We start from the raw sequence: 144,179 nt of genomic DNA, 5'->3' as shown, positions 1-144,179 counted from the left end.
AATTCTATTCTGGTCATATTGCTTTTTAAATCTTTTGCCCCTTGCAGATTTTCTCCGTGGTGTCATTTTGATTTTAATTTTGATTAAGTAATGATCTGAGTCTACTTCCAAACCTCTCATCACTTTTACATTGTAGATCTCTTTGTGTGAATTTTTTTCCATACAGACATGGTCGAGTTGAAACTCTCCTAGTTTCCAGTTGGGACTTTTCCAGGTTTTCATTCTTTTGGCTTTTCTGGGTAGTCTGGTGAATTTAGATAAAAGGTCGTGATTTCTACAGTAATCCACCAGTCTTTGGCCATTTGCATTTGTTCTTTTCTGTACAGGCCATTTACCAATGATATCTTGGTATCTTTTTTCCTTTCCCAACTGTGCATTGAAATCCCCTAATAGAATTTTGGTTATGTCTTTTGTTTATTTTGGTAGTTATCTGGTTTAATAGGTTCCAGAAAATAAAAAAAATTTGTAATAATATGTAAAATTAAAAATGTTTTATATTAAATTGAAAAAAAGACTAAAATGGATTGTTAATTAATATTTTTGCACTACTACAAATATTCTGAAATATGAATACAGAAAAACTGCATTTAAAGAACAGATTTTTAAGACATTAAAAGAATGATATTCCATTTTTATAACTTAAGGAATTCTAAAGATAAGGGTTAAAGTCAAACACATATTACTTAGTACAGCTGAACAATAATTGCTTGCTAATTTATTTCTATTAAAAACTATAATGATATCAAAATTTATAGACTAATGTGAGAGTTCATTGTACGTATTTAATTAAGAAAAAAATATGTTCAAAAAGCAATAATAATATACAAGCACACCTGTCAATATAATAAAACAAGCAAATTCTACAGTGAAAGATCAAAACAGATTGGAAAAAATTTGTGAAATACATGTTAACATATTATGCCCCAGCTAGTGTCCTAACAATCTATATTCACCAATGAACAGGATCTGATTATCGTTAATACTCTTTTAACTATTGTAAATATTTTATGGATAGGGGAAACCAACCATTTGCAAAGTAATTTAATTGTTAAAATTACATTATATACTATATATTTCAAAAAGGTATAAACAAATCACATACATACACACTAATATATATATATATATATATATATTTTTTTTTTTTTTTGAAATTTATATATCTGTATTTAAAGTAATACAAATACTTTATTTAAATTTGAAGTAATTAAATAAGAATAATATGATCATGTTATATTCATAACTGACATACAGGTGATTCCAAATTGTATAGCTCTCTTGGGAGATTATTCTACAGTCAAAAATAAGAAAAAAATTCATATAAATCTTAGGTCAGAAAACAGTTTGTTACCAAGTTTCAGCTCGTGAAATATATAGTCCTGCTTTCTGCTCCCTCTGTAAAATTAAACTGTACAAAAATTCTTGGAGTATAAATCAAGGGGTAAATTTGGTGCTTCCTAATGGTTTTTCATCTAAGAAATTGAATAAAAATGGTCCCAAACTTCTACCTCACTCTGGATTTTAGGAAAAACAGGATAACATATGAAAATGTTTTGTCGGAAAACACACTTTTTTAGGTATGAAACAAAATAACTTTGTTAATTAACCAATAAACAAACAAAAATTTCGAGTTAACTTTGTGGATAATTAATTCTGAGAAAATGTATGCTTAAACCACAACAAATCGATGCTGGTCATGAACATTTTGTCAGAAATGCCAATGCTGAAGAGCAATATTGAATGTGGTAACAATTATCTCCCATCTCAAGCACCAAAAGGTTGTCAAATCGCTTTCATGTTTTGCAATCTAGTGTGAGGTGAACGTTACAGGAGGAAATTATACCTACTCCATTCAACATGAGTACAATAGTTATTGCCGCCACCTGACTTTAATAAAAGGATGAAATTCTACTGATAGTTAATTAGAAAATGTGAACATCATCCTGATTTCCTAAGTAATATTTTAATTACTAACAAATTCTGTTTTACAAGAAATGGCACTGTAAATAATCGAAACTCACACTTTGGCAGAGAAGAAAATCCCTGTGAGACAGTCAATTCCAGTGCACTTTTTCATTTAATGTGTGGCGTGGTCATCTTTGTGATATCTCATAGGTCCTTTTTTCTTACTGCCAAGAGTTAATGGACAGTGGTACTTGCATTTTTTGCAAACTAATCTGATGGAACTCTTGGAAGATATCCACTTGCAGATATGGTTTATCAATGATGGCGCACCTGCTCACTATTGTTGTGATGTGAAGCCATTCAAATAACACAATTATTAAGCAATGGAATGCTTGAAATGGACCAGTAAAATAGCTACCTTGATCTTACGCCAGTAGACTTTTTCCTTTGGTATTGGATGAAGTTTTTAGTCTATTCTGCTTGTATTAGTACACAAGAAGAACTGAGGCATTGTATAATAGAAGCTGGAGCTACTATTATGAATGATAATGATGCTATTAGACATTCCTGGTAGCATGAATTCATCAAGCTGAACTATGCATTAAACAGAATTATGGCCACATTGAGCAACTGCTTTGAAGAAATGTTTGCAGCTTTATCAAGTAACCATTTTGATATTTAATAATTTTTAGAAAAAAACCAAAAAGTATGTGATTTTTATTTATTTTATATCTATTTTTTATTCATTTTTTTCTGTTATTGATAATTTTTTTTCCATTTACATTATACTATTCAAACATTGATGAAGATTGTTCTGTTCAAAATTATATCACTTCTCTGATCCAGTTAGTGTGTTTTGTTTCTAATTAAAGTTGAACTTCTCAAATTTGTGTTTAATTTTAATAGATGTTATTTACATAAATTTTCTCAGAATCAAATTCTAAGTTAACTAGAAATTTTTATTAGTAAATTAAAAGTTATTTTATTCCAAACCTAAAAAAGTATATTCTTCAACAAAAACTTTTCATGTTTTATCCCATTTTTCTTGAAACCTAAGTGAGAGAGGTCTGAGACTACTTCTACTCAATTTTTTTTAGATCAAAAGGAAGGGCCATAAGGAAGCACCCAATCTACCACTTGATTTGTACCCCAAAAACGTTGGTACGATTTAATTTCACAGAGTGAGTAGAAAGGAGGACTATATGTTTTGCAAGCCAAAACTCTCTCTATAACATTTTTTCTTATTTTTGGCTATAGAATCATCTCCCGACAGATTGCTGTAGAATTTGGAATCACCTGTATATATATATGTATAATTAATTAATATCAGTGGATATTGTATTAATAATTTTCTGATTTTACTCATGCATTTTTTTTATAAATTAAAAAATGATTTTTTTTTTTTGAAAAAAAAATTTAATTTAATCTCATATTTAATATTAGTTTGTTTATTTTTACAACTTTAATATAGAAATCAAGTGACCTACTTCCCCATTTTATGTTATTCTATAAATTATGATGTTATTAAGTCCCAAACAGAAATAACTTTGTAAACATTTACTGATCAACCATGTTAAATAAATCTTCTGTGTTAAACTATAACTAATTATAAACTCTATTTTTAAAATTTGTTATTTTTAAGTCAAGTTCAAAATCTATTAGCACATATTTTTGTATAGTTTTCAAACATCTAAAAATACAAAAAAAACAAACGTTTATATTAATTAACACATAATTTGTAATGTAAAGAACACAATTACCAAAACTGAAAAAAGATCTATGTTCCTTAGAGCACGAACATGGAATTAATTGTCTGACATTTTATTATTGTACTGAACTATTGTAGATTTAAAAATATAAATTCTTCTTAATAAGAATTTAAACTGATGTCGTTATTGTAAATTAATATAGATATACATATATAATTTTAAAATTAATTCCACATAATTGTATAATAATTTAATTAGTATTCTTACACAAATCAAAAACCTTTTAGTGACCAGTAAAAGCTATACAATCAAAAAATTACATTCTTTGCTTTTCTAAAACTGCTTAATTAAGAAGATCAGAGACTGTTATCCAAGGTTCAATTGTGTGTTTATTTCTTCACACAAGAATGATTTTAAGTATTTGTCAAATAAAAATTATAAGTTTTGTTCTGCAGGTAAATGTTAAAAGAACATATTTTTGCTATAAGTAACAAGTATATTGTTTTTCAGGTACTTTTTTTATACCTTTTGATAGATAAGATGACTAGAGAAAATGTATGTTTTCTGCAATTCTATTAAACTCTTTAACATTAGTTGGACAGGCAACTGCCACCTATCTGCATGGATTTAAAATAAATAAAAGTACAGAAATGAGCATGTTACTTGAATTTACTTTAACTTCTGCTTAAGATATGTGTACAATATTTGAAAATTAAATAGTAAACATTCTAGAATATTGATTAATACATTTTTAGTATGAAAAAGGAGGTACAGAATTAACTTAAAAGGTTTTGTTAGTGTGATAGATCTCAAAACATGGATCTATGCACAAGCTAGCTTCACAGTATACAAGCCAGCAAACTTAAACCCCAAGTTATTACAATAAGTGACTTTAATGCTCCTCCAGAAAATAAATCAGTCATTCAATTAAAAATTTCATCTTGTAGGAAACAACCACAACTGAATCATGATAACCATTATGCATTACACTACCAAATTCATCCTCATCATCAGTCTCATTTAATGTAACAATATCTAAATGATGCTAAGTCATCTAATAACCTTGCTACTTCATTATCAATAAAGTAAGCACTATTTTCTGCCATGTTTGAACTGTTTATTTCTACAAAAAATAACCTAACACAAATTGAATAAGAGTATACAAATTAGAAAAAAAACAAAAAAAAAACATTAAAGTAAGAAAACTCATGTTATAAACACAATGTTTTTATAACTACATTTGGAAAAAGAAAACGTTATATAAACACAACATTACTAAAAAAACAAGATAAATTACATTAATGAAAGAAAACATACTGTAAACACGATGCTTTTATAACAAAAATGTGTGTAAACTGAATAACAACAATGAACAACACGGCAGAAATCAGAATGACGGTAGTATGGTGGGAGGAATAGGCTACAGTAAAGCAACATTCAAAACAGCTGTTTCTCTGGGCAATTGTTACAGAAATTAGGCTTATGAGCAACATTTTATAACCTAATGATACTAATCCCTTATATTACTAAATAATCTGAGCATGTCATTTTACACAGCAGCGGCTGATAACAATACACGAAGCGTACTATTATGGTAAAACACTGTGGAACTGAATTTTCACTGCTGTAATAGTGCAGCAAAACATGTGTAAATGTTAAATCTAGTAAAAAATACATACTTATATCAATTCATTAAATTTTCCTTTAAAAATAATTAACAAAATTTTTTTAATGAGGTGCATACTTTTACCTTTCAAACGTAAAATAAAAGGATTAAAAAAATCCCAAAACTTACATATTTTTGGAATCCTTTTTTTAAGTACTTTTTTCACACTTTCACCTAATGAATTTCAAATAATTTTGGTTCTGACAGAAAATTATGTCTATCTACAATTCTATTTTCTTAAAATTGTCATAACTGTGATTATCATTCAACATCTATTAAATCAAAGTTAGTGTAGACATGTTGAGGTTTCAGGTGCACAAACATTTCAACCAAATATGTAAAATATTCTATTATAGTAAATAATATAAAAAGATAAACTACAGATTCTTCTTAAAATGTATTTCTGAGACATTCTGCTCAGTCAATATATTAATTAAACTATTAAAAAAATACTAAATTTACAATTTTATCAACAATTACTTCAAACATAATTAGATAGCGACCTACTTATTAGAAAAGACTTTTCAGAAATACCATACAAAATTATGATAGCAGCTAATTTGTTCTATTTTAATGAATATATCATAAACATAAAAAAAAACAAACACAGAGTTGCACACATAACAGTGCAATTATCTCAAAAGTTAAGGAAGACAATATCCATAAAAATCAAAATTTTTGAATACACAGAAACATTTCTAATCACCACTATTATAGAATATGTGTCGCACCACTTAGAAGAAAAAGGGCTGGCTCGTAGGTGGCTTTATTTAATTTACCATGAAGATGTATTTTTATAAAATGTATAAATGGAAATCTATTTATTAATAAAAATACGTTTCTACATAGTAAACAACACTTTTAAAAACTTTATAAAAAGGGAATCAAATGATTTACCAAGAGCCAATAAATTGTATCATTAGCCAATGAGAATAAAATTCATATTATCACTACAACAAAACAAATTAATAAATTATAGAGCATTTAATGTTATATAAACCTATTTAATATTTTGTTGTTTATTATGAATGTCAATGAAAAACAAACAAAATGTTAATACTTTACAATAAATCCTCCATTACATATAAACTTTTTTTTTTTTAATAATGGACTGTTTTAGCATAATGATATAAACATTTTCAAGGGTCTATAGTTATCTTTTACCCACAACTTAAATTAATTTAAAAGAACTATTTACAGAATACCAAATTCATTAAGAATCTTGTAATTATAGTCATAAAATTACATAATTACATCTGGCATTTTAAAGTTAAGTTGCATACTTTTTCTAATTTTACTGAAAGTAATACTTACCCGAATATAACAGCATTCCATATCATAATATTATTATCTGTGGGTGCTCCACTAACACCAGTAGGTGGGTCCTCTTGAAGTCTTAAAAAAAAAATTATGATATATTATTACCAAGATGTTAGGTAAATGAATAATTGGAATTATAACCAATATTTGTTAATATACAGAGTGATAATATACAACCTGGACTAATCTTATATCTGGAAGATTTATTACACAAATATCAGTTTAATTTTTTTCTATATGATTACAACTGTATTAGTTTTTATCTTAACATGTATATGAATAATTGTACTAACCCTTGGATTATCTTGTGGGCTCTCATTCAGCAAAATACAATTATGAGTAGGGATGGATAAACCAACACACAATACAATTAACAAACCATCAAACAGGTTATTAAAGCTGAATGCTGGGCAGACAACTGGATATTGTTGGCATTCAGTTTTGTTATAGATGTTGGCACCTATTTACTTAGAATAAACTAAAACATGGGACTAGGTACAAACTTTGAACTATGAGGAAAATCTTATATTTACATTAGAAAAATTAATTATTATACATTTCTTTTTACACAAAAGAACAGTTCACACTTAAGCAGTTACTATTTATAATTATTTGATGAATTCCTCAATATTCTGAGATCTTATAACATTATTGGATTAATTAAACAAAAGAAACTGATTTACCTCTCATTCTCTGTGGTTTCCAATGGGTTAAACATTAGGCTTGTTTTTCTTTTGACATCATGTTGTACACAAATCAATAAATATATAATACTTTTGTTGTTACAGTCAATTCCTGATTATCCACAAGTGGTTTAAGCCGTGAGGCCTCTCGAAAAAAATATTTTTATAACTATTCTTTTAAAAACTTATAGTTTTTAAAAGAATAGTTAAGCTATTCTTTCTCATTATGCTGTGATAGATTACTCCTTCATTAATTTGCTACTTGAATATGTGCTTGTTTTGAATATGATAACGCTGTATTCAATGTAGATATGATAGGATGATAATTCATTGTGTGATATAATTACGCTATGCAAACTATGAAATTCAATTAAAAAAAAGTGTTTTCAGTTACTAAAACAATCAATAGTGTCTTATTTTTTTTTTAAATACCTTAAAAGGGTAAAATCCACAATTTACTAATTTTTTTTTTTTAATGTCTATGTATTTTTTTTACATTAGCTAGCAGTTAACGTGTTTAAATTAGCATTAATGTATTATGTAGTACAAACAAAACTGTATGTACAATCTATTTACATACAGTATTGGCGATAGTGAACAGTTTTTAGGTGTTAATATGTATTTTGAATAAATTTCTGGATATTACTTTTACCAGGTACATAATAGTGCATGTAAATTCTTTACTGCAGTATGGTATTAGATCATTTTAACACATATTACTTTATTAAATTTTATTTTTGTACAAACCAGGATTTCACTATGATTTTGGATTATCCACAATCCTCTTCATTCATTATTGCAGATAATCGGGAATTGGATGTTTATGTATTATTGGCCAATTAAACTCACAAAATTTTAAAATGGTATATACTGGATGCTTATGTTTTATTGGCCAATTAAACTCACAAAATTTTAAAATTATTTATTCTTTCTTTTTTGGCTTTTTACAATCTTCTGGTAAAATGTGAACAGCTTGATGAGCTGTTATTGTTGTACACAAAAGTTCATTACTATATGTAGTCTGTAAAGAACTAAAATTACTGTTTAAGAGATAACTTTTATGCTATTAATTCTGTCAGATAAAAAATTCAAAATTTTCTGAAATATAAGAATACTGTCCATCACTTAGCTAAAAAATATTATCTCTTCAAAGAAAAATACAACTTCTAATAGACAAAAAAGCAACAGAAACAGCAATTATTTGAAGGGGTTAAAGTGCATATTAAGGAAGCTCCATTTATGTTTAATACTTATATAAATTATTATCATTAAAAGTAAGTCACAAATAAAAGTAAGATGACTCACTGTTGCAAAATATTGGATAATATAGTACCATACATATTTGAATATTTGTGTGTTTGCGATTCAAATAAAACAATTTTAATTATAAACTAACCAGAGATCCTCATATACTGATTGTCTGTATAAAGAGAAATTTGTAGATTCTCTCTCAAACCATGACGGCGTTATTTCCTTAGGTTAATATTTTCTAAAGGATTTTTTCTTAAGTTAACAAGGTTATGTTCAAATGAATTTTTACGAAAAATTTTATAAAGTACTTTAAAAAACAAATTTAATAACAAGTATATAATTTACACAAGTAAATTCAGTTGATACTTCATTTAATATTAAAACACATGACAGATAAGACGATTTGAAAGTTAACAAAAACGAAACTACCACTAAAATTACAACAGTACATGAACCAAAAACGGACCTAGCTATAAAACAGTTAAGATATTAATAGTTAGATGAATAACTCCTGTCCATAATAAATGTTATAATCACGTCAAAAAGTCCACCAAGCCTAAAGAAAACAATGGGTTGGCCTTGACAGGAATCGCACTATTTATCAAATTAACAAAATTTCCATTTACACAAGTGATAAAAATCTGATCTCGCATACACTAAAATTACATACAAAAATGTAATTAAGCTTCTTAAACATATTTATTAAATAATAAAAAAAATAATGTGGCTTCAAAACTTATATTACCGCACCTTTTAAAATCTCGCATCAATCGTCTTCTAGCAGGCGTAGACATTTTACAATATCACGAAAGGCAACCTAAAATATAAATTATGTTTGAGCAGTATTTGAAATTGATTATATTTCAATTAAAAAGTTCAGATATACGTAAAAAAATAACAAATTAATATTTCCCTAATTATATGCCCTAACCTCAGAGCACAAACTAGCTTTCAGCATAATACATTTTCTCAACAGATTTCTTCTTCCTTGTTTTTTCTATTACCTTATGGATTATATTTAGCCAACATTGAACGTATATCGTTACACAAAATTGTAATCGTCACGACTATTTTTAAAAAGCTAACTCATTTCTTCTTAATTTAATTTTAATAAAAATTAAGTAATTTGTTGTAAATTAGATTAAATTAAAATGTTGATAGTGAATATTTTTTAATCTTAATTGATTTTTAATACAATTATGGAATAATCAATTCCTTTAAAAACGTTAGCAGGCTATTTTCAGTGATAATACTACCTTCATTTTCGCGATAATACTAAACTCATTTCAATAATAATTAAAAAAAAAATTCCCAATTAACTAACATACGTCAACTAAATACACTATTACTATTTGTTTGAGCCGATCCGAATTATTTATAAGTTAGAAAACTTCAATTTTTTTTATAACGAACTTGAATTATTAAACAGACCGATTACTTCTTTTTTCCTCTTTCATGCGATTAGTGGGTTAATCTTTGAACTTTAAATTATAAACAAAATAAAGTATTTCTGTTTGTATAACTGTTAGTGTTAACAAAAGATTGCAAGGATAATTATTTAAAAATGGAAAGGCTGATATTAATAATTATTATAATTAATAATTTAGGTTAGTGCTTTCATTTGTTATAAACTTCTAAATCAGTTGTACCAACTGATTTTTATGCCCTGTGATCCCAGAAAATAAAAACCAACTTTTACTTTAACTGAATGGCGCCAATTCCTTACGACATAACAAGAAATGTACTACAGCAAACTGTTTAGTCTTCAAATTGTTTGGCTGTATAAAGTTTAAGATAATCAGTATCTTAATCTTACAACTGATTATTGAATGATTAATTTGTTTTAATCCTTAACTTAAATATGGATTGTTCTCAGAATGTATTTCTCATGTAGACGTAATCTATATGCTAATCGCATAAACATTTTCACATTAATTACAATAGTATTTCTGTTGCCCGCAGAATTACATTTTTCGTCGTATTGATAGATAATAGATTTTTGTTGGACAAAAGAATTGATTTCGTCTGCAACAATATCAAGCTGTGTTCTGTTTTATGAACGTCTCAATAAAATTAAACGATTTTCATCGTTAATTTTTTATTATCGCTATATATAATTGATATTTTTTATATCAATTGATATAATTGATGATTTATATATTTTTGAAATAATAAGATATTATATTATAAATATGGATAGGCTGAATGTGGATATAGTAGGAATTAGTGAGGTTCGGTGGGAAGAGGAAGGTGACTTTTGGTCAGGTGATTTTAGAGTAATTAACTCACCGTCAAATAATGGGCAGGCAGGAGTAGGTTTCGTGATGAACAAGAAGATAGGGAGGAGAGTGGAGTATTTCAAGACGCATAGCGATAGAATCATTGTAATAAGGATAAAATCAAAACCTAAACCGACAACGATTGTTAACGTCTATATGCATTCAAGCGCCCATGATGATGATGAGGTAGAGTGTGTATACGAAGAGATTTATGAAGCAATTAAACATGTAAAAGGAGATGAAAATTTAATAATAGTTGGAGATTGGAATGCAAGCATTGGAAAAGGCAAGGAAGGAAATATAGTGGGTGAATACGGGCTGGGCAAAAGGAATGAAAGAGGGACCGACTTATAGAGTTTTGCACGAAGTATAATTTAGTAATTGCCAACACCCAATTTAAAAATCATAATAGAAGAATATACACTTGGAAAAAGCCAGTCGATGCTGCAAGGTATCAGATAGATTATATCATGGTTAAGCAAAGATTTAGACATCAACTCGTTGACCGCAAAACTTACCCTGGAGCAGACATTGATAGCGACCATAATTTGGTGATAATAAAATGTAGACTGGGGTTTAAAAACCTGAAGTAAAGGTGTCAGATGAATCGGTGGAATTTAGAGAAGCTTGAGGAAGAGGAGATAAAGAAGATTTTTGAGGAGGACATCGCAAGAGGTCTGAGTAAAAAAGATAAGGTAGAAAATGTAGAAGAAGAATGGGAGAATGTTAAAAAGGAAATTCTTAAATTAGCAGAAGCAAACTTAGGCGGAATAAAGAGAACTGGTAGAAAACCTTGGGTTTCAGACGATATATTGCAGCTGATGGATGAACGTAGAAAATATAAGAATGCTAGTGATGAAGAAAGTAAAAGGAACTATCGGAAATTAAGAAATGCTATTAGAAATGAATTAGAAAATGGTGTTATAGAGGAAGAAGAGGAATTTGAGGAGGATGTAATGGGAGAAACAATACTGAGATCTGAATTTAAGAGAGCATTAAAAGATTTAAATGGCAGAAAGGCTCCTGGAATAGACGGAATACCTGTAGAATTACTGCGCAGTGCAGGTGAGGAAGCGATTGATAGATTATACAAACTGGTGTGTAATATTTATGAAAAAGGGGAATTTCCGTCAGACTTCAAAAAAAGTGTTATAGTAATGATACCAAAGAAAGCAGGGGCAGATAAATGTGAAGAATACAGAACAATTAGTTTAACTAGTCATGCATCAAAAATCTTAACTAGAATTCTATACAGAAGAATTGAGAGGAGAGTGGAGGAAGTGTTAGGAGAAGACCAATTTGGTTTCAGGAAAAGTATAGGGACAAGGGAAGCAATTTTAGGCCTCAGATTAATAGTAGAAAGAAGATTAAAGAAAAACAAACCAACATACTTGGCGTTTATAGACCTAGAAAAGGCATTCGATAACGTAGACTGGAATAAAATGTTCAGCATTTTAAAAAAATTAGGGTTCAAATACAGAGATAGAAGAACAATTGCTAACATGTACAGGAACCAAACAGCAACAGTAACAATTGAAGAACATAAGAAAGAAGCCGTAATAAGAAAGGGAGTCTGACAAGGATGTTCCCTATCACCGTTACTTTTCAATCTTTACATGGAACTAGCAGTTAATGATGTTAAGGAACAATTTAGATTCGAAGTAACAGTACAAGGTGAAAAGATAAAGATGCTACGATTTGCTGATGATATAGTAATTCTAGCCGAGAGTAAAAAGGATTTAGAAGAAACAATGAACGGCATAGATGAAGTCCTACGCAAGAACTATCGCATGAAAATAAACAAGAACAAAACAAAAGTAATGAAATGTAGTAGAAATAACAAAGATGGACCACTGAATGTGAAAATAGGAGGAGAAAAGATTATGGAGGTAGAAGAATTTTGTTATTTGGGAAGTAGAATTACTAAAGATGGACGAAGCAGGAGCGATATAAAATGCCGAATAGCACAACCGACACGAGCCTTCAGTAAGAAATATAATTTGTTTACATCAAAAATTAATTTAAATGTTAGGAAAAGATTTTTGAAAGTATATGTTTGGAGTGTCGCTTTATATGGAAGTGAAACTTGGACAATCAGAGTATCTGAGAAGAAAAGATTAGAAGCTTTTGAAATGTGGTGCTATAGGAGAATGTTAAAAATTAGATGGGTGGATAAAGTAACAAATGAAGAGGTATTGCGGCAAATAGATGAAGAAAGAAGCATTTGGAAAAATATAGTTAAAAGAAGAGACAGACAGACTTATAGGCCACATACTAAGACATCCTGGAATAGTCGCTTTAATATTGGAAGGACAGGGAGAAGGAAAAAATTGTGTAGGCAGGCCACGTTTGGAATATGTAAAACAAATTGTTAGGGATGTAGGATGTAGAGGGTATACTGAAATGAAACGACTAGCAATAGATAGGGAATCTTGGAGAGCTGCATCAAACCAGTCAAATGACTGAAGACAAAAAAAAAAAAAATATTATAAATTAGACTTCCTTCAAAAAGTTAAAATGTGTTTTCAGGACACAAAATTTGCCAATCATATCACTGATAGTCTTTGAAAAATATATCAATGTTAAAAAAAAAAAAAAAATCCAAGCAATTGTATTTACAAATGTCCTGACTTAAGTAACTTCCAAATAAAAAATAATGCAAATCTCAATCAAGTCACAATTTAGTGAATGAAAATTATCATCATCACTTTTGTTACCATCACAACTTTTAATAAATAACTAAACCAATTATAGATCGCTTTTATTCAAAATTTATTAACCTTTTTTAAAAAAATGAGTATTACTCTGATGAATGTTTAAACTGTACTGATTACAAAAATCCTGAATTTTAGCTTTCTTGCTTCAGGTTTATTTTATACATTTATTATTTTTACAGATTTAATTCATAATATTGACTTTGATCAATCCATCCACACATCTCTCTTTTTATTTATTTATGTTTTTTTTTTGTAATGCTGCTGTGATGAAGTTTTGATCCTTTCTGGTAAATGTTATGAAAGATCTTTTTCCTACCTTTAAAATTCCTCTCATTTCTGATGGTAAACTATATCCATACTTATTTCACATACATATCCACACTTATGTACAAGTGGAATTCATTTACTTATTTCCTTCTGCACTTCCACACATCCCTAACAGGATTAATAAATTTCTGCAATTTTTGGCATTCAGAAAATTTATTTACTCATTGTTGAATTATTTGTTTTTGCCTGATTGAATTGCTGACCTTCCAATAATTGCTGAATGATATCCATTTATTTCTAACAACTTAATAAAGAGTACAGAAAAGTACTGCTCTTCTTTTCTACCTGCATTCTAATTTAAGTATTTCAATTCACATCACAACTTAAATGTTACTGATATTTTATTTTTTCTAAAATTAAGCTTAAAATAATTTTCATTGTCCATGTTGCAGTGATTATAATTTTTTGGTTATGGCCCAAGTAAAATGTGGAATGAATTCTATGAAAACAATCCCTATTGGCTCCTCATAGCCTGCATTTTCCCCTCAACACCCTTATCATATAATCTGACAAACTATCCAGTTGATTTTTCCACTTCAGTATCCTATTCACACATGCATTTATCTCTCATTTAGATCTTTCAACAAGCATATCCATTCCTTGTATCATGTTACCTTGTTTTCAACCATTTTGTTGTTAAAATACATGGTAAATGATATTGTGATAGGTTTAAAATTGTTATAAAATGTAACTTACAAATTTGAAAGTGTAAAAATCCTTTCCTGTCTCTAAAAAATTACATAATTAGGAGCAGTCCATGGAAATGGAAAAATTCCAAAACAAAAATCTTTAAAAATAGTTTAAATCATAAAATATATTTAAATATGTTATACAATACCAGTATCTCACAACTTACTATAGCCCTTGTTAACACATTATACACAACACCCATATAATTTCACTAGTATTTTGTTTTTTATTGCTACTTTATTCCATATATTATGTAAAATAAATTTAGTTGTAGATACTCCTACATGTTTTAAAAAAAAAAAAAATGTAAAAGGTATGAAACATGACTCTCAGACAATTATACTACTCACCACTTTAATATTTTTATTACCTCACAATCATTGATTATGAGTTGCTAATCATTTACATTTCGTAAACTGCATTTTCTTTGACTTACCCGCATTTACATGGGTAATATAAATTACCCATTTTTCGCAATAACATTTAAATTATGAATCTTTCTTGCAAATGCTGTTGATTGTGAGCAAACAGCATCAAGTCATTCACATAGAGTAATTCTCTAACATTTGGTTCTTCATTCACTGAAGCTCTCCTAAACAGAATCTGCCACATTGTAAATAAATGTAGAAAAAAGCAATGACAACAGAAGATATTTTTGTTTTACTTTTAAGGAATTAAAACCCTGTGTTAAACCGTAATCCTTATGGCAGCCCTAGTATCTTTATAATGTGCCTTGATGTATATTGAGAAATTTGAACAACTCTATCTCATATACGTAGTAAAATAGCTCATTTCAGTCAAAAATAACTTTAAAACTATAAATATACACTTTGTCATATATATCTGACAATTTTAGCTTTATTTTACTGGCTAAATTAAATAAATATTGTCAAATAAACCTTGCTGAATTCCACATGATTTTCATAAATTACCTTTTTCTTTACCCATATTCAAACCTTATTACTATCAATATATAATCAAATATTCTTGAGATTGCATTAATAACTGAGATTCCAGTACAATTTTTAACATTTGTAAGATGGTGTTTTTTATGAATTGAAAAAAATAAAATAATTTCCAAGGTTCTAAAGTCAAATGCCTCAATTTTAAAATGTCATTGTAATAACAAAGATGCATTTGTATGTTCTCTTTAGTCACTGGCTTAAAATATTGGTAAAATATTATCTATTTCAAGTAAATTTGTTATTTTTATATTTTCAGAAAAATAATAATATGCACTGGTATTATTTTCCTCTATGGCGAGGTCCAAATAATTGTCTTTATTCAGAATATTGTATGCTGTAGAAACTACTAAAATTCTCTAATGAAAATAATATACTGATAACTATATTCTGTCTTTTGCTCTAATATCTATTTAAGCTTGAAGTGTTCTTTACAAATGTTTATTATACTCTAGAAATTTATAGCCTCTTTCACATTTTGAATTAATCCCCTTGTTTCTCCTACTAAAAAAGTCAGTTTCTTAAAAAAAAACTGAAATACTTTTATTTGATTCAATATACCTCTTTGACTGTTCTATATTAATTATATTACTTCATACTTCTTTCTTTATCACACTCCCAATCAAACCATTTTTATTTCTTGGCTGATGTACTATTACCCTTGTTTAATATCTGTTTTCCATCACTTTATGGATCATATTCAAGATTATTTTCAATCAGTGACAAATATATACTGGTTCATTACAATCTGGCACTTAGGGTACAAAATGTTTTTGTTCTAATTTTCATCTATATTAAACTTACCATATTAACTTTAAAATCTTATTATCCTAGTTACTTAGTTTATTACCTAATATTCTTACACTTATTTTCATAAGAAGCAAACCTGAATATGCTAAAGTTTTTACACAATACTGTCCTTACAATTTTCTCTTAGTATTAAGAAAGGATCTTAAATTTCATTCATTACATTCTGGGAGATTTCTACTATCATTTTTCCCCTAATAATTTTTCTTTACTCTTAAGTAAGGTATATGCATGCTTTTAGAAGTAATAAGTTTTAGTATTTTTTTATTTCCAGCATGAAGACACTTGCTTGTTTACCATTCTTCTATAAAGACAATAATGAGATCCTTAACAATTTTTTTCTTTATGAACAAATAATTTATATTCTTTCATGAGACTCAGTATCCATGTTAAAATATTTTTCTTAAATTTCTTTAACTTTTTATATAACTACATTAACTTATTTTTTTATCTTTGATTCATTTTTCATCTCTTGACTTAAAAAAATAATAAATTTAGCTATTTTTTATAAACACAAAAAAAAGAAAGTAGTTTGGAGCTCATATCTATAGTTTTCATATTGGTTAATCAAAATAAATAATGTACATATGATTTGAAAAATACTGCTGAAAAAACTTTAAATCTGCAATCAGTTTTAGTTAGCTAATAAAAGACAGAGATCAAGCACTGAAGTCCACAAATCTCAGTCAAAGATAATTCTTTATTCCCCACTATTCTACCGCTCATATCAAATCTATCACAAAATTCTAAAATCTTATGACTTCTGCCATTCGTTATAACATTGAATGCTCATAACATTTAACTCCTACTCATTATCAACTATTTATTCACCAACTGTTGTCACTGTCCTATTCACCTATTAAAATCATCCATCAACATACAATCTCTTTTCTGAGTACTACTTTAAATGTAATTCCAGATTTCAGTAAAATCTTCATCTCATGTTTTGCTACTGTTAAAATAAACTGATACCACATACAATACTTGCTACCATCGAATCTAACTATGAAAATACTCTCTTTTTCTTATTTGAATATAATTATTTAACCTCTCTTGTTAAATTAGATTAATACTCCATCGTAATCCCTCCATTTGCTCTTCTACAATTTGTTTCTTTGACTGTCACCTATTTTACACTTAGAAAGATATCCCTAATAAATAAAAAAAGCTTCAGTCAAACAGAAAATAGCATACATTATTTAAAATCGAATAAAATTAGGGAAAAACTCACCATCAAAGCCTGCTACATCATATGAAAATACTTCGCTTTGCACTCCGATTAAGGGGAACGATGTCAAACTATTCCACATATTTCTGCTTAAATAGTTTATTTAGAATGTTCACAAAGCCAAAATTAAGCATACCTTTGAATAACTATATAAATAAATTTCATCTTCTATTCTGTACTGCAACTACACAATCGTTGCCCATGGAAACTGTTTACCTACCACTAGTAATCGACCAACAATAAATAGCATCTTCCTGTCATTATTTCACTTTACAGCAACATAATTAATTTTCTTCTCTTCTTTCTGTATTATAACTTAAATTTAACTATATAATCAGACCCTTTCAGCTTCTTCTAATAGTATATTGTCAGTATTCTTGTTGATTTATTACTTTTTTCATCCAAAAAAATATACCCGGTTTAAAACTATTGATTCATCACATTGCAATGCTTGTGTACAGAAATCCTTCATCACACTACTTGAGTCACTATTGCAATTGTATTTTAACCCTTTGAAAACTGAATTATTTCTTCTCAAACTTTCTTCATGTTATCTAACCATTAATCCTCTAATCATTAAGTCCTATTTCTTCAACCATTTAATTTCATTTTAATACTCGATTTTCGTCCGTTAACTCTTTAATTGCAGCTAATAAACTTCCACGTGTTACTTATTTTGTCTAGGCCTCCAGTTTTTCAAAATATTCTACATGGCATCTTATAAGACCCTCGATCTTCAATTTCGGAATTCTTCTATTTTATTATACTATTTCTCACGAAACGGTGCAGAAGATATAAATATGAATTCAGCATGTGTGAGTAATATCTCAATAGTTTAGGCTGAATCATTCTGTTACTCCCGCATGCAGTTATTGCTTTATGCGTATAATAATGTACTGTAAGCTACCAGTTGTCCGGCATCGTGATATACCGATGATTGGCGATTAAAAAATTTGTAGAGTTTTTGTTTGATGTTTAATAACGATAACATAGTTTGTAATGGTTCACAAAATTTTTCAGTTCAGTGAAAGAAAGTATTCCAATCTATGTTAATCGTGTTACTCTGTACAGTACGATACAGTTTTATACTTCATTTTTATAACAGTTTCACTCATTGTTATTTTAATTCATTTTAATTTACTCTGTGTTTTTATCCCAATCGGGTTTTACCAATGATTTATTCTATCGTGAAACATAAATCTGGTAAACCCTTAAGTAGCTCCGAAAAAAAATCAGCAAAGTATATATAACCTTAACACAAGATAACCGTGAAACTGGAGTTAGACATTTGATAGGAAAGCAAGTAAATGTATCGGCACATGTGTTGGCCTATGTATGTATGTAAGGAATGCATTTTGCATGCATTCCGTGTTCGTTTCACCGAGAAAATATGTAAATCGCCCCAGTACTGTGTGTAATTTGGATTTGTTTGACACAGATGCTTTGAGGTGTTTAATAAATAAATTTTATCTAACTGATAAATGCGTTCCTATTGTAAAGAGAATTATACAAAAAGCCCGCGAAAGTGAAATTAATCTCAAAGGGAATGAAAGATCTTTAAGAAGAATATTACGTAAAATGGGATTTAGATGAAAAAAAACAGAAGACAACTAGAAAATACTGATAGAACGACATGACATTAAAAAAAAAGAATGAAATTTCTACGACAAATTTCCCTGTTTCGGGAAGAAGGAAGACCGATTGTATACAAATATGAAACCTAAATTCACAGTAGTAGTCATGCGATACCAAAATCGTGGGTAGACACCACAAACCTTCATGAGGGATTGAAAATGTCAGTATCCAAGGGCTCACTATTAATAATTGTTCATGCTGGCTGTAATAAAGGATTCTTTAACAATGCTTTACTTGTATATAAGGAAGGAGATTATCACAAATCGATGGATCCCGAAAAGTACACGAAATGATTAAGTGAGAAGTGTATTCCCAACTTGCCAGCTTGGTCCGTCATTGTACTAGATGACGCATCGTATTACAACGTTCTGTTATAAAAGCAGCTAAATTCTAACTGTTTAAAAAGTGATGTGATAAAATGGTTAGCCGAACAACGAATTAACTGTTCTCCTGCTATGACGAAGACTGAATTATATGATATTATAAAACTACACAAAGAAAATCAAAAGAAATTTCTAATAGATGACATTTTCGAAAATTATGATCACACAGTTCTACGGTTGCCACCTTACCACCCTGACTTAAATTCCACTGAAATGATTTGTAGGCAAGTGAAAGGGTAAGTAGCTAAAAGAAATACAACTTTTAACATGTCGAACGTTCTTAAGTTAGCTGAAGAAGAATTTCATGAAGTGTCTGATGAGTGGAGCAATGTCTGCGAGCATGTTGTCAACGTTAGAAAAAGTAAATTGAAGATGAACATTTATTTTGATATGCACATCGACAATTTTGTAATAAATGTGAATTCAGAATCGGACACGACCTCTTTAGAATCTACCGACGACAGCGACTAATGAATTTGCGAGCTACAGCAATAAGCGAGTAGAAAAAATAATTTTTTAAAGTACTTTAAATATTAACTGGGATACTAAACCAGTTTTAATTAAATAGCATCGTATGTATTTTTGGTTGTAAATATAATCTATATTAAACTGACAATGTTTTCAGTCGACCTAGGGCCGTGCCAAATGTTTGCTCAATGCTAGTAGTTTTTTGTGCCAACTTACGTGCCGATAGTTCTAGTACAACAATCGTTAGCCAAAGAACAATTTTTAATATAATAGACACACAAAATTGATGGTAAACAAGTTAGTCCTAAAAAGAATCGAAAGCGTGTGAGACCGATTGAAAGGTTCGAAGATTTTCTAAAACCGCCATCAGAAAAAAGCTCATTTATTTTATTTCATTAACGAACTTCCTTTCTTGAACAAAATATTAAATGCCGTGAATACAGATTCTGAACTGCCGAATTTATCTAGAAGTACATTACATCATGTTTAAAAATCAATGAATTTTCGTTTCATATCCAGAACAAATAATTCTTTAGTGATTGAACACGACATATTATTTTATGGGATAGGGAGTATTTAAGAAAAATTAAGCGATTTCGTGAAGAGGGTGAGACAATTTATTATCTAGATGAAACTTAGGTTAATGCGGGACATGTACAGGAAAAGGGGATAAAGGGAATATATGGAGGTGATAAAGAAATAAAGAGCGCAAAAAACGCTTTTATGAAAGTTTGTCAACTAGGGTGAAAACCCTGACAGAAAAAGGTAAACGATTAATATTAACGCACATAGGAAGTGAAAATAGATGTTTGAACGGATGATTTATGGGTAGTCTAGATCTTCCTAAGACTATCATGATGAAATAAACGGTGTCAGTTTTATGCAGTGGTTTAAAAAAAATGTCGAAATTGTTGCTGAAGGATCCGTCATAGTAATGAATACTGCCCCTATAATGAAATCCCAAATTTAAAAAAATTATGTCATGCTTTGTCTTCCTTCATACCATTACAATTTTAATCCGCCAGAATTGATGTAGGCACAAGTCAAATGATACATTGGGAAAATATAGCAACATTAAATTAAGTTGTGTAAAATAATTTTAATTGAAGGTGTTAATAGAGTATATGCAAATGCTTGGAAAATTGAATTTTACATGTAATTAAAGAAGAAAAAAGCATGGGAAGCGAGCAGACCGTTTTTGAGAAATTATTATTGAAGATATAGTGATAAATTTGGGAAACGATGACAATAGTTCAACAGACAGGATATGAAGAAATATTTTCCTGTTTTACTTGATGAAATTTTAATATACCTAATTAAATTTTTATTTTTAAGGTAAATATATAATTTTATCATCTTTTTATTACATGTTATTTTTACTTCATTTTTATTTTAAAAGTAAAAAGAAGTGATTTTTCTCGGATGGATTGCGCTAAATGAAATTAGAATCGTACTGTTCTGTTTTGGTTTGCGGCACGGTTTCGTGAGAGAAATTATTGGTGAAGACCAGTCACTTTTTTTGTCGTTACGCTACCAGTAAGAGGCGATGCGCACTTTTATCGTTACATTAAATTTGCCCAGCGGAGTAGGAAGGAAAAAAGGTACATTAAATTATAATTTATTTTAGTTAATTACACTATATATTAGTAACTAGTACCAAAATAAAAATTTTAAACAGAAAAATACCTTAAAAGAACGCGTACACACCTACACATGAACAAATTCCATACCGGTGTGCTTAAGATGAATGACGTTAGGTTAGATCTACTAAGTAACTGTAGAGACGATAAGAGAATTAATTATAAAATGTGTGTTTTCCACGAAATTCAATATTAAACTCTCTTAAATTAATGTAATTACTTATTTTGAATAAATAAATTAAAATCTTGGGTCTAATCATTATATATATATATATATAGCAACTTTATTTCTGAACCTGTTTAATATTTCTGTACAATGTTTAAAAATACTTATTCTAGAAAAAAATTGTATAAAAAACTTTTAAGCCTATTTCTCGTTAGAGGATAAGAAAAACTGTAGGAGTAAGCTGGTTTTTTAATTTTTTGAGGAAGTCCACGTAACGTTTTTGAATAAAAATTGCTACCTTAAATTGTCATTTATTAGTACTTGACAAAAATTGATACACAAAAATTGTTTTTAACATATAGTTGGTTGTAAGAAGACATCAACTTAAAACTATTTTTTGTTTAAAGGTTCCTCTGCATTTGAATTCTAGAGAAAATAAGTATCTAGATTTGTTTTTTAGATCCCAATGATTCAAGTATCAGAGAGTTTTGACAGCTCCAATTTCGTAGGAAAATATACTTTAAAAAAAAAAATACAATTATAAACAATGATGTTATAACCGATCACAAGCACATGAATACAAAAAAAATCATTCTAACTTCAGTTGCTGTTTATGTTTCCAACTTTATCAAATTGTGAATGTTTTTATCATTAATTGATCTTGGGTATATTTTTTTTTATATCTGTTTTTTTTTTTTTTTTTGTCTTCAGTCATTTGACTGGTTTGATGCAGCTCTCCAAGATTCCCTATCTAGTGCTAGTCGTTTCATTTCAGTATACCCTCTACATCCTACATCCCCAACAATTTGTTTTACATACTCCAAACGTGGCCTGCCTACACAATTTTTCCCTTCTACCTGTCCTTCCAATATTAAAGCGACTATTCCAGGATGCCTTAGTATGTGGCCTATAAGTCTGTCTCTTCTTTTAACTATATTCTTCCAAATGCTTCTTTCTTCATCTATTTGCCGCAATACCTCTTCATTTGTCACTTTATCCACCCATCTGAATTTTAACATTCTCCTATAGCACCACATTTCAAAAGCTTCTAATCTTTTCTTCTCAGATACTCCGATTGTCCAAGTTTCACTTCCATATAAAGCGACACTCCAAACATACACTTTCAAAAATCTTTTCCTGACATTTAAATTAATTTTTGATGTAAACAAATTATATTTCTTACTGAAGGCTCGTTTAGCTTGTGCTATTCGGCATTTTATATCGCTCCTGCTTCGTCCATCTTTAGTAATTTTACTTCCCAAATAACAAAATTCTTCTACCTCCATAATCTTTTCTCCTCCTATTTTCACATTCAGTGGTCCATCTTTGTTATTTCTACTACATTTCATTACTTTTGTTTTGTTCTTGTTTATTTTCATGCGATAGTTCTTGCGTAGGACTTCATCTATGCCGTTCATTGTTTCTTCTAAATCCTTTTTACTCTCGGCTAGAATTACTGTATCATCAGCAAATCGTAGCATCTTTATCTTTTCACCTTGTACTGTTACTCCGAATCTAAATTGTTCTTTAACATCATTAACTGCTAGTTCCATGTAAAGATTAAAAAGTAACGGAGATAGGGAACATCCTTGTCGGACTCCCTTTCTTATTAGGGCTTCTTTCTTATGTTCTTCAATTGTTATTGTTGCTGTTTGGTTCCTGTACATGTTAGCAATTGTTCTTCTATCTCTGTATTTGAACCCTAATTTTTTTAAAATGCTAAACATTTTATTCCAATCTACGTTATCGAAAGCCTTTTCTAGGTCTATAAACGCCAAGTATGTTGGTTTGTTTTTCTTTAATCTTCCTTCTACTATTAATCTGAGGCCTAAAATTGCTTCCCTTGTCCCTATACTTTTCCTGAAACCAAATTGGTCTTCTCCTAACACTTCTTCCACTCTCCTCTCAATTCTTCTGTATAAAATTCTAGTTAAGATTTTTGATGCATGACTAGTTAAACTAATTGTTCTGTATTCTTCACATTTATCTGCCCCTGCTTTCTTTGGTATCATAACTATAACACTTTTTTTGAAGTCTGACGGAAATTCCCCTTTTTCATAAATATTACACACCAGTTTGTATAATCTATCAATCGCTTCCTCACCTGCACTGCGCAGTAATTCTACAGGTATTCCGTCTATTCCAGGAGCCTTTCTGCCATTTAAATCTTTTAATGCTCTCTTAAATTCAGATCTCAGTATTGTTTCTCCCATTTCATCCTCCTCAACTTCCTCTTCTTCCTCTATAACACCATTTTCTAATTCATTTCCTCCGTATAACTCTTCAATATATTCCACCCATCTATCGACTTTACCTTTCGTATTATATATTGGTGTACCATCTTTGTTTAACACATTATTAGATTTTAACTTATGTACCCCAAAATTTTCCTTAACTTTCCTGTATGCTCCGTCAATTTTACCAATGTTCATTTCTCTTTCCACTTCTGAACACTTTTCTTTAATCCACTCTTCTTTCGCCAGTTTGCATTTCCTATTTATAGCATTTCTTAATTGCCGATAGTTCCTTTTACTTTCTTCATCATTAGCATTCTTATATTTTCTACGTTCATCCATCAGCTGCAATATATCGTCTGAAACCCAAGGTTTTCTACCAGTTCTCTTTATTCCGCCTAAGTTTGCTTCTGCTGATTTAAGAATTTCCTTTTTAACATTCTCCCATTCTTCTTCTACATTTTCTACCATATCTTTTTTACTCAGACCTCTTGCGATGTCCTCCTCAAAAATCTTCTTTACCTCCTCTTCCTCAAGCTTCTCTAAATTCCACCGATTCATCTGACAACTTTTCTTCAGGTTTTTAAACCCCAATCTACATTTCATTATCACCAAATTATGGTCGCTATCAATGTCTGCTCCAGGGTAAGTTTTGCAGTCAACGAGTTGATTTCTAAATCTTTGCTTAACCATGATATAATCTATCTGATACCTTCCAGTATCGCCTGGCTTTTTCCAAGTGTATATTCTTCTATTATGATTTTTAAATTGGGTGTTGGCAATTACTAAATTATACTTCGTGCAAAACTCTATAAGTCGGTCCCCTCTTTCATTCCTTTTGCCCAGCCCGTATTCACCCACTATATTTCCTTCCTTGCCTTTTCCAATGCTTGCATTCCAATCTCCAACTATTATTAAATTTTCATCTCCCTTTACGTGTTTAATTGCTTCATCAATCTCTTCGTATACACACTCTACCTCATCATCATCATGGGCGCTTGTAGGCATATAAACGTTAACAATCGTTGTCGGTTTAGGTTTTGATTTTATCCTTATTACAATGATTCTATCGCTATGCGTTTTGAAATACTCCACTCTCCTCCCTATCTTCTTGTTCATCACGAAACCTACTCCTGCCTGCCCATTATTTGACGCTGAGTTAATTACTCTAAAATCACCTGACCAAAAGTCGCCTTCCTCTTCCCACCGAACCTCACTAATTCCTACTATATCCACATTCACCCTATCCATTTCCCTTTTTAAATTTTCTAGCCTACCAACCTTTTTTAAGCTTCTAACATTCCACGCTCCGACTCGTAGAATGTTATTTTTTAATTTTCTGTTTTATATCTGAATTTATCATAAAAGTTTACATTTGACAGTTATGTTAAATGTAAAATACATTCTTCCTTCTACAAGGTCATTTTGACTTTCTAAAATAATTATTTTCAGGAACTATAAAGTTTAAAAAATTATTACGAACTATTATTTTTAAGGAAAAAACTACATTTTACAATACTGAAACTTCTACTACAAATGTTAAATGTAATATGAAAACGAAAAATAGTTATTTACTTAGTTTTAATTAAGATCTAATAAAACTGAGTAAACTATTAAGGGTACTGGCTGGTTTGTTTTTCCTTCAAAAAAGGCTAACGTAAAGCATGTCTTAAAAATCCAAAATTATACTTTCATTATATTTTAAAGTATCCTGGGCCAAATTTTTATTAAGACACTAAACAACTTTTTGTTAATTTATAGCTGTTAATTTCAAATGCTGATTTTGAGAGCTATAATTTTGACAACTGAATCCAACATCCACTGTCTGAAAGCTTATATATTAGAAATCTTTAGCACTACGTTTAAACAATAATTTTTATAATAAATTTAGGAAAAAAATTATTTTCTGTTGAAAATACACATAATCTTTGTCAATAATTATAGTATTAAAATGTTTGTAAAATATGTGTATTTTATAGAACTGCTTATAATACATGTTCATGGGCTATACATTAATTTGTAGTTTTTATATTTTTTAAATTTGAACTATCCAGTTGATTTTAGTAATAACTTACACAATTTTTAACTGTGGAGTAATGTGTAAAAAAGAAAACTTCAAGATTTTAATTTGAATATGGATTAGTTTAAAAATCACACAAGAGGTGGAACTATTGATTCAGGTAATAAAAAAGGAATAATTATAAAAAAAATCTTTCAGTTTTCATCATACAGTAATAAATTTAAAGATAACCTTACAAATGTTCAAAAATGTACTCTTGAAATCTTTCTACGAAATTGAGATTTTAAAAATATCAGTTCAGTAGATTTTGAATCTTATTTCCTGCTCTAGCTTGAAATAAAGTTAAACATGTTTATATCCAGTGCAAAAAATATAGTAAATTTTCATCCAATCAATACTTTTTTACTAATTGTCATCTACTCTGTCTCTGAACAAAAATTCAAAGATGAATTATTAAACCTTTTCTTTTTCCTGTTTAGCCTCCGGGAATTACTGTTCAGGTATTACTTCAGAGGATGATATGTACGAGTGTAAATGAAGTGTAGTCTTGAATAGTCTCAGTTCCACCATTACTGAGATGTGTGGTTAATTGAAACCTAACCACCAAAGAGCACTACTATCCACAATCTAATATTGAAATCCATATAAAAGTAACTGCTTTTACCTGGACTTGAACGCCGTAACTCTCGACTTCCAAATCAGTTGATTTGGGAAGACGTATTCACCACTAGACCAACCTGGTGGGTTGAATTATTAAAGCTAATTAATGTAAGCTGATTAAATAAAAGAATGTGTTTAGTATAAAACTTAAAACATTCAAAAAATACAGATCAATGAGAAAATAAAGAATATAGATGCTTGAATGAAATATGTATGTCTGCTGAAACATATCTATTGTGATTAATTTTAGATTTTGTTATAATTAAAATATTTTTTTCTTGAAACTGTTAATGTATCTATGGATTTTTAAAAATAATTTCATTATATTTAAAAAATACTCTTATTCTATTAAATAAATATTCTAGTTTGATACATAACTGTAACTAGTGGTTGTAACCCACGCACTGACTTAACAGTATTGAACCAAGCACAAAAACTACAGCCAACGAATTCTATACTTTATGACTTCTTTACTTACACTGGAAGCAATTCCACTCCAAAATGCTTGTGCATTTCTTTTTTGTTTTTGAGTCTCTTAATATATGTCATATTTGATGTGTAATCAGTCCAAGTAACTGGTTTATAAAAGTGTCTATTTAGATCTAAATTTCAAAAGCTTCTAATTAACCTGTGCTGGTCATGATTCTCACAATGTGTTTGATTCTTTGCATCAATATTTTTAAAATATATAAAATGATTATCTAAAACAATTTTACCTTTCTATCTTGAAAGTGCTTGATATACCACATTATTTTTGTCAATCTATAATCAAAGTTATTTGGTGTAACGTATGTTAAAAAATGTATTCAATTTCAACAATTTTTATAAAATTAATACTAATTTAAATGGAAAAATTGGTTTTATTCTGTAATTAATTTCAGTGTCTTTCATCAGTAGTAGAACTACTATTACTACTACTACTACTACACTTTTCCACAATATGTAACAGATGGTCAGTGAAGCCCATGTGAAATTGTATAAAATTCTATCTATATATTCATCCACTCATATCCATCTTGAAATGTGGTCATAATAGAAGTGTTTTCAAATTACAGAACTGATATTTCATTACTTGTTTATAAATAATGAAATATTATATTTTCACTGTTTTAATCTATCTGTTCTGACACAGCTAATATTTTTTTCATAAGTTTTATTTTGTAGAAATTGACCTGGGAGGATGAAATAAGATTGTCATTGTAAGAATGCAATTCCAACTTATAAAGTCATTTTCCTACAGAGTGAGAAGTCATTTTGCTATGGGTATATACATATAAATCTGTGCATACATATATATATATATATATACAGATGCATAATATATTACATTATACAATGAAACAAGAACCACAATTAATATAAACAAGCATGAATGTATAAATTTATTTCAACAGAATAACCTAAAATGTAGTTGTTGACTGATTATATATATTAAAACACTTCAGCTTTTAATTTCAGTACAGTTATAAAGTAAACTGTGTAAGTATACACATGCTAATCGGATCAAAATTTACATCTGGATGTTTCAGATCTTGACGCTTCACGACTCTCTCTAACCAGAAAACATAATTTCAGCATTGAAAAATTCCAGAGGATACATGTATGTAGGCTTGCTTTTTTTCTTAATATTTCTAAACTAGATGGACCAATTTGGCATGATAATTTTTGTATGTTATTCAATTTTTGTTACAATTGATCAAGGAAGCAGAGACAAATGTAGGCCCTATAAGTCAAAATTTTACTCAAAGGGAGGTAAATATTGTCACTTACTTTAATGCCTCTTCATTGGCTAAGATACTTTCTAATTGTTTATATTTAATCCCTCATAAAGGAATGGGGGAAAAAAAATCCTTTTTCTTTTGTTTCTGGATTCAGTCACATTCTTGTACCAATTAAATGGTTTCATTATATTAGTATGTCAATATGGTTAACTATTTGAGCAATTTCAATAAGTACATTTCAGGGGTTGGAGATAAAAGCCTATTTTTTGTCAGTTATTGATTTGCTTGATATCTTCAGACTGGATTAATAGATTTTCATGAAAATTTATACAATGACTATTGAATATAAATCAGTGAATTTTGGTTACAATTGATCATGGATCCATCCTCAATATTTTAATCAGAATAAAATAATTTGTTTGGTACTTATGAATTATAACAGTGCCACTATGAGTGGAAGGTTATATATATTTATTTATTCTATAAATATAATTTAACCAAACTTAACCTATGCTCGCTAACCTTGACTATTTAACACAGTAATGTTTTGAGTATTTAAATAATAAATCCAGTAATTATTGCAATTATTTATTATTTAAATAATCAAAACATTACTGTTAATTAATTGAGGTGAGCAAACAAAGCGAGCTCACTTAACCTCTGGTTAATTTATATCTGTAATTATAAGAAGGTGGGCATATAATGGATTTTGACCAATTATATTTATAAAATAACGTTCTAACTATAGTGGCACTGTTATAATACACAAGTACCATTTTTTTTTTAACGTACATTCTTTACTTGTATTTTTACAATATAAGTTTTAATGTTCAATTTAATTTTTTTTCTAGAGTAGTAGTCTATCAATGTGAAACCCTCTGTAGCTGATTTTGATCTATTATATTCTTGAATGTTTGAATTAATTTCATAAAATAAAACCACCTCTATGGTATTCCTTAATTCTAAATATCAGAGAAAAATAAATTTTATTTTCATGTTTTTTTTGCATATGAATTAAGCAGTTAAATACAACAATGTATATTATTTTATTTTTTTACATAGTAGCAGTAATAACTAGAAAAATGTAGGCTATTAAAAAGTTAAAAGAGTTAAATAAAATAAAAGGATGCTTAAAAATTAAACTAAATTAAAATAAATAGTAATTAAAATTTATTGCAGAATCTGCATTTGTAAAAATTAAAAATAATACATGCCACTTAATAATTATTATATTAAATATATTATGAGCTTTTCAGAAACAAATTTAATCATGGTTTTTTTATAAAATTATTGGATATTTGAATCTGCACAACTTTTGAATAGGTCTTTTCTTTTAGTGTTTATAGCAGAAAATTTACTTCAATATTTAAATTACCTTAATCAAATCATTGTGTAAAAGCATAAATTTCATTTGTCCTGATAATTTGTATAAAGAAATTAAAAAATTAAATACAAAACTTTTTTCCATACTGAAAATTTTTATATTATACTAGCTGTACCCGCCACGCTTCGCTGTGGCACATTGTGGTTGCATGGATGAGAAATGAAACAAAACAAAGCATACGTTTCATAGAAGTTTAATTTTGCAATACTTGTGGATATACAATATTTTTTTGTTTTTCCACTGTCTGCGTAGATATAAAGGCTATCTGGTTTGCCGATTCGGGAACACGTACATACAGTTGTCCATGTGAGAAGCAATCCGCATCTAAATCTAAACCAAACAATTCTAAAGATTGACCTTGAGTTTTATTGATTGTGATTGCAAATGCCAATCGAATTGGGAATTGCAATCTTTTAAATTGAAATGGTGTATCGGTCGGGTTCATGGGTATTCGAGGAATGAGGACATCTTCACCTTTGAAAGGCACCGTTAAAATCGTTGCTTCCACTTATTCATCAATTTCTTAACTGCAAGTCGCGTGCCGTTGCAGAGTTTTGGCTGATTAATATTCCGCAACAGGATAATTGGCACACCTATTTTCAATTTTAATATGTGTGGTGGCATCCCTGGCAGATCAAGTGAGTTTAAAAATTCCGTTGGATAATTAACTACTTCATCTGCTTCCACAACGGTGTCTATCGACTTGTAATTTCCTCACTTTGAATGCTGGATTGAATAACATTATTAAGTTGATAGACATCTTTATTCTTTGCGGCAAGGATAGCTCGTTCACTGAGCCAAACGTGATTTCTATGATTAATTTGAATACTTTTTCGATCAGTTCTTTCGATGTTACTAAATTACAAAAATTATCAGGAAATGATATTCGTCAAGACGTCTCATCGACTGGCAACTGTCCGTTTCCAATTTCCAGTAACTGTCGTTAGAATATCTCAGCTGATGGATCATTCTGCAACTGGACACGCATATTCGTAATCAACTGCAATGTACGTACGTGTCGCCACAGTGTTTTATATATTTCAGGCAAGCATTTATTTCGTCTGCTGGTGTCGATCGAAAAATTACAGGCAATGTTTGCCTAAAATCTCCTGCGAGCAATATCAAAGCAATCCCGAATGGTTGAACGTTTCCATGCAAATCTCGTAACGATCGATCAAGAGCTTTAAGCGATTTTTTATGTGCCATCGTGCATTCATCCCAAACAATGAGTTTACATTTTCGTAATACTTTTTTCATACAGAATGCTTTGGAAATATTGCACGTGGGAGTCTCGATGATTTGCATGTTTAATGGCAACTTCAGAGCTGAATGCGCAGTCCTTCCACCTGGTAACAATGTCGCAGCTATTCCAGACAAAGCAAGAGCTAAGGCTATGTCATTTTTTGATCGAACCGTTGCTAGAATCAATCTAATGAGGAATGTTTTCCCAGGTCCTCATGACGCATCAAATAACAAGATCCCCCTAACTCCGTCATTTATCACTTGCATTATGCGATCATAAATGCCTTTCTGTTCACGTGTTAATTTGGGAATGTTTGATTCGACATATGACTGAAGATCACCAATGTTGTAACTGTTCACGGGGTAAATCCACATCAAATGAAGCAATCACAGCTCGGGTGGGTGCGGCATTCCCAATTGACTAAGAACTTTATTTGCGTTAGCTAAGCACTTGTCTTCAATATTTATCAATGCTTAGTTGTAAATTCAGACAAAAGTGAATATTTAACCTAACAAAGGATTTTTTGGTCATTATGTAGGGATATTATTTTCTGTGTATTTGGTTATTTCGACTTTTTTTGTTTGCATAGTCTTAAGTCTATTTGGGGTATAAGAAAGTTGGGTGTTTTAATTTATTTACTGTAAGTCATCCTTGGTGGCTTTTCTTTTTGTTTTGGTGTTTTTTGTTTTTTTTTAATAAAATACAGATGTTTTGGCTGTTAAATATAATTCAAAGAAATTTGGTCTTTGTGTTTGACAGCGGCCATCTTGCATTGATCTGATTGGTTTTCCTTTGTTTACATTTCCAAATTAAAAATAGATAGATATATTAAAAATAGATGAAGACAATCTTTGATGCGGGTTATATATCGTGCTAAAATTTGAGCTCAATCGGTGCAGAACATTTTGAGTTTTTGAAGCGTACACAAACGAACTTAACATTTTTATATATATAGATAAAAGAGTAATTTTTGCAATGATGCTTAGATTTCATATTTTTGACTGTAATACAGTGCAAATTAAAACATTTAAGAATGGTGAATGTCATTTATTAACAAAATAATTCTATATTACTCAAAAGCTTTTTGGAATATGTATTAATAAAAAAACATATTTTAACAGAAAATGATTAAGTTGAATCATATATAAAATACTCTTTAATTCAGAAAAGTACTATATTAGAATGAAATTGAAAGTGATACTTATACTGACTTAACACGTAAGGCTCATTGTGCTTATCTTAATTACACTTTTTTTATTTTATCTTTAATAATATTATGTATGTTTTATGCAGAAAGTAAAGAAATATTTTTTTTATAATATCTTTATTTATAAGATTACAAAAAACTTTATAAACTTGTGGTCTGGACTAGATTGTGTTTTCTTTGAGAGGAGATAGAATGAATTTTTATTTATTTTTTAAATAAGATTCTGCAAATCAATCTGTCATTTTTAATAAGTAGGCATAACTTGAGTTTTCTAGTTTTGAGCTGCAGGTTATACAAAAATGTTGAATATTTTGAACTGCAGTAAGATTCATTGTGCTTATCTTAATTACACTTTTTTATATTATCTTTAATAATATTATGTATGTTTTGTGCAGAAAGTAAAAAAATACTGTATTTGTAATATATTTTTGATAAGATTACAAAAACAAATTCGATTATGCTATGTTTTAAATTATACATTATCATTAGTGATTAGATGATAATGTATGTATATATTGACCAGCATCTAGCTGAGGATGAGTTGATGTCAGAACACCCATTTAAGTCCAGGCAGTTTTTATTTAAAATGGAAAGGCGCGATGCAGAGCACTGCCACGGGGTGTTTGAGGTGGGTCCATTGTTGGTGATAATCTTCCTTGGTGGAAGGAGGCTGTTCATTGATTTTGCTTCTTACAGAATCAGGGAGTATTTCGATGTTTAGTGGTGTTTTAAGTGTTGTCAGTATGGTCACAAGAAGACTAAGTTCTGTGATCTGCTCGTTATCTGTGCCCACTGCTGTGAGGAGGGACATAAGTGTGAGGACTGTCTCAAAAAGGTTGAGCCTCCATCATGTATAAATTGTTAAAGGTTGAGGAAAGATCATAAGCACTCTGTTGACAGCAAGGTGTGGATCATACTTCAGAGCTGTTGAGATGTATTTTAATTATTGTTCAAACTGAGTTACGTAAAGTGGCCTTAAGTAAGCTGATAAGTAAATTAGTAAGTTTAAGTAAGTAGGCCTCTGTGGCGTGTGGGTAGTGTCTTGGTCTTTCATCCGGAGGTCCCGGGTTTGAATCCCGGTCAGATGGCATTTTCACACACGCTACAAATCATTCAGCTTCATCTCTGAAGAATGTAAAGGTTAAATAAAAAAAAATAAAAAATGTAAGCTAGATGTTTTGTTGCAGCATCCAAATATTACATCTGGTGACCTGCTGGGTTTTGCAGGATGGAAACGATATTATTGTGGCTCTGACAGCATATCTGTTTTGTACAGAAGAGAAATAAGTTGTGTCTTCTTGTGACAGCTCTCTAACAATCATCATGTTGTTGTTAGGGTTGATATTCAGAACTTACATCTATATGTTGTAAATTCTTATTTCCAGTATTGGGACCATGCTGAGCATCATCTTGAGGTCTTGGAGAAAATTCTTCAGTTTTCAGAACATAGTTCTATTGTTATTGGTGCCAATGTTAATGCTAAATCACTTATGTGGCATAGTGATTATATTGATGACAGTGGTGAAGTGGTTGAAGGTTTTATTGTCCAACATATACTGGTATAGTGGATGGTAGGAGGCAATTTGCTTGCACCAATATTGATGTCAAGGTTGGAAGATACATTCCTGCATGTGCCTGTGGTTGGAAGGTTGTTGATGATTGCTCTAGCAACTTATTGTCTTCAAGATCACTGGTGGCCTGAGGGATGGTTATAGGTGTAATTTCCCAGTTCAGCAGAGGTGTTTTCTGCACAGGAAAGTCAATTGGCGGAGGTCTGTTACAATTCTTTTGGCCAGAGGTCTGGTTGGTCTTGATCTTGAGGACCTGGCAGGTCAGTTATCGGCAGGATTTCATTGATGCCACTGAGTGTTTCATTCCCTGCAGTTTGGGTTGGGAGAGGGTGGTCCCTTGTTGGATGCATGAACTTACTGAGCTGAAGTCATCTGTTCTCTGTTTACAGAGGTCCTCTCAAAGTGAGAGTGACCCTGAGTGGCAAGCAGATTTGGCTTCGAGCTTTTAGGGAGCTCAGATGTTGTTATCACAAGGTAAGACAAGCCAAATGTGATTCTTGGCATTCCTTTGTTCAGGAACAAGGTTAACAAAAGACCCGTGGGGTGATGTTTACCAATTTCTAGGGCATAATCGAAAGAAGGACATTCTTCTGTCTGCTCTCTCGACCAGGCAAGGAGTGAGCTTAGATAAAACTGTGATACTATGTACTTTGTTAGATGATCTTTAGCCAGACCATCATTTGGCTGTAGAAACCACTTATCATATTCAAAATGATGTTGCTTCTCATTGCATGGATGTTTTGTTTTCAGAAGTTACTGAGGTGAAGGTGCGCAAGATAATCTGTAGTTTTGGTAAAGGTAAAGCTCCTGGCTTTGATGGAATTACAAGTGGAGTTCCTTGTTTGTTCAGTGAACTTAGTGTGGGAATATTCACTAAAGTATTTAACAAAGTATTATTTGCTGGCTATTTTCCAATTTGTTGGAAATAGGAAACAGTTAAATTGTTGTTTAAGGGTGGCAGCAAGGATCCCACTGTTAGTTCCTCATATTGAACTCTTAGGTTATTGGGAAGGTCTTTGAGAAGATACTATATCTGCTTATTAATGAGAGGTTGACATCGCAGTAGTTATTGATGGAGCGTCAGTATGGCTTTCATTCTGGTAAGGGGACAAAAGGTGCTATTTTATAAGTTTTAAGCATTGTGAAGAATAGTAGTTCTGGGTATGTCTTGGGGATTTTCCTTGACATATCCAGGGCATTTAACAATCTGTGGTGGTCTTATGTTTTATTTCAATTACAGAGACATGGGTGTACCAAAAATGAAATACAGGTAATGCATGGCTACTTTGGGCATCAAGACATTCTGCTTTGTAAAGGTGGCCACAAAGTGGAGAAGATACTGTTTAAGGGTTGTCCTGGACAACCCTTAAACTTGACATGTGCTGGACCCCTTATTATGGGTTGCGGAGTTTGATTCTTTGATGCGGATGAGGTGAGGTTGCCCAATGGCTGTTGCGTTGTCACTTATGCCAATGACGAGCTGCTGCTGGTCGAAGGATGTTTCTGGAATAAGGTTGAACTCTGTGCCTCTTGAGCATACAGGATACTTGAGCTGTAGGGCCATCAAGATGGCATTCAGCTCGGATAAAACCAACAAGATGTAGCTGAAGGGCTATTTGGGTATGACACAGTGAGTCCGTGTTTCAGTGTCAGGCCATCAAATTCGATATGTTGAGGTTCAGAAGTACCTCGGGGGTGCTTCTTGACAAAAACTTTTAAGGAGCATTTACAGTATGTTGCAAAGAAGGTCAGTAGTGCCTTCGACATGTGGTTAATCCAAATTGGGATCTGAATTTTAAGAGTATGAATATCCTCTATAAGAGTGGTGTAAGGCAATTATATTGTAAGGTGCACCTATTTGGGTGGATAGGGTAAAATTTAAAACTTATAGGGACATTTTGTTGAGGGCCCAGCACCTTTTGTTGTTACGGTGACAGGTGGTTACCGTACAATTTCTTGTGAGGCTGTCATGGTGATTGCTGGAATAAAGCCTATTGATGTTCTTGCACTTGAGCATCAACAAAGCTATTTCACAAGGAAGTTGGATCAACTAACTTCTGCTAGAATTAGAGCGATTGAGAAAGGTGGATTTTAATTGTGGCAGACAAGGTGGGATGAGACGGCTGATAGGTGTTACTCTCATGGTCTTTACCCTGATGTGAGGAGTCTATGGGGTGCCTCTTAGGTGTCCTCTAACAAGAATATAGATCAGTTTCTTTTAGACCATAGTACTTTTAGGGATAAGTTTGCTCATTTTAGCCTGGCTGATTCAGCTCTGTGGTGTGGCATAATAGATGATGCCTTTCATGTTTTATATGTCTGTCATCAGTATGATGAAAGACAATTAAAGATAGTGAGGTAGCTCGAGGATATTGGATCTATTTAGATAGATAAATGTTAACTGGAAAAGCCAGGCTGAATGGTCAATTGTGGAGAACTTCATGAAATATTTAGTTCTTCGGTAAATTGCAGAGAGCTGTAGGATGGGGAGTTCGAGTTACTAGGGTGATCAGAGACCGCTTGGGAATTCTCTTGTTGCCAAGATAGGCGTTCCATAGTTTTGTTTTTGTTCTGTTCGTTTTATTTCATTGGTACGGCTATAGCTCAAAATTTAAATATTTTATTTCTTCTCAGTTCTGTTCATTCAAGTAGTTTTTGGTTTTGTTTTGTGTTTATTGATAGTACATTCTTACACTGATATAAATGTCATTTGTGGCATTTTCATTGATGGCATCCTGACGGAGGCCAAGCTGTTAACTGAGAGAAGTTATTCAGTCTGTGGGTTCGGAAGATGATCTCTGGTAAAGTCCATCAGGGCGAGGTATGAAGGGGGTGGGGTGGCGACCGGAATCATCACATGGTGGGATCTACTCCTTCAGGTCAGTACATAGACTAAATAGTTATAAATCCTGTTTTGATACAAAATAAAAATATTGATATCTGTTCTTTTTTTATTCTCTATCCATCTAAAGAGCTTAAAAAGTGAGAAAACAGCTATGAATAGATTAAAAATTGAGTTTAAAATGCAGAATTTTTCAAAACCTATCAAGACCAATGAAAAATTTCCATTTTCCAAATCTGTTATGTCCATTTATGTTCTCCAGCAATCTAGACTTTTGGAACTTTTATACAATTAATATTACAATACAAATAAATAACAAAGATATTATTATTATTTTGGAGAACAGCTGATTGAAACTGGTTTTTTATTATGTTTAAAATGTTTAAGAGAAAATAAAAGCTCAAAATCAATCTGAAAAACTTAATTCTTTAAAAATACAGACAGTACAATACATACAGTAGGTGAACTTTATATAAATATGAAGCAATGTTCAGAAAATGAAGTAATTTTTAATTACAATTGCCAAAAAAAATTAATATTGCCCAAGATTCCTGACCCGGATTTCTATTATGCAAGGTACATTTTTTTTTTACACAATTTTACTATTTTTAGGTCATATCTATGCCCTTCAAAATAAAAAAACAAATTTTTTTTTAAAACTTTTTTTATGAATGGACTTCAGATAAATTTAAAAATAAATCCCCAGCAAGAATTATCCACAGTTCTGCATAGGTTACATAAAAGAGAAATTTCAAATACTGACTTAATTACACTGTTTTCAGATCGAGTATTAGAACAAAATAATAATTGCTAAGCTTATTAAATGGTTAAGCAAAGAAGTATCATAAAATCTAAAACAAATTATTCTTACATTTTTAATAGTTGAGAATTAATTTATCCTACCTATCAGAATTTTATAAGTTAGAATAGATGTTTTTTTAGGAAAAATGTACTATTAAAAATCCAGAAGAATATTTAAAAGATTTTGAAACATTCAATAATAATATTTCTTTTTGGAACTGAATGTGTTGTCAGAAGAATTTTTAGAAACGAAAGAAGTTAGCAGATGTTCTAAAATGCAGAGAATAGCAATTTCAGTTCTAAATTATGTAGTGATATTATTATGAGGTACTTACAAAAATACTGTCTTTATTAAAGGTGAATCTGGCTATAAATTTCAAAGTGAGGTAAAGGTACCACCAATATTGTTTTGAATAAATATCTCAAAATATAAAAAAATGACAGTAACCAAACTTAATGACATAAAAGATTATTTGAAGATAAAGATTAAAATTTTGAGATGAGATGCTAATTATTTTGAAGGTAAAATGGAAGAAAATGACTTCGGTGAGATTTCAGAGGATGAATTACAACATCATGTTGTAATAACGTTAATCAGAAAGTTAATAATTTAACTTTATTTAAAATCAGTATTTCATAGTAGACTTTATCAAACTTGTTTACTTTTATTGTTACCAAAAAGCAGTTTGTTAATTTTGTCATGATAACAATAGTTTGTAATGTTATGTTTGTTATAAAAGGTTATCAGAAGTTCTTATCAGACTTGTTCAATTTTATCATTATCAAAACAAATTGCAAATTAGACAGATAAAATATTTTGTTTACATGATGATAACTTAAAGCACATAAAACATCTAATTCTGAAGTGTAAATATATTGAAAAGGTTGCAGCAAAATCTGTTGTTCCAAGCATAAATGCAAAACCTTTACAGTTAAGTAGCTTAAAAAAAGGCACCTAAATTGTGCTTTTGTAAGCATTAATATTCTTTTTTCAAACTTTAAGAAAAATAGTAATCTGATATCGATGTACAGCACACTTTTTCATTTTAACAAAAACCTGGTATAACAGGTTTAACATTACATGTCAGAACAACATTTATTTGGATATAAAAAGTTTTGCAATCGAATGATTTATGTAAGTTTAATGGCTTTTTTTAAGTCTACAGTGAAAATTTAATGTTTTGCTAATAAGAAAATTATGTGAAAATAACTGCATATTAAATAACTTGTAACTATTTAATAATGTCTTATATACCAATATTTTGGTTTCCTAACTCAACTCTTTTTTGTTAGAAAATTATCCAAAATAGCAAGGCGAGTGTTCTTGACTTAATCCATTTTTCAATATTTAAGTCTATATTATAGAAACTGCAATACCAATTCCATTAGGGAAGTGTTTTTTTTTATTACAAATAACCTAGTCACAAATGATTAAATCAGCTTAAAATATGCTGCCAAATTATACTAACAAGGACAATAAATGTTATTTCAGGATATTTTATTTACTTCTAGAAGGATTGCTCACACACTTTGTAAATGGAGAAATTAATGAAATAATCTATGTAAACTATAGCAGTATTCAGATGTTTGAACTCTTGATTAAATTATTCAGTACTGTTATATTATGTTCAATGTAAAGAAATAACTTTTATTTATATTGAAATATTAGTAACTATTAATTTAAATAATTAATTTATAATCTATGTGCAGTTCATTTTTATATAAAAAAACACAATAAATTTTATTAAAAAACACTATTTTGAGCAAATTTAATCCAAATAATATTAGAAACTTTTGGTAATCATGTCACTAATTTTATAATAAATAATGAAGATTTACTTTGGAAATTTATTTTATTATTTTTAAGTAGAAAAAAGTTCAAAATTTTTTATTTATACAAAATGTGCATTTAATTTTTTGCAGACATCACGAATAAAATGTTTATGATTTGCATATAATCTAATATACTGATCTATCTCTATCCAATCAATTTCCATTGCATCATCACCAGCTTCAGTTTTAATAACACCAAACACTTCATTTTTCTCATCATGAAAATGCAATGCTGTTGTGGTTATCCATGCTTGATCTGTGTTTCTTCTATCATCTACATACCCACAGTATATTAGATCACCATTTTTTAAAAAATCATCTAACATTTTCTTTGCAGGTTCTATTTCATTTTCATTAAGGTAGCTGAAATCACTACTAATAGCTTCCTCTAAAAGTTCTCTTTTAACTGTATTTTCTATTGGTTCATTACCATCAGCAAAACCACCTGGCAATGCCCATTCACCACAATCTGCTCGTCTAACTGAAAGAAATTCCAAAATCGGTTTTCCCTTTTGACTGTACTTAATGTTTCCATCAATTGTTCTCCATCTAGTAACAATTGCATCTCCAGCTTGATTTGGTCCCCATCGTCCTAAAACACCTCTACCTTTTAATCCAGTCCTTCCAACTGGATTGATTGGATAACCATCTTTATCTATTTCATAAAAATAATTGCCATTAGTTCGATTTACAGTACCTTTATTATTATTCCATTCATTTTCTGGATGAAATCCATCGGCTCCTATTTCTGGATCTGCCCATGGTTTACCTATTAAAGCTGGAGAAGTATATGTTGGTGGATTATATTCAGAATAAGGTTCTTTCCATGATACTTTATCATTAGGCACATGAAATCTAATAACTTTCCCATATGTACCTGGATATTCAGTATTTCTACAATTATAATGCATATCTGTAGTGCGTAATCTCAATACAAATGCAGTGGATACCTGAAAATATTTGTGACATGTAATTACTTAAAGAATCAATTAAGCAAACACAGTGAAAATTATACAAATCAAATATTTAAATAAATAACTTTAAATACAGTTGAACTGGTTGTTCAACTTAGAAATTGAACAACCAGTTAACTAATGAATATTAAATCAAAATTTTTCTTTGCTGTTAAAATTTTTAACAAATACTTTTAAAATCTTTATGATCTTAAATTGCAATTTTTTGAATATCACATTTTAAACAAATACATTTAAGAATGTTGTTTGTGCAAATCTATTAGAAAGTATTTTGTAATTAGTGTATACTTAAAAATTTAGGCGACTAGGTTATTTTAGCCTATACAATATGCATTCCAAAATTTTTCTACTAAAAAGAGAACCAAATGAAAAATTAATACTGACATATTAAATGTAATTTTTGAATAGCTAAAAAAAAATTATAACTATTTCCTTATTTAAAAGCTTGTAAAAATTGCTAAATATTTGCCATTCACCTATTAATTAAAGGTCATATTTTTGACAATAGCATGATAATAATCATCATATTTTCATTCAGTACAATTCTTTGTCACTGTTCAGCACCTTAAACTAAATTCAATGATTATTATTGCTAAATGTTATACATCTCTTGGATTTAAAAAAAAACTTTATTTTTATGATTCCCCTGCAATGAAGAAAGCACCTTCACTTGACCTTAAGGATCCAATCTACTATATCTAGCCATATGATTTTCATTTTCAAAGATGCTGTTTAAGGAATTTCTATACCATTAAACTGTAATGCTGAGAAGTACCATTTTGTTGCCAAATTAAATTAGAGTTCTCATACTAATGGGCTTTTTTGTAACTCAAGATAAAATTATTTTTGAGACATTTCAAAATATGATTTTAATGTAAATAAACAGTTCAGAAAACTGCATTCTAGCAGCAGATTACTCATATAATCAATATTTTTGCATTTATTGCGTTTTTGTTTTTTTGTCCATGTTTAGTGCTTTTGCTATAGTTATGCACTATGAAAAAACTTCATTACTTCAGTGTGAAGAAGCAGAAAAGTTGATTTCAAAACAGAATTAATAAAAAAAAGGCTTTACTTGTTTTAATGAATGTAATAAATACTATGGATAACATCCAATGGAGATTACCCACAAAATCCAAAGAAAAGAAGTGTGAGCAACAGTGTGACATCCTGTCTCACAAGCTCCTGAAATTAAATTCAATAATTTATAAACTATTTAAAGAAAATATAATAAATAAACATTAAATACAGAGCTAGAAATATAATTTAATGAATATTTTATTGTATCAACATTACCCTTTATCACTGAAAATAACTGACTGGGTGTATTTTTTAAAAATGTTTCAAAGGAAATCTGCCACCTAAATTGAGGCTTGGTTATAACATATACTGGATTAAAATACTTAACTTTTATTAATCCTAGATTTGAAAGGAAAATAAAAGACAACAATCACACACATACATGCACAAATTTATACACTTAACATAAGTGATGAAGAAAATACATCATAAAATAGAAAACTTGAACAGTAGTAATAAAAATGCTGAGTATCTTCAACACTTTTACATAAAAAATAAATTTAAGTTATGTAATGCTATGTAAAGAAATTATAAAAAGCATAATAAAACTGTTTATTACTCTATTACTCAGTCAAACACAACATCACATACCATTCGCACAAAAATGTAATAAATTAATTTGCAATAAACTAAAAATTTTAAATTTGAGAAAAGGACACATTGAAAAATCATCCTTTTATTAAAACTGAAATATTATATAAATTCAATATTTAACTGATTTTACATATGCAATAAATTAAAAAATAGTAAAATAATATAAAAAAATCTCACAATATAAAACAAACATTTCCTGATATTTGCAGAACTTAAAATTAAACTTTGACCAGTGATAAAACAAACTTAATCTTTTTTATGGACTTATTTACTACTTCATCATCATCCTTCTTCCCTTTATCTAATTTTTATTATTTTGAATTGCAGATCGTGGACCTCCTCTTCCTCCACTTAATTCTGTACATCTCCACCATTCCTTCTTAAAAATTATCATGTGTTGTTTTCTTTCCATGTCTTTATGGAACTGTCCAGTCTTATTTATGTAGTTGTAAAAAAAAAATATATATATAAAAAAATCTAAAATGATTTTATAAACCTGTAATACATGCAAACAAATTAACAAAAATACAATATTTAATAAACCTCTGTTTTGGTTTCATAATTTTTTTGGGGGAAATTAAACAATCTTAGGTATTTTTTATGAATTGCTTTTTAATCTAAAAAAAATATAACAAGTAAACTTTTAATCAAATTTAACTTTCTTTAAGATATGGTATCCCTCACACACAAGCTGACATATCAAATTTCATTAATCCAGATTATAATTCACCAAAATGTTAAGCAAAACAGATGCCAACACTATTTACTTCCAAATTTTTGCAAGTGGTAAGAAAGTTCTTTATATATATATATAGATCTTAAAATTAATCATCTTTTAATCTAATTAATATAAGAAAAATTATTGTTTGTGATGTGTAACCAATGCAATGTCTTTTATTCAATATTATAACTAAACATAAACAAACACTTAAAAGATCAAATGATTAATTGCAAATGCTTTTTTGAAAATTAATTGTTTTGCGATTTTTTCATAAAATTAAATATTTTTAGCTGCTATGATTTTTTGAATGACAGTTGGGAATAAATTTTTTTTATATTATAAACTTTTACATAAAACTTTTTTTCACCAACATTTATATCATTTACTTTGAGCAACATATTAAACCGATTACGTGCATCTCCAAATAGGAACCTAATGATGTCAGCTGTCAATTTTCAGTCATAAATTTTCCCAGGATATGTTTACACACTACAGAAGAAACATGTGTCATCTAATTGGATAATGGCCATATTTTCAAAAATTGATGTGTTGGATAATAACGATTGCTTGAAATTTGCTATCAATTTGATAAGCATGGTTTGCAGTATTAAATGTATATTTTTATTAAACTGAAATTAACTTAGATTTGTTTAATTCATATCATAGCATCTATGCATAAGTTGCTAATAACCTTAATGAAGAATCAGATTTTTTATTCAAGGACAAAAAATTGAAAACAATGATTTTCATAACAATTATATAACTTTAAATAAATCTGTAATATCATGACATGATAATACAAACAAGAAAATAGTTTTTAATATAAAATTAAATATGGAAAACAATTAGGCTGCCCTATAATTTCTATTTTTGTCTTCCAAAAATACTGATACTAATACAATGTAAAAATATAAATGTAGATTTCATCTTAATAAGCAATTTAAAAAATATACTTGTTTGCAGTCTGGAAGAAAGCAACAATGCTAAGTTTAAACTTTAGGTACATTGGCATGACAAGAAAACAGTAATAACAGTAAACTGTATCATGTGAAGGCTTGCTTTATTTTTTATTACTAATCTTGTAATACATATGACACATCAGTTCTCAAATATTATTTAATTATGTCAAGAATGTATATATAGTTCATGTTAAATAGCTTGTGAAGAAACTGTATTATAAGCTTTACAATTATTTACAAGTTGTAATGAATTGTCAATATTTTAAACAATGAGGAGGGAGACTTTAACCAACAGCACTTTGGCCACCAGTTTGGTTTCTAGTGTGACCCTTGAATAGGAAATACTTACCAGACAGAATAGTCCAATGAGCCCAATAAAGAAATGGGTCCCTTGCATTCTGTTAAATGACAATCTTCATCATGTTTGTTACATCACACTTTGAGCATTACTCAAATCTAAATGAATTAATAAATAAATCTTTACTATACAATGACAACTCTTTGCCACTAACATGTTAAAAAAAAAAGGTATAGTAGGTGGATTATCAAAGAACATTAGTGGATTACATTTTATTAGGGATAATGGCAGAAATGTTTAACTGTTACATCTAATAAATTAAATTATATGACTGATATTCAGCAATAAATTGTTAATGTTTCTGGTAAACCACCAACCAATGATTTAATGAAGATAGTACAAAAAGATAAATAGTTGGAGAAAATGGACTTGTCTGTAATCACATTTCTTCTGCAAACACCAATATTTTGGCTTGCAACATATGAGTTTTTTATTTCTGCATGTGATTTTTGTCATAATAAATTGATATTTTGTAGTGTTAACTCAATAATATTAATACAATTGGCTTTTTCTTTATAAATGATTTTATATTAAAAACAAATTTCTTTTGAAAGGTAAAATATCAATTTTATTTGGGCGGTATTTTTTATTCTAAATGCATTTAATATGGGGGCATAGAGTTTTTTCAATGTCAAATCATGATAATAAATAGTTCACTTAAAACTATTGAAATATCACTAAATAATAATTTGTATCTATAGAATTGTCAGTAAGAAAAACAGCCATTCTTTATATAGAAGTTAATAAATAATCAGTACATGGAGATTAAAAATGCTTTAACTGCCTTTATAAAAAATAAACATTTAATGCTTAACCAAATGTGTTAAATCAGACAATGCATTTTAAACAATACATACACAAACAACTATTTATGGTTAGGCTAACTATATAAGAGCATTAACCAGTTAACTGACAAATCTGTATGTTGGTTGATTGAATAATAGGACATATATATATATAGGCCAAGACAAATTACAATTAGAACAGATTTCTAATATTTTAAGAGTGTAGATAAAAGAAAATAATGACATTCTCAGTGTGTAAATGTATTTCTTTCATTTTTAGTATGTTGCTAATGTAATGTGCAATTTTTCTATTGAGTACCTAATATAAATTGTAAATACGTAAATTTATACATGAGTATGTAAACCATGCTTGTGTTTTAAAAGTGGTTTTATATGGCAATAATTTAATTTTCAGCAATTATATTAAAAGGATTCAAAAAAGTGGTTTTATATGGCAATAATTTAATTTTCAGCAATTATATTAAAAGGATTCAAAAAAATACTAAATTCAATGAAAATTATAAGTATTAATTTATGTTTCATTAATTTGCATCATGGATATAGTAACCTCAAAATTTTTACAGCTCTAAAGTTGTTTTAAAAATATAAATAAGAATTTCTTATTTCATTGATACTTTCAGGATTTTTTAAAATGTTTTTAACACTTTATCAGGCTATATATTTTACAGTTACTAAGCACGTACATAAAGATATGTTGTGAATTAAAACTGATATATTTTTTTTGTAAATTTAAGATAAATGAAAAACTAACACAACATAAATTAGATGAATTTTATATCTTACCTAATCTAGGTTATTTTAGAGTTGTAGCTGATTTTATCTTCGAATTCACAATAAAAAATTGGTAGTGCTGTTCATGTCATAGTTACTCTGGATTTCCAATGTCCTGTTATGATCTTTGCAATAGCTCAGTTTAAGATAACATATACATATTTCAATTTAAATCCCTTCTTCTTTTTAATTACTTTCTCTTTAAATTCAGCCCATTTCATTTTAACTGGATTGAATTAAAAATTAGGTAAAAGTATGACTTTTATGGCCTTTTTCATTAGATATGATAGTGTACATCCAACCTCTATTTATTATCATTTAAATAAATTTAATTCATTTTTATTGTAGTAATATTCTTCAATAGTTGCACAAATTAAAAAGTTCCAGTTTCTTCAGATGGTAAATAAATAATATCTATAATTCTGACTTTCAGAGATTTTGAATTTTTTAAATGTTGTTTGGCACTCAATCTAACAGGCTTATTTGATTTGGAATTTCATCAATAATTATTACATAACCTACCTTGAGACAGTTCAGTCAGTAAATCCATAAACCATTTTTTAAATGTGTTTAACTTACTATAAAAATTCCGATCATGTGAAAATTGTGTGAAGTATCTATTATTGTTTATGAAACCATATTTCTTTAGTGTATTTTCTTGAATTCATTTAAGTCTCATAGAATGTTTATAAAAGCTTTACATTATCTTTTTTAAAAATCTTAGGTGCTTGGCAATAATGTATGAACGGTCATTAAAAATTGTCTTTCCGATTTCCTTTTCTGATAATTTAAGCTTAATGATTTGATAATCTGATACAATGTGTAGAACTGAATATCCAGTTTTGTGCACCACTTCTGTAACTTACTTTGAATCTGTTTAAACTGAACAGATTATACCTCATTCTTCATAACTTTATATAAATAACTTTATATGAAGTAGAGGGTCAAGCAGTTCAATATTTTAAAAAACTTAGTAAAAAAGTACATCATTCTAAGGATGAAGTAAATTGAAATAATGAAATTTATTAATTGTAATTACTAGAAATAAGTCAATTTTCAGTGTAATCAAACACTGATGAATGTAAATCAATTAAGTATTTACTACATAATTACACCATTATTTACTTCATATAATTTAAACTAGTAAACAAATTTAAGTTTTGAACAAATGTCGATAATCTTTATTTTAATGGGATGGTTAATAATTATTTTGGCAATTTCTGAAATATTTTATACTGGCTAAGAAAAATTACTTACCTAAATGTCAGGAAGAATAGTTATTAATTTAAAAGAAAACTTATATTTCCAAAAAATAAAAATAAATTGATAAATATGGGAGGAAAACAATTTCTGCAATGAGGTTTTTGCTGATGAACAATTTTAACATAAAAAGTCAAGACAAAACCAATAAATTAAAAAGAAAAATACATAATAAAAAAGGAGGAAGAATTATTTAAAAAAATTAATATAAAATTATAGACATTCTGTTTTAGTAATAATTCTGATAAGGCAAATAAAAAATACTTTCAAAATCTTCAACCAAAATTTTAAACAACCATATGTTTTTCAATTTATTATTTTTTTTTTATAGAACAGTAATAAGTAAAAAAAAAATTCTTGTAACATAAACATAGAAAAAAAAAAATCTTTTCAAAATGGAACTATGTTAAGGCCAATTTTGAAATACTTAGAAAAACTATACTGTTTTTACTTCTTTCAGAAAATAAATTTCTAATTTTTCATTGATCATATTATTAAAATATATCAATTATTGAGCATGATAAAATAAAACTGTTTAACTTTTCCTTTAAAATTTTGTTAAAATTAATTACTACACTTATTTAAGAGCAATTAGTGCACAGATGTAACTAAACCCTTAGATGACACAAGAATCAAAATCTGCATTACAGACTTACTTTTATATTTACTAAGTCAAATATTGCATAAAAATATTTTTGTATTATTATTTTAATTAAAGTAACTTGCAAAAAAGTCTTTTAACTCTCATCAGCATTTTGTCTCAGTCAATCCATCTTTTTTTTTGCTTGATATCACCCACATAAGCCTGAGCATGGATATGGAAATGTAGCATATAAAAAATGCTGTGCCCGATTGAGATTCGAACCCAGGACCTCTGGATGAAAGGTCGAGATGCTACCACTCGTGCCATGGAGGCACGCTGATTTGAATCAGGTTGATTACTTCTTGTAACATCTATTGGACATTAAAAACTGAAGAATTAATAGAAAATTAATTAATTATTATTTATGAATATGAGTAAATAAAAAGAGGTAAATACATGTCACTAAGTTGAGTATTGAAAAAAAACTAGACAAATCTCACGACAGAGTCACAATTACTCTCTACCTTCACCTTCCTTTATATTTCACAGGCAGTACAATCATGGCCACATTATTCAAACACAATTTGTGTTTTTTTTTCTGTAACGGTTACATTCTTAAGTTACACAAACATCTCTTTCTTTTTCCTGTTTAGCCTCCGGTAAATACCGTTTAGATAAACACAAACATCTCAAAATAATGATACCAAACTTAGAATGCTTCTACAAATACAGGCAATCCTTATGTACCAGGGAAATGAATAGGACTCAATAAAGGTGTATATTCAAAAATATACACTCCTTTAAACAATATTCAAACCCATACAAAATTTGCTTGATTAAACCACAAAAACAGATTTGGATGATTAATCTTTTTTTATATATACATGAATTAATTTATAAAAAAAGTATATTTTATTACAATAAAAATTATTAATTGAGAAAAATTTATGAAATAGAGAAAAATGTATACAAACAATCTTCAAAATATAATTGTACTTTTTACATTAATATTTATTTCAAATGACTTTGAAACTACATTTGTATGTTCACTATAAATAATATGTACTGTAATATGTAATAATAATATAATGGTAATATAATAATTGTTGAAATTGGTAATTTAATGGGCTATTGGGAAAGAACTTTAAGATTTGTAGTTTGTAATGTTTCAATATAGAGGTAAATTTTTTCCATACCTGTCATGTAGTGCAGATTAGGTAAGTGTGATACATTCCAAGATCAACAACGAATAATAATGATTCTTTAGTATATTTGTTCAGAATTAATAAGAGTACATCTTCAAGAAGGATTATAGAAAAAAAAAACTGATTAATCTCAAAAAAAATATCCACTCTTCTAAAAATTGTTGGAAATTGAATGCATTGAAACACGAATAATTAACAGAATATTTATATAGTACTTTTGGGCTATGTAAATATGTTTTCACATCATGCTATTACTCAACAATTCAGCATTATTTAATTAATAATCCTCTGCGTTTTACACCAGTCTGTACAATGGGATTCGAAGGATATGAACTATTTATAATTTAAATTTAATTTTATGTTACAAAAACTTTATTAAAAATTTCTTATTTAAACAAGATATACACTGGTTAGTTAATCTATAATTAAGTAAATAATGTAATTTGTTTTTAATAAAAATATATGAGTTCTGTACCTTTACTCAAATAACTTGCAAACAGAATAAATAAAAAATAATAAAAAAATAAAAAGTGCAAGCAAGCTGCATGTCCTTTACATCTAAATGAAAAGACTAGATAATGAGAATTAAATGAAAACAGGTATAAAAATTATTTACCTCCATATGAAACTGAATTGCAATTAATTATTTTCAAATATTACTCAAGAGAGATTTTCATTTTTATTAATAATTTTATATTTATACATATAATTGATTCTGAATATATACTCGGCTATTGACTAAGATTCATTATTCTTTTTACAACTTAATTTTATTACTGATACTCAGTTGAACTTGAAGATGCTGTTTCTGATAATCTCTTAACTGAAACAACAGAATTTTCATCTTCCAATTCTTGTTCTTTTTTTTTTTTTAACGCTAATTTTTCAAAATAATTCAATGGATAAAAAGCATGTAAATCGAGTGCAGCATCTTTAACAAAATCTTCATGATTTGCAAAAAATTCCATTTTAAACACATCAACTGCATCCATCCATTTTACTTCTGTAATATTTGGACCCGGTACAAAATGCAAATTTCTAGTAATGTTACCAATATGATCAAAAAATAAAAAAGCTGAAGTTGATACCCAAGCGTTATCTGTATTTCTTGGATCATCTACATAACCTTTGTAAATCAAAAGACCATCATCTAAAAATTTTTCCATTTTGGTAAGACACTGATTTTTTTCAATATTTGTGTAATTTTTAAAATTATTAAATATTTCATAAAAAACACACTTCTGCAGAGTTGATAAAAGTTTCTCTTTAATTTCAACAAATCTACCTGGAATAGACCAAAGATCTAAATCACGCCTTTTTACTGCAATAAATTGAAATAATGGTTTACCCGTCTTTACATCATGAATCATTCTTTTATTTTTATCTCTTTTCCACCTTCCTATTATAGTATGGACTGCATGATTCGGCCCCCATCTACCTAATAATCCTCTTCCTTTTAAACCAGTCCTTCCAACAGGATTCAAAGGGCATGAATTATTAATGATAAACACATGAGCTCCACACATTCTACTGTAAGGTCCACCATGAATATTCCATGTTGGTTTATGATCTAACCATAAGGCATCAAGTTCTGGATCTGCCCAATCTGGTTTATTTAAAACAATTTTAGCTGTATATGTTGGTGGATCATATGGTGGATGAAACGGTTCAGTATCCCATGAGACTTCTTCTTCGGCAACGTTACGACGAATTACTTGTTCATTTGTTTCTGGATAATAATCATTTCGGCATTTATAGTGAGTCTCTAATCTTCTATATACTCTTATTTCACAACTAATCTGAAAAAATATATTTCTTTATACAAATAAAGCCATTAATATAATATTATTTTTAAAATATTCAAAGTTTTTACTCAAAAATTTATTTGATTTCCAAAAAAGGAATAATATTAAATTTAAAAATAACATAAAGTAATAGTCGTTCGTTAATAATACAACAACCTTCCTTTAATTGATGCAATGAATGAAACCGACATGAAAGTGTAATTTCCAGTTATATTATGCTGAATTCAGAAATAATGCAGTGTTCAAAAAGTCCTTCCACAATATTGAGCGCATTAAGCACAACATTTTCTGTATTGAAAATCTGCACAACACTCATGAGAAACTACTGCATTTTGAGAAAAATGGTGTTTGGAGAGCTATTTCAAGTGAAATTATGAATCTCAATTTTTTTGAAAATGTCAGATCATACAATATTAGTGCTCAAACAGTCTATATCTGTCCTTGGAAAAAGTTGAAATTAGCAAATATTAAGTAACTATTTTTCAACCACTTCATACCATACAAACTGCTTGTACTTCTAAGGTACTCTTTGTTGTAGCATAATTTCAAACAGATTTTAGTCTTAATGACTGAACTTCTAACTTTTTTCTTATGAGGAGCAGCAAAGTTAGGATATAAGGACCCACCAATGAGCATCAAGGAATTAAAAACAGCCATCATCAATTACATTGTTTCTCTAATTCGACTTCACAAGACGTATTCAATAACAACAGTAAAAGATCAAATTATGATTTCAACAGAAGGTACATTACTTTCCATTTAATTTAATGATAAATTTTACTTGAATAGAGTTTAATTTAAAAAATCATTTTTGGCACGCCGGAAGGCAGAGGTAGATTTCACTGGTGCTAAGTTGCAGATAAAAAAGATTTCCATCTTAAAGTTAAGAAAAACTTCAAATTTACTCAATACAACAATGGCTGCATGTGAAAAAAGTTTCACATGTTTAGCATACAACAAACCTTCTTACAATTCCAGCAACATTTTGGCCATTCCTTGCAATAAGAGTTGGTCATATCAAAAATTGACAAGTTTTAGTTAATGTTTAGAGGACTAACAACCTCTTTAAATCGATTTGACAATTTGGCCCAACCCCCTGGGCCAACAGTTGGTGATAACAAAAACCTGTACTTAGAAAAGTTTTAGGTCTAAGAATAGTAGGAACTTTAAACAAATTCGATATTTTACTTAATAAGAAAGTTATAACAATATTTTGTTCTTTCCAAAAAAGTGCCCCCCATTTCCATCGCCATGGTCCGATTTTGCCCATTAACAAACTCGACTGAGATTTTCAGTTGTTATATTTTATGTATCAATTTGAAAGTGAGTGGCACAAAATTATGGCAGTTATCGTGTCCACAAAAGAGTGAAATATATATATACATATAAAAGTATATATAAACATTTGAACTGACGGTAGTTTTGAGGTCTGGGGGATGTGAAACATGAAGATATGCCAAATTTTCTGGAAGTTGAATCATGCTACCCGTACAATAGGTAGCTTTCTTATGAAATCTACCTAAAAATAGATACTAAAATAATAATAATAATAATAAAAAATTATTCATGTATATGTTAGTATATAATTTATAAGTTTACTGCAGAGGTATTTTTTTGATTACATTGTACAAGGCTTGTTAAAAAAATATCTGACCATATGTCATAAAACAAAAAATAGTTTTTTAGTTGCTTTCAATCCTAGTCTACTTTTAAACACTGAGGGGCGGTATTCCATTTTAATTCAACAAATTTTCAAAACTTTTATTGCATCACTATTTTTGATTTTGATGATATTTGGTATATGATAACTACCCACCTTGTAATGGCCAAAAAACACTTTTCTATATTTAAAAAAAAAATTTTTCTTGAATAATAGATTATTTTCTAACTCGCCAACAGGTAAAAACAGCCATTTTTGTTATTTTTTCCATGAGCTGTAGCATTCTTATTTTACATCATACAGAGGTCAAAAGGGCCTTTTTGGAAAGAGTAAAGATGTAAATTTATCTTAGTGTACTCAAAATTAATTTTGTCACATAACCAAATCTTGTAATGTTTACTGAAGTTACATTAACAAATTCTTGTTTTTTTCAAATTTTGGGCCCAAAATAAATAATGAAGGGCTTAGAGTAATAGGCCTGTTTTTACCTTTTAACTCTTAGATACTAATACTTATAAAAAAAAAATTGGACTGTTACTGAGTGATGTCCATTAAAAAAATTACTGCCAAATCATAAGATTTTGAAAATGTGTCATTTTTGGGGTCCAGAAACCACATGTGGGACAGGTGGCAAAAATCTGAAATTCTTACAGCAGTAAGTACTTCTTATGTACTTTAAAACCATATAAAATCTATTTTGTTACTCGAAAGGGTTGATGAGTAAAGAAGCCATCAAAACCGCTAAAACCACTGTTCCTTCTAACCATGAACAATGTATCCAAAAAATTCACAGCATGTATTTTTTCAGATAATAATAAAGGCCCACTATACAAAATATTTTGATATATCTATAATGAGATAGCTTACATTCTAGATAGTTTGTTACTTAAAGCATGACTCATACACACAAACTTGTGTTTAAAGATGAAAGTGAGTAGCCATGCATAGACATAAATGTTTGCGTAATCCAGAATGTAAACATAGTAGAAGGCTAAGTTACTGTTTTGATTTCAGTGTAATATGTTGTATTGTTGCAAGTGTTAATACTGTGTTTAGGTAATGTACACTTGTTAATAAAGTAATTTTATTAGCAGTGAACTTCTCTTTTATGCGATATCTTTTATTTTTCATTTTATTAATTACAGAAATTGTTATTTTAGCTATACAGAAACTGGGATAAGACAAAGTGAGGTGTAATTGGTAGTTTTACAACTTATACTAACTGTATTATTATTGTAAGAACCCTTGCATTTTATAAAAATGAATTGTTGAGTGTTCAATTGGCATTCGCACTGAAACAGTAGGTCACAAATTGACTTACAATAGATCTTCAGTATTGCATGATATTTTAAACAGCAAATAACATTGATATCTTTAAGAAGTGGATGTACTGAAACAAAAAATATTTGTACTTTTCATAAAACCGAATATTTAGATAAATATTTTCATATTAACGGGAAAAACTGCTCTGACCCATTTAGCTGTCACATTAAACCGGTTAATAAATCTCTTCAAGAAATATCTTTGACACATTCAACAAGCAATCTAAATTTAAAATTAATTCCAGGCAGAGCACTGTGTACAAAATGCTTAAACAAAATACAAAAACCACAAGATGATACAGAAAGCAAACCAGAATCTAAAGATATATTTGAGCTTCAATGTGTTATATTCGGTGAATAAAGCTTGTTCAGAACATGGCATTTCCCCTGTTAAGGTTCAAAAATTATTGAGCAGTGTAAAGAAACCAATTTAAAAAAATACAGTTACAAAAATAGCCAAATCAGTTAACAGTAAAAATTAAATGATTCCTTTGATTTAAATATTTCTACAGAAGAAACCAGTTTAGTTACCATAAAATTATGCTGTTGTAGATAGGAAATGTGAAGAATTAACCATTAAAATAAAGGATAAAATGAAAATAGTTACATCAACCCAGGAAAAAATTTAAATAATCTAAAAAGACATCATTTTGTTGCAATGAAACAAGCTAATTTCCTCAACATTAAAAAGGAACACTTGTTGGAGGGTGAATGTATTGAAGTAATGGGAGACTCTCTCAAAATTTTCCTTTTGTGATACAAGATGAAGTCTAGTCATATCACTGGTCAAAAAAATATGCCACAGAACACTCATTTCTCATATATTTTAAAAATGAAGGAAAATTACAAAGCCAATGCTACTGTGTTACTAGTGAGTACTTGAAGCACAATACTACATCGTTCTTCTATTTGAAAAGCAAGTTATAAATAAAGTAAAAACACTATTACCAAATGTTAAACAATTCTTTATTTTTCTGATGGTTCCTCATGCCAATATAAAAAAATGTCCACAAATTTGTGCTATCATCAAAAAGATTTGAAATTGCTACTGAATGCCTTCTTTTGCTTCAAACCATGGAAAAGGACCATGTAATAGTATTGGTGGAACTGTAAAAGGGCTATGATAAAAGCCATCTTTCAAAGAACAGTCAACAATCAAGTTGTTACACCTTCTCAAATGTACAATTATTGCAAAGACAATATTAAAAATATAGCATTTATTTTCTGCTCTAATAAAGATGTTCAAGAGACTGAAGAATACCTCAGTTCTTGTTGTCAGGTAATCACAACAGTCCCAGAAACATTTCACAGTTATGTTCCAACAAGTCAGAAATGTATTTTAAAAGTCTGGGCGACCTCTGAATCAGAAACATTTACATTAGTATCGTTACACAAAGACATCAGTGCTTCTGATTGCTTTATAGATTTACCCAAAGCCAAAATATAAAAATTATGTCTTCTGCGTATACGATAGCAAGTGGTGGTTAGGTGAAGTCATTGAAGTCAGGATACATGAAAATGAAGAGGAATATTGAATACACTTTTTCTATCCGCAGGATCCTGGTACTTCATTCAAGAAATCATTGAGGGATAATCAAACATGGGTTCAATTGGAAAATATTTTACAGATTCTCACGCCTTCAGAGCTTTTTCTATCTACTATTGGAAGAGGACACAATATTACACCAAAGATGAATGAGGACTTGATCAGTTCTATTCAATCAAAAAATAGCAGGAGCACTAAGTTATGTTAGTTAAGTCTGTTATAAAAAAGTGCCAGATCTATTCATAACTTCCATTAGCAGGAATAAAAAATAAGGTAAAAGTGAACTGTACAACTTGTTAATATTTTTGAATTGTTTATAATTTTGTAATTATTATATATTATTCTGTAACTGACTATTTATCATTTTGTAATTGACTATTTATTAATTATAATTTATTCATTCTAATGAGTTTAGTCATCATTTTTATAATCTGAAAAAATACGTAACATCAGTATTTTTGGATACATTGCTTATAGTTAGAAAAAAGGTGTTTTTGCGGTTTTGTTGGTTTCATTACCCCTTTGAGTAACAAAATAAATTTTATATGGTTCTAAAGTATATAAAAAGTACTTATTGCTGTAAACATTTCAGATTTTTGCCACCTGTGGTTTTTGGGCCCCAAAAATGATACATTTTCAAAATCTTACGATTTGACGGCAATTTTTTTTAACGAAGGACACTGTTAAGTACAATTTTTTTATAAGTACTACTAGTACCTAAGAGTTAAAAGGTAAAAATCAGACCTTAAGCTCTTCATTATTTATTTTGGGCCCAAAATTTGAAAAAAAAAAAAACAATTTGTAAACGTAACTAAAGTAAACATTACAAGATTTGGTTATGTAACAAAATGAATTTTGAATACACTAAGATAAAGTTTCATTTTTACTCGTCCCAAAAAGCCCTTTTTGACCTCCTGTAAGATGTAAATAAGAATGCTACAACTTAAGGAAAAAGTAACGAAAATGGCTGTTTTTACCTGTTGGTGAATTTGAAAATAGTCTATTACTCAAGAAAAACATTCTTTAAAAATATAAAAAAATATTTTTTGGCTACTACAAGGTGGGTAGTTATCATATACCAAATATAATCAAAATAACAAAATAGTAATGCACTAATCATTTGCTGAATTAAAATGGAATACCCCGGGGTTCTTTTCACACACTTAATCAGTACTTCCATTGTGACTGAAACTGAGCTTTGGTTTCTGGGTTGTACCTGTACACCCCAAATATCAAAATTATTAAGGAAGTTAGGATTACCACTGGCAGACTCCAGTTCTGTATAACGAAAAAATTAATCTCTTTCTGTTCAAATGAAAGGAACTTGACCTAAATTTTACATGCTCAAATCTTAAGATAGAAATCTTTGTATGGAATCATTATTATTCCTGACACCATCTACATTTTCTTGAACAGTCAACTAATGATTTTTAATTATCAAACTGCACAGATTGTTAGCAACATTTGAATTTTGGCTCGCTGTTATCCTTTTGATATGCTGGCCAACTCTCAACTGAAGTTTGGCAATTTTGAAAATGGTTATACAATTTTTTTAATTTGTGTAAACCCCACAGCTTTGTTCCGAAAGCCTACTTAATCTTACAAATAGTTTCATTTTGGATACTAACAGGTTGTTTTCGCAGAATTTTATGCCACATAGTTCAATGTGTTCTGTCATTATGCACAACATAAAAATACAAGAACCTGTCACATTACCTCAATAACTGTGTGATCTATAAAGTTAAAAGAAAAGCAAGTATGTACACTAGCTACTAGAGCTGCAGTCTACAAAGTTTTATTACTGTCATTCAAATGCTTTTTGAAAAAAAAAAAACATATGATTATATACTTTTTTAACAGCCCTTGCATATTAATTTCCTTTTAAAATTTTATAAAAATTGTGAAGAAACAAATTCAAAATAATTAAATGAAAACTATGTCATATAACCTTGCTCTAAAAAATAAATTACTAATAAGTAAATTTAAAATCAAACATCACACAAGTATCTACCATGTAATATGTATTTTGTGTGACAATAGGTTGTGTAATTTTGGAAAATTAAACAAAAGGTAAGTTTTAGATGTAACTATTATTAAAAACTAGAAAAAAAAAATGCAGTGTATCTTGACACCAAACGCCTGTACATAGAATTTTACCTTAATGATATTAACAGACATTCTAAGAACTAACTTTAATTTTGATGAACTAATAAATTTAAGTACATCACTTGATGCTAGTTAAAATTATAAACATTTCAGAATGTGATGTCAATAAAAAAACAGTCATTTTATTTTTTTGTGAGGAGCAACTACTATCAGTTTGCATATATGTGAGTGTGTTAAAATGCAAGTCTACTTCTGGTTTATTCCTCAGTTTTTTCTTTGAATCCTAACAGCCAGGTTTTCTCATTTTTTACGTGATTTCTGTCTAAGGTAAATCCAAATATTTTTCCTATTCTACAGTTTTGTCTTTTACATCTTGTAATTTGGAAAAAAATAATAATAAAGCCAAAGGGAAGTGGTATAAGGGAGGCAAATGTCCTAATACTAACTAGTGATGAGAGGTATGAAGAAAGATGCTAAGAAATAAAGTGTCTGTTTTTTGGAAAAAACATTCAACCATTTCAAATGTAATTAATAGAAATATAAGAATGTGTATCTTGAAAATAAGATCAAATATAGTCAAATCAGTACACTCTTTTATTCAGAGGATGATAAATTAAAGTAGTCATAATCTTATAAAAATGTCACACTTCATTTAACTGAACTAAGCAGTCATGCACCCATTACCAGTATGAACAAATTATGATTGATAGCAAGATATTAACATGCAATTACATAACTTCATGGCTAATTAATAATTACAGTAATGAAAACATAATTTCATAAAATATGATTTTTTTTTAATATAGTTTGATAATTAACTGATGCCATTAATGCCTTAATTTTGAACATAAACTAAAAAAAGTGATCACTGCTTGTCATAATTGTAATTAAAAATAATATCAACTGTTATAACTTTATAAAAAAATCTTATTACTAAATTAAAAAAATCTTTCATCAATTTCTATGTATACAGTTCATAAAAGGAATCGTTAAAATATATCAGTATATTCAGCAACTTATAAATTGCTCATTGCAATATTAAAAGAAAATACTCTTCACAAAATTATACATTGTTTTCCACTTGAATTACTTTTTTTGGTTTAGATGAAAGTCATTAAATTATTTGAACATTTTTTTGCCACTACTGGGCAAAATTAAAAATATAAATACATCTTTAAAAACATGCACTTATATCTGTATCTGTTATGTTAAATGTAACATAAATATGTTCAGCGGTTTTAATTAAACTCATTAACATTATGCTGTCACAATGCTGTTTCTGAAGTCACTACTGTGAATGTTTAGGATGTAAACAGAAAGTGTATTAAGTTTTAACTGAATATGGCATTGGAAATAAAATGTAATACGTAACTGATAATATGATATACTAAGTTGAAATCAATTAAGATTTATTACACTTTTTGACTACATCCTAAAATGTTTTCAGATTTAAATAAATGGCCAGAAATAGCTTTAACAGTAACCAGAGTCTAACAAAAGCAACATGAGTAAAGAGGTAAATTTACCTTATACAACTGAGAATAAATTAGATCATAAGTTAAGATATTACCATTATATAATAAAAATTTGGCTCATTACAAAACAATTCTATATAAATATTTGAACTAATAAATACATATATTTATATATTTGTTCATTCATTTTTTTTTTTTTTTGCCTGATATCATCACATAAGCGTGAAACTTGTGCGTGGGATAAGGAAATGGAATTTTGTAGCATATGAAAAATGCCATGCCTGAGTAGGATTTGAACCTGAGGCCTTCAGATGAAAGGCTGAGATGATACCACTCGCACCACGAAGGCCGGCTATTTATTTATTTAATGATATAATTCTGTAATTTTGTACTTAATGTCTCACCATTTAATGAAATGCAGATTTCTTACATTTGAAGTAACAGCGATTGGCAACTTCCTGATGTCTGGGAGGAAACACTTCTAGTTTAGTTTCAAATGTCTTAACTATGAGATACTATTAATGGTTGATTAGGCATTATTTTTTTATTAATTACCTTCAAAAGTGTGTGCTTGCTTGTATTGAGTAAACAGTAAATGCAATTGAGTATTTTGAAGGAATTCATTACATAAACTGTTATTAAAATAAATCAAGAAAGTTGTGTTAAAAAAGAAAAATGACAAAGAGTACTTTTTCTTAATTAACTTTATTTTAATTAATCAAATTCATTTCAATTTTCATAGAAAATAGGATAAAAATCAAGAAACCAATTTTCCTGAACAACTAAATATTAATTTATTAAAAGTGATAAATTACAATATTAATTTAAAAATTCTTTCGTATTAGTTAACCTAACCTAGTTTCTACCTAACCTTATTTAAGCATAATACATTACTCATAATGTAACAAAAATCATTAAGTGATAAAATAATCTAATAAATAGATATATTTATACTAACATAATAATTCAGATACAAATTTACAATACACAAACTAAAAGGATGATTTTTCATTTCTTTCTTTTACTTTATAAAAATATTATTTTTATAAATTTGAATAAAAATTAATAAATCCAATAGTAAGCACCATGCTTTATTTTTAACTGAAGTGATCTATGAGAACTGTTTTTTAATTAGGCTTTGACCATGGTGGCATTTTATCTCATTTTACAGCTTTAATTTTCATAATATTACTTACTGAGATATTTCAGTTTTGTGGAAGTATCAGGTAGTAAGCAGTACTGTTTATCCAGAAACCCTTTCATATGTTTATCAATTCAGTAATAATTGAAAAAATAAAATATTATGCACATTCAAACAATGCAGACAAACTATTATAACTATTCTGGTTAAAATGTTCATACACAAATCAACAAAAATATGTTTTTCTTATTTTAACAAACTGTTACAAGTGGATTTATTTCAATTGAAAATAAGGATGTATACAACATGGATATACACATGAAAAATCAATATTAATGCAATATTACACGGCAGAAAATTAGTATCCAGATAAAAGTAACATGATACATAATCATACATGTTTGACCTGATTACAAATTAAATAATTATTTTATTTGTTATATATGACTAATACAAGATTTATTGTTAGTGTTTGTAATGAGAATTTCAAGTGCTAGTTTTTTTATTCGTTTCAAAACATTTTCTGCTATCCACAGATTGGAAGCTTTCATCAGTGATGTTTGAGTAACAATGTGATCATGTAAAAGTAATTGCTAGCAGTTTTTTCTAACCAGGAAAACATATTTTTAAAATGAAGTTAGAAAATGCATTAAATTGTGATAGTCTATACAGAAAATTGCTATTGTACTGTTTTATGTATTACATTTCATATTTTTCATTGACTCTATAGAAAAATGGTATGTTTTTTTAATACATACAGTATTGCGATGCTGTTAGTGTTATTGTGGCTACTTTCATGTGATCACAGTGTCACTGTTCAAAACTCTAAACTGTTTGTCTAATGTAGAACAGAAAAGGAGTTTAGTTGGTATACTAACATGTCAATGTTTGCGGTGTGTAATAGTTTTTTTTTTTTTATTAACTTATTTTGTATTAACTTTTATAATTTTTACGAGTACTTTTTTGTTTATATGAATTTTTTATTAAAATTAAATTATGTTAATATAATTTATTAGTATAAATATTACAATTGTGTTTCAATAGGCTCACTGCCATTTTTACACGCAGGTGCTATGACTGTACTGTGGATAATCTCAGAGATAGATCCATGACTAGTTTGTAGAGCACTGCCAATTACACAGTTTTGAAGTTGGTAGGTAATTTAGTTTTACTGCTGTAACCATAATGTTAACTGTGGCTGCTCTCCTTACCTTTTCCACCAAAGAAGAATTATGTTTAGTAGTTAGTTTTATACACTAATGGTGAACAAGGAACTGTAATCTATGAAACCTTTAGCAGAATGTGGGAACAGTATTTAATCACATCAGCATGTCTATGAGTGGATTGAAAAATTCAAAATATTTGGTAATGGATATTTGGTATCCGAAAAAAAAAAAATTGTGTTTATTACAGTAAATGCTTATTGGGAGTAAGAAGCCTGTAATACAAAGGAAAAGCTGAGGAAAACTGTTGAAAGACATTATTTCATTCTATGGCAATATTGATGTTGCCCACACTGTTGAAATTGTCCAGAAAATCAAGCTTAAGGTATTGGTTCATCCTCTGTACAGTCTTAATGTTGCTCCTTCAAGTTATCTGTGTAATCCACTCAAAGAAACATAAAGAGGCCATTGGTTATCTGCAATCATCAAGAATCGCAGAGAATGGTGCATGTATGGCTTGTTGCTCAACCAAAAACATTTTTTTTGAGGACAAAAAAGAAGTTTATGCAGTGGTAGAAGTATGTTGAAAAGCTAGGGGGGACCTTGTTGAAAAATATTATGTTATTATAAGTTTTTTTTATTCTCATTGAAATAAAGTTTAGAGATGCATTGCTGATAATTGACTCAAACTGAAAGACATACATTGTAAAAACCAAACTTTTTGTTGTATTTGCTTTCAAATTTTACTTTATGATTAAGTGATCAAATATGCATTTGATTAAACTAGGAATTCAAGTTTGGTGTTCTGCCACCAAAGAGAAATAAAGTTGAGGTATTTATGAGTTATGGTTTTAAAGGCTTCAGTTTATTTTAGATTGGATGATATGATATACTCAAATAAATATTTCAATTGCAGTTACTTTTTCTGTATATTTTGAATTTTTTTTTGTATACTGTTTTTTGAAATGCATTAAAGTTTAGTTATGATATATCTTATGTATATACACATTACATAATTTTTTGTTATGGCTTACAATATTGATAAGCAAATAGAGATTATCTCTGTTGATATGTCTATGGTTCACAAATAAAAATATACATAATTTGTAGTGTACAAAGATTTCTGTTAGAATGTTGGAAAAATGAAGGAAAACTATTAGTTATTTTAATATTATTATTTTATTACCTTCTTTGTCTGTTACAATATGTTCAGCAGAATCGTGAATGATCAGTATCAACATCATTTAATATTTTTTAGAAAATTTATGAGTTCTGTAATGTTTTTTTAATTTTTTTATACATTCTACACTTGTTAGGATATTGAAAATCTCTTCCAACATGGAAACTTGTATTACATGGAACTTGTTAGAGATGATGCAAAGAGTCATCATGAGAGAAATTTGGGAAGCAGCCAGACAATGATGCTTCTCTTCTCCTTCCTTATTGAGCAGTATTAAGGAGAAGCAAACAACCAACATATTTGGCTGTTTGCTCCACTACTACCAATCTGCAAATTTATTGTGTAAAAAAACAGCTTTAATTGTCTTAATGAATAAGGAACCTCATATAAATGTCTGGTTAATGTCACTACAATGATACTTTTATCTGTTATTAAAGGAAAATTAAATTTTACTTTTATCCAACTAGTATGACATTAGGAATTAATAGTTTTTTCTACAATCATTTTAAATTACCTCTGTTTTTAGATATATTTTTTATTTTTGACTAAGTGTTATCAATAGAGATTTTAGAATATTTTTTTTTAAACATTGATTTATTTATTATATACTGAAGGTTTAGATAATTTATGAATGTATAATTAAAAAGGTTAATTGTCTTTTGGTGAAGTTTAATCACATAAAACCAAATACAAATATAAAAAAAAAAACATTCACCGACTTATTTACACACAAGATAAATAAAAATAAAAACAAGAACAAATACAAAATATTTTACTTCAACAAATATTTAAAAAAAATTGTTATACATTAAAAGAGTAGATAGTGTAATAGCTTGCAAACAAAGCATACAAAACACACTTGTCAAAAAAAAAATGATGCTTGAATTGTAAGTAGACTAAACATTAAACTGCATTAACTAGCTGAATATTAAAAAACTAACTAGCACGAGTAAACAGGATGCAATTTCAAACAAAAATATAGTGAACACATAAACATGCTATAACAATAATGCTAACTGCAATTATACAGGATCTCATACAAAAAAAAAAAAACATCAACAGGAAGCACAGAACAATAAAAACATGATGAATCCAACCTACGCACAGTAGAAACTATTTCCAGCCATATTTCAAAATGTGATTAGTTTATTTTAAAGATAAGCAATTGATATGAAAACCTCAGGTTTCTTGAACAGGTTAATTTAAAAATTGACTTACAGTAAATACTCATAAAATAAATTTATTCAAAATAAAATAACATTCTGAAAGCAAGTTGTAGATAACCTTTTAGCAAGTTAAAAAAAAAAAAGGAGAAAAAAAAAAGTTAAAAAAAAAAAATCAGGACAACAAAATGATGTACTTCAAATGTAAATTAACAAAGTTTCAATGTTTTTCTTGCCCTTTTTTGTATTAAATACACTATTTTTAAAGTAGCAGTTAGCCCACCTTTGGCATATAAATATGTTTCACAATTAGGAGCAGCTGCGATTATTTAGCACTAGTATGTCATTAACGAGTAATGTTATCAACACTATTAAATAATGCTTATAAAATCTTATTCATAATTTTAATCTATAGTCATAAATCAAATTTATTATTGTAATATAATTATTTTATTGCTTATAACCAAATAAAATAATATTTATACATAAAAATTTTAATTTAATAAAAATCAATCTTAAAAACAAGACACATTTTTTTATAAAAAAACCTAGCAAGAAAAAAGAAATAAATACGGTGTAGAAGAAAATAATTCTGGGATTACTTTTTTCTATGCTTAGCTGTACTTACCTGATTATTTCTTTTTTACAATAAATAAAGGATTATGTTAATTTTTAATATAGATTAAATGAGATTTTTTGGTAGGTATGTAATTTCATTTTATAATGCAATGTAGATTTATTTTATTTTATAAAAACCAAAGCAAATAAAAAAAAAGAAGCTTAAGAATTACTAGGATATCCATATTAACAAACAATAAAAACAAAATGGTTGTCCATTGCAAGTGGAGGCAAATAAATTCAGTATATCATACCTTTAAAAAATCATGTGTAACAAATACCCTGAGAAATGAAAGTGACACCATGAAGCAGTGAACTGATAATATGGTCTGTTTTGCTTTTAAATGAAAAATGTATTAGACCCTTTGACTGCTCACTGAAAATACAACAAAAAATAAAATTGGCGTAAGAAATCAGCCAACAGTTCTCACATACTAAAGAAATATACTGAAGAATATTGAACAAACAATATAAATTATAAGATTAAACTGAAATAATAATGATAAAAGCAATAATCAGTGTTATAACTAAATCCTGGTAATGAAATGTTTTTCTCTTAGTTTGATGGCCATAAAATTTTCTACACCTTTTTTTATTTTTAGGCATTGAAGACAATTAACTTTAGTCATTTTTATTTTTATGAGGCACCTTTCTTGATAACAAATAAATAAATAACATAAGATTAGGGAATATAAATTAAGTAAATAAGACAAAAAAGTAAAACAAAAGATTTGAAATATACGAGTACCTTTCAATTCAGATCTGTACTCTGATGGATTAATAATATAAATATACTAATCATAGATTTTAAGAAAACAAGGCAATTTGTACCTTTAGAATTACACAATTTTTTAACGAATAATTTTCAAGGAATGCTGCACTTCATTTGTTGATTTATTCATTATGATTTGCTCATAGCTGTTGAATTTCTTACCTTTTGTTAACTTACTATTTTATAAGGTTTTGAAAGTTTTGTTTACATTTGTTGTACAACTGTTTAATGTTGTTTCTGTTTAGCTTTGTTAGTTCGGTTAAAATAAATAATTTTAAATTCTTTCATTAGTTTATTTTCATTTATTAATATTCTACAGTGTTAATTACCTTGAAGCTAGTTTTAGAAAAGGAGAAACAATTCACAACAAAGAATGGGAAATCAATGGAAAAAATATAACAAACTGTAATAAAGAAAAAAAATCAAAATTATTAGTATACAATTCAGTATCCTGCAAAGAAATGGAATGAACTTTATCAAATATTAGAAAGAAATATCATGAAATAAACTTAATGAAATTAATTCATGTCTCAGTACTCCAGGAAATACACCGTCAATTTCTTTAACTACAGCTTAGACACTTACAACTACTAGTCCATTAGAAATATAATTCAAAACTTTTATTTAATTCAAAAAAGGTTCTTATGTCCCCAGTTTATTTACTACCATGACAGAAATTTCCTAAGGATGTTGAATGATTAAGAGAAATATTAAAATAAATGAATTTGAAATACTGAAAGGATCAAAATTAGAGAAATGAATTCAAATGTTCCCATATTTTACATTGAGGATGTAGGTACTTAAAATCTATAACAAAAACACGGGATGAAGGAAAATTTATAGTCTAAATTTTTTTCATATAAATAAATACAAGATCTTAATTAAGCAAGCTGACTCTGAGAAGGGTTTTTAAAAACCCTTCTCAGTGTCAGCTTGCTTATTAAAATTATTGTGAGGTAATTTTCATCTTTTATAAACTATTCCAGTTGTAATATTCTTCTATAAAATAATGAAATAAAAATAATTAATAATTAAGAAAGTTTTGTCATTACACTTCCATAATTACAGTGCACAGCAACTTTCTGAACGCTCTGTAGATAGATTTCCAGATAAATAAAAAAAAGTCTGCAGTATCATCAGTTGTCAGGGGGCAACATATGCACCAGTTATTAAAATGGTTCGAAATACGACTGAATTTTTTATTTAATAAAAACTACCTATTTGGTAACATTAGGTTCAGGTTTAATTACAAGTTAATATTTAGAAAAAGTAAATATTCAATATATAATTCAGTTATTTTCTGAATTTACTCTTATTATAACTTTAGGGGTGATAAATGAAAACAGAACTGTCACAATCAAATAAAACAAAAAACAACCAACAAAACATCATGAAGAATTTACAATGGCTGAATACACAATTACTGAATTTGAATCGTTGTAAGCCTAACATATTCCCACTTAGTATTGCTCATAAAATTGTACTTTTTCGCGAAATTAATAATACGATTTAAGTAATAAGTGAACCTTCAAACTCCATACGGCAAATACATTTAATATATAAACGTAAAGTTAACCCTAACCTATGTGTGTGGGAATCCATTTGCGTTTAGAAAACTAAAGTAATTTTTTTAAATTAAAATTTCAAACATATTTTTAAATTATCAACGAAATTTCTATACTAAGAGCTATTTCTATTCTAAGAGATAATCAAAGGCTAATATGCATTTTGACATTGAGAAATCTTTAACAGATATACGTAAAAAATAACGGCTCATTAGATATACTCGTCGTTATCGTAACATCCATTACAACTTTGGTTATTCTACAGTATTTAGAAGATTTCTCTAAGTTAAACGAAGTGTAACCAGAGGTAGTTCATACCTTAATTCAGAAGAGTGAAGAAACAGATTTCTACTAGATTCACAAATGATCACCGCAGACGGTAATGGCGCTCTTTACATTAAGTCGGCGAATTGTACACAAAAATTCTTAAATAAGTTCAATTTTAGTGATACTATAACGTAAAATATATCATTATGTTTAATATTTGAACTAATAAAAATAATTAAATAAATTTACATCTACGAGTTTAATAATAATTTTCGTTGTAGTAATTTTACAATAAAAGTGTTAAGTTGGATAAACTACACCTGTTGATAACCATCGTAGCTGAAACTGATAATAATTTACTGGTGCGGTAAGAAATTAAACGACAATGACGGAACTAAAGCATTCTGTTTTTAATAATAGTAAGAAATAATTTTAATTAGTTAATTTATAATCTTACATTATCTGTGTTACTTGTGTTTATAAGAATTCAATTCTGTGAAATCTAAAAATAAAACTAGGTATTTAAAGATTACATACTATCTTATATTGTAGTAAATAACTTCAGTCACACTTACTTGAGTAAAGTAAACATTTATAAGAAGTAATGCAAATAACAACATTCTGTAAAGCAGGAAAAAAAATTTGAAATCTTGTTTATATTACATAGTTAGTTACTGATCTAAAATTTGTGCATTGCTTGACTGAATCAAGTCGTCCTAGTATTAACAAGGTTATAATTTTTAGATAATATCCGCATAATCCTAGGTGAATCTTATCTTGTTCATAGATAACGAGTGATAAGTCGTTTAGATCAATAAAAGCACAAAATTTAACCGAATTTCTTTTTAAAAATTTTATTGATTTTCTATTTAATTCGCCACGAACAATTAATTATCCATATCCTGCTTAAAGATGAAAGTACTGAATTATCGTAAAATTTAAATGTGTCGTTTTTCTTTTACTAACAACAGCCAGTAGTGAATATTAAAATAAAGTTGGTTCAGTTTATCAACAGTTATTAGAACTTTTTAGTATCAGAATAATTCTTAAAATTGTTTTTATTTTCCTTTAGACAATTAAAAATCTGTTTTATTTATATATTATTTTTCCTTCTCGGTTTTTCATTCAGTCCTTTCAAAATTGCAAAACATAAGCCTCTTTTTCTAATGTGTACATTGCAGTTTGTTCAACTAGTGAACAATAACCAACCCTCTCCTCCCGGCTCAACGAGATGACATGTTTGACTTGCAAGATGGTGTTCTTATACAGAGTCAGGTTGACCATTCCTGAGATGTGGTTAATTAACCTCAATCACCAAGGTACACTGGTGTCCACTGTAGTATTCAAATCATAAAAGTAACTACTTTTACTGGATTTGAGCCTTAGAAATTTGGGCCTTAGAACCTTCGACTTCAGAAGCTTTTATACTGATTTGTGAAGAGACGTTAAAGAGTGGACCAGCCTGATGGGCAAAAATACCTAAGTCTTAAGGAAATTTATTGTTAAGAAGTGAACAACTATTATCTTAATAATATAATGAAGTTTAATAATACGTAGGTTCTTCAGAATCCTGAGTACAATAGAAGATATCTATGCATTCTGGTGAACATTATTCCTAATTTTTTAAATATGTTTTGTCAGTATTTTCTGATATACCTTTGGATCATGGCTAACAAATCAAACATTTCTTGCCAAGTGCATTACTTCCATGTAGTTAGCCATATTTAATGAATACATTTCAGTAGGAATGAAACAGGAAGAGAACCAAATTTTACAGGGTACTGTTATGCAATACGCTAGATGTACAGAATTTGTTTTGCAAAAAATAACAGTTATTTGTAATAAACAGAATATTGGTTGAGTGACTACTAAAGGAAACATTATCGTAAGAGGGTGGTCGTTCAATAAGTCCTTAGAGAAAGATAGAAAAACAAATTATTTTGTGTCGTTTTTTTTTTCATTTTTCAACATAATCTCCTTTTAACTCTACACTTTTCCAAGCATTTCTCTAACTTTTTTAAGCTGTTCAGATAGTAAGATTTCAGAAGATCCTCAAAATAAGCATCTGTTTGGGCGATGATCTCCATGCTTGACATGAACTGTTGTCCGCCGAGCCATTTTATCAAGTTTGGAAATTAAAAAAAAATCACTGGGGCCTAAGCCGATGGATACAGTGGATGTTGTAATAATTTGAACTTTAATTCCATAATTTTGGCCATCGAAGCTGCGCAAGTGTGCACTTGTGCATTGTCTTGACGGAAGAGGTTCTTTTTCAAATGAGGACTTTTTTCTTAATTTCTTCGCTCAACCAGTGCAGTAACGATGCATAATACTCTCCAGTTATTGTTTGTCCTTTTTCTAAGTAATCAGTGTAGATGATACCGCCTGCCTCCCAAAAATCTGTGGCCATCACCTTGCCGACCGATTTCATCATCTTTGCTTTCTTCAGAGCCCATTTGCCTTAAAAAACCTGTTTTGACTGTTCCTTTGTCTCTGGAGTGTAGTAGTGTATCCATGTTTCATCCACAGTTATGTATCGATGCAGAAACTCGTCAGGATTGCAATATAAAAGCGTCAAAACAGAGTTGACCAAATGATTGTGTTTATTCTCCACTGAGAGCAAACGTGGCACCCATCTTGCCAAAATTTTTTTCACACCCAATTTTTTATGGAAAATTGAAAACTCTGTGCCTTGCTATATGCCTGTGTCCTCAACTATTTTGCGCACTTTGATTTGTCGATCACGTAAAATCATGTAGTGAATTTGTCAATCATTTTGAGGGTGGTCACTTCTACTGGACGTTCTGAACGATGTTCATCTTTTGTGGATGTACGGCCACGTTTAAACTCATTTACCCTATTGTAAACAGTTGCAAACACAGAAGCAGAATGCCATGTACTTTATCTAACTCAGCTTTGATCTCTTAAGCCTTTTAAATATAAATGTTTAATCACCACTTGAAACTCACTTTTTTCCATTTTTCTAAATATACAATAGATTGTTGCTTCAATCGACTATGACAATGAAACCATGTAATGGATACAGCTGGAACTTTAGCGACAAATGATGCTTACTAAAAACAAACCATTTTCGATACTATGAGCACCATCTCTTGGATTTTCTAAGGACTTATTGAACGACCCTCGTAACATAAAATAATTATTATCTTTCTTTTAATAAAGAATGAGAATATATCAAGTAGCTAGGTTAATTTTAATTTTATTTGAATATTATAAAAGAAGTTTTAATTTCTGTAGTATTTTCAAAATGTTTAAAATTTGGAACATGTTCTTTGTAAAGTACAGTGTAAAGGAATTAGATACTATTTAAATAACAAAATTATTAAGTATGGGTGAATTTACATTTTACATGTAGCAATCTTTTTTTAGATTTTTTTAGGATTTTTGTCTTCTTTTAGAATCACTTTAAGAACAAAAGTTATGAAATGTAGTTGATATAATATAGATGGATCACTAAATATAAAAATAGGAAGAGAAAAGATTATGGAGGTAGAAGAATTTTGTTATTTGGGAAGTAGAATTACTGATGGATGAAGCAGGAGTGATATAAAATGCCAAATAGCACAGGTGAAACGATCTTTCAGTCAAAAATATAATTTGTTTATATAAAAATTAATTTAAACATCTTTTTCTTTCTTTTTCCTGTTTAGCCTCCGGTAACTACCGTTTAGATAATTCTTCAGAGGATGAATGAGGATGATATGTATGAGTGAGTGTAAATGAAGTGTAGTCTTGTACATTCTCAGTTCGACCATTCCTGAGATGTGTGGTTAATTGAAACCCAACCACCAAAGAACACCGGTATCCACGATCTAGTATTCAAATCCGTGTAAAAATAACTGGCTTTACTAGGACTTGAACGCTGTAACTCTCGACTTCCAAATCAGCTGATTTGGGAAGACGCATTAACCACTAGACCAACCCGGTGGGTTAATTTAAACATCTGGAAAACATTTTTAAAAGTATATATTTGGAATGTAGCTTTATATGGAAGTGAAACTTGGACAATCGGAGTATCTGAGAAGAAAAGATCAGAAGCTTTTGAAATGTGCTATAGGAAAATGTTAAAAATTGAATTGGTGGATAAAGTGACAAATGAAGAGATATTGTGGCAAATTGATGAAGAAAGAAGCATTTGGAAAAATATATTTAAAAGAAGAAACAGACTTATAGGCCACATATTAATGCATCCTGAAATTGTCACTTTGATATTGGAGGGACAGGTAGATAGGAAAAATTGTGCAGGCAGGCAAAGTTTGGAATATGTGAAACAAATTGTTAGGGATGTAGGATGTAGAGGTATACTTTAATGAAATGACTGGCACTAGATAGGGAATCTTGGAGAGCTACATCAAACCAATCAAATGATTCAATACAAAAAAAAAAGGAGCACTAGTCAGTCCATTATCCAAGTCCCTTCAATGGGACTATTTGGGCCTTGCAGTCCTTCCAGTACTTTTTCATATGATCTTTGTGCCCTTTCTAATGTTGAAAATGTTTGTGTTGTGAGTTTTTTATGTGTGTTTTTGCTCTTGATTTTCTTGTTTAGTTTTATGTTCTCTGTGGTGTCTTCTGGTGTAAAGCCAATTTCCTTCTGATCTTCTCTTATTTCTCTGATCCATCTGCATCCTGTCTTGGTGTTTTTCAATTCGAGATTGTTCTGTACTAGCTGTTTCAGAAGTCTTGAATCTTAATCTTCATGATATGTCCAACAAATCTTAGTCTTCACACATGTTATCAGTGATAGGTACTAACTCTTGGTACACAACTTTGTTGGCCAAAATCCATCACTGCCCGTCTTTCTGGTACTTTTTATTAATGCAAGTTCTTTCAATTTTCTGGAGTCTCTTTGATTGTTCATTCAGGTGGAAGAGTGTTTCTGCTGCAAAGTGGCTTCTGGCTTTATAACAGTGTTGTAATGTCTTATTTCTACGTTTATTGGTAGGCATTTTTTATTCTAAGTGTACCAGATTAATTTTTGAGCTTTAGGTAGTTTCTTCTTATTTGGAGCAAGGTTTTTTTGTTTGGGTTGTTTGTTATTATTTCTCAGAGTTATTTAAATTGGGTTACTATTTTGGTTTTATTACTGTTTATGTTTAGTTCTTTTTATCGTGTTGGTTTCTGGTTTATAATTTCTCTCTTTTTGAATGATATTTTGAAGTTAATTTTTTTTGCAATGTTGTGAAGTTCTAAAATCTGTGATTTACCTTTGTCATTTGCTAATAGTGCCAAGTTGTCAGTAAAATGACAGTTTGTTTTGATTTTTCGATCTATTTTTTCTTTTGGGGGATTTTTTGAGCCATTTATCATTTCTAGAGTGCAGTTGAATAATAGCAGTGAGAGCTCATCGCCTTGGTGCAGTCCTGTTTTGATATCAGAGCTCACCTCTGAATTTTACCTTTGACTTTGTGTTTGTGAGGGACAATTTTATCATGTTTATTAATTTGGTATGTAGTCCGAGGTGTCATAGAATTTTTCGGAAAAATTCTGTGGATGCAGTCATAAAGTTTCTTGAAATCTACAAATGTTATCACCATGTCTCTGATTCTTTTGTTGTAATCCATTATTAGCTTAAGATATGATCTGGTCTGGACAGCTCCTCAAGGTCTGAAAGCTCCCTGGTATGCTATTCTTTCTCCAGTTGTGAACCAATTCTGTTGAGAATGATTCTTGAAAGAATTTTATATGTTGTGTACAGGAGTGAGATTCCCCTATAATTTTTAAGGTCTGTTTTGTCTCCTTTTTGTGTAGTGGATGGATGAGGGCTGTTGTCCAGTGTTCTGGTTGTTCTTTGATCTAGATGTTAACAAGCTATTGCAGGGCAGATTTTTCTGATCTTCCTGCATGTTTCCAGATCTCTACAGAAGTCTGATCTTCTCCTGCTGCTTTTAATTTTTCATCTCACCCAGTGCTTGGTAGACTTCTTTTATAAGGAGAGGGAGGGTTGATGTTTTGTGTTGTTGTTATTGGAGTGTTGGAGTTGTGTTGGTTCTTCACAATTTAGGTGTTTGTTGAAATATTTAGCTAGGATTTCGGCATTGTATTTATTGTTATGAGCCAATTTATCATTTTCATTCTTTATTAGTAGGGTTGGGGTTCGTATTTTTGGAGCTGATTTTTGAAAGTTTTGTTGTAGTTTCGACTGTGTTATTGAATTTTTCCTCTATTGACTTCAGTGTGACATTGTGATGTTGTCTTTTTATTACTCTTAGGGTTCGGGTGGTTTCTTTTCCTTATTTACTAGATTTTGGAAGGATGTTTCTGATTTTCAGGATTGGTGAAATAGCCATGCTTTTGATGTCTTTTCTTCACTGTTTCGTCATATGTGCTGTTTCACCATTGATGTTTTTATGGTTTTTTATTGGGGCTAATTCTTCTATGATTTGTTTAAAGTTGTTTTCTAGATCTTCGAGTTTATTTGTGATTATTTTTTTTTGGTTGCTTTTTGGTAATTTTCATTCTTGATTACTTGAGTAGGATCCATTTTTCTTTTAATTTTATTTTTTAGGGGCTTGGTTTTGTTGCTATCTTTGTAACATTGTTTATTATAATAGATTATAGTTTTGGTTAGTCCTTTTAATAGCCCATATGCTATTTTTCCTTTACTCGTGTCATTCTGTTAATAATGAGAAATGTTTCTCTTGTGTAATCAGTATATGCCGGTTTAATGCATTGTGCCATGACATGAAGGTTTACATTAATTTGTCTTAAATGATCATATACTATCTCCTAAAACTGACAGATATTGTGTACTTTAGGTACATATGGCATCAGTCAAAGTTGCTTTCTTTTAAAGTAAACATGTGTACAGCCAGTCCAGGTGGTTAACTGAATATTTGCAGGTTGAATACCACTTGTGGCGATGATGTGATAAAATGCAATTATATACAGAGTTATTAAAAATGAAATAGGCACTTTTGATGTTCTAAAATGTTTCAAAAATTTTATGTGTAAAAACAATTATTATTATGGTTTTAACAGAAAATATTTTTAAGTTGGCACAACTGCTATTTTTAACATTGTCACATAACCAGTCTGGCAAGATGGCTACTGTTCTTGATAAGGAACCTTTTCGTGTGCTTGAATTAGCCAAAACAAAGTTCTGTTATTGTCAGGAAGTAATGTTTTTGAACAAAGTGTGGTAAACCACCACAACAAAGCAATCCAAAGATATAACTAGAAAATGCAATAAGAAGACAAATGTCTGTGTAATAAGAAAAGTTGTGAAAGATATTCCTTGTTAGAAGAAGTTGATCATTTTCATGACATTTACCAATGTGAAATACAGTTAAATCAATTAGATCAGAAGTTTAGAACTTCCAATTTAGAAGTTTAAATTCTGAAACCAGCTTGTAGAAAATTCAGCTGAAATGATTGAAAATGACATAGTGTAAATTTCAGTTAGTACTAAGGTTAAATGATGATTATTAAGTTTATATAAATATTTCTATGTGACTTCCTGGAACATGTTGACAAAGAAGATGGCTTCTTTCGTTGCCTAATTTCTTTGTAATGTTTGTATGTTTTACATTAATGAGAAAATTAATAGACGTAATATACAAGTCAAAACAAGGAATAAACAAGGAAAACATAAAACCCTAGAGATGCTGTGCAATATATATATGATTTGCCTAAAGTGAATACTTTTTGTACTATTTTCTGTGAAAATGTGTATGGATCGTTCTTTTTTCAAAAACACATTGTAATTGGAGGAATTTATCTCAACATTTTAAGTGAGTGGTTAATATATCAGCTAAAGGAAGATACTGAGAAGTTTATTATAATTTAATATGTAGAATCTCACTGGCTTATAGAAATTCAAACGTATCTGGAATAACACCTTCCTAGATGTTGGATTAGCTATGGAATTGACCAAAAACATGTTGATTTGTTGGTCATAAGGAAGTCCAGATGTAAAATTTTGTGACTACTTTTTATTTTTTTGTGACTACTTTTTATCAAGGAGCAAAACCATTTTTAAACAATGGTTTTGCTCCTCCTTTTACTATTGTTGTAGATGCCTTAAGATGATGCATCACAAACACTGTTGCTAGTGTTGAGGATATGCTTTCACGTGTTTAGGATGAATTAGACTATTGTGTTTATGTCTGTCCTGTGACTCAGAATGTGCATTCATACAATACTTAAAAGACACAATTTAAAAAAAATTAAACAAGAACATATGTATGCTGGATTGATATCCCAGTTACTGATATCAGCTACTGAGACTGTAATCATAGCTCTTTGTAATTTAATTTTTTTAATATGTTTTAAATTCAATATATAAGATTTCATACGTTCTGAGAAGCAGATATCTCTGCTAAAGTGCTTATTGGAAAGAAAGAAAAAATATGGTAATATCAGGCAGCAAGTTTGTAATTTAATTGACTGCTAAAGTAATTTAACTGAATTTTCAGACTTTGGGTCTTCTGTAAGATTGTATTGTTACTCCACTGGGCACTCATTGATTAGTAATTTTATATGATTAATAACTATTAATACAGTAATTAATACCATTAATACTAATTGATTCATAGTTTTATGTGATTAATAGTCTATGTGAAATGTAAGACTGTTTTAGTATACCTTTTTTTTATATTAAAATCCATTGATCTGTTTTGTAAGAGTACTTAACTTAATAGTTATATTATGCATTGGTTATTTTGAAAATGTTTGTTTACTGATTAATATCTATTATTTTTAATGTTATTGTGAAAAATAGTTTTGATCGCCATCCTTATTTTGATAAATTGTTTAAGACCTACCCCTCTCTGAGGGTCGTTTCATAATTTTTTTTATAAAGGGAAAGAACAAGTGTTCAAGGCCTTTTGTTTCCGATTTTTGTCAATCTTAATTTGGAAATATTTTTATAAAATAAATTTAACATGCCTAAAGTTCTTTGAAATAAGCTTCTAGAATATATTTTTAAAACTATGAAGCAGTCTGTTACCTAGTTGTGTTGTAGATATCTAGGAAGTGAAGATAAGGTGAAAACTGCAATATAGAACTAAACAAATTTCGAAGCATTCAAGGTTTGGTCATACTCTCAATTTTTACTCATTTCAAAAATGTGCGTTCACATTCTTATTGATGTAGATGGCTTGAGATTATGCATCACAAACATTGTTGCCAATGTTGAGGATATACTTTTATGTGTTTAGGATGAATTGGACTGTTGTGTTTATATCTGTCATGTGACTGACACTGTGCGCATTTACACTACTTAAAGATACAAACTTAAGTAATTTCCCATAAAACATAGTATATAATTAAAAAGTATATTTTTAATATTTATTAAAGCTATTTTTAACATTTATTTGAATATGTTTTTTTACAGCTTTTATTCATGTGTGTCTATTTTGTCCCACTCTAAGCAGTTCCCCATTAGATAATAAAACATGTTTGGAGTATATTTTCAACTGTATCATCTTCAGTTTTTGTTTAATGCCGTTACTAGTTATAATCCTTATCCTTCCATTGATTTTTTCATTCTCAGGAAATTTATGTTTGTTGCAGTATCATTACAGTGAAGCGTAGAGTTCAAAGGTATAGTTAACTTCATCATTTGATTGATGTGCTTTTTTTGGTCATTTAGAAGCTTCCATTTAGAAAATTAAGCTTTTGTTTCAAATAATCATGATTTGTTTTTAATTACGATGCATCAGAACATTATTCTTTATCAGTTTCTGAGTGAGGCAATTTTTGGCCAAAATTTAAATATTTTGGAATAACTTTTGCTGCACTTACTCATTCCAAAAGTATAAATGAAAATACTTTTGCATGAATCATTTGAATTTTCAAAAATTTTCTTCTAATTCTTTGATACACTTCTACTTCTCCAGTTGACTTTTTTCTACTTAATTGAGTTTAAGTTAAATTTGTAAGTTAGAGAATAGGATAGTAAGGGTAGAGCACTAACTTAGGAAATAAGGTTTTAGAATATGACCATAAGAACCTCGTTCAGTTAATGGAAATACCTAAAACGTATGTATTTTCTAATTATTATCATCCTTAACTGATTCACAATTATCTTTGAAACATTTATATGAATTATAAACTCTTGGATCCTGTGTTATCATATCATCTTGTAATATTTTTGCCAAGCTAGTCGATTTTAACCTTATTCTTCATACAAAATTTGATTTTCTAACTACCTGAATTGTGTGATTCTTCATTATTAAGTAAAACCTAATGTACCTATTCTTTCCATTTGCAAGTACTGAGTTCTTAAGATTTTCCCCTTTTCAAGTTCTTTCCCTTTTTGAATTTAAGAAAACATTTTGTTCCTATAAATTAATAATGCAACTTGTATCAAGATAATGTGTTATCTGATCTATGCATGGAATGTATGAATAACTATCTAAATTAAGCTTTTTTAACTAATTTTAGAACTTTTGAAGTGTAAACTAGAAATACAGAATCTCTTTATTCAGTTTCACCCTCATAGGGGGTGGTTTAAAGAGAAATTCTAACATCTTTTTTTTTGTAAAATTTCATTGGTGCTAAGTATGTATGTACAAGGGGCATAGATGTCTGTGGGGCTTAATTTTAACAAAGGTACTCTAGATATCAGAAGATCTCAAGAGTATTGTAAGAATGTTTCAGTGAGTTTATTCATTTAACTGATCAATTTATATTTTATTTTTGTAATCCTCCAGCTAATAAAACTTTGATTACTTTTGTGTGATACTCGACTGATAATTAATGCACATTGTTAACATTACTATTTGTATAAAAATGATTGTTTGTGATATTACTTATTTTAGTTTTTCTTTTTACTTGATCCCAGTTCTTCAGTTGCTTATTGTGATTTTTAAGGATTTTCTTTGTTATGTATGTTTTTGTCAACTTTTATTTTTTGTTTTATTTTTAGATATTAAGCTCTTTGAAGAATATCTGGAGATAAAATTAGATAAAAATCTAAATCCGTTGAGACTAAATTACATATGGCTTAGAGACAATTGCAGGTAATTTGTATTTTAAACATTTTTTTTAACAAAAATGAATTAATCATATAGTTAGTTATTCAATTTTAGAAGTGCAGTGTGATCCATTATGAAAATAAATAAATAAAAATTTAACTTAATTTATATGGTATTTCTGTTGTAAAGATATATTTGGAACTACTTTTTTTGACATTAATATTATAAGCATGCTGTCTACAGTTAACAGACTTTACTTCCTCTTTCTGCTGTATAGGTTTACAGTAGTACAGCCATACTACAAGGCTGCTCAGTCTTGTTTAATTTGATTAGTTGGGGCCAAAATGTTCCTTTATTGTAAAATTATGAAAATGCTATTTTTTGTTTAATGTAAATCTTACTGAAAAAAGAATTTGATAAATTAAAAAAGTTATATTCATATAAGTGTTTTAAAATATAGGTATAATGAGTAAAGGAACAGAGAGTTACCTATTCATCCAGAAGAATATAGTCAGGTTTCTGGATATAAAAATATTGAATTAATTAATTTACTCAAGTATGTTCTTGTATATTGATTATCATATTTTACCTTCTGTACTTCAAATATGAGTCTAGCATGATATTTTACATTGACTGTAGGTAAGGTAATATAAACGATCTTATGAACATAGGTAATAAATTCCTTAATATTTACAATGTTTCTTTGAACAATCTGACTATAAATTATTAAATTCTTTTTTGATGTCACATTTTAACCTTTCTTTGAGAGTGAAACTGTAATTAAAAAAATAATTGTTAATTGTTATAGATGTAAGTAATAAGTATTTAGATTTGACAATTTTTTATCATTGTTTTCATTGTATCATCTGTTTAAACAATATATAAAGGCTAAGATAAAGTAGTTTTTATTATTTATCTGTTTAAGAAAGTTGCCTTTACTAGCCTATTGTCAACAGAAGTAATTACACATCATTTTTCTTATATTTCTGTGCAGTTGTTTGTTACACTACTTTTCTTTCAAGCTATACTCTGTCAAATACATTGTTTACAAATACTTTTTCTCAACATGCCCAAGCCATTTTTTTGTGATTTGTTACCTTGAACATACCATTTATTTACAGTTCAAATCTTTCTAAAGTAGCCTCTGAGTAAAGGATAAAGTAGAAAGTATTTTAAGTCCTAATTTATGAGTCCCCTCCATAAGAAAACCAACACCTTTCTAATGTGACGTTTATTTTTTTAGAATTCTTATTTTTATTAAGAAGTAATAAAAGAAAAGAAAATTTTTACTTCAGAATTATAGGAGTTAGGATGAAGAAAATGTATTTTATATTAATGGAAGATAATTATCTCCAGTCTTGCTGGACAACAATTTGATAACTTTTGATTACAATTTTTCAAGTTATATAGAATATTAAAATAAAAATTATAATGCGGTATAGAAAGTGCCACTCTGACCTTTAATTTGGTAATAGAATATTGATGTGAAAGGAAACTGTGGTGGAATTTGATGAAACCCATCATAAATGACAATTAACCTGAGTTAATGTTCAGTTTATGCCTTCTTGTTCAGAGTTTCTTTGCTGTAATTAACACAGATAATTTATGTAACAGAACAATGCATAATTATATTTGCATTTATAATTCATATAAATTGATGAATTTTTTTAGCAATTCATTTCATGAAAAAATTTTAACTTTTTATATTTTTTAAATAACATTTTCATTTTAATTTTTCTGTTTTTTTTTTTTTTAACTGGAAACAAGTTTAAAACACTTTTAGTAAAAAAGTACTGTTTAGAAATAAATTCAAATCTTTTATTAAACAGTTAGTTGTAAGATATCACAGCAATAAAAACCTGCTTTGCAATGAAATAAAAAGTAATAATGCATTAATGAATGATTAAATGGAAAAAATGTTTAAACTACCTAATGGTTCTGGCAATAAAATCACTTCTAGTAAAGATGAAGTTGTTTAAGGATTCACAAGTGTGCTAGTGAAAGGATTACCCATTTCAGGACCAATTAAACTAACCATGCAAGTGGCAACAGTATTGTCAAAAAATGACAGGATAGAATCAAATTTTGATGAGGTTGTTGGCTATTGACATTAACATACTTTTGATAATAAAATTGAAAATAAATTATTGCCACAGACCAAGCATAAAATGCAAAGAACATAAATATAATAATAATAATAATAATAATAATAATCTAATTAATTATAATAATTATTATTACTTTTTTACATTAACTGCTATAAAATCATCAACTGAATATACGAGGTTTGTTCAGAAAATAACTGAACATTTTTAATTAAGCACCAATGAAGATATTTAGTGATGTGTTGGCAGGATTGTGTTTTGCATAATCTTCTCTATAATCACATGGATTGTTGATATCAAACCATGTGGATTGGACTGTTGATATCTCTTTTAGTTTTCATGTTACTGTTATTTGAGTGCAACATGTTTGTGTTAGTAGTGTTTTTTGTAATGTGTGATTTTCAGAAGCAACAATACAATGTAAAATTTTGTGTGAAACGGGAAAATTTAAACAGAAACATTTCAACTTTTGAAACAGTGTATGGAGATGATGTTCTGGGTCGTATGCAATGTTATGAATGGTTTTCATGATTTAAAAGTGGTTGTCCATCAATTGAAGATGACCCTCGACCAGGAAGGCCTTCGAATTTAACTGACGACACCCATGTTCAGAAAATCCATAACCTGGTGCATGCAAATTGTTGATTAACTGTCAGAGAACTTGCAGAAGAGGTTAGCATCTCAGTTAGGTCATCCCACAACATTTTGACTGAAAAATTGAACATGCATTGAGTTGCAGCAAAGTTTGTTCCTCGTTGAATGACCAAATAACATAAAGAACATTAAGTGGATGTTTGTCAGCAACTTCTTGAACAAACCAGTGATGATGAAACATTCATCCAAAGGATCATAACTGATATGAAAGCTGGGCTTATGACTTCAACATTGAGACAAAAGTTCATTCATCACAATGGATTGATGCGTCGTAAATTTAAATTGCCCAGTATCATCCATCGAATCTTGGGTAATGATAATGAAGTTTTAGACTGGATGTTTCTATTTTTGCGTCGTGTTTGTTTTATACATAAAATTTAATATTGTTGTGTATATGCTTTGTTTTGGAAGAGTTTTTAATGAGTTTGTTTTTATTTTAATCTTTGTGGTTCTGTGTTAGCTTTTGATTCTGTTATCCGAGAAGGGAGCCTTTACACCCCTCTTGGACATTGTTAAATTTTGTAGTTTTTGTTATTATTTTTACTTTTATGTTCCTTTTAAATAAATTTATTGTATTTTAAGACTCCGGTTGTGGTATTAGGTTTTAGATAAAATCAATTCAATATTAGTTTTAAGTTTTATTTCATTTTTAATATTTTAGTGTTTTAATAGGGTACAAGGACCAATAATTTGTAAAATTAAAAATAAAGATTAGGAAAATAAAGTTTGATTATTCTCTGAACAGACTTCTTATTGAAAAATGTGTTAGATAAAATAGTCTATATCCTATATTTCTAGAATTTAATTAATTCTTAAATACAATTCAAATTTTTTAAATACTGTAATTGAATTTATTATGTGGTTTTTACTATCTAGCAATTTTTTGATGATTGATTGATTACTACTATCTAGTAATTTTTTTGATGTTCTAGTAGTTTTCAGTTTAGAAAGATTTTACTATATATTTTTTTAATTGGACTGTCCTTTTTTTCAGATGTTCCAGATGTTATTCTCACAATTTAAATCAGAGAATTGTAAATATATTGGATATCCCAGATCATATTAAGCCAAAAAAGTGGGAGATATCAGATAATAAATTAATAATTTTGTGTCAGTTTATAGTAGTCAGTTTTGTCTATTTTTTTTTTGTACATATTATTTCATTCCATAATTAATTTTTTTATGTATCAATTGTGGTAATTGGAAATTCTGTTTCAGGGAGATAATCGTTTCTATAAATATAGTTTACAAGCAATTATAATATTTTTTTTATGCATAGAATATTAATGAGACTGAGTTAATTATTCTTGCTGACTACGTCCGGCTGTTTGGACTCATCTTGGAGCTGTGCATGTCAAATCTTTGATGATTATTCAATTGCTTATTGCATATGAAAATTGATGTCATTAACTGATGAATCCATATTTTGTCATTATGTATATCTAATCAGTACTGGAGGCTTCTTTTGGTAATAAAGTTTTCTTTTAATAGATTTGCCAATCTTTCTGGCTATGCTTCTTCTTTATTTGGATTCTTGTTACTTTTCTCTTACTGCACCTGCTTACATTACTGTACGGACTATATGTTATTGTACCTTTGAGCCCAATGAATACTTCATTGACTAGATTGATTTTTGTCAAACATTTAAGCTACTTGAACTGGGTGCTTTCATTACATTAATGCATTATTTATATGTTTATTGAAATTATACTTTTTTCCTTTTTTTTCGCCATTAATTTGGTTGGCTTGTTGCATTTCTTAATTGTGTTTTACTATGCTCTGCTTTTTTGTTTAAATATATGCGCATTTTACACTTATTATCATTGTGTAATCTGATTTTGGGCCTTTCCTGAAAATTGTACTTTCAGGTTTTGAATGAATCACATGTCAATTCAACCATACTATCTCACCCACCATCTCAGATTTTGATGAATCTTAGCTTGTTTGTTCTACCTGTAGAGGTAAGCAACCATACCAAATTTCAATTCTCTGTCTCACTTCGTTATCGTGTTATGGCCATTCAAAGTTTTGAGGTTTTTCACATTTTGCTAGTCTGATGTTGCAAGTCAAGAAGTGTCTGTCAGTATAAAATAATTTGTCAAATGTTTATTTTTCATCCAATTTTCTGTCTAAACTATGGGGATTCTAGAGAAAAATATAACATTCTTTTAAGTGTAACGATTTTGGGAGAAAAAAATCTTTTTTTGAATCTTCAAGTGTTTTTTATAAAGGAAAACAGGGTTTAGTGTTAATATTGTTAGAAGGGAAAGGGATAATCACAAAATTTTTTTCCTAAATAATCCTTATGAAGTGGGCTGTAATATAAATAAATAAAATTTTTGGGGTTTTCATTCCTTTGTATATTTTTTTAAAACTAAATGTAAATATTTTTAATCTTTGAGTGAGTGAAGCATTGTACAGCCCCCCCTTGATCCCCTTGGTTGTTGATTTGTGTTCCACAGGAAATAATTTTTGTTTTAAAAAGCTTTTTATTTTTGACACCTTGGAATTATATGTAAACACAGTTTACAATATTAACTGTTAATCAATTATTACATTATTTTAACAATTTTAATAATAGAATAAAATTTACTACTGACATAGAAAATAATAAAACATTACACTTTCTTGATGTTTTGAGTGATTATAATAATGATGTAAAACTTTCTATCTTTAAAACAGAAACTATTATACAAAATAAAAACCCATCTTCAATAACATACAGTGAAGAATTACAAGTTAGTAGACATGGACAAATTTAAAGTTTAAAATCCTATTGACATATTTATATAGAAAAATGTGTAGTCCCTGCAGTTATGAACTTAACTTTGAAAACTTACCAGATTTATTTCAGTTATTGTTTCACTTTATGTGGGTCCTGTTCAGTTTAAAGCACTTAGAAAATTTTTGACATTACTTTCTGAATAGAATTCATATGCTCCATTAAGAATTGTTATGTTCTTTTAGTTGAGGTGTATGGATGTACAACTGCAAGGATGTGAGGAATTGGCACTGGGCAGGTATCATCTCGTGTTGGCCAGTAAATTGATGGTGATAGTCGTGCAGAATGTAATAACTTAACTGTAACATCATCTTCTTTACCCACTTTGGTTATTATTCTATCAGAGATTGTCATATGTGCAAGCAATGTTACGAGAGGGATACAAGTCGTCTTCTTTCACATTTGGTGTCAGTTCTTTTCTTAAGTTGTAATTGAGAATGGGGTTCTCATCACTGCTGATCCTAAATGCTTTGAAAGTCCCAGAACAATCTTTTGGCCTAAAGTTATAAAAACTTCTTGTTCCCGGAAGTGTTTTTAGGTCTTCATAGCGTTCTTCAAGCTTAGAATGGATCAGATTTACAGAATTTTTGGAAATGAAATGAAAGTTAACTTTTGTGATGTTTAATTTACAAAAGTGAAAGAAGTCATCTGGAGTTAATATTTGATTCTGAAGAGGCCTTTGGAGACTTTGTTCTCATTCCAGGCATTTTACAGTATCGCCAATCCCATCACATTTTGTTTTTCTGTGGCTTTTAGCAAAGAATGACCACTGAGTTTTTAACATGAAATCATTTTTATGCAGAAAAAGGTTCATTAAATTAATTAATTAAAAAACTCACTTACCAACAATTCTAATTCATTAAATTAAACTTGTCCTTGTATTGTGATGCACAACCGTTACTAAAACAGTGAATTTCTGTAATGTTGGAAAGTTTTCCTGGACAAATTCTGATAGCTTTTCTTGTATTTTATACACCATATAAATGTTATGCATTAAGTCATCTTATATAATAGTGTGATGAAACTATGTTTTCATCAATACAACTTCTTAAGTTTGTAATAACAGGATGTACTGTAGAAGAGTCTGAAGTCCAGTGGTACCCCTGAGCCTCATCCTGGATAGTAAAAGAGTAATTCTCGCTAAAATCCATTGAAATAACAGCAGCATTTGAAGCAGAGGAATCTTTCAGGTTTTTAAAAAGTTTTGATTGGCACTTTGCAATGTATGAGTGTGGAACTAGTTTTTCAAGTTTGGTAGTGAGTTTATCAATAAATTCATCAACTTTTGCAGTATATGTGTCCTGTCTGTTGAAATCCATTGTTTGTATTCAATTCTGTTCTCTTCATCACAGTCATCAAACTTTATTTGTAGAAGGTATGTTAAATTATCTTTTGAGGGGCAGTTGTCACAGAATGCAGCATGCATTCACGATTAGAGTTTTCACATAGCAGATTTATGAGCTCTTTATATCCCTCTTCAAGTTGTGCTACATGAATGAGCAGTATGACATTTTGGTGAATGGTACAGATGCAGACAGAGTGGGTTCCGCTGGCAGTTGCCAAAACACACCAGTTGGGTCGAAGCGTGCAGAATTTTGTAAAACCTACTTTGACTTCAGGATACTCCCATTTAAAATTTGAGAATATTTTATGTAGATTGCCCAAAATTAATCATTTCTTCTCATATTGTTTTTCCCCTAAACTTACATCTTTCATACCAGGTAAAAACCTTGTCTGTTCATCACTTTGAAAAAAATTGACAACCAATGTTTTGACCTCAGGCTTTAGTTTTTCCCTCTTTTTGGTTCAGGCTCAGCAAGAAAACGTTTTTGTTTGAATAGACTTTCTGATTGCCAGAGTAATTAGAAACTTGAAAAGTATCTTTAATTTTTTCTCAGCCAGTTCAGAAATGCTGCGATTGTTAATAGCTGAACTTTCTTCTTTGATGTCAGTTGAGGTAGTAGTTGTTTATCTGTTTTCTACTAGCAAGTCCATATCAACAGCTTTTTGTTCCATTATTTTTTTTTCTAATTTGGTTCCTTCTTGTGGCACTTCAACATCAAGAACAATTTCAATTTTCTTTTTCACATTTAGTTATAATTTTTCTAGTTTCTGTTGTGGTTACCTTATTGTACATTTCTCATTAAGTACACATAACTTTAAAGGTTGACACCCCAGATCTGTTAAAGAAGCATTTAAAGAATCAATAGCCTCTTCTTGTAAATCATTAACTTCAACATTATTGTCATCATTTAGCTGTACATCTTCTTCATCACTACCATGATTAGCTGGAGTTGTAAATAACATTTTACAACAACAGGAACGTAATTTTTCTCCTGATTTTATTTTAAGCCCTTGCTTGACACATGTCCTGCTCTGTTGTAATTTTTCACTCTTAAAGTTTATTTAAATAGGTTTCTTGTGCCTTTTGTAAGGATCACAACAAGTTTTTTTTGTAGGAATTCTACATTTTTAAAAAATAAACTCATGATGAATACAAACTGTAGTAAGACTATGAACTTCAGTTCTTAGCTTAAGTTTATTGAGTTCTTCCTCAGACAATTCACTTGCATTTTCTATTGCCTTTTGGGTGACATAATGCATTTTGTGACATTCTGTCTGTGGTAATATCCCTCACTGCACTTATCTTCTATTTCAAATTAAAGTTAAATAGCAAGTTCAGATCTCTTATACCCGGTAATTTAATATAAATGTTCTAGCAAATATTTTTTAATTGTTGTGTATTTCTTTTAAAATGAGTAGAGTTTCAAAATCAACCACATCCAAAAATTTTCAATATTGATTTTTTAGTGAATATGACTTAAGTTAAGTCACACAATATATGCAATAAAACAAGATTTGTGCTTCTATACCAGCTATATTACAAGAAAACTGCTTGATGTGTTTAAAACTCAGCCACATCTTGAAATAATACGATATAAATATTTGAAAAAAATAATTATTACTTTTTAAATTTAGTAGAAAGTGTGTATTAAAATGTTTAGTAAATGTAAATGTAAATGTTTTTTTTTTTTTTTTTATAAATAAAAGTAAATTATCTTGTAGTCAAAAATCCACTTTTTTGTTGTTTTAAAACCAGTCAAATCCCATATTCTGTTTCAAAATCAGCCTCATCCAAACAAAAAATTGAGTTTCTGCTAAATGTAAATAGCTAACAAAATAAAATTTTTATTATTTAATTAGGAGTGACTTATTTATTCTGTAATGAATAAATCAAAATTTTTAGCTATGAAAATGTTACTGCTATCAGTTTTTTCCTGTCCTCTCAAATATATTACTAAAAAAAGATTAATTACTTACAGTTTACTAGTAGTAATAATCCATAAAAGTAAAGAAAAACACAAAAACCACTACACATTCACACACAGAATTAATACATAAAATCCTAAGCAGTATACACCATGCTGTTTCCTCAGGAAGGACAAGTAACAGACTGACTAGGCAAGGAAAGAATAGCTTCTCTGATGATATGTCCATACATGAATGTCTTCTATTGGTATTTGCACGGTTCCAGCTGTAAACTAACATGACTGCGCACTTTGCAAGCTGAGTCTGTTTGTACTTGTAGCTTTCTTATTTTTGAACTCAACTAAGAATTGTAATCAAATAATTAGTTATTACTCTGAAAATAGTGCAAGTTTAATAATTGACATAAGTCTTATAATGGCTCAATGAGTAATTTTAAAAACATTTACATTTAACTTAAAAAACTATACAAAGGAATGAAAACCCCAAAAATTTTATTTATTTATATTATAGCCCAATTCATAAGGATTATTTATGAAAATAATTGTTATTTCCTTTCCCTTCTTGAGATATTGAATTTAACGCTAAACCATGTGTTTGATTTTAAAAATGTTAGTGGTGCAAAAATAAATTTTTTTCTGCCAAAATCATTACACTTAGTAGAATGTTATATTTTTTCCTAAGTCTCCATAATTTAGAGGGCAAAACTTGAAAATTTCACGATCGGATAAAAAATAAAAAAATGACAGATTATTTTATATTCAGATGCTAATTGTCTTGCAACATCAGACTAACAAAATGTGAAAAACCTCAAAACTTTGAATGGTCATAACATGATAATGAAGTCAGGTAGGTTAATATATGTTTATCATAATATGATAATGAGTTGAAATTTGGTGTGGTTACTTACCTCTATAAGTAGAACAAACAAGCTAAGTTTCATCAAAATGTAAGATTGTGGGTAAGGAAATTTTTTTTTTTTTTATTGAATTGACGTGGAATGACCCAATACCAATTTCCTTACAAATTTTTACATGATTATTTATTTTTCTAGTGAGGGTTTTCCATCAACTCCTTTTTCCAATTCTTGATAAAATCTCTTCATTTTCAACTTTATTAATTTACCTAATTTTCATTGTTTTATAACATCTCATTATTTTAAGGTCCCTTTTCCTATTAAAGGTTCTTTTGACTTTCCCATCTATGCTTTACTAATATAAAGCCTTAACTCTTAGTATTAATATTTTTATATATTTATAAAATATTTGTTTATTAAAATATGTGAAACTTTATTTGCTTGTATTTAACTACTAATGTATTTTCAGTCATTGATCTTGATATATTTTCTGTCAATGGTAGGTAGTAAAATTGCAAGCCTACCTTGTAATTTTACTACCTAAATAAGAAAATTCTTTAATTTTCAGTAATAATGTTCTTGTACTTAATATTTAACTCGTCATTGATTTTCTTAGAAGTTTCATTGCTTCTTTATACTTTGTTGTAAAATTTAATTTCTCTCTTAGTACCATTAAATATATTTTTGAATCATTTTTAGATTTAATAAAAGAATTGCATGATTAGAAAATCTGTATTGTTTTATTTTTCCTTGGGTTGCTAATCTGATCTTAAATCTCCCCTTCAATTCATTTATTGTGTGTTTGTTCAAGCTGAAGTGTAAAGGTGATGAACTATATATTCTTGTATTACTTATTTCTTTATTGTTATTCATCTTCTTTAATCTTCAGTCATGGCTATTTTAATTTTTTAATATGAAAATCATTTCATTCTGTTTTTAACAATATATTTAAAAAAATAACTTTGTACATATATGCTCCCATTTTATATTATTCTTAGTTCCTACTCATAATCTACAAATGTGTTTTATTTTTGGTTTACCATACCTTCTAGATCAGAGTTAAACATCTCTTCAGTACATCCACGCTCTTTCTTAAATAAACCTGTTATCATTTTGTATTCTTATCATTTATCATTCCTTCCATTTCTTATTTCTTTTATCTATGAATTATCTTGGTTAATATTTTAAATGTGTGAAATTTTAAACTGACAGCTGATACTTCTTAGTTAATTGGTAATGCTTACAATTTCTATTGCTGTTTTCTTTGAAAATAGAGTTACGGTTTTTATTGAAAGTTGTAGGCAGTTTTTCTAAAAAGAATAGCAATTCTTTATACCTGTTGCTATATTCTTATTAAAAATTTTTAGACCTTTATCAGCAATTGCTGTTATAAATGTAGAATCTGCTCTGAAGTTATCAGTACTTTTTTTTTCTTTTTCCAAACCTTATTAGATAATTATTCTTCTCTTTCTACATGTTCTTGCTAGTTACCAGTTGCTAGCTTTTTTTTGGTTTTTTGTTGTTTTTCCACCCCACTTATACTAATACCTTTCTTTAGGTTTCATTTCTGCACTATTATCTCATTTTTCTTTGTTAAAACTATTTTCCCATTAGATTATTTTCATTTCTTCATACTATATTTTTTCTTCAACCAGTCTTTGGTGCTTTAAATTCTGTATCTCTTTTAGATTTTAAAAATTGATGAACTTTCTTGGATACATCGCCTTATATAAATTTCTGTGTTCACACATCAATGATAATGCACTTTTTGTGCAATATATATTTTTATCATTGGCTTTTCTCCTCTGCAGTTTCTTGAGCTCTAATTATTATTATTTTTTCAAAAAGTAATTTTTATTAGGTTATTAAGAAACAGGATGTTATGTTTTAAAATTACAAATTTATGTTTATGTTTACAGTTAATTCTAAGAAATGTAAATTATCTTGTAACATAGTCTCTATCTTTATTGAGTCATCTATCAAACTATGGCCCAAGTTCTTTGTGTTCAGTTGTAAAAATCAACTGTCCACATTGTTAACCATTTTGTAAATTTATTTTGCTATTCATCACTAATTGGTGCCAACTACTAAGAAACGTCTTAGGAGGGTGTATTAAGAGGAGGAAGTCACTAGTTCTAAGTAAGGGCTGTTGGATGGAGTGTAATTGTTTTCTTCCAATTGATATGATGATATTTGTTTGACATGACAGCTGCATGAGTATGGATGAGTATTATTATGTTCCGAAAAATGCCAGAAGTAAACATCCTAAGTTTTGTGCTGGTTGACATGTGGTAACTTTTCAAAGTTTTTTCATTATACTGCAGAATTTATTATTGAGTTTCTGATTATGGAGAATTCCAAGTTTATCTCATAATATGATAAATGTTATCTTTTGTATTAAAATCATACGACTTATTTTTTTTTCTATTAAAAGGACTGTTGCTTCATTTCAGGTGTGTTATATGGCATCCAGTTCTTATCTCCTGTTGTGGTATGGGTCAACATTTGTTCTCCTTCCTCCCACTAACTCTGATGTCAGAGCACTTGCAAAATGTTAGTTCTTTTGATCTTTTGTAAGCATCCTTGGCATCCACCATGTGGAACGTTTTGATAATTAAAATGATACAAGTTGGAAGTTGGTTTTTTGTGGTGCCTTATTTTACAGTAAGCTTTATTGGAGGATTTCTGTTCACACAACAATTTCTGTTGTGTGAAACATTTTTTAATATTCGGATGGCTGCCTGAATGGCTGAAGTCTAACAATATTATGAATTGTTTATTTTTAGAACTGCTATGTATGTAAAGGTATTGTGTATAACAGACTACTTATTGAGAGAGGAGGTATAATAATTTATGCTATATAGTCTTCCCCAGTCTTTTTATGGCTGTAATTCTCCTAAAGCACTTAAAATATATAAACCAGGGATTTTCAGTTTCACTTTTTTCTTAGTCATTATGTTCAATGAACGATCAGCCACTATGGTGAACAGAACAGAATGGAGGTATCACTTGTGGATTGAATGCTCTTGCATTTTGATGTGTTTGGCATCTTGATACAGTAACAGTATATTTAGAGCTTAGTGAAGAAGACAACAGGTGACTGCTTCACTCCTCACTATCTATTAAGCATTGCCTGAGTGCTTGTTATCTTGTGAATATCCATTTTTAGGAGTGACTTATATGTCAGGACACTCACGATCTTTTTGTGATGGCATCTGACACACATACATTTATTTTACCTAAATATTCCAAATCTTATCTAAAAAAAAATCACTTGATGCATTGATTTAAAACACTCTTAGGTATTAAAGTAGTTTAAGTATTAATGTTAATGTAATTTTTTTTAGATATAATCTCTCAAAACGTATTTAAAAAGCAAGCAGGACCTCAATAACCCAATTACTGATGGCACAAATAAAAAGAAATTTGGTGGAGGCTTAATTAGAACATAATTAATCTGGAAAATATTCATTTATATTGGTAAATCCTGGAATTAATAAAAAAGTTTAGTCACACATATTTTTGTGATGTATTTCATCATAATATAATAAAATAATATCCATGTATATATTTGGATATATTTTACTTCCTGTTATTTGACTTTAAAATCATGATCTAGCAATTATATTATTTATCGTGGCCTCATCCATGTGTCTTCTTGAGTGGTCTGTTTTTAGGTTGTGTTTTACTTATTTGACCAAACCCTTATGCCCCATATATTTTCCTTTCCTTTTATTTTGCCTATTGTATCATTCCATTCCACCCATTATTGTCACCTGTTTCATAATCTTGTAAATCGCCTACTTCCTGACATGTTGTATTTATATTTTTTTATTATTTTATGTTAAAGTAGTAATTATTTATGGAAATAGTCTTTAAAAAATAATACTGAAATTTAGATCTTATAATTATATCTCCTTACTCAATACAATTTCTTTCTTACATCATCTCATATGTTGACTAATGTATAATTCTTTAACAACAAATTCTGTGTATTTTTTAATCATGACTCACTATTTTCTACTATCTAAATTTGACCTATCAATTTCTCTATTGAAATTGTCAGATTTTCCAGTTATATTTAAAATTACATACGGTTCCAAGAATGTCATGGATGTTAAATTTTTGATGGTTTCTTGAAAAGTTTCTCTTAGAGATCTAATTTTTAAATGATTTTATCCAAAAGGATGAATCATATTTTATTAAAGAAAGGAAATCAAATTATGATGAGAGATTATAAATTTTAAACTTAGATTATTAATCTTTTCAGTACCCTTCAGTCCAGCTGTTTGAGTTTAATAACAAATAAGATTAAATCAAAGAATTTTAACAGCAATGTTGATCGTAAAGTAATTCATCTTTCTTATAAATATTATATAATATTTTTAATTAATGAAAATTTCAGGTAACTTCTTACCGAATTTATGCTTTCTTTTATAGGGAACAGTGAACATGAATCAGAATATCCATTGAAGTGGCTAATAAACAATTTAAACTTAGAAGTTCTACCGCAACCAGTGCTTTGGTCTGGCAAAATTTCTGATGCTGTTACTATTAAAAAGAATGATTTAAATTCTGAAAAAAAATTATATGATTTAATACGTTCGTTATTTGTTTATGGTGTAGGATTTGTTGAAGATGTAAGGATAAAAAATTTGTTCTTTTTTACTATAATATGGGGTTGCTTAATATTATTATTTTATTTTATTTTGCATCTTTGTAATTATGTTTAAAAAACTCTATACTAGTAAGTATGTCAAGCTCTGAGGTTGTTTTATCTTTTGTTTAATTGTTGTTTGAATATTTAACAAAAAAAAATTGTTTGAATAATAAATTCCTAACTTGATTGTCTTAATTAGTATAAAAACAAAGCGCCACATTTTATTATTATTAATATGAGTTTTAAAGTAATGCAAGCCAGTGTATGTTATTTGTATCCATATATATATATATATTTTTTTTTTTGTAGTAAGTAGCAAACAAAAATTATTTATATAAAATAGTAATTTTTCTTTTGCTTATCTGAATTCAAATCTTTCCTTCATTTTATCATCATTATTTTTGATTATAATTGTTACTTATCTGTTACTTTTGCATTTGTGCTTGTTTGAATTGTAAATATCCAAAGCTCTCCTTCTTGTTTTAAAAGTAATTTGTAAGAGTTTTTAGTTTTCAAAATGTGTTTTGTTCAGTTGATTTTTATCAGATTTTAAAAAAACCTGTAATAATATATACATTATTAAAAGAAAATTCTTAAAATAGCAATTACTCTACTAATTTAATTATTAGTTTCTGTACGTATTTTTTATATATATATTTTTAAAAACAAGATTTGTCAAGTTTAAATTAGGTTTAAATTTTTATTCTGGTCAATAAACACAGATATTTTCAGGTTAATTGAATTATTATATTTATTTTTTCTTTTAATCTTTCGTATAAATTTTTCAGTTAGGGTGTGAAGTCTTCATATTTTCCACATCATTTCCAAGAAATAGGGTCTAAAAACTTGTCTACTTGACAAATATTACAGTAATATAAGAATTGAGTTTGAGTCATTTTGTTTTCTACGTTATGAACAGAACTTGAGCATTAATGATTATGGCATATGTTAAAGATATATAAAAAATTTCATTTCATTCTGTCCAGTTTCATGCTTATGTAAAAGGATTAACTCAATGCTTGTCATATTAGATGTCATTGAAATTTAAATTATATACGAACATTTATTTTTTGTGACATGTTAGGAACATTTTTTGATGCTAATCAGTTTGCATAGTTTGCCATTACAAATCTACTGAGGATATGCTGCTGATTATTCTGACCTCTGTACAAAGTATGTTTATATCCGTATCTCAGAAATCATGAAACACTAACTTCCAGATTGTAATTAATACCTGTGTTTTTCTGTTTAATGATAAATGTTTATAGTTGTTAGTGATAAGGCTAATTAACAGTTTATTTCAGATTTGATTATTGGAATATTGTTATTATTATGTACTATTGTATATTATATTTATAATAATTACAGTTTTGACAGTCACATGTAAAATGCATTACTTTTTTAGACGTTCTGTGTGTTATGTATATATTACATAATACTTCTGGAAGAACAAATTCTCTCCAGAAGATCAAATACTAAATAAATATTCTTTGTGAGATGTTATCAGTTATTGCCTCAAAGACAGTAACATATTATATAAAGGACCAGACTGATACTGCATCATGACAACTTCTAACCTATTTCTTGCATTCAGTATAAGACTTTTTAATTAAATATGCTATTCCTATTCCTAGGCTTGTCAAGAAATCTTACTACTCTCCCCATGTATGTATCATATGTTTTTTGGTCCCCTCACAGAAAATATCTCTTCAGTTGAAAAAAGGGCATTATTAAAAACGCAATAACATAACAGATATTTTAGTTATAATAGGTTTTAATGAATTAAGTGGTTAAGTTACAAGCTCCAAAGGATATATAGAATCAGATGTACAAGATTTGTTGAGATAAGATCATAATGTCTTGAGATAAGATATTTTTTGAACAGACAAATTTTCTGTTTTAGATTTAAAAAAAAAAAAAATTGGGAAGAATGTGTAGTTTTTTATTGCTTAATTTCCTTATAATTTGTTAGTAACAAAGCAGTGAACAAAAGATTAATGAGTGGAAACAGTTAAAGGAATTTATTGAATTTAAATGACAACCTGTAAAGTTCGAGGGGCCCAAAATAAATCGAATCCAAAGCAAGTGAAGAATAGATGAACTGTAAGGTGATAATATACAAGTAAATGAAAGACAAAAACCTACTTATATGGATTCCTCCATCTGTACTGGTACTACTGGACATGTAGACCACCATGGTCCAGGCACAATTTGGCGCAATGAATCATGTTCAGTGTGACTTTGTGTAACTTGTCCCATTGGATGTTAGTAATGGTGTTGCATATATTCTGTTGCAGAGTGTCAAGAGTTAGTGAATTGTTCTGGTAAACCTTGCTTTTCAGGTTGCCCCTCAAATAAAAATCACAACTGCATAGATCATGTGACTGGAGACAGTAGATCCTTTGAGACAGTCCTGTCAGGTGTGAAAACAATTCACTGCTTCTAAAGAAGTGTGTGCTGTCGCACTGTTCTACTAATAATATGCAAAACTTCATTCGTCTGGTGTCAGTTGCTCTATGAAGGGCTGAATATAAAGATATCTGTGAAGATGTTGGCAATATAACATATTGAGTTCACTGTGTCAAAAGAAAATGGGTCCAGTGATTCTTGTCCGTGACACAATGCACCACACTTCATTAATTACATCATGCAATGGTAACTTGAATATTTGTTGTGGGTTTTGACAGACCAATATTGCAAATTTTGTGAATTAACATAACCATCAAGGTGAATCACACCTCATCTGTCATGAAGTAGAGCTTTGGTTCTAGTAAACCTCTTTCAATTTCTTGCTGTTGCCATGTGCAATACTGTACATGTTTATCATAGTTTGTATGCTTTAACTCTTGTAAAGCCATGATCTTGTATGGCTTCAGGTGTGGGTCCTTTTGGATGCGTTGGCATACTGTTTGCTGATGAATATCTTCCTTCTGTGAGTTGGTTTTTTTCACAAGCGGGTATTGATGTTTCTTATCAAGCACAGCTCCAGTTTATTCAAACTTTTTTATGAACTTGTGTATGGATGATTTAGCGGGTGGATAACTTTTGAACTCTGCACTCCTTTGATTGATCTATCCTTGGCATAATATTCCATGACGAATATTATGACATCCTTCATCAGCAGCATATTTGTGTGCGCTCACGTGTGTGTGTGTGTGTGTGTGTGTGTGTGTGTGGTGTGTGTGTGTGTGTGTGTGTGTGTGTGTGTGTGTGTGTATGTTCGTGTGCACTGGTGGTTAGCTTTAAATTAAACTGTTTCCTTCATAGCTACAGGTTGTGTTCCCCTCTCCTGTGCTTTTCTCTCTTGCTGTTGAAGGTCAGTGTGCATCATAGCTCTCTGCATGGCGTTATGGCGAAATGTTATTGCTTGTTGCTATGTCGAATATACTAACGCTCTTTGGTTTCTCCTCTCCCATGACCGGTTCAGTTTATCTTGGGCCATCCAGTATAAGGTAAGGGTTTATCATAAGACATTGCTTGATATACTTGCTGTGTATTGTTTCTTTGAATCATGATTAAAGACTGAATTTTAATGTTAGTTTGTTATGAAAATGAAAGTCAATTTCTTTTTTTATTTAAGATAAGATAATTACTAGGTCTATGAGTATAATCAAGTAGTTTTGTAGGTTAGCTTCAGAACTCTTCAGTACTCTATGTAAATCAACATTTTCTTTATATCATTATTATATTAAATATTAAATTTTTTTTAGGTTAAACCATCAGAAAATGCTACTGAAGAGGTAGTTACTGCTCTGTTTCCTGTACAGAGGACATTTTTTGGTGATATGTGGACATTTTCTAATAAAATGACTCATTTTGATTCTGCGTATACGACTGATAGGCTTGGTGCACATAATGATAACACATATTTTAATGATGCTGCTGGGTAATTAGTTATTTATTTATTTTTAATGGGAGGCTATTAAACAAAAGTTCACAACTTTTGTGAGTATAAGTTAGCTTGATGAAGTAGACAAAATGAAAAATTAGTGGCATGAGTGGTAGCGTCTTGGCCTTTCATCCGGAGGGCCTGGGTTCGAATCCCAGTCAGGCATAGCATTTTTCATATACTATATTCCATATTCCACACACAAGCTTCAGGCTTATCGAATTTTAAGTCTGAAATCTGATTTTAATTAATATTGGTAAACTCAAAGTAATTTATTACCTTTTAATATTGGTCTTTTTATTAACTATCTTTGTATATTTCGTTTGACTGATAAATCATTGTATTGATTTTATTATAATTTTAATGTGCCATTTAGTTGGACTGTCCATCTACGCAAACAAACTATAAGGTTTGCATCAAAAATGTTTCCCTGACCTAGAGTAAAAATTTCATCAAAAAGCTTACTATTTTCTGCCTACACCATATTTTGAATCGTGCAACTCTTTAGTTAAATTTTTACACTTCAGTCCATGGGGTATTTTGAAGCTCTTCTTTTCTAAATTTATCAATCTTTTTAACGGATCGGTTTGTTTTTCCTACATAAACAACATCACAATCATTACATTTAATTTTATAAATTCTACACAGATTGTTTATTTTATTTATTTTTTTCTTAATATATAATTATTTGGTTATTAGATTTGTTTACTGGTTTAAATATTTCTTTATTGTAAGTATTTTTAATAAGCATTTTAATTAAATATTGCAACCATGACTGAGGATGCGGGATCCTGTGAAAGTAGTTTTATGATAAAATTTAAGGTTAGGTATGTCTTATCTCAATATTCTGTACTAGATGGTTTATATTAATAGAATTTAAAATATAATTTAACGGTACAGGGATATGAATCTTAAAAAAATTTCAGTAATAATATGTGTATATATATATATATATATATATATATAAATTGTTTGTTTGTTTATATGAATAAGACTGATTGATTAATTTTTCTGCTCAATCTTGTTAATTCTATTTTCAGTAAATCTGTAAAATGTATGTCTGAATGTTTAAAATTAAAAAAAATCATATATTGAATAATTTGTTAGTTTTTGGAATTCCAGTTAATTCTCAAATTATAAGGTGTAGAATATATTTTCTTATCTACTATGTATAAGCAATCAGATTAATGTGTAAATCAGATTTGATTTGTTTGTTTGTCAAGTTGATGTAAATATGAATCTTATCAGTGTTATTTATTTATTGTTTTTTTAATAAGTGTTATCCTACTGGTATGGTCATTCGCCATTAAAATGCCAACAGTATATTCTGTTGCTGTTTTATTACACAATAAAACTATTTCCACTGTTATCAGAGTTGAATGATTGGAAACTGGTTTACTAAACATGGTAATTTGTGTTACACCTTTCTTTATACGCATCTATTTCCAGGTTTCTGCTCTCTTAGTTGTTGCAGAAGTTACACAGCTTTTAAATTACAAGGGTTATTGGTAAAAAAAAATACATAATTGCCCTTTTTGTACAATGATTTTTAGTAATAATCATTATTAATTTTTTAAAGAAGTAAGTACTTTTGTTGATGTATTTAGTTACTAATCCTGAAACTTGTTCAGATTACAGATATTTCATTTACTTGAACATGATGGAACTGGAGGTGAGACATTACTTGTTGATGGTTTTCGAGCTGTAAAAGATGTTGAAGAAACAAATAGAGAGTTTATAGATTGTTTAAAGAGTGTTTCTGTTGAGAGTATGTACATTGAACCTAATAGGTATTTTACAATGATGAGTCCTATTCTTCATTATCATCCGAACAATCAGTTAAAACAGATAAGGTGCCACTAATATTTTATTTTGCATATTTGCTTATATTACTTTTAATTGTTTTATATATGTTTAAAATATGACTATTATTATAGCTTTCATTCTAAGTATCTTTTAAAGCATTCTGTGTCCTAGAGAATCCCACTTTTAAGTAGTCTTATTTACTTGTGAAGTAAATAAGTAAGTTCTTTATTCATTTTGTTTAAGGGTATGGTTCAGACCCTATTAAAGCTGTTGCGGGGATATGGAGATCCAGGTGCAGTAAATCCGTATTGTGATAAAGTAAGGGTGGACACAATAAGCCTAATAGCTATGTCAAATGTTATGGCTTTTTCAAATGGATACTCATACTACTAATGGTTAATGAAATAAATTAAAAAAACTTTGTGCTAGAAAAACATTACAAAACTTAGCTTAAAATCTTAAATTAGGTGACCATTTTGATTGCTACAATTATTTACTGTAAACACTGTGGGAAAGTATCTCAAATTAAATAATAAAATTTTAAACAGCAAAAGAAGAAATAATAATAATATTTATTAATAAATCAACATTACTAAATGATAATAGTTGTGAAAAAACATTTAGAAATATTTGTTTTGCAATATTTCTTTTTACTGTTTATTGATAAATGTCAATTATTATCTCCTTATCTGTCACCTAATTAATTTGCTTATTAATTATATGTATTTTACTCTGTACGATTATTATGTAGCAATTGAAATAGCTATACAGGCTTAATTTTCTAGTAAAAATTTTATTTTGATTTTAATCTAGTTTTCCAGTTCATTATAGCTTGCGCGAAACACTAACTCATATTGTATAACTACTATAAGGCTTTTACTTCACTATCCACTATTAAATTGTACCTGGGATAAACTGGACGCAGTACTTATGGTGCCTATGTGCAGGTCTCCTTACAGTCTCATTAGGTCAATATATCTAAATCAATTTAATCTCATTAGGTCAATAAACCTAATGAGGTCTACACTGCACCTACAGAATCCAAAGTATAAAAGAAGGAAACTATGTTAAGAATATTAATTGAATATTGAATACTTATTGAGGAATTGCAGCTTGAAACAAGCGACCTCATCTGCATCATAGTTTTGTGACTCTTAAGGCAGTGGCCCACTGTGGGAGATCGGGACTGAACTGTAAACCATTTTTTAGTTACAGCCAGCTTCCCCTTTTGATGATTAAGTATGATGTTAATCAGCCTACTTTACTCGGTTATACCTGATCTTATTCGTTAGTCTTGAATAACTGCATTAACATTTAAGAGAAATGCAGTATGCAGTTAACATTTCAGTTACCACAATATCTTATCTACTTACAACCTTTTGAATGTTTGAAGTATTGTGGATGGAGCAATTTAAATAATTAAAATTTTCATTAACCTGAATTAATTAGTTTGGGCAATAAAAGGATTACTTGAAAAATAAACAATACCTTTCATATAAGAAAAATATTTATTGTAAAAAATAACATGAATATACATTATAAATATAAGTTATATTATTTTAAACCTCAAGAATAATAATTTTTCCCTGTTATGGTCAATCTGTAATGTACATATTATCTTCTGGCATCCTTCTCTATCCCCTAAATCTGTTTTTCTTAAATCCTGATATGTTTTGTCTACTTACTAATTTTTCAGTTTCCTCTTCATTCTAATGTTGAGTAGCCTTTCTTTGAAGCTCTTTAATCATTTTTGATCTAACCATTCTTTCTATTTGTTCTAACCAGTGCATTGTGTATGTTTTTTTAATCAAGACGATATCTTCATATATGTTAAACTGTTTGTTTTATTATTTATTCTTATATTGCATAAGCCCTTGTTGTAATGGTCCAGTCTGTCCAAAAATTATCATTAGTACCTACTTTTCAAAGACTATGTGAGGCATGACTATGGTGAGGGGGCTTGAGTGCTCAGGGATACAGAGTAGCTGGACCGAAGGTGCAACCATATCGGAGAGGTATCTGTTGAGAGCCAGACTAAGGAATGATTCCTGAAAGAGGGCAGCAGCTCTTTCAGTAGTTGTTAGGGGCGTGAGTCACAATGACTTAAACGGCCGTATCAACATCACTCAGTCCTCTTGAGTACTGCGCAGCTGAAAGCAATGGAAAAGGTCACCAGAAAATTAAAAAATAACATTCTACGAGTCGGAGCGTGGAATGTTAGAAGCTTAAAAAAGGTTGGTAGGCTAGAAAATTTAAAAAGGGAAATGGATAGGGTGAATGTGGATATAGTAGGAATTAGTGAGGTTCGGTGGGAAGAGGAAGGCGACTTTTGGTCAGGTGATTTTAGAGTAATTAACTCAGCGTCAAATAATGGGCAGGCAGGAGTAGGTTTCGTGATGAACAAGAAGATAGGGAGGAGAGTGGAGTATTTCAAAACGCATAGCGATAGAATCATTGTAATAAGGATAAAATCAAAACCTAAACCGACAACGATTGTTAACGTTTATATGCCTACAAGCGCCCATGATGATGATGAGGTAGAGTGTGTATACGAAGAGATTGATGAAGCAATTAAACACGTAAAAGGAGATGAAAATTTAATAATAGTTGGAGATTGGAATGCAAGCATTGGAAAAGGCAAGGAAGGAAATATAGTGGGTGAATACGGGCTGGGCAAAAGGAATGAAAGAGGGGACCGACTTATAGAGTTTTGCACGAAGTATAATTCAGTAATTGCCAACACCCAATTTAAAAATCATAATAGAAGAATATACACTTGGAAAAAGCCAGGCGATACTGCAAGGTATCAGATAGATTATATCATGGTTAAGCAAAGATTTAGAAATCAATTCGTTGACTGCAAAACTTACCCTGGAGCAGACATTGATAGCGATCATAATTTGGTGATAATGAAATGTAGATTGGGGTTTAAAAACCTGAAGAAAAGGTGTCGGATGAATCGGTGGAATTTAGAGAAGCTTGAGGAAGAGGAGGTAAAGAAGATTTTTGAGGAGGACATCGCAAGAGGTCTGAGTAAAAAAGATAAGGTAGAAAATGTAGAAGAAGAATGGGAGAATGTTAAAAAGGAAATTCTTAAATCAGCTGAAGCAAACTTAGGCGGAATAAAGAGAACTGGTAGAAAACCTTGGGTTTCAGACGATATATTACAGCTGACAGATGAACGTAGAAAATATAAGAATGCTAATGATGAAGAAAGTAAAAGAAACTATCGGCAATTAAGAAATGCTATAAATAGGAAGTGCAAACTGGCGAAAGAAGAGTGGATTAAAGAAAAGTGTTCAGAAGTGGAAAGAGAAATGAACATTGGTAAAATAGACGGAGCATACAGGAAAGTTAAGGAAAATTTTGGGGTACATAAATTAAAATCTAATAATGTGTTAAACAAAGATGGTACACCAATATATAATACGAAAGGTAAAGTCGATAGATGGGTGGAATATATTGAAGAGTTATACGGAGGAAATGAATTAGAAAATGGTGTTATAGAGGAAGAAGAGGAAGTTGAGGAGGATGAAATGGGAGAAACAATACTGAGATCTGAATTTAAGAGAGCATTAAAAGAGTTAAATGGCAGAAAGGCTCCTGGAATAGACGGAATACCTGTAGAATTACTGCGCAGTGCAGGTGAGGAAGCGATTGATAGATTATACAAACTGGTATGTAATATTTATGAAAAAGGGGAATTTCCGTCAGACTTCAAAAAAAGTGTTATAGTTATGATACCAAAGAAAGCAGGGGCAGATAAATGTGAAGAATATAGAACAATTAGCTTAACTAGTCATGCATCAAAAATCTTAACTAGAATTTTATACAGAAGAATTGAGAGGAGAGTGGAAGAAGTGTTAGGAGAAGACCAATTTGGTTTCAGGAAAAGTATAGGGACAAGGGAAGCAATTTTAGGCCTCAGATTAATAGTAGAAGGAAGATTAAAGAAAAACAAACCAACATACTTGGCGTTTATAGACCTAGAAAAGGCTTTCGATAACGTAGATTGGAATAAAATGTTCAGCATTTTAAAAAAATTAGGGTTCAAATACAGAGATATAAGAACAATTGCTAACATGTACAGAAACCAAACAGCAACAATAACAATTGAAGAACATAAGAAAGAAGCCCTAATAAGAAAGGGAGTCCGACAAGGATGTTCCCTATCTCCGTTACTTTTTAATCTTTACATGGAACTAGCAGTTAATGATGTTAAAGAACAATTTAGATTCGGAGTAACAGTACAAGGTGAAAAGATAAAGATGCTACGATTTGCTGATGATATAGTAATTCTAGTCGAGAGTAAAAAGGATTTAGAAGAAACAATGAACGGCATAGATGAAGTTCTACGCAAGAACTATCGCATGAAAATAAACAAGAACAAAACAAAAGTAATGAAATGTAGTAGAAATAACAAAGATGGACCACTGAATGTGAAAATAGGAGGAGTAAAGATTATGGAGGTAGAAGAATTTTGTTATTTGGGAAGTAAAATTACTAAAGATGGACGAAGCAGGAGCGATATAAAATGCCGAATAACACAAGCTAAACGAGCCTTCAGTAAGAAATATAATTTGTTTACATCAAAAATTAATTTAAATCTCAGGAAAAGATTTTTGAAAGTGTATGTTTGGAGTGTCGCTTTATATGGAAGTGAAACTTAGACAATCGGAGTATCTGAGAAGAAAAGATTAGAAGCTTTTGAAATGTGGTACTATAGGAGAATGTTAAAAATCAGATGGGTGGATAAAGTGACAAATGAAGAGGTATTACGGCAAATAGATGAAGAAAGAAGCATTTGGAAAAATATAGTTAAAAGAAGAGACAGACTTATAGGCCACATACTAAGGCATCCTGGAATAGTCGCTTTAATATTGGAAGGACAGGTAGAAGGGAAAAATTGTGTAGGCAGGCCACGTTTGGAGTATGTAAAACAAATTGTTGGGGATGTAGGATGTAGAGGGTATACTGAAATGAAACGACTAGCACTAGATAGGGAATCTTGGAGAGCTGCATCAAACCAGTCAAATGACTGAAGACAAAAAAAAAAAAAAAATGTGAGGCATTTTTATCTGCCTCTGTAAACGTTGGTTTATCTGCTGTGTACATGACACTGGACTTGCTGAGATGTTATGTATTCTAATTTTTTATTTTAACTAACCTGTTTTTGAATACTTTTGCATATTAGGAAATATTAAAGCTCAGAGGTATTTTATTAAAAGACCTTTTTAATATATAATATACTCTTTAATAATTGCTTTATCATATACTTTAAGGGGATGCTGACTTATTGGTTTTCATTGTACTGTGTAATTGTAAAATACATTATGTATCATCTTAATACTGCATAAACTTTGTGCTTTATGTGTGCTTTTCTGTGTAAATGTATGTAAGTATTTTTTCTGATTAATTTTAAGGCAATAAAAATATCCTAATATTTTTAAACTACAATAAAATCTGAATGTTTTTTGTAGATTTAATCTTTTGGATCGAAGCCCACGAATTCCAATTCCTCAAGATAAAGCAGGATTATTTTATAAAAGTCTTAAGTGTTTAACAGCAAAAATTAATGATGAAAGAGGAGAATGGTGGTTAAGACTAAGGCCTGGAACCATTGCTTTTATTAATAACTGGCGTATATTACATGGTAGAGCAAATTACACAGGTTTTAGAAAAATGTGTGGTTGTTATGTTTCAATGGGTGATTTTCTTAGCAAAGCACGAATTTTAAAAGTAATTCTTTGATATGTAATTTTTCATATTTCTTATGTTTTACTGTGTATTTTTATTTAATTTTAATAAAATAATGTTTTTACTTATACTATTTGAAATTAAGTTATTTAAATCTTTTTATATCTTAACAAAACTTCCCTTAAAGAAATTTTAGATATTTCTGTTTGTATGGTAAGCTACCAGGATATTTCAAGAATCTGTAAGCTTTGTACATGTTTGAGATATGGAGCTAATTACGATAAGTAATGTTAATAATATTTTGTTTTACCTGTAGTTAATATGTCCAATGATATATATGATCATTAATTAAATTATAAGTTTGCTTTAGCTTAACTTTGCTTTGCTTTGTCTTGCTTTTGTTTCAGCTTTGTTTTTAAGGTACTTAATTTTATGATGAGTTATTCAAATTGCCAATCTTATTTTCTTGTTTTTAAATTGTTTAGGATTTTCTCCAAATTTTGGGCAGTTATAAATTTATAATACTAATCTTAACTACTATAGTATTTATCTTACTAGTCTATATGTCATACTAATTTTATTTATCATACTTGTTTGTCCATGATCATACTATGTATTAATGAAATTGAAATTCATGTTTATAGTACTATATGTATTTCAGCCATACTTCTACTTCTCTGTTTGGTAAACCATAGACATATATATTGAGACTTACCCTGAAATAAGAAAAACAGTTATAAGTCTCAATATATATGTCTATGGTTTACCAAACAGAGAAGTAGAAGTTTATTTTCTTTTAAATTTATTTTCTTTAACCTCATTTTTAACCTCACTGTTTATGTTATTTTCATTTATTTTAAGTTTAATTTTTTGAATCTAATTCCTCTTTGCTTTCATTTAAGAACCATAACTAAATAAGTTTTATTTTATTGTATTTTACTTTATAAGTAGTTATTTTATTAAATTTTGTATGGGACTCTTTCCCGTTTATTAATTTGAATTGTTACCAATAGGTGGTGGTTTATTAGTTGTCAAAAACATAATTGTTTCGTCTGTACAGAAAAACCTTCATAAAGTAAATCTTTCTAGATGACAGAGAACTTGGAAGTTAAGTTTTTTAAAAAAATGTTGCTGTATGTGAATTGCAGGATTATGTATTTCATATGTTTTTAAAGTGACTAGAGTGATAATTGCTGTGCATCATTAAGGTAATTGTTCTATAGGTTGTTGGTCTCATACATGTAGTGATTATAGATCATAAAATGGTGTTACAGAATTGGCTTCAACTTACTGGACTACATTAGTTTTGTCAACGTTTTTTACTAGGTTTACAATTAGAAAAATTATCTGAAATGTGTCTTATCTTTTTCTACAGTTTAACCATCTCAGTTGGAGCCATAAGTAAAGCACCAAAATACATTTGTATCAAGATTGTAAGTCATTAAGCGCTGAATATTTCTTCTGGTAACTGTCCCAGGAAATGGTAAAATCAGCTTAATAATGCTTCAGATTATAATAATAATTCATAATATCATGTTTAATATGATTGACCACTTGACTATTTAAGGTTTGTACAGGCTGTTCAAAACATTCTTGGCCTGACAAAGAAAACACAAGACTTTTCAGAATTTGTTATTTTTGTAATGTTCTTTATTTGAGACATTTAAACCCAAAAAATTTCCAATTTTCTTATTATCCTCAATAACATTATTTGTCCAATTCTCTAATATAGACAGCTGTCTCAGCTTTGACTATCCAAAGTAATACAAATCCAGGAAATTCAGTAATACTAAAATACTAGAAGCACTTTTCAAACTATAGGTCATGGAATTTTGCAACAAGAATCTGAGTGTGTTTGCAGCCGCATTGTCATGTAAAAGTGTAGTTTCTTTCTGGGCAGATGTAAACGTTTAGCCTGAATCACCCTTCAGTCAGTTCAGTAGTGAAGTCTTAATACTCTCTGGCAAGGCCCTGTCTTTTTCCACTACTCTATGAGCACCATGCCATCCCAAAAAACCCATAAAATTCCAGAAAAGTGTAGCTATATTTTTTCTGGCTGGTGGGCCATTTTCGCTCATCTTACCTGCTTTCTTCTTCACCTGCTTCACCTGCTTTCTTCTTAACTGTCTTTTCTTCTTACAGTCTTCTTAATTATCTTTCTGTACAGTCCTTTTTTTTGCACTTTGTAAAAGCATGCAGCAGATCAATTTCTTTCTGGTCTTTTATCTTATAACCTGTTTTTTCTTTACTGCCATTAATATTTTTAAAACGTGTTGCTATGAGCTTAGATTACACTTTACAGAAAAGTAAAATGATAAAAAAAAAATCAGTAAGGTAAAACGCGTGAATGTTGAAGACATTGAGTTATACTGTTTATATACAGGTAATTTCTTCATCCTAGTAAAGGCAGGTACTTGTATGTGGATTTGAAAACTAGATCATGGATACAGATGTTTCTATGGTAGTTGGGTTTAAATTAATCACTTATCTCAGAAATGGTCAATCTGAGACTATTCAAGAATGCACTTCATTTAAATTCATACACATCATCCTCATTCATCCTGTGAATAATACTTTAGGGTAGTTGTGGAGGCTAAACAGAATAAGAGATGAGCTAATTTCTCTACATGTGCTGTGTTAGTGGGCTGATAAACCTGATAAAGAAAGAAACTGTTTTCTGACGGGTCTTTTTTACATCCTTGTATGAAGTAAAGGAAGTATTGTAATCTCAAAAAATTTTGGTTTCCAGATGTCAACGGAAATATACATTTTGACCATCTCTGAATCCATTTTGACTGGTGTTGGCATGACATCTGTACGTATGTATGTAGGTATGTATCTCGCATAACTCAAAAACGATTAGCCGTGGAATGTTGAAATTTTGTATTTAGGACTATTATAACATCTAGTTGTGCACCTCACCTTTTGATTGCAATCGACTGTGCCAAAAATTTGTATACAGTCAGACCCTTAAATAAAGTGGGGGTTTCAATTTTGAAACACATGGATTTTGAACTTTTTCTTACCTGTAGTAATAATCCCTTGTTGAAAGCTTTTCAACAATATATCAAAAGAGTAACATATTTTCATTGGGTTTAGAGTTATAGCCAAATAAAATTTTAATTAATGAAATATTTGGATCAAGGGGAAGGCACATCGGTTCAAATCCGACTTCATATACATATATTTTTTTAACATTTTATTTTCTTTAATTTAAAAATATTTATTTATTAATAATTATTAACCTCTGATTGTAAAAAAATTAACAATGAATAATAATTCAATAATAACAATACAAAAAAAAAAAAAAATGAAAAAAAAATTCATAAGTTATTAGTGAAATAAAATTTTATGTAACATTCATATAAAGTCAAAAATTTTTACAATCAAGTTAATATTATTATTAATAAATCAGTATATTTAAATTAAAATCAAAAGTTTAAAAAAAATATATGTATATGAAGTCGGAGTCGAACCGATGTGTACATGGTTACAGATCCGACACATTCTCACTTACACCACATATCTACTTAAACGATGTGAAACAAAATTAATATAGAAACTAATATAAAATGCTAAGGGAAACTAAAATAAAAGAGTAAGTAATAAAGGGACTTTTACTCTGTCCTAATATTTCAGGTAAGAGTGTTGAATTAGTAATTGTATAAATATTTGATGTTAATAAAAACTAATATTTTAACAGTTGTGTAACTGTTCACTTTGCTAAAGAAGTGGAGGATCGTATCTCACTTTCAAATGAAATAAGTTTAAATGAAGTGCAGCAAAAAATGTGTATATGTAATGTACTAGGCGTACAAGGAAGTCATGTGGTGTCCACATCAGACTTGTTTGATTTTTAATATACTTTATATTACACATACTTTATATATAAGTTTCCATTAAAAAGAAATGTGTGCTGTAGCGCTATCTACTGCTGAAATTACAAATTAAGACTATATTTTTAAAATTTAATATTGTGTATTATTGAGAAGTTTAATATTTTACTTGCATCTTACATAATCAAACTGTACTATTTAAAGGTTACATTGGTATTACTGATATAATAGTTAGAAATTCTCAGAGACCATAAAATGTTTTTGTGTAGTATAAATAATATGTCTGTGTACTGTTATTTTCAGTAATGAAGGGTAATGCTTTGTGAGACCATTAAAACTCGATACTACACTACTGAAAATATGTGGTTTCAGAAAGCTGGTTCTGACATTTCATTCCGGTCTACATTGATTTATTTTTCTTAACGTGAAGCAGTATTTTTTTTTACACTATTCTAACCTATATTTTTATAGGTCTTTTATTTACTATCGCAAGTTGTTTTACCATGGTCAATATGTTAATGGCGAACTATAAGTTGTGTAGGCGTACATTTTTTTATATTTGAATTTTTCTTTACTTCTGACAACATAATCCATTTCAAAAAGAAATGGATTAATCATTTTAATCCATTTCTTTTAGGTTTTTTCTTATCTATCGTTTTGTCGTGTACTATTTATATTATTTAAAAAAAAAGTGTTCAGTCATAGATTTGACTTTTTGGAAAAGAAAAATGGAAAAAAAAAATAAACGATTAAATCTGGTGAATGTAGAAGATATTTAAATGAAGTCTTTGTTAACGGGAAAGTGCTTTACACATAGTGTTGTGTGAATGGACCCATCATGATGGTAATAAAAAATAAACCATTTTCCCAAAGGTCTTATTTTTACTTTTCAGTGTAGCGTTGTAGCAGAACTATAGCTGTAGAAGGGAAAATATTGTAAGCGATCCAATGTGGGCATATGCAGTTTTCATCGGATCTTTACTTTTAGACACCTAAGGAACCCAAAAAACTGGATTGAAATTTTCTGTATGTTGTGTATGTGTGTGTGTGTGTGTGCGCGCGCGCGCGTGTGTTCAGTATCACTCTAAATCACATTATATCTCCAGAACTACTGAACCAATTTTCACCTTTTTTTTTTTTTTTTTTTTTGTCTTCAGTCATTTGACTGGTTTGATGCAGCTCTCCAAGATTCCCTATCTAGTGCTAGTCGTTTCATTTCAGTATACCCTCTACATCCTACATCCCCAACAATTTGTTTTACATACTCCAAACGTGGCCTGCCTACACAATTTTTCCCTTCTACCTGTCCTTCCAATATTAAAGCGACTATTCCAGGATGCCTTAGTATGTGGCCTATAAGTCTGTCTCTTCTTTTAACTATATTTTTCCAAATGCTTCTTTCTTCATCTATTTGCCGTAATACCTCTTCATTTGTCACTTTATCCACCCATCTGATTTTTAACATTCTCCTATAGTACCACATTTCAAAAGCTTCTAATCTTTTCTTCTCAGATACTCCGATTGTCTAAGTTTCACTTCCATATAAAGCGACACTCCAAACATACACTTTCAAAAATCTTTTCCTGAGATTTAAATTAATTTTTGATGTAAACAAATTATATTTCTTACTGAAGGCTCGTTTAGCTTGTGTTATTCGGCATTTTATATCGCTCCTGCTTCGTCCATCTTTAGTAATTTTACTTCCCAAATAACAAAATTCTTCTACCTCCATAATCTTTACTCCTCCTATTTTCACATTCAGTGGTCCATCTTTGTTATTTCTACTACATTTCATTACTTTTGTTTTGTTCTTGTTTATTTTCATGCGATAGTTCTTGCGTAGGACTTCATCTATGCCGTTCATTGTTTCTTCTAAATCCTTTTTATTCTCGGCTAGAATTACTATATCATCAGCAAATCGTAGCATCTTTATCTTTTCACCTTGTACTACTACTCCGAATCTAAATTGTTCTTTAACATCATTAACTGCTAGTTCCATGTAAAGATTAAAAAGTAACGGAGATAGAGAACATCCTTGTCGGACTCCCTTTCTTATTATGGCTTCTTTCTTATGTTCTTCAATTGCTACTGTTGCAGTTTGGTTCCTGTACATGTTAGCAATTGTTCTTCTATCTCTGTATTTGAACCCTAATTTTTTTAAAATGCTGAACATTTTATTCCAGTCTACGTTATCGAATGCCTTTTCTAGGTCTATAAACGCCAAGTATGTTGGTTTGTTTTTCTTTAATCTTCCTTCTACTATTAATCTGAGGCCTAAAATTGCTTCCCTTGTCCCTATACTTTTCCTGAAACCAAATTGGTCTTCTCCTAACACTTCCTCCACTCTCCTCTCAATTCTTCTGTATAGAATTCTAGTTAAGATTTTTGATGCATGACTAGTTAAACTAATTGTTCTGTATTCTTCACATTTATCTGCCCCTGATTTCTTTGGTATCATTACTATAACACTTTTTTTGAAGTCTGACGGAAATTCCCCTTTTTCATAAATATTACACACCAGTTTGTATAATCTATCAATCGCCTCCTCCCCTGCACTGCGCAGTAATTCTACAGGTATTCCGTCTATTCCAGGAGCCTTTCTGCCATTTAAATCTTTTAATGCTCTCTTAAATTCAGATCTCAGTATTGTTTCTCCCATTTCATCCTCCTCAACTTCCTCTTCTTTCTCTATAAAACCATTTTCTAATTCATTTCCTCCGTATAACTCTTCAATATATTCCACCCATCTATCGACTTTACCTTTCGTATTATATATAGGTGTACCATCTTTGTTTAACACATTATTCGATTTTAATTTATGTACCCCAAAATTTTCCTTACTTATTTTCCTTACCCCCTAATTTTCACCATACTTGGTCAGATTTCTTATATATATATATATATATATGGGGCTTTGATGCCATTAAATTTTCAACTTAAAATATCAAGGGTGTGAGGCTGTAGGTCAAGGTTATCCTCAGTTTATAGAGATTTCATTATATTAAGGTGTTATTTTTCTTAGGCACACTTGTTAACAGTTAAAAAATAATATTTATAAAAAAATTTTCCAAATCGCACCCCCACCCCAAAAAATGCTCTAAACTAGTGTCTAAGTGGGTATATTGCCTCAATAGTACCCCCTGACCACATAAGAAATGGTAGTGAACCACTGATATGCTATATTAAGTTGTGTGTGCATGTGGTTGTAAGCCACATGATGGGACAGTCGTACAATTGTGCTATCAGCTTTTTTTTAATTTTTAAATATTCAGTACTCTACTGAAAATTCTTTGTTTCACATAGCTTGCTTCAACATTTAAATGGACTACATTGATTTATTTTTCTTATCGTGAAGTAGTATTTTTTTTTATATGTATTCCAAGCTACATTTTTAAAGGTTATTTGTTTACTTGTACTAGTTGTTTTTTTGTTGTGTTCAATAGGTTAATGACACTGTAAGTTGACTAAGCATTCATTTTTTTACTTTTGGATCTTTTTACTTCTAACATCACAATATTTGTTAATCAATTTCTTTTAGATTTTTTTTTTTTGTTGTATCTGCCGTTTTCTTCTATACTGTTATTTTAAAACGTGGCTTGAAGCATAGATTTTACTTTTTGAAAAAGACAATTAGAAAAAATAGAAATAAACAATTTAAACTGGTGAATGTGGAAAATGTTGCTACATATGTAACGAAAGGTGCTCACATTGAACACTTTTAGGAAAAAACTAAGAGTTACCCTCATTTTATTTGTGATTCATTGCTGTAAATTAAAAGTTAAGAGATATTAAATAGCTTTAAATCCCCATTTTTTTTGTACTTAATTATTTATCTATATTTTTTATTTAATCTGCTCATCTTAATTGAAGATATTTGAGATATACAAATTAATTTACAACTTTGTCAGTCCTACATTTTCTTTTGCAAATTAAGCCTACTTTTTTCACACAAGGAAGAATTTCTAAACTGGATGTGTTTTAAAATTCAGCCCCCTTCTATTTGTATCTTCGGACATTTGTTTAACACTGACACCTTTGTACATTGTAACAGTAAAAGTGTCATTCAGTAACCCTACTGAATCATATTGTACTAACTTCTTGTCAGAATGTTTCCAGCCGTCTCTTCAAAATTTGCTGTGCTTATCATAACTCACCTGCTTATTTCATATATTCTGGGCAACATATTAGTTTTCTTACAATACTGTACTTTATATGCATCTATAATCAAGAATTTTTAATGTATTGACATTGATCTTTATTCTCTTTGGTTTAATAGGAAAGGTATTAGACTGATAGGTACTTACGTATTAACGCCACTGCAGCTATAGCTTTATTTAAAAACAAAGTAGTCAATCGGATTTCAGTGGAAAATGGGCTGATATCGAGTTTAACATAGATTCAAAACAGTCTCTTTATTAATTTTAATAAATGGTTATTTATATTTATTTATTTTATAAATATATTTAACCAAACTACTTTTGGTTAAATATATTTAGTTATACAGTTATACCTCTGCGCATGCGCCATTTCATTTTATTTAGTTTTACCGGTTCTAACACTCATTTAGTGGCACTAGTTTATGCTTCAAATTTTAGCAATCCAAATACATGGGATCCTCTATCCAGTTATATAGAGATCAGTGCTAATTTATAATGAATTGCATATTATACAACTGAATATACATCTGTGATAGTTGTATCTATATTAGGTTGTTTCAGTGTTGTATCATCTGCATAATTAATCAATCACTTAATTTGCTTTAATCATTGATAGTAATTCATATATATTTATATTTAAAATATGAGTCTGTTTATGGACTAATTGTAGTAAATTGTAGAATTTACAGTGGCTTTATCTAGAAGAAAAAAGTAATAGGGTCTGTGATGTAGCGGTTGATTTATGAAAAAATATAAATTAAAAGAAAAAATATTTTACTCTTACAATTGTTAAGTGCTCCTTTTCAAGACTGTTTACTGTGAAATACTGTAAAATGAATACATCACATTCATTTTTCACTGTGATGTATTAACTTCTCATTATAAATGAAAAGCAATTTACTTCCAATAGCTCACATCCTGTAGATTCAGTGTATTTTTTTTATTACAAAGTATAAATCCTGTTTGCAGTTGTTATTTATGACATTTCAAATTAATAATTATTTCTAACAAAAACCTTGAGTTATTACTTTTTTGTGATTATTGTAATATTTATATTTGATTTATTTATAGATTACTTTCAAGACTATAATTTGTTCAGTTTTCTTTAATGTATGAAATAGGTGTTTTGATTTCATGTATTGACACGATTAGTAATGTATATTATGCACTGCTAATGTCTTTTTATTTCTTTAATATGTCTTTATTTTAATTAATATCTTACTGTAGTAACATTTAAAATGGTATTAATTTTATTAAATATTGATTAATTTACTTAAATCCTCTGAATAAAGGAATGTCAGGACAACAAAAAAGATATTTGTTATACCAAAGATATTAAATTGAAAAAAAAAAAATGGAAACATATTGGATCAAACTATTTTACCATATTGGTAAAATATTTTGATGTAAGAAAACAAGAGGTATTTATTCTCCAAACATTAAAATTCCATAAATAATTCCATAAAATTAAAAATAAACATACAGCTAAAGATCGCTTTATTGTACGCCTAGATGAAATTTTTTTTTTGTGTTGAACAGGATTGTTGAAACAGTAGAACAATCTTATTTATTGTCTGGTATCAAAAGAAGAATATCTCATTCTCATATATGCTGATTAGGGGGAAGGTTTAGTACAACATGCATTGGAATGTGGAAAACTGATAAAATTGAGAGAAACTACTGTTGTTACCTATCAGCCAAAACAAACTGAATTTAGTGACGAGGTAAAACTGCTGCCAATCTCTGGCCTTTTGGTGGGTTTTGGTAATTCTTTGAGTGCTATACCTAACTTGTAATATTAAAAAATTCCTATCTCAGTCAGATAGTAGAAAAAAGGGACCAGCAAAAATTTTAAGGAATTAAAAATTTGTTTTAACAGAAATTGTTTCATAAAGTTACTGATCCTGATGTTAGTCTCACACAAACTCTCAGTTTTTGTGATTTGTAGATCATAAGGCATATTATGTACTATACAAACTACATAACATGTCTTTGTCATCTGATAGATATTCGTTGAAGAACTTGGCACCATAAAATAATCTAGGACCCATAAAAAATGGTTTTGAGTACACATTCATTGACTCATGATTACACAAAATAAATACAAAAATTGTCAAAACATTAAAAAGATTCATATACATAAAGAAAGATTTTAGAGAAAATAGCCCACATCTTTAAAAAAAGCCACGTACATCAACTTTCAGAAGAAAAAATAATCAAAACCTCATATATCTAATTTGTGAATTAACATAATGCCTGTAGAATAAATAAATCAATCTTCTCTGATTGTACAATGCTATACACTGGATAAGGATGCAGCTTCAGACCATGATAGAATGCACTAATAAAAAGAGTTTATAGCAATGTAGTCAATATTTTCCATTCCCTCATGAGTGCAAACTATAAAGTTCATAGGTTTGAAAACAACCATGATATTCTACACATATATTCAAACATATATCTTGACTCATTCTTAACATTTTGAAGTATACCAAGACACAAAAGCACATAATACACCAAATGAGCAGACATGATTCTAATACAATACACCTTTCAGTAAATACTGTTGGCTTTTATACCAAGCCAAGAATACTGTAATAACAGCTGATCTTAGTGAGGAAAATAGAATCACAAAAGTGATTGAAAGTACAGTAAATCCCCTGTTGCGGCTCTCTTTATAACTGAAATACCACTATAGCGGCAATATCTGTTGGTCCCTTCACATTGCTATACTAAAGCATAGTATTTTTATCACTTTTATGGCCAACTAAATTCCAGTAATCTCTTTATAGCACTAATTCAACTACCTGTTGTGTCAAGCCGCCTACATTTTTGCACGAAATTAATGTATTAGTAAAATTTTACAGATGTATAGTATAAGGACAGGCTGTTAAAAGGGTCAACTTGTATGTTGTGAAAAGAGAGTGCGAGTTCTGCGATAGTAGGCCTGTTGTACTACTTGGTGCAGAAATGCAGTACATAGGGCTAGATTCTGGGTATTCTATCTATCAGTGTACAGCCATTCTCACTTTTTCTAGGAAACAAACTTACATTTGGAAGTTTTAGCCTTATGTACAAAACTCCGGGATTATACAGGTGATTCAAAGAAACGGGAAATTTTGAAAGTTGTGTTGGTAGCCGTGGGTGATTGGTACCACTTGATAAGTGGCGCCAGCCTCTCTAACCTGACCTGCCATTTAGTTGTCATGGATCCTTGGAGTGGTGCGCAACGTGCATTTGCTATCAAAGCGTTTTACAAAAACAATGACAGTGTGGAGGGAGCACGTAGAGAATTTAGCCGTAATTTTAATCTGGGACGGCATGACCGTGTTACATCAGCACATGCAATTAAAACATGGATATCTAATTTTGAGGAAACTGGTTCGGGAATGAAAAAGAAACCTCCAGGCAGTGAGCGAACCGTCCGTACACCACAGAATGGTCAAGCTTTACAAGATGCTGTCACACGAAGTCCACATCGGTCAATCCGTCGTCTCTCAGCATCTTTACAATTGCATAGTTCAAGTGTTCGAAGAATGTTAGTAAAGGACTTGCAATACCAACCATACAAGTTGCAGATCGTCCAGGAACTGAAACCGAACGATGCAGTTGTGCGAGCACAATTCTGTAATGTAATGCTTCAGAAGATAAATGATAACGAAGAGTTTGTTCACGAACTGTGGATGTCAGACGAAGCGCATTTCCACCTCAGTGGATTTGTTAACGAGCAAAATTTCAGACACTGGGCACAAGAAAATCCTATGCAGCTACACCAGCGTCCGTTGCACAGCCAGAAAGTGGCCATGTGGTGTGCTATGTCATCTTACGGTGTTATAGGCCCTTATTTTTTTGAGATGACAACGGTCTTGCGATTACAGTGACGTCGGCTCGTTACGTAGCCATGCTTGAAACCTTTGTTGTGGAACAACAAAAGAGATTTCCACCAATTCATAACCCAGCCTGATTTCAACAAGACGGAGCAACGTCACATACTGCACGAATATCGATGGCAGCTGTACGCCGATTGTTTGGACAACGTGTCATTTCACGAAATTGTGACATTAGATGACCTCCCAGATCGCCTGATCTCTCAGCTTGCGATTACTTTTTTTGGTTCACCTTAAGTGTTCCACAGTAGACCTGCTACAACGGAAGAACTGAAGGCAAAGATCCGAGAAGCAATTGCGGAAATTCCAGTTGAGGTGTTACGTCAAACCATGAACAATTTAACGAAGAGACTTCGTGAGTGTTTACGTAGAAGAGGAGGTCACCTGCAAGATATCATCTTTAAAAAATAAACTAAAATATATGTATTCTAAAATGGCATTTGTACAATTACATGAAATAAAATTCATTTTCTAAAAAAAATTTTTCATTAACGTTATTTAATTTTTAAAATTTCCCGTTTCTTTGAATCACTCTGTACTTCTTCATTGCTTTTACAAAATTTTCATTAGTCCTAGCTTGATATGGAGAGGGGATAAAAATATTTTTTTGGGTTCAACTAAGGGCTCATTAATAATATTTTTTCCATTTGGAATGAAGTTGTTTCGTTTCTTCCACTGGTAACATAATGTCTATCCCTAGCTCGGCTGACCCATCTGCAAAGAAAACACATGTACGTAGTATAGCCTAACTACATTCCTAACAAAATAGCAATAGCTATAACTTTCAAATCACCACATATGTTCCAGCTATGTTTTTTATAATTTCTTTTTTCAAGAACATCTTTCTTTACATCAAGGATATTTGTAACCGTTGTGTAGAACCACTTTTAAACTATACTTGGACGAATCTATGAAAAGACGCCATTCCTTAGGTTTATGAACTTGTTCTAAGTGGAACATAAGATCATGAATATTTGTGCAATAGATCAATTTATTTTCATCAATAAAACACTGAGAAAGTTCTTTTTATCGGCTTCGAAAGCCCAAAAGTTGTATTTTTTTGAAGAAAATTCCAACCTTGCAGTCTTGATCCTTACAGTTAAGCTTGATTTTTTTGATAAATTTAAATCCCTAATCAAATCGTTTAATTCACCTTATGATATAAGATGTGGCTTATTGGAGGATAATTCAAAATCATTGTTGTCTTCTTCAGTACTGCCTGATTCTTCATTGTGCTTTCAAAACATACATTGACAGGTGGCTCAGGAACTGGAATAATTTCACTGTTAGGTACAGGCCTAATTGCAGATTGCAATGAGGGATATTTGACAGTATATTTAGAATTTTTAGAAACTCCAGACACACTTGTTAAACAAAAGTAACAATCTGTTACATGATTTTTTGGTTCACACCAAACCATAGGTACACCAAATGGCAAAGCCTTTCGTGTACCTTTTTTAGCTATCTTTTTAAATATACAGAACAATTAGTGCATACTATATGAGGAAACCATGTCTTATCCTGATCACCAATTTTACATTGAAAGTACAAATGATATTCTTTTTTAATTAAAGGTGTAATGTTTTTCTATTTGATTTTACGGTAAACTTGTCACATACGTAACAAAAGGCATCCATATCATTTACACAATTTCGAGGCACTATGACACTGTATTGTTAACAAACTTAAGACTGCAATAACACCGAACATAATTAATTCATTCCTAAATCCAGTGCTTAATACAAAAAACACAGCCATGGTTTCAGCTGCTTGTTTTGACCTGCACAGACATGATTAATGTTGTCCATGAAGGTTCCGTTTTCAGTATTAGATATGATGTTATAATATGTGACTATGATATGATTTAATTCTTTGTCTAGTATTGTTTATTTATAGCTTACAAATTATGTTAACAAAATTAAACAATAAAAAATGAGCTAACAAAACACAATATAGGCGCTTAAAATGCTAACTATACATTGAAGAATGAAAAAATTCTTTAAGATATAAACATTTTTCAAAAAATTTATGTAATAGAAAGATTCTGAGTTCATATTCATTTTCAGCATTAAAAAACAGATTAAAATCATGTATTTTATGTTAGGAAACAAAAATTATCAGTGATATCTGTTTTGAAGTTTTGTTAATATTGTAGCTGTATCAGTGTTGACACACATGACTGATCTTTTTCTCATGTAAAAATTTAATAAATTACTTAGGAAACATTTTTTTTTATGGAGACACTGCTTCATACATGATATTATATATACAGTGTATAAACTGACTAATAAATGAGTGAATTCTTAATATTTATCTATTACAAAGTTAAAAAATCAGCAGCCCGTATAGTGTTTTGTTGCCTGCCTGTAAGTGGTCAGATTGATTTAGCGTGTTCATGTCATTACTGAATAAGATAATCTGGAATCCAAGCATTCTATATGAGATACTGTGACAAGAATGTTCAAAGAATAGTGTTGTCTCTACGTTGTTGAAGCAGATGTTAGAATACGTATTTTATTTTTTTGCTGTATTATTGAAACATACTTCATCTGTATTCTTTTTATAAAAGATTTTTTATGCTCTTGGATTACTAGAAAAATATATTTATTTGTTCCTTGTTGCATTATTTTAATTTAAAAAAAAGTATACTATGTAATTATATTAATCAACATGATTATATACTGAATTGAAAAGAGCCTTGACCTGGGTTACAAATAATTTCAATTATTTTTGGTTTAAAAATTTTTTTCTTCATAAATTTATGTATGAAGGTAACCTTTTTTGTATCGTATTTTAATTAAACTTTACTTAAGAATACTTAAAAATAAATGACTTTTATTATTTGATGATTTTTACTATTTTTCAAAATAATTTATTAGCGTATCAAAACTTACGTTTACATAGATTTTTCAGTTATTATATGTTAATTTATTATACAATTTTCAAAAACAAATTTTTTGTTGTGATTCTTTGTTTGCAAATCCTGAAATAGCTTAACCAAATGTATGACAATTGACTTAAGAAGAAATTTACAATGTCTGCAACATATTGAAAAGTATAGTTTCACTATTATTTGAGGGAAAGAAAAATTTTTAAAACCAAGAAAAGTATATAAAAAACGGCAACAAAAAATATATTAAAACTGATCAATAATTTATAGAAATAGATATACCCTATATCTACGAGCACATTAATTTGAAAAGGCTTACTTGCTTCAATTTCTTGTAATATTTAAACCATACAAAATTAACAGGTTTCTGTACACTAGCATGTTTAACATGTGTAATAACTTAATGTATAAATTACACATTATGTTTCCTTTAAATTCCTAATAGTTCCAAATAAAATTTTGTTTTAAATGTCAGCAAGCAAAATAATTATGACCTTTGGGGCGTATACTTTGTACTGTCAAAAACAGAGGAAGATGAACAAAGTGGCAACTCATATTTTTATGAGTTACATTGGGAGTTATATAATTTTAATTGCCTTAATGAGACAAAACTCATTAGACGCGTCGGCACATATGTTGGTGCAAGGGCTGAAAGCCTATTTACTAGTATTTTGTATACATCGGCCTCTGTTACAAGCAAACTAAAAACATTGTCATTTTCTATATTTCTTTTGTGGTTTGGTAATACGTAAAAAACAGCTTGCTGTAGCGTATGTAATAGTTGAATTTTAATCTAAATTATATATTGATGTTGTGATCTATACCTACTTCCTGTTGCGTAGTATTAATAGTATTAGAATCATTCGTGAATCATGCATGACTAATGTGCTATTTATGAAGTGTAAACAAACAAGCAGTTCTAATAATTTTATTTACTTGTTTTTAATCTTCTCGAATCATTGCGCTGTGAGGTATCATATGTCACACATCACTTGTAATTATGTTCTAGAAGTTGTAGAAACATTTATTGCAGTGTATATTTTACTTAATGAAGTGAATAGCTGTTGGTAATTTTTGTTTTTTTGTTTGATGTGTTGTTGTTATTTAAGGCTTTGTCATAAATTCAGTCATTTAAGTTTCAATACAGTTATCTTCTTTTAAAATGCCCAAGTTAGGAGGAAAACGCCCAACATTTCATAGTCAAGCGAAGGAAATTATATTCAATATTTTCTTTTTACAAAACAATGCCGGAACCGGAATAGTGAGGAAATCTGAAGTGCTGAATACGGTTCAAGCGACAAAAGTATCAAAACGAACGGTCTAAAGAAATAAGGTGAAACCGAGAGCCATCCGTGTTCGTTTCGCCGAGAAAACGTGTAAACGCCCTAGTTTTGTGTGCAATTTAGATTCGTTTGCTTTGATGGTTTAAAACAAAATTTTATGTAACCGAAAAATGCACTCCTACTGTGAATTATGCAAAAAGCCCGCGAAAGTAAATCAATTTGAAACGGAGTGAAAAATCTTTAAGGAGAATATTACGTAAGAGGGGATTTAAATGTAAAAATCAGTAAACAACCGGAAAATACTGATAGAACAGCGACATTAAAATGAAAAGAACGAAATATCTACGACAAATTTCCCTGTATTGCGAAGAAGGAAGACCGATTGTATACACAGATGAAACCTACATTCACAGTAGTCGTGGGACACCAAAATTGTGTGTAGACACAACAAACCTTCATCAGGGACTAAAAATACCAATAATCAAGGGCTCACTATTAATAATTGTTCATGCCGGCTGTAATAAAGGATTCATTAACAATATTTTACTTATGTACGAGTCAAATAAGAAAGGAGATTACCACAAATCTATGGATTTCGAAAAATATACGAAATGGTTACAGAAGTGTATTCCTAACTTTCCACCTCGATTGGTCATTGTACTAGATAATCGTATACAACATTCTGCTATAAAAGCAATCAAATTCATACTCTTTAAAAAGCGATATGATAAAATGGTTAGCTTAAGAACGAATTAACTATTCTGCTAGGAAGAAGACTGAATTATAAGATATTATAAAATTACACAAAGAAAATTAAAAAAAATTTCTAATAGAAGACATTTTCGAAAATTATGTTCACAGTTCTACGGTTGCCACCTTATCATCTGACTTAAATTCCATTAAAATGATTTGTAATCAAGCGAAAGGGCAAGTAGCTAAAAGAAGTACAACATGTTGAACATTCTTAAGTTAGCTGAAGAGGGATTTCATAAAACGTCTGAAGCTGAGTGGAGCAATGTCTGCGAGCATGATGTCAATGGTGAAAAAAATACATTGAAGATGAACATTTATATGATGTGCACATCGATAATTTTGTAATAAATGTGAATTCAGAATCGGACACGAGCTCTTGAGAATCTACAGATATCAGCGACTAAGGAATTTGCGAGCTACAGCAATGAAGTGAGTAGAAAAAGTAGTTCTTTAAAGTATTTTAAATATTAATTGGAATACTAAACTAGTTTTAATTAAATAGCATCGTATGTATTTTTAGTTTATGAATATGATCTATATTAAACTGACAATGTTTTCAGTCGGCCTAGTACCGTGCCAAATGTTTGCTGAATGCTACTAGTTTTTGTGCCAACATACGTGCCGATAGTTATACTACAATGATTAACGAAAAATCTTTCATCAATATACGTTTAGATGTTATTATATTATAATTTCAAAGAACATTAAATACTTTTATTGTACAGTTTTTAGAGTAAAAGATAGGCAAATGTGAGTTTGAGAACTTTAACAAAGCTTTATTCTATTATTAAGAACATACAGAACATAACTGTTTAGGTCAAGATAATGTACCGTGATATGTACGAGGGCTGTTTGTTTTAACCTCCGACGGGTGCATCTAAGTAAACAAGAGATAGGCGGTGCCAGGTGTGCGCGTCATGCTATTGAGCCCCTCCCCACTACCTCTGCCATCGTATCAGTCTGGGCCGAGTTACGGGCAATTGAACATGGCCGCAACAATCGATGCTCCCGCCAAGTGTGAGTTGCGAAGTGTGATAAGTTTTCTGCAAGCAGAAGGATGTAGCGCTGCTGAAATCCGTCGCAGCATGAGCCTAACGCACGGTGAAGACTTTATAATTAATGGCAGTGTAAGAGAATGGTGAAGGAAATTTAAAGAAGGGTGAACGGACGTCCATGACGAAGGTGGGCAAGGAGGCACGTCTGTCGCTACTGCTGATGATTTTTGTCCCCGACAAACGGAGGTTTACGATAAGTGAACTTTCTGCAAAAACCCTAGAAATTTTAAGGTCTTCTTTACACATTTGTGACTAAAGACCTAGGACACCGGAAACTGTGTGCACGTTAGATCCCAAAAATATTGAGTGACGATCACAAAACTCAACTAATGGCGTCAGCCTTAATGTTTCTCACGCTTTACGATAATGAGGGGGAAGAGTTTTTAAAGTCTATCGTTACTGGCGATGAGATTTGGATCCAGTATGACAATCCAGAAACCAAAGAACAGTCTAAGCAGTGGATGCACATTTCTTTCCAAACAAGCCGACAGAGTTCAAACAGACACTGAGTAACAGGAAAGCAATGGCTACAGTTTTTTGCATTTTATAGGTGTCTTGTTGGAGAACTTTATGTAGCAGAGAACAACAATAACAAACGAGATTTATTGTGAATTTTTACGCTGCCTCCGCAGAGCATCCAGAACAAACGAAGAGGCATGCTCTCTTTTGGCGTGGTTTTGATCCACAATGCACGCACTGTGCCGACGTGACGCAAGACCTTAAACAATTCAAATGGCAAGTTTTCGATCATCCGCCGTATAGTCCAGACCTAGCATAGCGATTTTCACCCCTTTTGAGAATTGAAGACATGATTGGGCAAACAACACTTCGCCCATCGGAGGTTGAAAATTTTTATAGCCCATCGGAGGTTGAAAAAAAGCAGCTCTCGTACAATGATTACCTCTGGTGAAGTCTGGGTGAATCGTTTTTAGTTCAGTTTGATACTTCCATACACAACAGAGTATTAGGGATGATTGGTAATGTACGTTTCAGAATTTATACCTATTATTGGTTGGTTCTGTATTTCTGGAGTGAAAAGTTTTTTTTTGTTACAGTACGTTTATGCTCATTATGCATAATTGTTAATCAGTAAAGTGCTGCTCCATCTTGAGTAAAATTACCCAATTTCTTTTGGGATTGTGGGTGGGTTGGATACATGTTACCAGAAAGAGGACTTTTTTTATGCTCTGGAGGAGATTATTTCTCAGTTGTGGTCCCTCTTTAGATAGATCATCCTTTTTCATCACTTATCACTCTTTATAGTAATTGATCCCTTTCCTTTTCAGGGTTATATAGGTTAGGCTTTGCTAGGCCCATGCTGAGGAAGCATTGGCCTGTAGAACGTGTCAACCTTTACTGTGACTCCTTTCTTTATAGGGTTCAGTGTTATTAGATAATAATTAGTTATGCATAAACGTATTATTGCTTTTGTAGAATAAATGCTGTATTTAATAATTAATATAAAATAAATCCATTGCTGGAAGAATATTTAATAATTACTATTAATTTCTGATTCTCTAATATTTTATTTTAAAAAAAAATTAATGTAGAGTTATTATTTTAAAATGTACTTACTGTTTTAAACATGTTTGAAATGATGATCTTCTTCCTTGGTAGTAACAATGGCATTAGACTAACGACTGAAATATTTTTTTTCTAATATATCAATTTATATTAATTGTTTTAGGAGAGAGTCTTTTCTTTTAAAAAAACTAGTTTTGTTTATTAATATTAATAAATTTCATTCGTCTATTTAATCATTTATGTTTTCACATTAAAAGTGAAACTGAATAACAAAAATCTTGTTTTTTGTAGGTAAATTTTAAAATTAATTTCACTATTGATATTTGTTTAATTACTTTTCCATTTATTTCGCTTTATTTTTTTCTCACATTTTCACTTACATTATATTGCCGCGTGGTGCGGTGGTTCCGCGCGGCTTTATCAGGATATTGAGAGGTTGTTGAAAATTAATAATATTTATATAATTATTGTTTACTGATTAAAAATGTTCAAATTACAACCAGGCAACACAATCAGACAATAATAAAACAGTTAATGAACACAAATTTTAATACTGTAATTACAACCACAATAATAATCAGGGTAATAGTAGTAAACGATAGTTACATGACATAACAGACAAAAATACATAACGTAATCAACAAACATAACAATCAATTATTCCAGGTATATAAACAGAAAACTAGTATTCAGACCTTACCAAAAGAAACGCTAGTTTTAACCCTTTTTAACCACTAGTCTTACATTAACAAACAATCTTATAAAATTCACTTGCAAATTCCTTTTGTTGTCTATCATAATTTATGAATGTGTGCATTATTTCTTTCAGAGATAAACTTATAGTTTTACTGTAACTCACTGATAGTACTTTCTTGGTTACTGAATTACTCGTTGCGTCACCTTAATCGTATCGAACTGGATACTCTCCTTGCTAGACTGACGTCTCGCAGACTCACACCTGAGACTCTCCACGCTAGTCGTACGTCTCGCAGAACTCTCTGCCGAAGTGAACTTTTATTTGGTCTTGCTGGGCTGTTTATACTGTTAGTGTCTTTACCTGTAGGATCGAACCGAAGTCGGAGAATAGTTGACCGAGGTTTTGTTCCCATAAATTCCAAGCCTGGTTTCTTCTCACCGTACAACAGGTGTTCATTGCGTGTTAAGGGGTAGTATAACAAGACGATTGTAAAATATACCTATTCTTTGCAAAAAGGGTTCTCCTTTTTGTTCCTTTCTGGATTCTCCCAATTAATTACGTTTTCTATTAGTTTTATAATAATTGGTTAGAATACGTTGCTCAGGCCCGCTATACCGGGCTTGTTACAATATATTATGCACTGATGCTATTTATCCATTTAGCTTATTTGGGTATCGCATAAAAGTAATTGATCAATGATTTCCTTAAATTGTAATTTTTTTCTAAGTTTATTGTCACTCAAACATACTTTAGTTCATAAAGGAATGTTAGTAGTGTCCAGGCAAATCATTGATTTAATGGCTGCTGATGTTTGTAATTAATTTATTGTAATACCATGTGTTTGCAGTACAACTTACAATTTTTTAACCTAAAAATAATCTCAAAAAGCTTTGGGGCTGGCCCAGAATTTTTTTAAAATTCTACAACTTTTATTTTAAAGTAAATAGAAGTTAAATTTTCGTTTATTAAATAGATGAATAGTATTTTATTTTGTTTTGCGTTGGAGGAGGGAAAATCTGCAACCAGACGCCCAGCAGCCCGTAGTGCTGAGTGTGTGGGATGTCCTACCGAGACAGGACCCACTAAAAACCCCCCTCACACAACGCGGTGATAGAACCACGCAAAGGTTATTGCATATTTAAAGTGGTCGCTAGTACCGCCATATCCGCGCGAATGAAATACGGTATGCGCGCGCACTTTAGTTAGAATCATTTAATTGATTAACATAAAATACGTAAACATAAAAAATATAAGCATAAAACATAAAATACTATATTTAAATAAAATTATAAATATTTTAAATTAAGTTATGTGTGTAAGCCGTGCATCAGAAAAAAGCTCCTGGTGGGAAAGTTCCACAACTGTGTTGTCTCGTTTTTAATTAATATATTTAAGCTGTACTGTAAGATTTTATTTAAAAAAATATATTTTTTATATATTTATTACTATAATAATTGGAAGGACTATGAGATTAATTTAATTACTGCAGATTATTAATTACTATAACATTTTATTTAATATTTTTTATTTTAAAATTAATCCCTAAAACTTTTAAATTAATAGATCAATTGTAGTTTTGGATTTAATATTTTGTTGTAATTTGTCAGAATTGAATTCAAATTTTACATCATTCAAATCTTGCGAAATAATATTAAATCTTTCTTTACGAGCTGTAATTATTTTTGTTTAACTGATCATTTTGAACATTATATACACTGCAAATTTCGGATATTTTCTCAAAATAGGATATACTTTTTATTGAAAAAAATGTTTTAAATTATTTGTATTTATAAAATCCCTTTTTATCAATAAATGGTCTGTTATAAAGTTATTTTTTCGTCTACGGGTTTACTTATAACAGTAAGTATATGCCGAAATTCGAACCTATGGAACAACTTAATAAATATTTCAGTCTGGTACTGCAATTATTCAACTGTATCTATTTTAACTTATTTTCTTTTTTTAGATTTTAGGCATAAATATTCAACGCAAAAACTAGATGTGAAGTGTGACATAAACTGGATGAGGTGTTGAATTTTACTTTTTTTTCGTGTAGTAATTCAGCTCAGTGGCTGAACAACTAAAGGAGAGGGCTACACGATTTCCATCAGTGATGAATTGCGAAAAATAATCTGAATTTACTTTTGCATCTTCCTTTATCAAATTTAAGTACCCAATTTTAAAAAATAGGGGATTTAACAGAAAATGTTTTAGTTTCACATTTTTCTAAAGTATACGATTGTTATATATATTTTTTTGTAGAAACACTGCCTGGTTGTGTGGAATTAAGTTTTGAAGTTTGTTGCTAAAAAAAACTTTACTGATTAAATTTTTATTATATCATCCTGTTTTTTTTTTTTTATAAAATTGACCAGAATCACGAGGTTTAAATTTATTTTTCCGTATAATTTACCCGCAAGTGTTTTCAAAAAAAAAATAATCAGACGATTTCATGAACGAAAAACTAAATATTGGATTTAGAACTGACTTATTTCCGTTACTTATTTATAAATTTAGTTTTAAAAAATAAATAAAAATGTTAATAGCATTTTTCCGTTTTTAATTTTGAAAGTTAAGGTAATTTTCAATTCGGTAAGTGACACATTCAAGCTCTTTATCATAGGAAATAGCTTGCAGAATAAACTCTCTTAATTCGGATTATAGCTGTCTTTTTCACTTAAAATATTCACCAAAAGGGGTGTACCCTTTCGACAGAAAAAAGTTGTTTATAATTTATCTATCCAAGAGCATATGAAAAAATTAGATCATAAAATTTGTCCCAACTTTTAAAAATTAAAAAAAACTCCAGCTGGTACTCCGATCCTTCTTACAGGAATATATATATATATATATATTTTTTAAATTTAAATATATGCACTTGTTATTTTATTATTTTCCTAATGTGCAGGTTGCACTCTGTTCAACTATTGAGCAATTAGCAACCCACGGCCCAATGAGATGAGGATGGTATGTATGACATGTAAATGAGGTGTAGTTTTGTACAAGCTTAGGCCGATCATTCCTGAAACGCGTAAATTATTTACATCCAAATTAACTGAACCCCAACCACCAAAGTACGAGTACACCGGTGTCCACTGTCTAGTATTCAAATTCATCATATAAAATCAATTAACTTTTTTATCAATTAAAATCGAACCTGAGAACCTTCGGGTTCGTTGAAAATTAGCTGTTAAACAATTTATTTGCGACGACGAGTTAACCACTAGACCATACCGGTGGATATTTACGTATTATATTTTATTTTATTTATAAATTATTAATTTTATTATAAATTTATAATTATTTATATTATACGTGTATATTGTGTGTATATATATATATATATATATACATATATCTACGGGTACACCCGTAGAAGATGCATCTAACTGCAAATATTATAAAAATAAATTAATGAAATTTGAAACAAGTGGTGCTGGAAAAACCTTTTTTTTTGTTATTTTTAAAGAATTTATAAAAATATAATTAATAGTTTTTTTTTATAAAAGCTTTTATAATTTTTTATTGTTTCGATCTATCGATAAATTGTTTTATTTTTCTTCTTAGAGATATTATGAGGTTGGAATATTTTTTAGTTTCTCAAAGAAATAAAAAGTATTCCTTATTTAATATATTTATTTATTATTTTATTACGTTTTTAAATTAAAAAAATAAATAAACGTTGAATTTAGACATTATAAGCATTAAATTAAGTGTAATTTAAATTAAATAAATTTAAGTTTTAAAAATATTATTTTTTTATGAAAAAATTACACTCGTAAATTAAAACTTTATAAACATTTCCCAATTATTCAGCAATATCTTTTGATAGGTTTTTATTTACGTAATCTTTTTGTTGATACTGTAGTTTCATCTTATTTGGCCGTATATTTAAAAAATTTGACGATTTATTAAATAAATTATTTAAAAAATTTCTTAATTATGTAATTTAATAAATCTATCTAAATTGTATCGATTTTTATAAAAATCGATTAACTATAGGAAATACCGGTTTAGCAAACTGTTATTACTTTTTATAAAGACATATATTTAATAGTAAAAGATCGGATTTAATTTCATTTTTAATTTAAATCGATCTCAGTAGTAAATTTTTCCTTATAAAACGCGATATTTTTGTACGTTTTACCTATTAAATGATCATAAAGTTTTACTTGAAAGTTAATTAATTACCGCTAAAGCTGCAGCATTGAAAAAAGAAAGTAATATATCTAAGCTGATAAATTATCTTGTATTTCTAAAATTAATTTAATGATATTTAAAAAAGTTAGAAAATATATATTATTTTTAAAATGTGACATTTAATATTTATAGTTACTTTGTCACGTATAAAATTATTTTATAAAAATAAAAAAAAATGGAAACAAATTTCGTATGTATGTATTATATATATATATATATTTTTTTATATAACGTTACATAAGGATAACACAACTTGTTTAAAGGTTATAAAAAAACGTGTCAGATTAAATTCACATAAATCAGAAGTTTGTTTAAAAATTACTGATAAGGTCTTGGATTAAATTTATTTATTTTTATTTTCATACTATATCATCTCATTTATAAAAAAATGTCCGTAAGTTTTTTTTTTATTTCAAGATTATATTGGCTTCACAACCGGCCGTAAGCTCAATTAGTCTTAAAAATATTAAGTGCTCTTTATTAAACCCGTATGGCCCGATTTTCCCCATTAACCAATTCGATCGAGATTTTGGTACGAGTTATTCTTAAGAAACAATTTGAAAGTGATTGACGAAAAATTACGGCAGTTATCGTGTCACATGAAAGTGATATATATATATATATATATATATATATATTTATAAACTTTTGAACTGACGGTGGTTTTGGGGTCTGGAGATGTGAAACGCGGAGATATTTCGCTATTTTCCGGAAGTCGAATCATGGTACTCATTACATTAGGTAGCTTTCTTTTGAAATCGACGTAAAAGAACATGTCATCAATTTATTTTCAGTAGTTTTTCTGGGCATTGATTATGAATGACTCACGTCATGTTATTTTATATATATATATATATATATATATATATATATACCGAGAATACCTTTCTACTTACTGATTGGCAATGATTTTGTAGGTTTTGAGATGTGGTAATATCGGAAAACATTTATAATTAATCGTTTTTCCACAAATATACAAACGCACGGATTGATAATGATATAATGATAAATAAATGGTTAATTTTTGTTTTCTTTAATAACATAGGAATAAACGTCAGTATTTATTCTGTTATAAAGAAATCATGATGGTATTTTCACTTAAAAATAACTCTTGAATGGGTCCTTTGGTAAAAACAGTAAATCGTTTATTTGTATTGCTTTGTTTTTGCATAATACCCGTTTATTTTTGTTAGATTCCCTAAACTAATTTAATGTATGAAGGTATTTCATAATTTTTAATTTATATTTATTGGTCTACTTCATACTTCATAAATTTGGTATTTAGGTTTAAAATTTTGAGAAATTAATGTTTTATACTTTATATAATCTTGACTGAATTAACTAAGTCTGTTCTTCACTTTAATTCCTGATCATTAATACTGATAACATCTACGATCGTGCTGAAAATTAATCATTTTAAATTTTGTGATGGAAACGGTGTACAGTAAATAATTGATATCCAATTAAAATAAACCTCACATAGTCCTCGAAAATTTGGCAGGAGAAACATAACCAGTCTATTGCCCTTGAAAATGTCATCTGATGTGCAGTGAACGTAACCTTTCTTAATGAGAATAACTTAAGTGTTGCGTAGTTTATATATCACTTTTGGAAGAATATATGTAGGGCTAAATGATTTATTACATTAATCTAAAAATAATTCCTTGGATATTTAAATCTTACTATTCGTTTAACTGAAATTCTTCTCTATACAGAACAGAATCTTCCGTAGTTATTAATCAAAACTATTAAGAAATTATTTATAGCATTCTCTCTTCTGGTTCTAGTTTTAAATTCGCTTAATTGCTCAGTTACTATTCAAGCTTTTCTCTTCCCGTTGATTATAAATTTTTCCATATTTAATCTTATACACTGTTGTGATTTAAAAAAAAAAAATTATAAAAAATAAATAAAACCTATAACAAAAAAGAAGAGAAAAACAAATAGAATAAATTTATAGGTACATAAATCATCACACATTACGATATTTGAAATTAACTTAAATATTTTAAATTATATATTATAAAACTAAAAATCTTTATACATAACAGGAAGATGTAATTTATATGGGAAACATCTTTTATTCAAATGATATAATAGCTCAATAATTATTTTATTTCTTTTTAATTGTAGCAATATTGAATTGTGTAATATTTATCGTTTCCCACAAGTTTTATACATATAAAACAAAAAGAAAATTATTGTAATTTAGTGATTAAGTTATATAAGAAGAACAGATTTAATGCACTTATTACAATCGAATAGCCTTCTGAAAACCTTTTAAAAATATATCTGTTCTTGAAACTGGAAAATATTATTTTTCAACATCGAGTTAATTGTTATTTACTATTTATCACTCGTTCTTAAAATGGCACATGTGTGCATTAACTTCATAAAATAATCTTGATTGTTAGATGATTTTAAAAGTGATAGGCATTTTTGTTCTCGTTATTTAGAATCCATTTATAGATCGCGGTGGTGTCTTCCGGTTCCTGTGTGTTCTTCACGGTATTGAATACAATGCAGTATCTGTTTATACGATTTTGTGGTTTTAAAGGGTTTCATCATAGTCTGTAGAATGTAACGATGAATTAATCATTAAATGATTTAAGGAGCATTACGGTATAGACATGGTAAATGAATGATAATATCAAGTTTGTCAATCTGTTCTCCGACTTTTTTGTTTCAATGCCATTCTCGTCATCATGCCGAACTGTTTATTGATTCTATGAACATAATCAGAATTATTAGGCCAATTTTGACAAATTATTTTTTTTTTCGTGCTTGATGATATCGTCGCCAGATAAGCTTGAAGCTTGTGCGTGGGATATGAAAATGGAATTTTGTAGCATACGCTACATTTCCATATCTCACGCACAAGCTTAAAGTCTATGTGGCGATATCATTTATAATTATTTTTTAAATTCAGATTTATAAATTTCGACTGCATCCTCAAAAATACGACAAAGTTATAACAGATAAATTTAGATGAAGTGGGAATACCAACTCGGCAATTGACGGCACGACTGCATTAAATAATAGATTGTATAACATCTTCATTTCATTCTGCTCTGTGCTATTACTTTAAATATTTATTATAAATTATTTATTTAATTATTTGCTTTATTTATTCTACTCTTTATCTCTTCCTTCAATTAACTTTTAAGTCCTTTTAAGACATACGAATGCATTCCTTCTGCTAGTAAGTATCTTCATTTTTTCCAGTTCATCTTCAAACCTTTTCATTCCGTACGTCAACTCATTTAATTTTTAACATTTCTCTTTAGCGCATTATTACGTCAAATACCTTCAAATATCTGTTATATATATTCTAATTCTACTCTTCCTCATCGGTTTAAGAACCAAACTAGTTCGTCTCTGCAAGATTCTACCATTAACTTCTGTTTAGTTCCTCTTATGACCTACGCCTATTCATTTCGTATTTTATTAACCATCTAACTTTTAAAATCCTCCTGTAACACCAACTTAACAAAGGTCTATGTCCTTTACCTTTATGGTTTCATATTGTTCATTTCTCATTGCTGTACACTGCATAATATTTAAAAAAAAAGGTTTTTCTAATCCTAAATCTGTGTTTGATATTAATAAATTTAACCTATCCTTAACAAAAAAGAAAAAGAAATTCTTTGTGTGTATATAATGTGTGCCTATATCTAATATTTAAATACTCAATTGTTTTCCTTTCTTTCTTAGACTTTACCATTACATATACCTTTGTTGTCTAGGACTTACCCAGCCTAATCCAAATATATATACATCCACATTTATAGATGTAATATTGAATGATTTTCAAGAAACAATACTTTATACTGAAAATAAAATGAGGTTAGAAACTTGTTAATAACTGTTTGCTTTCTCTATTTGTAACGGGTGAGCACTTAAAGCCTTACCAAGCCGGCGCAAACTGCTGTTGAGTGACATCTTTAACAATGTTACTACTAGCGCCATTATTGGTAAGTCTTTTTTTACTCTCGTCTTTGTTTTCAGTTGTAAACTGCTCATTCTTCATTGAAATATAGTTTCGTTCTTTGCATTGTGTTTTTTTTTTGTAATATAACTTATTCGATCGAGGAAAAGGTTGCTATAATGAAGCTCATGTCCGTTCTGGATCCTTTCAAGAAACGCGTCAAATATTCGCGGTGTACATAGGGTCGGTTTCAAAAGCAAAACGAAATAGGCAACCTTCCGTTAGTTTTTCGGAGGGTATAATAAGTTATCAGAAAAAAGAGGTGTAAAATACACATCTTATCGTTAGATTCTTCACGATTTAAATCTGAAACCTAATTGTGTAAAAATTTAAGAGAACAGATAAATTGAAACGCCTTAATTTTGCGATTGGCTTCTTAACATTTTAGATGGGCACTGTTGACCCGATGGTTTGTTTCATGTTAAACAAGGCACAGTTTCATTCAGCTGGGCATGTTAATTCGCACAACACCAAGTATTGGATTACTAAAAATCCTCATCAAATGTTTTGTGCTTCCATTTCACGATGAAAAAATCGATGTATGGTGTATTGCGTCTGCTAATCGTGTAGTGAGGGTAACATTTTTTGACCGAACTGTCTTCTTTCTTTTTCCTGTTTAGCTTCCGGTAATTACCGTTCAGGTAATACTTCAGAAGATGAATGAGGATCATATGTGAGTGTAAATGAACTGTAGTTTTGTACGGTCTCAGTTCGACCATTCCTGAGATGTGTGGTTAATTGAAACCCAACCACCAAAGAACACCGGTATCCACGATCTAGTATTCAAATCCGTGTGAAAATAACTGCCTTTACTAGGACTTAAACGCTGGAACTCTCGGCTTCCAAATCAGTTGATTTGGGAAGACGCGTTCACCAATAGACCAACCCATTGGGTTTGACCGAACTGTCAAAGCAGCATGTACCGTACAATTTTCTAAGAATTTTACGCTCCGTTAACAGATCGTGAAAAAGAGTACGGCTTCTTCCAGTTAGACAGAGCCACGTGTCAAATATGAAACGAATCACTAGCATGCATTCATATGGCTTTTACATTTACAGAACTAACTGTGGAGCAGTGGGCGGTAGACTTCGTGTTCCTCAGATTTTCCTAGTTGTGAATTTTTCCTTTGAATATATGATAAAAATATACTAAATATGGAAACTTTTACTAATGTAAGTATAGAATTTAATTCAATTTACGTTTTCGTTTTTTAATTTCATTCATAAAATGTTGTCTGTAGCGGTTCGGTTTAATTTCTCATCTGCTATATCTGTATGAGTTAACCTTTTTTCCTAAATTTAAATTTTACAATAAAAATTAATTTTTTCCTGTGGTACGTATTGAATGGATCTTGAGATTAAAATAAAAATATAAAACTTCAGTAAAAAAAATTTTAAAGCCTTTTCCAAATTTAGAAATTTGTTTCAACTATTTTTCGACGTTACAAAATGTCAGACTTCTCTACATTCTTCGATCTGCTCTTTAATGTAACATTTGATAAAATTATATTGTTATAAAGGAAGAATTATTTTTATTTTTAAATAAGCATTAGAAAATTTCTTTGTGAGTATTTAACATGTAAATTATCGTAACTGTTGTAGTTTTTCTATTAATAAAAATAATTATTATTTATTTGTTATTAATTATTTATTTGTGAAATTACTGTAACCTCCTTTGGAAAATCTCTTTTTTAAACATTTATTTTTAGGTAGATTTCATAAGAAAGCTACCTATTGTAATGGGTACCATGATTCAATTTCCGGAAAATTTCGACATATCTTCGCACTTCATATCCCCCATACCCTAAAACCACCGTCAGTTCAAAGGTTTATATGTACATTTATATTTGTATATCACTTACTTCAATTTCTTGTGGACACGATAACTGCCGTAATTTTGCGCCAGTTACTTTCAAATTGATACATAAAATATAATGACCTAAAATTTCAGTCGAGTTCTTAATGGGAAATATCGTGTCATGGTGGGGGGGGGGGTTTCGAAAAAACAAACATCGCTATAACTTTCTTCTTCTTCTTATTATTATTATACTTATTAAGTAAAATATCGAATTCGTTTAAAGTTTCTACTATTCTTTGGATAAGAACTTAAAACTTAACTAAAGTTTTTAAATATCACCAACCACTGGTCCATAGGGTGGAAAAATGGTGGTTCAAAGACAAAAAAATCATACCTCCCTTAATAGGCACAGTATCGAAACGGTTTAAAGTGGTCGTTAGTCCTTTAAACATTACCTAAAATTTTAGCTGAAACAATTTTTGATATGATCAACTCTTACGGCAAGGGATGACCAAAATATTGCTGGAATTGTAAGAAGATTGGGCTTGTCGTATGCTAAACATGTGAAACATTTTTCACATGCAACCATTGTTGTATTGAGTAAATTTGAAGTTTATCTTAACTTTAAGGTGGAAATCTTTTTTATCCCCTACTTAGCACCGGTGAAATCTATCTCTGCCTTCCGGTGTGCCGAAAGAGATTTTTTTTTTTTGATTGATGAATTATCAATTCTCTGCAGAAGCTTACAAACAACCTTGTACGTGGGATTATGAAAATGGAAATTTGTAGCATATGAAGAATGTCATGCCTGACAGGGATTCGACTTCCGCATGAAAGGCCGAGATGCTACCACTTCGCCACGGAGATCGGCGGATTTTTCATAAATAATTAATTACCGTATTTATTCGAGTACCCTCCGCACTTTTTTTCTTGGAATTGGAGAGAAAAAATAAGGGTGCGGGGCTTACTTGAAACATAGCTTTTAGCCAGGATAATTTATGTAAAGTAAACGTTTCCTTAGGAGTATCTAAATTCAATCACATAAATATAGTTTCATTAGGCTTTCGTTTATCAATACCGGATGCCGCTTAAACAGCATACATCCTTCATTATTAACATTCTGTTCTTATTATCGATAGGAACGAAGTTACGGTATTTTTATAAAACTGATTCATTCTGTATAGGCTGCATCCGGTTCTAATGACACTACAGTTACAGTATCAGTTACCAATCGTCGTCTTCTCTATTCGCCATATTCATTGTACTGTTTGTATATGTGGACGGTTATGTGAATTTTATCTGTTTAGTTTATCTTGTAAAATTTAATACGGTGATTTATTTTAATTACGGCATTAAAATGAATACAAAAGGACAGCGATCTTTTACAGTAAATGAAAAACTGCGCATTATAGAAGAGGCTGAAAAAATTGAAAAAATCGGGCGGCAGGAAAAAAAATTGACGTAGATGTAAGTTGCATTCGAGACTGGCGTAAGAAGAAACAACTTCTGGTGAAAGATGCAGGTAATAAAAGGGCTTTTCGTGGCTTAAAACCAAAATACACAGACGTAGAAAAAAAATTGTATGACTTTGTTATGGAAATAAGGAAATACGGATATGCTGTCACGACAGAAATGTGTCAATCATATGCTCGTGAAATCGCTAAATCATTGAATAAAGTTGATTTTAAAGCAAGCCGTGGATGGATAACACGATTTTTTGAACGAAATTATTTGTCAATAAGACGAAAGATTACCATTTTTCAACGACATCCAGACGCTTATGAACAAAAAAATATAACATTTTCACAAATACATATTAAATCTTTGAAAAGATAAAGGCTTTTTTCTTTCTCAAATAGGACACGCTGATCAAACCCCCGTATATTTTGAAATGCCATTTGACAAAACCGTAAACAAAAATGGTGAAAAAAGTGTTTCGATTCGCACTGGTGGTTATGAAAAACAAAGGTGTAGTGTTATGCTTTGCATTACTTCTGATGGATCAAAATTACCTCCGTACATTGTTTTTAAAAGAAAAACTCTTCCTACAGTACAGGTAAATGGAGTTATTATCAGAGCACAGGAATCAGGTTGGATGGACGGAACCTTAATTTTAGAGTGGATTAGGTGTGTATGGCTAAAGCGATCAGGAAATTTACTTAATATAAAAAATACCGGTATGCTAGTAATGGATAGTTATCGGAGGCATACGACTGATAAAGTGAAAGACATTTTAAAAAAGGGTATGACAGACCAAGCAATAATTCCAGGCGGGGTACTCGAATAAATACGGTATTTATTGTTATTTTTTTATTTATTTATATTCTTTCCGTAGGAGTGGGGGGGAAACCTCTGTCAGGCCCGCACTGACGACAGTGCGGGGCTCTCACCCACTAAAAAAGCTCCCCTCCTGTCATGCAGGGGCCGGATCTAAGCCATATGGTATGTACAGCCCCTGCATGATCACCCAGGCACTCTACTATCCGAATCCGTATGACCGGAAGGCGTCCCCAGGGGGTGATCGACAAGAAAAGAAAATGGCAGGAGCTGTGTGATGATCTGGATGCCGACCCCTGGGGGAAGGCATTCAGGATCATAACCAAACGTTTGGGTAGACATGTGCCGACATTAAGTAACGAAATGTCGGCACAACAAGTAAGAGCCTTGTTCCCTAGAGAGGAGTCTGCTAATAGAGAAGTGATCAGATGTGAAGGTGGCAGATTCACACAACAGGAAGTCCTGGAGGCAATTAAAAAACTGAATCATAAAAAAAGCCCAGGACCGGACGGAATACGGGCTGTCGTTATTAAAGGACTGGCAAAGATTATTCCCTGGGAAATGGTAGACATAGCCAGTTATGGTCTGCAAAACTGCACTTTTTCTGATTGCTGGAAAGCATCCAGGACAGTATTCCTCCCCAAAGCAGGAACAAACAACGGACAAGGAGGTTACAGACCAATCAGTCTCATAAATAACATGGGCAAAGTCGCTGAAAGATTATTAGCAGCCAGGCTGAGAGAAGAACTCGAAGAGAGGGACTGCCTACACCCAGAGTAATATGGCTTCAGGAAAGGACATTCAATGATAAATGCAACAAATAGAGTCATGAACTGGGCATTAACAAGCAGAAGAGGATCGAGGAGGACCAGGAAACTCCCCTTAATGGTAATGTTAGACATTAAAAACGCATTCGGATCCGTTCCATGGCCATCAATAATTGAAGCATTACAAGGAATGAACATTAGCGATTACCTGATTAATCAAATCAATCAATACCTTCATCAAAGATATATTGAAGTGAAATCGCCAGAGGGGAAATCTACATACCAAATTTTTTGGAGGTGTCCCTCAGGGGTCCGTATTTGGACCCATCCTCTGGAAAATCTTTTACGATGGGGTTTTCAGACTGATCTACCCGGAGGGGGTATTCGTGGTAGGGTATGCTGATGATTTAGCGGTTTTAGTTGAAGATAAGGAGGTCGTGAACATAGAGGAAAAAGTCAATCGGGCTTTAAGTCTAATAGATGAGTGGCTAGAAAGGAACTTGCTGCAGATATCCCCTACGAAATCTAGCTGTATAATTTTCTCTGGAAGAATACGGATAAGGAATATCAACTTAGACATTAGAGGAGAACGAATTGTAGAGGTCAATAATGTAAAATATTTTGGAGTTATACTGGACAAAAGCCTAAAATTCGGGAACTATGTCGATATGATAAGTAAGAGGGTAACCCCCACTATCAAGGGTCTGAGGGGTCTCTTTCATAACCACGGCGCACCAAGCATGGAGATTAGGAGGTTGATAACTGCAGCCACTACGTCTGCGATACTATATGCGGCCCCGGTATGGGGAGACGCTATGAACATCCAGAGGAACAAAATGAAACTAAGAAGCGTTCATCGGCTTGGTTTGCTACGGGTTGCTGGAGGGTACAGGACTGTTTCATATGATGCACTGTGTATACTGACTGAGGTCCCCCTATTGATCTACAAGTCAAAGGGCGTACATTAAGATTTACGGGACTGTCAAGAGATGAGGTTGGAGTTTTAATAGATCAGGAATGGCAGAATGCATGGGCTTGCTCAAACGTGGGGGATTGGACCAGAAGACTAATCCCTAACATAAGAGATTGGAAAGGTAAAAGAAGGGGCAACGTAGACTTCTATGTTACACAATTATTGACGGGTCATGGCTCCTTTGGTCAGTACTTATATAAAATTGGAAAAAGGGCTACACCGCAGTGTGATTACTGCCAAGAGATAGACAACGCTGAACATACTATTTTTGTTTGTCCCAGATGGGCACGCAACAGAAGTGAGATCTCTGCAAACAGGCTAACACCGGATATTTTAATCAACTGGCTGGTGTTCAGTGATGTAAAATGGAATCGGTTTAGAAGGATCGCGGGTGAAGTTCTCCGATTTAAGGAAGAAGAATCTAGAAGACGGGGAATGTAGTAGGGATGGGAGGACAGTCCCTCCGTGGAGGGCCCGTATGCCGAGGTATGCGGGTTCCTGAGAAGGGAGGGAACTCCTGGGGAGAAGTTGGGTAAAAGAAAGACCGAGTCCCGGCCGGCGGTGTCGGCCCTGCGGGTGCCCTGGCACTCGGTGGGGTCGGTGCCGCCGGTTTGAGGCGTGGCATAAAGAGCGAGACCCGGTTCCCTGCTGAGTGGGTGGGGGGCGGCGTAGCCAGACCTCATCTCTGAGGCGGGGAATTTGAGGCAGGCAAACAAAGAAGTAAAGATCCGAGACCGAGGAGGCTAACCTGTCGTGCCGGGCGTACTACCGGTGGGCGGGGGACGCCTCCTTAGAGTAAATGGACACTCTCCCCAACTGAGTTATACTTAATTGGATATCCGGCTGGGGGGAGAAGGGGATAAAAAAAAAATGGGGTGATCGACGAGCGACGACTTCGAGGAACCCCCGCCGCCCACCCCAGAAGCTGGTCTCCCTTGATCACCCGTCTTCGAATTCCACGTCTCTATAGATCCGCAACTGCTCAGCCTGTCGTCGCCTCTCTTCATTGGCCTTCTCTCCTATCATTGATGCGATCGTAGTCAAGATACTTTCCATCTGTTGCTATTGCTGAGCATCACCAAAAAAAAATGTATTTTAAAATAAATAATATAATAATAATAATAATATTATAATTTTATTTATAAAATATATATTATAGTATATTTCATGATTATAATTAGAGTATATAAATATTATTTTAATTTTAATATAATAGTATATTTTTCTATTCTCTTTATAAAATATAAAGTACAAAATAAAATAAAATAAAATGTCACAGAGCAATCTGATTAAAAATGAGTACAGTTTTCCATCTTATCAATGGAAACATTTTATAAAGATAAGATGTTTCATATCGAGACATTTTTAAAAATGTTTTGGTAAACATATGTAATGTACTTATAATGTTTAAATACATGAGGGATATTTTACGGTAAATTTTGATTAAGTTTAAAGTTTATTATTTATATTTCTTGTAAAATATATTTATAAATAATTTCTATCAATTAAACACTGTAAAAAAAAGTAAATAATCGAATCTATTTTTGTTATTGTTTTCAGTATAAGGACCATGCAATTTTATTTTAAATTATTTAATGTTATTTGTTGTTTTAATGAGTCTGTTATTATATGATTTCCATGAATATCCATTCTATAAATTTTAATTTAACCACCTTGAGAAAAATAGGCCTATAGGCCAAAAAAGACCTAGAAATGTACTGTGGTTTGAAATTAGGTTATATGACTAAACCTTGAATGAGAATATGATTATTTACTTGTGTTATGTCTTTTTTAAAAACACTTTTGATTCCCACAGTTGCTTTTGTTTTAAATATATTCTTTGTTGAGGATGGATTTCAGGATTTACTACATAATTATTATTAGTTGTTTGCTCATGCTGTAAATTATAGTATCTTGTCATTATAATTATTTTTATAAATATTATTTATTTATTTGTTTAATAAATAACCTTCAGAACCTAAATATCAGTAAAAAAAATTTATATCGATATTTAATAGTTTTTTTTTTACTTATCCCTTAATATAATTGAGGGTTGTGACAGAAAATTTATGAGGAACAAAACTGACGTAAAGATATAATCAAATTGATAAAAAAAATCTGATGTGGATACCACATGACTTCCTTGTACGCCTGTTAAATTACATATACACATTTTTAAAAGTACATAGAATTTTATTTCACTAATAACTTCTGATTTTCTTCATATTTTGTTTTTTATTATCATTATTGAATCATTATTTATTGTAAAATTTTTTTACAATCAATTTTTTACAGATTTGATAAAAGTTAACCACTGAGAAATGCTACTTTCACAATGTTTTAAAAAATGGAGGGTTGTTTTTGTGTATTTTTTAACATTAAATGGTTTAATTGACCATTGAGTAGGAATAGACATTAAGCCACAGAATGATGGCTTAATAATTTATAATTTGGTTTATTCCTTTGGCCAATGTAGAATACAACTAGATTTACCAAAATATTTCCTACGAGCGTAAGTTCTTATGTAATTAAAAAATTTATGGAGTTATTTGAAATTATACTTTATTTCACGTCTATCGTGTTTTTTTTTTACTCATCCTGAACGTATACATCACAAAAAACTAGTCTGCAAAGAAGGAGCGGACACTATTCAATATTTCAACAACTTTTTCTCCGTAAAAGTTATTTATCAATTAATAAGAGGGAGGAGTCTCTCTTCTTAATAACAGAGAGAACCTTCAGATCAATTGGTGTTCTTCCTGACAAAACAAATAGCGCATCCCCATCAATAAGGCAGATCCTACAAATTGAAATTAGCATATAATATTAATTTAGCCTTTATGTGGGAATTGAAATTACAGTATAACTAGGAAAAATTAGTCTTTTTACTGTCACCTAAATATAATGTAAAAGACGTTTTACTCTATTATGGAAACGAGAAGACATTACCGGTTGTTCATTCAGTTTCAGTGAAAGAAACGACATGGTGTCATTCTGAGTAGGATTTTAAAGGCCATAGTTTCAAAAGTTCAAAATAAGATATCTTCAAAATACTGCTGTTTCTTACATTTTTGAGATAGCAGAACAATACAGCAGCATTCTAAAAAAAAGACTGGTCAAAGAAAACTTCTTTTTAACCAGGTGATCAAATTGTCTTATACGCCCTCCTTGTTGAACCCGAGAAGATGATTCTTCTTCTGTTTCACATCAAGTTAGGATTGATGAGAAATTTTATATAACCCATAGATTAAGACGGTGAAGATTTCAAATATTTAAGTGAACTCTTCACACAATTAAGTGAAGTCAAACTTAAAAATGATGGGTATATTTACCGCTCCTGATATAAAAATGATTTGCATCCTGCTTTTTAATTAAAAGTCAACCAAAAGGAATTAGCAACACGGATACCGTTTTTGACGATGTTAGAAAAGGTTTTAGGTAATAAAATCGATGAAAACTACAAAACTCTAACAAAAGAGGTTCTTAAGTCTCTTGAAACCATAAGTCAAATATAAACATCTATTTTCAAATCATTCCCAACTCGATTTCTTTCCGAGAAATGTTAGATCGGTTAGCGATGAACATGAAGAAATTTGACGAGAGACTTTAGAACCATAGTTATCCGATACTACGACCGCAAGTAACCAGCAGTGATAGGTGACTATTGCTGGTTTGTAAAAAAGAAGAAAGATTTTATTTCACATAAAAGGAAAAAAAGTAAATGTTATCATAATTATAATATTTCTTTTTGACATCCGAAACATATGATTGTATAGTTGAATAAAATGATATTTCATGATAAATAAAAACTGTTTCTTAATAAAGTTAATGTTTCGATTGTACGTAACATACACAATAATACTTGTAAGAGAAAGAAAAAATACTTGTTAACAGTTTTTTACTTCCTCGTACAAAGTAAAGGAAGTATTGTGATCGCGAAAAATTTCCGGTTTTCATATTTCAACGGAAATATCCATTTTGACCATCCCTGAATCCATTTTTACTAGTTTCGGCATGACGTCTGTACGTATATATCTCGCATAACTCAAAAACGATTACCCGTAGGATGTTGAAATTTTGATTTTAGGACTTTGTAACATCTAGCTGTGCATCTCAACTTTTGATTGCAATCGACTGAACCAAAAGTGGCCAAAAAAGCCCAAAATTAAAAAAAATCTGGATTTTGGACTTTTTCTTAACTGCAGTAATAAGAGCTTTTCATTGATATATCATAAATGTCTATATCAACGATATATCATAATACTTATTTTCATTGGTTCAAGAGTTATAGTTAAATAAAACTTTAATTAATGAAATATTTGGATCTTACGAGGCACATCGGTTCGAATCAGGCTTCATCTCCTTTGTTTTAACTTTTTTTTCTAATTTAAATACATTGATTTATACTTTTTTTTATAAAAAAAGTTTATAATAATAATAATAATAATAAATAAAAGAAATATGAAAAAATGTCAGAAGTTATTAATGAAATAGAATTTTATGTACTTTTAATTTAAAAAAAGTGTATATTTAATTTAATAGACGTACAAGGAAGTTATGTGGTGTCCACATCAGATTTTTTGAAATTATTTTTGAATTTTCCGTTACAAAATCTATTAGAAATGGATAATTTCATTAATGTTGCTCTCAAAAAAAGTTGTATTTTGTCGATCAAAGTTGAAGTTAAGAAAATAATTAAATCTATTGTTAACGAACATAATTTTTTTTACCGACTTTTTGAAAAAAATATGGAATTACTTTCGATCGTGCAGTTGAATTGAAGGGGAGGGGGTGAAATTAATTTTCCTTACTTGCTGAGGTAAGAGGAGTACAAAAATACCATTCGTTAAAAACGTAATTACTAATATTTATATATATATATATGTCGGAGAATAAAGTACAGTGGAGTATCTTCCGACAAAACGATGAGAATATTCTTTAGAATATCTGTATTTTTAGTAGTTTTAAGAAATGTACTATTACTAGTAATATTTTGTAAAATAAGGTTTAAATTGTTTTATTGCGGTAGGCTTAGGCCTAGGTAGGCACATGGTTGTCAACGTAGTCGGGATCCCAGGACGATAGGGGTATCATAAAATTAATAAGGAAAAGGAAATATGCAGTAGGTATATTATTTGAGAATATTGAGAAAAGGTAGTCTTGCTTTGGAACCCAGATCGAACGGACGTCCTGGTGGTCGCGAATTCGTTGTTTCCCTGAGCCTCGGTCTATCGCAGGTTGTTTTAGTATTGTTTGAGTTCTAAATTAAATTAATCTTATATTATGATTCGTGTACTGCTGAGTTATTGATGGGTGATAGTTATCATTTGTAATTGTTTCATTGTACGAGTTGTCTACTCATTTTTATTGGTTGAGCTTTATTATAGTCTTATATATTCTCCACTTGTAATAATAAAAGTGAGTGAAACACAAAACGTTGAATCCCTGACAAATCTCCTCGCCTCTCCGACATCAGAAGTGGGATCGTCTCCATCTGGTCCATCACCTGATCAGTGGAATACATTGTTTGAGTTTATGAAGTGTTGTATGCAAAAGCCATTATCGACAAAGAAAAGTGTTGCGTTACCACGATTTAATCCAGAGAGTGCGGGATCGGATTCTGTTGCTTGGTGCTCTGCAGCAGAACTGTGTCTATTAGAAAATCCTCTTCATCGCGCAATGTGACGTGTTTCAAATGTGGGGTAGCTGGTCATATTGCGCCAAACTGTACGGCTCCAGGTAGCAGCCGTAGCGGTCCAGGGAACAACAAGGAGACTGGTAGCGTCGAACGCCGTGTGAACCTTTGCACAGTTGCAGCTCCTACTGGTATTCTAAACCATCTTGGTGAGTCGTTTCCATATTGTTTTGATTCAGGAGCGGAATGCTCATTAATAAAGGAATCGATAGTGATTAAGTTTTCTGGACGTAGAATTAATGAATTAATAATTTTGAAAGGCATCGGAAATGTTGTAGTAAATTGTAGCATGCAAATTTTATCTATTGTAATTATGGATTTGTTTACATTAGAGATTCTTTTTCACGTTGTCCCAGATGAATATTTGAGTTATAATATTTTAATTGGTCGAGAAATTTTGAGCTTGGGTTTTGAAGTAAATATTTCTCAAAATAATTTTAAAATCTGTAAATCTAAAGTAGTAAATGAATGTAGTAAATTCGAAATTATAAATTTTGATAATTGCAAATACGATAGAAGAAGCGTTTGAAAGACTTCGAGTGGTATTAAAAATTCTTATAGATGCGGGATTCTCATTTAATTTTTCAAAATGTTCTTTTCTCAAAACATCTGTTTCATACCTTGGGTATGAGATTCAAGAAGGACAAGTTCGTCCAAACCCTCGTAAAATAAACTCTTTAAAAATGTTACCCGCTCGAAGGACCGTTACTCAGCTTAGACAGTTTATTGGCCTTGCATCTTATTTCCGACGGTTTGTCCCTAAGTTTTCACAAATCATGAAACCATTATATGCTCTTACCTCAGGTAAAAAATATATTGAGTGGACTGAGACACATGAAAACGCCCGACAAAAAGTAATTCATACTTTGACCAACGAACCCGTCTTAATTATCTTTGACCCGGATTACCCTATAGAACTGCATACCGATGGGTACGGAGCAATACTCATGCATAAAGTAGACGGTAAAAATAAAGTTATTGAATACTTTAGTAAAAGGACAAGCCCAGCCGAGTCCAGGTATCATTCTTACGAACTCGAAACTATGGCCGTTGTTAAATCTATTAAACCTTTTCGGCATTACTTGCATGGACGACAATTTACTGTTGTAACTGATTGTAATTCATTGAAATCTTCTCAAAATAAGATTGATCTTAATGATAGAGTCCATAGGTGGTGGGCTTATTTACAGGCTTTTCAGTTCGATATAGTTTATAGAGAAGGCAAACGTATGTCGCACGCGGATTTCTTCTCTCGAAACCCTTTGTCCGATTTACCAAAACAGGTTAATAAGTT

At 29.9% G+C, this 144,179-nt stretch overlaps 3 protein-coding genes across 16 annotated transcripts in view; 1 reads left to right on the top strand and 2 right to left on the bottom strand.

The window, feature by feature from the left end:
* Ubc6 (ubiquitin conjugating enzyme 6) overlaps nucleotides 1–9,550 on the bottom strand; it is a 19,246-nt gene extending 9,696 nt beyond the window's left edge. Inside the window, exons 1-2 of the mRNA XM_075370627.1 lie at nucleotides 9,285–9,550; nucleotides 6,595–6,675 (exon numbers count right to left, since the gene is read on the bottom strand). Of these exons, the coding sequence (XP_075226742.1) occupies nucleotides 6,595–6,675; nucleotides 9,285–9,328 (125 nt within the window). The 5' untranslated portion in view covers nucleotides 9,329–9,550. The remainder of the gene's footprint in view (nucleotides 1–6,594; nucleotides 6,676–9,284) is intronic.
* A 29,803-nt stretch (nucleotides 9,551–39,353) lies between these two features.
* On the bottom strand, nucleotides 39,354–67,193 carry LOC142327262 (ADP-ribose pyrophosphatase, mitochondrial). Of its 12 annotated transcripts, none has more exons than XM_075370131.1 (3): nucleotides 67,022–67,190; nucleotides 64,097–64,218; nucleotides 39,354–40,302 (listed from the first exon to the last, which is right to left on the bottom strand). In XM_075370131.1, exons 2-3 carry the CDS (start codon nucleotides 64,145–64,147, stop codon nucleotides 39,412–39,414), a joined length of 942 nt encoding a protein of 313 aa, XP_075226246.1. In that variant the 5' UTR covers nucleotides 64,148–64,218; nucleotides 67,022–67,190; the 3' UTR covers nucleotides 39,354–39,411. The 12 variants fall into 12 exon arrangements, with proteins under 12 accessions (XP_075226246.1, XP_075226245.1, XP_075226247.1 ...); XM_075370130.1 differs by lacking the exon at nucleotides 67,022–67,190 and adding an exon at nucleotides 66,498–66,637; XM_075370132.1 differs by lacking the exon at nucleotides 67,022–67,190 and adding an exon at nucleotides 65,667–66,116.
* Nucleotides 66,751–113,113, top strand: Tmlh (Trimethyllysine hydroxylase). 3 transcript variants are annotated; one of them, XM_075370122.1, is made up of 10 exons: nucleotides 66,760–66,865; nucleotides 69,866–70,034; nucleotides 77,341–77,434; nucleotides 81,143–81,258; nucleotides 91,494–91,693; nucleotides 95,424–95,599; nucleotides 97,234–97,455; nucleotides 102,889–103,147; nucleotides 105,855–105,936; nucleotides 112,638–113,072. In XM_075370122.1, exons 2-10 carry the CDS (start codon nucleotides 70,019–70,021, stop codon nucleotides 112,652–112,654), a joined length of 1,182 nt encoding a protein of 393 aa, XP_075226237.1. In that variant the 5' UTR covers nucleotides 66,760–66,865; nucleotides 69,866–70,018; the 3' UTR covers nucleotides 112,655–113,072. The 3 variants fall into 3 exon arrangements, with proteins under 3 accessions (XP_075226236.1, XP_075226237.1, XP_075226238.1); XM_075370123.1 differs by having other exon boundaries at nucleotides 66,789–66,865; nucleotides 69,837–70,034; XM_075370121.1 differs by lacking the exon at nucleotides 69,866–70,034 and having other exon boundaries at nucleotides 66,751–66,865; nucleotides 112,638–113,113.
* The last annotated feature ends 31,066 nt before the right edge of the window (nucleotides 113,114–144,179 follow it).

This window comes from Lycorma delicatula, chromosome 7 (genome assembly GCF_047948215.1).
Source record: "Lycorma delicatula isolate Av1 chromosome 7, ASM4794821v1, whole genome shotgun sequence".
NCBI lineage: Eukaryota > Metazoa > Arthropoda > Insecta > Hemiptera > Fulgoridae > Lycorma > Lycorma delicatula.
Note: the sequence above shows the minus strand (reverse complement) of the source record. Positions and strands in the feature narration are given on the sequence as shown.

Excerpts from the sequence above, each read along its gene's own strand:
- LOC142327262 (XM_075370125.1), bottom strand. The coding sequence starts at position 64,147 with ATGGTGTCACTTTCATTTCTCAGGGTATTTGTTACACATGATTTTTTA. Across the intron at positions 50,463-64,096 it reads TTACACATGATTTTTTAAAG|ATTAGTTGTGAAATAAGAGT; the intron begins GTATGATATACT and ends ATATTTTTTCAG.
- Tmlh (XM_075370121.1), top strand. The coding sequence starts at position 66,832 with ATGACGGAACTAAAGCATTCTGTTTTTAATAATA. Across the intron at positions 66,866-77,340 it reads GCATTCTGTTTTTAATAATA|ATATTAAGCTCTTTGAAGAA; the intron begins GTAAGAAATAAT and ends TTTTATTTTTAG. Across the intron at positions 103,148-105,854 it reads GCAAAGCACGAATTTTAAAA|ATGTCAACGGAAATATACAT; the intron begins GTAATTCTTTGA and ends TTTGGTTTCCAG.